Source organism: Schistocerca americana, chromosome 5, assembly GCF_021461395.2.
Source record: "Schistocerca americana isolate TAMUIC-IGC-003095 chromosome 5, iqSchAmer2.1, whole genome shotgun sequence".
Taxonomy (NCBI): Eukaryota; Metazoa; Arthropoda; class Insecta; order Orthoptera; family Acrididae; genus Schistocerca; species Schistocerca americana.
Genome location: NC_060123.1, coordinates 690,270,218 through 690,414,396, shown reverse-complemented (window position 1 = coordinate 690,414,396; position 144,179 = coordinate 690,270,218). Strand labels below are relative to the sequence as shown.

The 144,179-nt window shown below is 43.6% G+C and overlaps 1 protein-coding gene across 1 annotated transcript; it reads left to right on the top strand.

Moving 5' to 3' along the window:
* Positions 1-54,506: 54,506 nt before the first annotated feature.
* Positions 54,507-136,894, top strand: LOC124616639 (UDP-glycosyltransferase UGT5-like). Its single transcript, XM_047144966.1, has 6 exons — positions 54,507-54,752; positions 62,165-62,419; positions 78,648-78,968; positions 98,562-98,784; positions 112,320-112,539; positions 136,606-136,894. The coding sequence occupies exons 1-6, from the start codon at positions 54,507-54,509 to the stop codon at positions 136,892-136,894; spliced, it is 1,554 nt and encodes a 517-aa protein (XP_047000922.1).
* Positions 136,895-144,179: the final 7,285 nt, after the last annotated feature.

Here is a 144,179-nt window from a genome sequence, read left to right as displayed (position 1 = left end):
GTTTTGGTTAGTTTTACAAGGCCAGATCAGTCAATCGTCCAGACTGTTGCCCCTGCAACTACTGAAAAGGCTGCTGCCCCTCTTCAGGAACCACACGTTCGTCTCGCCTCTCAACAGTTGTGGTTGCACCTACGGCACGGTCATCTGTGCCGCTGAGGCACGCAAGCCTCCCCACCAACGGCAAGGTCCATGGTTCAGGGGGGGTAAAAATTGTTACAAATCAATATAAACGTTATTACACCCAGTCAGAAGCCTCTGTTGCCAGCCGCTTGGGGTGTTGTGCTGGTTATGGGTAACAAAGACGAGACGAAGTGTTACGACTGATGGTAGATTGCAGACTGCAGAGACGTCTGTCGGTTCGTGATTAACGAACAAGCTGTCATGTCGTCACGGACTTGAGCAAATCAGCAGCACGTGGACACACACACACACAGCGAGTGTCTCGCCGCGCAGTCGCCGCCTCGCTGCAGCGGCCGCTCCTGAATTAATAGCGACGGCTTGCGTCGGGGACTTCCCGTGCAGGAAGCCGCTGCCACGACCCGCCATGAATAAATCCGTCCGCCAGGGACTCTGCCGCACGGGGCCGAAGACGCGACGGCAGAGCAGCGGGCCAGTGCTGCCACCCCACACCCTGCACTGCGCCACCGTACGGTGCATCCAGACGGTGGCTATCGCTATAACAAGAGCAGCGCTCATACCGATCAGTGCAGTAAGTTAGTCTCGGTAGTGACGTCATTTTCGGTTCTTTATCGAAATATCCTATTCAGTAAGCTTCTGAGACTTGTTACCGAACGGTGTTCCCACCGATTTTACGACAATTGTACCGAGAGGTTTTGGATTTTGGTCTGGTCCTGTCGATCAGTGAACTGTGGTTTATGTACACCTATAATTTGTTATTTTAAACATATTTAGCGGTTTTAGCTTTGTATTTAGTGATTGTGTTACTAAAGAATCACTAGAGGACGCATCTGGTTGGAAAGTGAGTTCGTAATAGACTATTTTCCTTTGTTAGAAATATGGTTAGGTTAGGTTGTTACTGTGAACGATAACATCCAAAAAAAAACTTTTTAAGTCAATATTCTCTCAAAATACGCATTATTTTTATGCAAATAAGACTTTAAACATCATTACAAGATATCGGTTCTGCTTACGTATATTACATGAGTGTGAACTGACGTTACTAGTGCCTTTCTGCACGTTTTCCCACAAATGGGTTAGTTAGTAATTATCGAAACGTGTTTACAACTTTCAAGTAACAATGGAAAGCAATTATGTGAAGCATGATATTGGAAACCTTCCAAACTATCACGCATTTATGACTTATGCAGCACAGTTTGGCAACAAAGTCAGCCTACGTTCCTCTAAGCAATACTACAAGAAATGAGCACTTCGTGTCTGTTGTGTGGGGTGGCAAAGTGGTTAGCGAGCGGGAATGCAATTCGAAAGACATGGGTTCGCGCGTAGATGGATGCAAAAACTTTTTTTTCCTCTTCATATATGCAACACGTTCTGAGACATTGTTATTCGTGTGAGTTAAGTTTTTTCTGCAATATTCGTTATTACTTACATGTAAGAGCGCACTTTCTCAGTAATGATTTCGTGATTTCTGTGTGTTTAAAATACGAAATATGAAATTGTTGGAGATGAAATTGCTGTGAGTGAAACAACCGACAGTGGCCTTTATATTTTTTCTTGTCACAAATAATTCACCATTTTCTCCGAATATGTAGCGATTTCCCAGTATGCGGTTAGACAGGAATCTAAGAGCACAACTTAAATGACTGGGAAGGTAACTAGCAGCAGTCATCTTCATACTCTTGCTTGTCACAACTGTTTATCTGCGATCGAATCCTCAACCACAGGAGACAGAGATGAAAGATCTCCGCCGTAATATTTTTAGACTGTAGCACCATATAAGAAACATTTTCATTCATGAGATGCACGTTATTAACTTCGGCGAACTGCAGGAGCTCTCGAAAATGCGTTTTTTTTTAGTTTTGTTTTTAAGACCCAAATTGTTGATGTATCATATAGGGAAGTGGACTACTTAATCATTTGGATCTCTAGGAGCGAGTTATAACCACATTTTGTTTATCTTCTTAGTCTTTGAAACTCTCAGAACCAATTTTTCGGGTGTTTTTATAGATGTATTAGTACAATGTGGTACTACACTCTATTCCTAACTCATTTTCCGAAACGTAAAATCCAAAACACTATGTCAGTGTGAATGAGAATAAGATGACATAATGCGGCATTTACGACAGTCTGCAGAATACAGTCAAATACGCTATCGTTATTATGCATGCATGGAAACATGCGGTCAGAGAAACTGTAAAAATTTTTATGCATTTCAGCTGAGAATCATGGAAATGGATATACTGCGCCTGATACAGTTAAGGAGGAGGCAAGGCCGATGAAGGCGGGCACGTCAGCTCGATGGAACGCGGTGTTACGAGTTATGGCAACGTTAACGCAATTTTTGGTACTTGGAAGAATAGCGCGCCTGTGTCGTCTGCTAGCTGCTTTGTGTTCGTGGCGCTGTGCGCGCTGCAGTGCGCATGCGCGGATCTGTGGCCGCTTGCTTTTGATTGGCTTGCGCGACAATAAGCGACAACAGCGCTTCGGTTCTCTACACCCGAACGGTATCGCTACTGAAATGCATACTGAATAACGCAGGGACTCTAATTCGAGTACTAGACCGTTCGGTGCTCTGGAGTACCGAAACGATCGGCACAATGGCGGAAAGATACACAATAGGCACCAAGGCCTTCTATCATTCCTTGTGCGGAACAAGGCCTTGCCATCACCAGCACGGAGGTGAGAACGGAGATATTCATGTGTAATTTATACGCAAAACTTGCAGTCTTTTTCCACTTTGAAGAATTTATTATGCGTCTGGATGTGCTGTTGAACTTGTAACACAGCTCAGTAAAAAGTTAGCGATTGCTGGACAACCTCTCTTGAAAGTTCTTGGAGTAAACCGTTTGGTTTTGCAGTGTTCAAGCCCATAGCTGAAAACACCGTGACTGCTTTATAACATTCTCTTGCAAAAGTTGTTAAATCTATGGAGTCTCTAACCTATTTGCCAATTGTTCACAAAATTCGTCGCATACTAGTTTCACAAAGATCACGTCAGCGAAAAAAGTCAGACTGGTGACCGATCACTTCATGTTCTTCGAGTCACATCATTTGATCTAGTTTTCTATAACAATGGTAATTCGTGATCACGCTTGCCCGTACAGGAAATCGATCTGAAAAAATGCAACTTGTAACATTTCTGGCTCTTGCAGCTGTTGTTACTTTATTATTACTCAAAGCATTCTACGTGCTGGCGTCACTGGAAAGTACTGATGAGTATATGCAAATGTGGAATCCAACACCTGTCGTTCTACAAGTGCCATCACAGTTTGGTGGGCTCTATTATTTAGCTGACGTTGTGCCTGCGGAGCGATCCAGCGCTCACATTGTAAGTAGACTGTATACGTTTTTTTATTGGTAACGCAACATAGCGCTCTGTATGAAAATCACTGGCTGTGCTGTGTGCAGTCTGTGGCTGGTTTGCATTGTTGTTGGCTATTGTAGTGTTGGGCAGCTGGATGTTAACAGCGCGTAGCGTTGCGCAGTTGGAGGTGAGCCGCCAGCAGTGGTGGCTGTGGGGAGAGAAATGGCGGAGTTTTGAAATTTGTAAAAATGGATGTCATGAACTGCTGTATATATTATGACTTTTGATGACTATTAAGGTAAATACATTGTTTGTTCTCTATTAAAATCTTTCATTTGCTAACTATGCCTACTAGTAGTTAGTGGCTTCCGTAGTTTGAATCTGTTATTTAGCTGGCAGTAGTGGCGCTCGCTGTATTGCTGTAGCTTGAGCAACGAAGATTTTTGTGAGGTAAGTGATTTGTGAAATGTTAATGTTAGTCAGGGCCATTCTTTTGTAGGGATTTTTGAAAGTCAGATTGCGTTGCGCTAAAAATATTGTGTGTCACTTTAGTGAATGTTTGAGTACGTTCAGTTTTGCTCAGCTGTTTGAAAAGCAAATAATGTAAGAGGTTTATCAGCACAGTAATTCTAAAAAAATGTTCTAAGGGGACGTTTCACATGTCGACCCTTAGCCGAGGATACCTCACTGGAATCTTCTGATTTTTTCTTGTAGTTTGTGTAATTAGTGTAGATTTTGTTTATTGCTAGTGCATAATTGTAGAGAGAATCTCCTTTGTAGTTGCAGTCTTTCATTGTTGTACAGTAAAACAGTTGTGGCATGCATGTAAATTTGCATCAAGTATTTCACATCTGCGCTTGCAATTAACTAGATATTATTTTCAGTGCTATGTTAATGTGTTCTCTTATTTTTGCTCTTCAAATTGTGTTTTTCTGTGTTGTCGTGTGAAATATTGTGACAATAATGACGTGTGAAAAACGTAATACTAGGCTCCAAAGTAAACTGAGAAATAACAGTGGAGACGAAAGCAGTGTGTTAACGCCACTATGTAATGAATTAACAAATATTCAAAGTAGTAATTTGGTAACTGTGCATAGGGAAATGGAGCGGGCGTCGAAAAAATGGTGTAGGCAGTGAAACAATTAGTGAACAGGGAAGCATTATCGATCGATCGGTCGGCAACAGCTCGCCTCAGGATTCCGAAATGACAGGACACAATCTTGCAAAAACTGTAGATTCAAGTTTTGCGTCCTCACCGTTTTCTCAAATAAATCAAGACACATTTTCTGCTTTTCAAAATGCGAATATTGCCGGTTCAAATGCACTGCCGAATAGCACTGAGGAACATGTTTGAGACAACAGTGCACTGTTATTACAGTTAATGCAACAAATGGGACAAAGGCTACAAAAGTTAGACACAACGCTTGAACAAAATCAGAAACAAATGGGACAAAATCTTCAAAAGTTAGACACAATGGAACAACACCAGAGACAAACACAGCAACAGTTAGACGCAATGGAACAAAATCTTCACACCACACTTGAACAAACACGTGAAGATTTAACTACTGAGTTACATAACATTGAATCGAAATGTCAAAAAGTCTGTAATGACGTAAAGACACAAATTTGTGAGCATTTCCAACCTATTTTTTGGCGGCATGAAAATGCATTACAGAATCACGAAGCAGCCATAAAAGAACTGCAAACTATTGTTCATGAAAATCATGAGACCTTGCAAGCTAAAACTGACTCAGTTGCATCTACCGATTCGGTTACGCAACTTGCAAAAACTCAAGAAAACCTAAAGGACACAGTAGATACTCTGAAAATTGGTTCAGAAAGACACATGGAGGAAATTAGTTCATTATCAGAGCAAGTAGTTGAACTTTAGGATCAGGTAGATGATGATCTGAATGACACAAGACCTGTAGCCTTTACTGAAACTGAAGAGTATGCACAAATTAGAAAATTCAAACAAAATCAAAATCAAATCAATACACTATACAAAAGAGAAATCCGGGAAGTACAAGATCAGTTGGCACAAGTAATACAAGAACTACATATTTCAGAGGACACTCGCGCTCCAGTACGGGAAGAGGGACATAGAAATACGGAACAACCACAAAATGATAGCACAGGACACTTCGGAAATTATGAAAGAAATTGGCAAGGCGCATAGGATTTTGAGATGGAACCGCCGAAACGAAGTAACAATGAGCGATGTGCGACTCGCCGACACGATGATTTCGACTATAAGCTGTTCATTACTACACGTAAATTCAAAACATTTAAGAATTCTGGCAACGACATTCATCCAGAAGCGTGGCTTCATCAATTCTCTCATTGTTTTCCTCCCAACTGGTCATTAGAACACAGATTAGAATTTATGTGTGGCTACTTAGAGAATGAACCAGCTGTAAGAAGGTGATCGGTCATTCACGATTGCCACAGTGAAGGAGAATTTTACCATGCCTTTCTCTCAGCATATTGGTCTCAAGCCACACAAGACCTAGTAAAACATGGCATCATAATGATGAAACATTTCGAACAATCTGAATTTTCCAGTCCTGTGAAATATTTTGATGACATGTTGCACAAGAATCAGTACCTGTCAAACCCATACAGCCCCTCAGAACTCATCCGCATTTGCTTAATCAAATTGCCTGAACATTTACGACATATTATTTTGGCAGGGCGTTGCAAAGACGACATTGAAGCTTTTCAGGGACTCTTACAAGAATTAGAAATTGACACAGACAGTCGCGGCATGCGAAAACAGGAAAACAATCACTACAGGTCACATCCGTCACAATTCCGTAACGACAGAAACGATAACTGGTCACGACAAGCCTATTCTTACAACGTAAATCGTGACCAAAACAGACACCACCCGTATGACAACCACTGGCAGAGTAATAGTTACAGTGAAAGATCGCATTTCCGTAGTAATGAATATGACAGAGACAATCATAGAAACAGACAATTTGCGAACCATAACAATTATTATCAAGGGAGACAGAATAACTTCAGACGCAACGGTCCACCACGCAGTTACGATTCTGGGAGAAATTCTCCACCACAGGACCGACAAACAAGAAACTATGTAAACTACCGACAAAACGAATTCCATCAGAACTGGCGAGCTTCAAACAGGGCAGGACCCTCTCGGCAGGGTGAATTTGTAGAAGTTAGGTCTCCGAATCCTAATAACGACGCGCGCCAACAAAGAAACAATAGGCAATGACTCACACCGCAGGCAGCCACGTGCGCCGGCTGGCTCATGAAAAAATAACATTGACGCTAACCTTGAGAAAAATTCCAGTATTCTTTACCGACGTATACCGCATGATAATTGCATTCAAGTTCAAACTCTGAGAACTATGAAGAGTAAAGGATTGCACCACATTTCACTTGAAAAACCGTTTATTGAGAGATAATCTGTTTTTTTATTTAGTCTTTGCTATAAAATTTTTCACTTCACGTTACTAGTACTCTTTGTCACACTTACAAACTGTTAATATGCGACTATGTTTTAATGCTAACTAACTATCCAGTCAAGAACATAGGTAACTTAGAAAAGTAATTGCGAATGCATTGTTATAGTGAACAGACGACACAGTGGTTAGTTTATGTGACAGCTACACGATTTTATCACGACACTACTAATGAGTGACAATTTACAATGTTGCTTTTGCGGTGTTTCTGTTTTATATCTGCACAGTTTTTCTGAAGTATTTTGGAAAGTAAGACATGTTTTAGTAGTAACTTTTGTGGTATAGCTACAAGGAGACAGCCTTTTCCGTAGAACAACAATACGTTGCAGCACAGTACTTTCTTCATCACGGCAATAAGCGTAATAACGAAGATATCTATACGCAAAGCATTTCACTTTTGTTTATCATGAGGTAAGTACATTGACTTCTGTAGAACTTAGCTTTCGGAGGACGATAACTACGAGACTTCCACAGAGATTATCTTACAACATGACGCACAGTTTAGCGCTACAGTACACGTATTTGAGTGATTAATTTTGTACTTAAAATATTTATTTTTAAAGATATTTGAAGTACAATGATACAAAGGTTTTCCGTGATACATTTCATTCCATTGCGGTAATCTGTAACACCTGAGGGTATAATTACGTTAATCCTCAGGGGGGTAAACGCTTACTTTGTGTACCATGTGTTTGGCAAGCACAAGGAGCCCTAACTAATATGGTATTTGCTTATACAACTTTACATATCGGTACCATATTTCTCTAACACAGAAGTAGACAGCTATCTGATTATTTAACAGAGAAACAAAACTTTTTTACTACATCAGTGACGGATGTTTTCACACTTATGAAATTGTATTTTGTCTGTACTGTGTGAACCCTTCATATTTTTCAGAACCATTGTGATACTATGAGAGCTTTGAATGATGTGTTTGGTAAGGGAGCATGATTTTTAAAGTACGTTTGAGGTAGATGAAATTTTTGACATGAGCAGAGAATTTTTTTTAGGTTTTGGAGTTATTGGAGGAAGCTAGGACGATTTTGAGATTTGACTGAGGTGTTATGGTATTGTTATTACGACGACGATATGTATCATGCTGTTAAGGTATGTTTATGATCAATAAGCTGATGCTAAATGAGGAATTTGATTATGCTACGTGTTTGTTATGATGAAACATTGAACAAGTGTCGACGAATATGTAAACGTGTAATAAAGTAAGGAATAATGAGGAGTGGTTAGGGACTCTGATTTGTGAAAAAGGATGTTGGAAACCGAGAATTGTACTTGAAGAGTTATGAAATGTGTGTATATGCGTGAATGTACCACTATGCCCACTAAAATTTTTTGGGCGCTGTTATATTTACAGGATTTTGTTTCTAAACATTTGTAACGCAAATTCTCGACCAGTGAAATTTTTTATATGAGACTGTCAGTGTACTGCAAACTGGTGTCGTAAATATTTCGGTAAGAAAGCCAAGTGACCTTGACGTAATGCGTCTTGAGCGGCCAGCTGTGTCAGACGCCTGGAGAAAAAGCCATTAGTGTGTGCCTTTTCAGAGGGAAAGGTAAAAAAAAATAAAAATAAAAATAAAAAGATGCCATTATCCTCGCTATCGGCATTTCTTTGTAGAAAGCATCGCAAATACGACACACTCAAACCTGAAAACATATGATTACACTGTGGAGCTCTTAATTTATGATATTTACCGAAATACCTTATGAAATGATGAGAAACATTTTACATTCATTCTCTTTGTAGTTGAGAGATTCTTTTGCCTTTGGAGACGCCATTTGCCTAGTGAATGACGTTTCATTCCTTGCTCTATATAGGCTATATATATTTGCTCATTTCGTTTAATATCTAGTTTGTAGCTGCACTGCAGCATTGGTTATTATAAAATTTAATAGATATACTAATATCACTATTTTCTGTCTACAGACCCAGGAAAGAATACATTTATGATGTACTTTCTTATAAAAGAGAGCACAAATAGACATTTCCTTTCACAGGAACTGCATAAATAATTTTTTAAACAATTTGGTAACTTGTCTGCTACAGTAACTTATCGTGATACATCACCCTAGTGTTATGATGTGACATAGGTATTAGACATGGCCATCTTTAGTGTAATATTTTTTTTGCTTGATCTTTGTCATGTTTAGATATAAGTTTTTACATTTGCTGCTGCTGTGCGCCAGGCATAGTGCTACTAAATTTCACTTTGTATTACTCTGTTAAGCTAGTTTTACTACTGATTTATTTCTCTTGTTGCTGCACATTGGCTCATATTAGTTGTAATGTTGCGTTGCTTGGTAATTTAGATTTATTGCAGCTTGCTTTGACAATTTACATTTTTTTCATTGCTGTTTGTATTAATTGTTTTGTGCTGCTGCATTGCCTCGACCCTTAGTTTAGCATCTGAGCTCAGTAGATTTAAGTTAGCTTAAGATGGTGTAGGCTATATAAGAAACTAACTATGATGGATTGGAAGAAATGCATTGAGAAGCTATAAGAAAATGGTTTGGCCAAAAAAAGTAGTGTACAGTGGAGAAAAGCTATTTTTGAAAAAGGATGTGAACAGAATACAGAAAGCATGCTTGGATAGGATTTTTTTTTGGCTGGAGCAAATGTCGAAATAAGAGGAACGATCTATGGAATGAAGTTTTGGGTTGGACTGCAGTACCAAATGTTACACTGAAAACAAACCATGTCCTTTCCTTTTGTGTTATCCCACTATGTGTTTGTGTACCCTTGTGTATTTGTTTTCTTCCTGTCTCTGTGTAGTTTCATAGAATTTTTTCTTCTTCTGATACTAAGCTACATTCACGATGATGAGGAATACTGTTATCCTCAAATATAATTGGCATTAATAATATGTTACGTACCTTGTAAATATGCTTAGACATTATTTATTCTGTTTTGTTTGTATGCTTAGACATTATTTATTCTGTTTTGTTTTAATGCTCATCGTGTGTTAAGTTGCTGTTTCAAAAGTTATTCTGATCTTTTATGTATGTACTCATGTTATAATTCCCGTAACACTGATGTATATGTTATTTCGATTCTTTTGTAAAGCTTGTACTACAAATGTTATCTGTATTGTTATGTTCTTTAATGATGTATTTTGTACCTTTGTAATTGTATTCTTGTGTTATAAAATTGTAATTGACACCAGTTCATCATATTATTAACTTGTAAGTTCCATTCCACTTGTAAGTTCCATTTCACTGCACACGTTTCTGTTGGTCATAGTATATGGACAATATGTGAGAAGTAGGGACTGTTAGTGTTTGCACGTGTGTTAATAATTCAGCAAGTGGGTCTGCATCTTTGATGACCCACCAGTACCATTATTTCTACAAGGTCTGCAGTGGGTCTGCACCTCTGGTGGCCCACCCATACCGTAATCTCTACCAGGACTACAGTGGGTCTGCTCTGTGATGACCTACCAATATTCTTCAAAACGTCGAATGACTGTGCTGTGGGTTTGCTCTGTTGTGGCCCATTACCTGTCAGCATGTCAAGAGTCAGCGCTGTCTTTCCGTTGGAAGGACAACACTACTTCTTCAAGACTGCATGGAAATCCACTACTTCCATGTGCATTGTCTTTTACTGCTCAGACTTTGAGAAAAGAAACGGCAGTTTTACTGTGATGAATGATCAGAACTGTCTTTATGGACTGTGAGAAAATTTTAGCTTTTGACCAACATTGTATTAATAAGTGTGTGCATTTGATTTCTTTGTTATTGTAATTATGAAAATTTTTTTCAAATCTGTATTGGCCACTGCCCAAAACAATTTGTAAAATTTTTTGGGGGAGCATTGGGGCTATGTAAGTAGACTGTATAGGTTTTTTTTATTGGTAACGCCACATAGCGCTCTGTATGAAAATCACTGGCTGTGCTGTGTGCAGTCTGTGGCTGGTTTGCATTGTTGTTGGCTATTGTAGTGTTGGGCAGCTGGATGTTAACAGCGCGTAGTGTTGCGCAGTTGGAGGTGAGCCGCCAGCAGTGGTGGATGTGGGGAGAGAAATGGAGGAGTTTTGAAATTTGTAAAAATGGATGTCATGAACTGCTGTATATATTATGACTTTTGATGACTATTAAGGTAAATACATTGTTTGTTCTCTATTAAAATCTTTCATTTGCTAACTATGCCTATCAGTAGTTAGTGCCTTCAGTAGTTTGAATCTTTTATTTAGCTGACAGTAGTGGCGCTCGCTGTATTGCTGTAGCTTGAGTAACGAAGATTTTTGTGAGGTAAGTGATTTGTGAAATGTTAATGTTAGTCAGGGCCATTCTTTTGTAGGGATTTTTGAAAGTCAGATTGCGTTGCGCTAAAAATATTGTGTGTCACTTTAGTGAATGTTTGAGTACGTTCAGATTTGCTCAGCTGTTTGAAAAGCAAATAATGTAAGAGGTTTATCAGCACAGTAATTCTAAAAAATGTTCTAAGGGGACGTTTCAACATTGGCTGCTGGGATGGTGTATGTGAGACAAAACTTGATAGCTTAATTCTTTATTATTTGCTAAACCTCGAATAGAAATCTTTGTAAATATAAAAGGTCTCCCATAACGCAGCCATTAGGACGAACTATTCAAAATAATCTGATAATAACTTCAAAACACAAGAAAATTTATGAAGGACCCAAACCACTTCGTGTTGCTGGAAACGGTGTCCTACTGGACAGTAGAATTCAAGTTTTGCCGGCAGTCAGTAAAATTAAATTGAGTGTTGGGGGGCGCGGAGTTGGTTTGTTTGTGTATGTGTGTGTGTGTGTGGAGGGGGGGGGGCAATGGAAGAGGGTGGAGGGGGTTTACTAGAGACAGCCACTGTAACGTATCAATACCAACGCACAGTACTCTGTTTACTTGGCGGTCTCTTCCCGTAATTCGTCCTGAATGCACGTTGCACTGGTATGTCAGATAAACATCTCGCATATTCGAACACACAAAAACTCTTTCCTTACTCTAACGCCAGTTTGTCAAGACACTCAACTCGTGACGCCAACTCGGCGAGTTCACGGTTCTATTCACGCATCAGTCACATTTGCACACGAAATACTTCGAAAAATATACAATTTTGAAAAGTGACGAGTCATTTACAATAGCCCTGTATTTTGACAGTGCAACGGCCAGGGCCGGTTTATGGCGCAACCGACAAGAGCGGCAGCTTGTCGCGCCAAGCTCAGAAGTCGCAAATATCATTACCTCGTATTAGAAAAAGTAATTTTATCGTCGTATTTCCTAATACCTTTGTAAGCTTCCGGGTCCGCTTGACTTCACTTATGCCTGTAGGTAGTGATGAAAGGAGTGTTTCAAAATTTAATACGGAAATACCTACGGTCAACATGCTCTTAAGGACGATTGAGTAAACACTCAGCATTAGCCATTCAAATCGATATCTTGAAGTCATTAGACTCAGATTCAATTCTGAAAGATTGTGCAATTAAATACTAAAAGAATGTCAGCATAATGTTTTCTATGCAAAGGCGAAAATTCTAGCTATATCTACTGAAGAACTGTAGGAATTATACGGGACTTCGTAAATAGAATATTTCTATTGGGCATGGCAAATTTGTGTTTTTCTCTCCAGGTGCTTACATAAAAATTTAGTCCGCGTTTGTCAATTTACACCTACTTTCATGCAAAATGTTCTAAAATTCAGCTTCTTACGAATGATTTTCTTCACATGTCACACACAACTTGCGTTGCTCAACCCTGTCTTGCGTTTAATATGTCGTTATGAAATTAGATGATATTTGTAGATTGCTGTCCCACTCTTCCCTATGGAAAGTAAAATGATTCTTAAATTACAGAAATTAAAACTGTTGTTTTTAAACTAAAATAACATAAATTTTACGTTTTAATTCTTTCCACTCAGTTTAATAGACAGCACATTTTTATTGAAGTTACAACAATAGAATAGCTCTAGTTCGTTCTGTTTTCTCTAAAAATCTTTTTTAAGATCTCAGGAATTACCTTAAACAGAATTGAACTATGTGTTTAGCATTAGAACAAGATTCACAAACTTATTTGTTTCTGTTACAGATAAATCTGTGTATCATCATCATCAGTTATCTGCTATATTAGCAGGTCCTTTGCCTCTCCATTTTCTGCGATCCATTGCTTCCTTCTTAAGGCTGCTGTATGTTGTACCGTCCATCATGTCATCCAGTATCTGGAATCTCTTCCTTCCTCGATTCTTTTCCCTTCTACATAACCTTCTAAAACTGTTTTTATCAGTCCGTCATCTGTGTATAGTAGCCTACTACTTTTAGAAGTGAAAACTAGCCATTTCCACGATCTCTAGACTTATTTTTAAAGGTCTTACAAACAAACAAAGGACAGGCAACAAATATCTTGGGTAGGGGGGAGGGTGCGCCAAACGATATGTCACTTGTTCGGAAAAATGTTATAGAACTTGTCCATAATATGATGTAAGTAACTTAAATATCTGGTGCAGCCGGCCGCTGTGGCCGAGCGGTTCTAGGCGCTTTAGTCTGGAACCGCGCGACTGCTACGGTCGCAGGTTCGAATCCTGCCTCGGGCATGGATGTGTGTGATGTCCTTAGGTTAGTTATGTTTAAGTAGTTCTAAGTTCTAGGGGACTGATGACCTCAGATGTTAAGTCCCATAGTGCTCAGAGCCATTTGAACCATATCTGGTGCAAAACAGTTTCACGTGAGTATTTTGTACTGGAATGCCAACAACATCATCTAAGCATCGCATGTAATTACAAGAGACTCTTAGTTTTAAATTCAAGTCTTATTGACTACTATTTATATCATGTTGTTAGTTACAGTCTTAAAGCTACAGATAATCATTACAGGTAATGAAAGTCGCAAAACCATAGGATTAAATTAATGAAAAAAAAAATATGAAAAGTTGTGGTCGTGATTTCGTAATCTGGATGATTGCTTCTTGAACACGTGGCACGTTATGCACATAGAATGACTAAGGTGTGTCTGTGTGTGTGATGTACTTGAGATAAGAGGCTTCCACGTGCCGGACGGCTGTAGCAAAAATCGCGTATCTGTGAGATCGGCGTTACGCAATAAGATCAGTCGAAGAATTGCAGCTGTCACCGGAGCAGGAGGACCGCACGTCTAGGTGGAAACAGTTCCTCGTTTCCTGTCAACAAATCACAAATCGTTCAGAAAGTGAGTACATTTCAAGAAAGTACTGTCTGATTTACATGGCAAATCCACCGGCAACAATGATAGCACCACTTCACTCTACAAAACGGCCGAACTCATACCGGTCACTAAAAAAGAAAGTTATACCGTGAGCGCACTGCAAACAAATAGGATTCACCTGAATGTAGACCTGTGTCCGTCCCCTAAGCTGAGTCGCCAGTGCGTCTGACTGCCACGCAGGGGGCCCGCGTTCGTTTTCTGGTCCGATCGGATATTTTCTCCGCTCGGGGACTGGTGTTGTGTTGTCCTTATCACCATTTCGTCATCAGCGACATTAAAATCGCCCAGTGTGGTGCGATCTAAAAAGTCTTGCAACTAGGCACCCGAACTTCTCCAGGTGTGGACTACCGGCTATCAAACGCCATACCATCATTTTTTCCATTGTAGCCGGTCTGCTGAATGGCGGACGGTTATTATATGATCAGTTACGTGTCTGGTTAACAAAAGTAATGGCGCATTTGTACGAAAGAAGGCTGTTATTACGTTGATGTCATCTTTGGCAGTACAGTGGGAATGTAATTGAAAATGAGAAAGTTAAAGAGTAAATATTTACAAAGGAAACAAACCAGAAAAACATTAACATAAGAACATTGAAAAATAGTCTGCGTGGCAGGTTTGATGTTAATGTTTCTGTGGTTTGTTCTCAATTATTTATTGTTAACTCTAAAATTTTCAATTACGTTAGCAATGTTTTTCACCTCATTCTCGACGTGTAACATCACTTTCTGTGTTGTTGATCAGCATTGAACCTTCTTTGACGAGGATAGTCAGTTAACGTTTGATGGTGACCTCGTACGCTAAAAAGAGTTAACGAAATAAATTAATACTGTAGAACGTTCACTGTTTCGTACTTTCCATTTACAGTTATGAAATTGTTTTAACAAAGAGCGACTGTTCAAGGTGGTGGAGGCTCTGTAATAGTGTGGGGCGTGTGCAGCTGGAGTGAAATGGGTCCCCTGATATGTCGAGATACTGCTCAGACAGGTGACACGTACGTAAGCATCATGTCTGATCACCTGCATCCATTCATGTCCATTATGCATTTCGACGGACTTAGGCAATGCCAGCAGGATAATGCGACACCCCATACGACCAGAATTGCTACAGAGTGGCTCCAGGAACACTTTTCTGAGTTTAAACACTTCCCCTGGCCACTAATATGACTATTATTGAGAATATATGGGATGCCTTGCAAGGTGCTCTTCAGGAGAGATCTCCACCCCCTCGTACTCTTACGGGTTTATGGACAGCCCTGCAGGATTCATGGTGTCAGTTCCCTCCAGCACCACTTCAGACATTAGTCGAGTACATGCCACGTCGTGTTGCTTCACTTCTGCGAGCTGACAGAGACCTTACACGAAATTAGGCTATTGTACCAGTTACTTTTGCTCTTCAGTGTACCTTTGCGAGGTATTTAACATCGAATTCTTCTAGAATCTTCATATGGAAATGATGCTCTGAGCCCCTCGCCCCCCCCCCCCCCCCCCCCCCACACACACTTTTCTAACTCCGACTTTTGCTGTTGCACATGGAGTAAGAAGAAACGGGAACTGACTGTAATCGACCCTGAAAGTGGAGTAGAGAAGAATTTGGCACCTGCAATGATTTAATTTGATAGAAATTAATTTGATAAGGGAAAGATCCATTAACGTAGTGAGAAATGAAAGGATTGCTCTACCGATCTACAGAATGAAAGTTCTGTCCAAAAGAACAATTTGATTTATTATGACTAAACTCAAAATAATAAACAAAACACATGAAACATTTACAATACGTCAAATTGGATACTCAAATGAATACTGTGAAGGTGAAGTTGTCCGTATACTAGATTGTGACATTTATGACGAAGTGGTATGTGGAGCCAATTCCTTGCAACTCAAATCTTAAGAGAAACACCCAGCTAACGCAACATTAATTGCAGCTACAGTAGTGAGAGCTCAGACAGTGAACACCCAAGACAAAACCACATTAGAAAAGACGGGAACAGGCGCGCTCTGCTGAGCTCTGATTATCACATAACAAAATTCCCTAATCTGCCGGTGCTGCGGACATAATTACCAAGCTGTCTTCTTAACTGCAAGGACACGATCTGGCGTACCGGAGGCGACGGCTGGTTGCTTCGACGTCCGTCGTGGTGATGATAATGTCGCGAGTATACCCCAAAACAAATTATCCTGGTCTGGTTGTTCCAGACTAATGACTTCCTGTGAGACCTGAGTTTCTTCTGGCGTATACAACTTTCAAATATCTTCCGGGAATTCAGCCAGGTAACACCTTCAGCGACCGCCGATATTTTGGCGGGAGAACACCCCGCCATTTTCAAGGCAAACTGAATTCCCGGAAGTTATTTTAAAGACTTCCTAGCAACACAAATGGACCTCTGAAGGAGACGAAGAAGGCTCGCTACACAATCACTGACGGTATAGTGATTGATTTTAACAAGCGAAGTCACACAGTAACTCCGATATAGTCAGCTTTAGCCAAAACTGCTGAAGACGGACAACATATGCCGCTTGTACGCAGAACGCTCAACTGCCAACTGTACTCGGAAAGTTACGTTGAAGTCAGAACTTCAGCAACTTCGTCAAACAGTTACAATTAAATGAAAGTATATTAGACAACGAACGGGAGGTACGCTGTCCAGAGCAGCGAGAGCTCAGTCTTGTAACCTACTCCGACCGAAATGCGAGAGCGTCTCTCCCAAGAGCACCCGTACAAGCCGAACACAGAACATTACCGCCTCCGCGACAGTGGTCGTGGTTAAACGTGCCAATCAGCAACTCGAAAACCGGTAGAAAATTCCACTCTATTGCCGAAGGACTACTATTCCACCAATGGAGATACTTGGCGCCAATTTCTGCCCCGATTTTGCTACGTTACGGAGCTATCCCTGATCAAACCAATCACAGTTAGGATTCTGCAGAAAACGCGGGAATTTGCCCGCCAAGACTGCCTGGAAACACAAGTCATTCCCACGCCTCGCTCGTAGCCCATCAAAAAGCGTTTTCACTAAGATTCTACGAAGTAACGGAATCTATAACTCCAGCCGCTCCTTCAGGCACCTGTGGGCGTGTCGCCCCCGCTCCTATGACAATGTCGGCGTCTGGACAGCATCCACTCTGCTCCCTCACACCCGTCGGCATAACCCTTTCAAGAACAGCAGAAGCCGCCTGCCACTGGACCAGCAGGGTGACGAGAGACTCTGCGTGGGAAGTCAGCGTATAAAGGAATAGCAACTTTTCACCGCAAGCAATTAGAGAGGAAAATATTGATATCTTCTGAGTTCTCAATACTAGCCTTGTAATGACCATACCCGGCTATACTTCCCCAAATCGAATTACCCAGACTAAGGTATAAATATGAGAGGGAGCAAGTCACTGTGTGCATCGTAAAGACATGCCACCTTTCACCTTTTAGGGTTCCGTACATATGTTAACCCGCAATCCTTATGGGATTAGTTTGTTGTTCATCTGTCCTTCTCTCTGTCTGTTTGTCCGATTATTAACGACCCTTTTCTTAGGAACGAGTAGGCGTATCAACCGAACCGTATGTCACTTATTAAGGTCTACGTGTCATGGGCGGTGTAAAAAAATTGAAGCTTTTAAGTGAATTCGATTCAAAGATACGGACATTTATGTGACACGTTCTGATAATCACAAACTCACTCATCAAAATCTATAGGGTAATCTGGCAATAAGAAAGGTTACACATACATCTACAGGAAAAAAACCTCAAAACTGTTAATTTGTAATTGTATTGCTCAAAAAAACTTTCGTTGTCATTTGTTATCTGATTGTCTATCAGTCTGTTAAGACCGCTTCTTTCCCACGCACAGGTAGATGTATCAAATTGAAATTTGTGACACGTGCTAAGGTCCAAGTGTCCATAGTTTTGTAAAAACGTTTAGCTTCTTAGTCAACGAAAAAAAAGAAATGGTCAATTACGTCACATATTTTGACACTCGCAAACTCACTCGTTAAAGTCTATTGGGCACTTTCCGGTGGTATAGAATCATGAAATTTGGCAAGAAGCGAGGTTTCACAGTACAAGTAAAGATGAAAATCAGAAAGTCCTTAATTTGCCATTTATTATTCGACTTCAAATTAAAAGTCAAACATTATCGAAAGTCTTGGAAATCCCGGAACCGATATCTTGGCAGTATCAATTATGATAACAGGCAAAAATCCTCGAGACTCCCGGTTCCTGGGATGGACGAACTGACCGTACACACAGTAAGTTTGTTCGGAACCCTCATGGCGCGAGTCCTACTCGCACCTGGCCAGTTCTTTTTACTTTTTAAGAAATTAATTTTCACTGGTTGGGTGTCCGTATAGACCTTAAACAACTAGAAACAAAAATTTTGAAAAACACAGCCCTCAGTCGCGAACACAATTAATTTATAACCTAGGCTTCGCTGTCACAAGGGACACCTTCCACGGACAAAATTAATACTAAATGTTACAGCGTAAAGTACCAAAAAATCGAAAGCTGCGGTATCTGTGAATCTGCAAGAAGTAGTTGGTACATCAAAGTGTTAGATCTCGTCAAGCAGCGGCTTTATACCAATGAAATAACTTCTTCCGCGCAACTGCACCTGCTCATTGAGAGAAGTCCGTCATTCGAAAGTAAATGCTTGAAAATTTCCAGCTCCTCCAAAATATCAAGTTTGCGCCCTTTTTTTTCAGTATGCAAAATTTCCAACTTCTCAACCCCTTTAGAAGAGTGCTCTGTGATTAACAGGTGAACTCGATATATTGGAGGAGCTGGAAATTTTCAAGCATTACTTTTGACAGACTTTTTCTCAACGAGCAGGTGCAGTTGCGCGGAAGACGTTATTTCAATGGTATAAAGCCGCTGCTTGGCGAGATCTAACACTTTGATGTAGCAACTACTTCTTGCAGATTCAGAGATACCTTTTCTTTCTACTTTTTACGGCTCATCTACATAAATTTAAAAAACTTTTTTGGTTTTTATAACGTATCTATTATAGCAAGCAGTAATGTCATTTAATGGATTATTTCGTATATGTCTTCTTTATGCATTTATTCTGGAATTTTTGTACTACAGCCAGTCATTCATTAGTTGTATTTTATATCATGCAGTATCCCGCTATTGTAATTACTTCATGTACACCGTTCAGGTGTTTGTTTATTTCCCTCTCACCAGTTACGAGAAAGGTTTACAAAATAGCTTGTTTTACCATTTAGCCACCAGATGGCGCTATTGTGTGGTGTCACCGCCAGACACCACACTTGCTAGGTGGTAGCCTTTAAATCGGCCGCAGTCCCGTAGTATACGTCGGACCCTCGTGTCGCCACTGTCAGTGATTGCAGACCGAGCGCCACCATACGGTAGGTCTAGAGAGACGTCCTAGCACTCGCCCCAGTTGTGCAGCCGTTGTTGCTAGGAATGGTTCACTGACAAAACACGCTCTCATTTGCCGAGACGATAGTTAGCATAGCCTTCAGCTACGTCATTTGCTACGACCTAGCAAGGCGCCATTACCAGTTTATATTGAGATTGTAATTCATTTATCAACAAGAGCGATGTTCTCCAATTATGGATTAAAGTTAAGTATTCCAAGAGCTCCGTACTTTATTTACTAGACTCAAATCCTTTAACTGTTCCAGACCTCACGCCAGTTTGCGTGAGCTTAAACGCGTGCATTTCGGCCTCCTCTAGCAACACGGTGTTGGCTCTTCTGCCAACACATCAATTGTATTAAAGTTCCGTGGCACACAAGTCACATGATGTTTCAGTTTTGTGTTGACTGTAGCAGAGGACACATGGCAGCGCCTAGTGGCTTGCACCTCTGTTGCATTTTATTTTAATTCTATCTGACGCTGTCAGGTATGACCGAATCTTTCGTATTTTTTTGGTGCGTTATGCTGTAACATTTAGTTTTAATTTTGTCCGAAGAAGGTGTCCCTTGTGACACCGAAACCTAGGTTACAAATTAATTGTTTTCTCGAATGAGGGCTGTGTTTTTCAAAATTTTGTATTCTACAACAGTCGCTGATTGACAGCCATGTTAAAAAACCTTAAACAACCAGGTTCATTCCTAATGTGTATGAAGCTACCCATTCTGTGAATCCCCGGCTTATTCGAACCCATCGAGTAGGAAGCTTCCCAAGTTGTCTGAAAACAGTATAGGAGAGACGTAATTAGGGGAACTAACAGCGCAAAGCTGCATTTAGTGGCGAGAGCAGACCCTGGTGTGTTGTCGGTGAGGAATCTTTGCGGCAGCCGTCGCCAGGAGCGAGCCAACTGCCGAGCTGTGTCTTTCAGCGTAACACACGGGAGCAGCTCCAGGGACCTCCTTATGGCGATGCACACGAAGGCAGACATAAAGTGTTAACTATCTCCTCGAAAAAAATAAAATTACTTAATCGAGATTTTGGGTGTGTGCAGACACATGTTTGCACTGCTGGTACACACTGACAGCCCACGTCACAGAACCCAAGCGCCGTCAGAGGATGCAAAATCCCGTGTGTGTGAGAACGTGAAATCTAACTGAATCTGAAATTAATTAAGAGTCAGGCATACCCTTGAGATGCAGTGCTGAATTTAATGTACATTACAGAATTACTAACTTGTAATTTATTGGCCCTACTAGTGAATCTGAAGTTCGAGAATTGGCATAATATTTATTACTTAAAGGAAATGTTTGTGATAATGAACTCAAGATTTAAGTAACACAATGGTTTATTACAAAAGATACATATAGAATAAAGCAACAAAATACAATTATGTTGACGATAACAAAGGCGTACCTTATTATTAGAAATGCAAACTAAACACTGAGTTGGCAGAGTTACTGAAGGAGATGGATTAGCATAAAACCTCGGATTTAATTCTGTGAACTAGGTACAGAAACCTACGGGCCGGCTGGGGTGGTCGAGTGTTTCTAGGCTCTACAGTCTGGAACCGCGCGACCACTACGGTTGCAGGTTCGAATCCTGCCTCGGGCATGGATGTGTGTGATGTGCTTAGGTTAGTTAGGTTTAAGTGGTTCTAAGTTCTAGGGGACTGATGACCTCAGAACTTTGGTCCCATAGTGCACAGAGCCATATGAACCATTTTTTGAACCTAAGACGATCACAGTGTCTAGAACCAATCATAATAGCTTACATAATTAAAGACAGCGCTAAAATTGTTCAGTGTTTCTACTTAGATGGACTTGCCAGAAGCAATCCTGAAGATATATAATTTCGAAATCGATTATGTGAATCAAATACCACCAATAAAACCGCTGTATTGGTTATCCAGTAACACTAGGTATTTTAATGAAATACAACTGAACACCGTTAACGTTCCATTGGTGAAGATGAATCACACTAGATATGCAGTTGGTTAAATATTACGCGCTGATTGCTAAAAAAGATGTTGGGCGATCAGCTGTTTATTTATCGCATTAGGATTTCATACACTAAAAACCATAACAGAAAGTCACATTCACTAAAAACATTTTCTCATCGTTGTGCTGAGGCACGCATCATAGAGGGCAGATGTAGTAGTTGGTTTGTATTACAATATTCGCAACAATAATTTATTCATATTCCTATAATGCTAGATACATTGCTTTTAAAACTCCATACCATTTTTCAGTAGTGACTGGCCTAACTGAATATGAACAAAATGTGTTTTGAAAGCTTCATTTTTTGAGTTGATTAGTTAAAGTGTAGTGCAGGGTCAAACACGTTAGATGAATTCCCGAAATCATCCTCGAATTGGCCGGTAGAATCAAAATTTAGCACCATAGAACCGCAGCAAGGTAATACTCACATGCCCATTTTGTCACATTACTGTGCTGCCTGCCAATGCAGAATTCATAGCTCTGCGACTGCATGTGGCGTTGTGTTGAACGCGTAGATAGTTCCTAATCCTGGAGTGCATTTTTTTTTCGACCTTGAAACCTCACACTTTTTCTCTTCCTTCCAGCAAAGAAAATGGTATTTTTGTCTTGCGAATGATGTGTTTGGGATTCTGTACAGGTGTACCAGCAGAGAGTAATTATATGGGTTGTCTGTTTGCTTCCGACTGCACTGCAACAGCTCTGTCATGTCAAGCTGGAAAGAGAATCAAAAAGCCGTCATCTGTTTCCTTTTTCCGCAGATAAACAGTAAACTACTTTTATGATTCCGTTGTGCATCAAGGATAGGGGGGTGTCGTTATGGGATTTGGGAACGGGTGACTGGCACGTAAACTGTAGCCGTGCTTATGTCTTGGGAGTCAGTGACGTCATCCGTGCCGCAAGGTGTTAAAGCGGATCTTTTCTGCAGCTCGGTAGCTGCTCAACGAGGGAGCGACAGAAAAATACTGAAGGCGTTATTTAGCAACGGTTCTGTAAAGTTTCATATCCGTCTTGGGCGCAGATCAGCACCTTAACCGCAGCCACACCAAGGAGTGAGCTTAATTTCCCGTGAACGCGGTAACAACTAAGAAACTTAAGGTAACTTACGCTGAGGTGATAGAAGTCATCGGATGGAGGTATGAGTATACAGGGTGAGTCACTGAGTGTTGGCACCAAGAATAACTCCGGAAGTATAATAGTATCCGAAAAGTCTGTGGGACAAATACTGCATGGGAGAGCGGGGGCCGTAATATGACGTTGGGTTTTTGTTGCTAGGTGGGGTCGCGTCAGAGATATGAAGGTCAACTTTTTTCTTTTTTCTTTTTAATGGGTTGCTATAGTTTGGTACTTATTTTCTGATAGCGGCTATCGAGACGAATCCAGTGTGTGACAGTAAGTTCTTTGAAGGTCAACGATGGTCACAAAGGTGGCATGAACGTCCATTTACAGAATGTGTTCGAAGTGATGACCATTGGTATAAATGCAGTGCTGCAACCTTCTTATAATGGATTGAGTGCTATTCCTTATCACTTCGGCACTTATCGAAGCACATGCTCCGACCATTCTCTCCCGCATATCTTTAGATGTAGTTGGAACGTCTTTATAAACAATGTCTTTTACGAATCCCAACAAGAAAAAATCCAGAGGCGCCAAGTCTGGCGAACGAGCCGGCCACGACACATCTCTCCTCGGCGCCCAAACCAACGATTTGGGAATTGGCGCTGCAACTCAACAGCGAAAAATGCGCCGGACACCCACCGTGTTGATACCACATTCTGTTCCTTGTTCCTAAGGTATTTCTTCCTGTAACAGACCTAATGTTTCTTGCAGGGGTGTGGTGTACTTCCTACCGTTAATATTTCCTTCAATGAAATAGGGCCCTATAATTCTGTCCTCCAGGATCCCATACTATACATTCAGCAACATGGATTTTCAGTTTCCCAATAATGCATGTTATGCACTTCCATGGTTCGTGAATGTAGCCTCATCAGTAAATAAAATGAAATTAATAAATGTGTCATCCGTCTGAATCTGAAGCTGAAGCCATTGGCAGAATTCAGCGCGACGCATACGATCCGTGCCAGTTAATTCTTGGTGGAGACTGATATGGTAAGGATGATACTTACGCTGATGCAGAACACGAACAACACAATTCTGGATCATGCCACATTCCCTTGCGATTTGACGCGAACTAACACAAGGATCTCGAACCACAGTCACAAGAGGATCAATTTGCGTTTCCTCGTTAGTAACTTTCCTTTGCCGGATACGTTTCCGATGCGTTAAAGATCCACTTGTTCTCAATTTATCATACACACATTTAAATGTACGACTTGTAGGGTGAGTACGATGAGGATATCTTACAGCGTATAAGTCTCTAGCTCTCACTAAATTTCGTTGGCATTCTCCGTAAAAGAGAAGCATATCGACCTGTTCTTCGAATGAATACATCATTCACATTCGCTTGATTCGACGATACTAGTCTTACCGTTTCTATTAGTGTTGTAAGCGAGTATTTCCTACTTGCACGTTATACGAGGGAGATTTGTCAGAGCATGGGCTTCGATGAGTGCCGATGTGATAAGGAATACCACTCAGTCCATGATAAGGAGATTGCAGCACTGCATTGAAACCAATGGTCATCACTTCGAACACCTGTAAATGAAGATAAGTACAAAGCTATAGCATCCCTTTTTTTTTAAAAAAAAAAAAAAAGTACCTTAATATCTCTGACACGACCCCACCTAGCACCTAGCAACAAAAAACCAACGTCATGCAACATTTGTCCCACAGACTTTTCAGCAACTATCATACTTTCGGAGCTATTCTTGGTAGTAGTAGTAGTTAGTAACTCACCTTGTATACATATGGCGTAGTATCGCGTACACAAGGTATAAAAGCTAACTTCACTTGAGGAGTTCTCATTTGTACTCCAATGATTACATGAAAAGCCTGCCAACATTATTATGGCCCCACGGCTCAAATCAGCAGGCTTTGAACCCGGTATGGTACGTGGAGCTGAGCGCACGGCATATTACATTTCAGATATCGTTAGGGAATCCAATATTCACAGATCCACAGAGTCAAGAGTGTGTCGAAAATGTCAAATTTCAGGCAATATCTGTCGCCACGGTCAATACAGTGGACGACGGCCTTCACCCTACTACCGAGAGCAGCGCCGTTGCGTTGCTAACAGTCAAGCAAGACTGCGTGAAATAAGTCAGTGTGGCAGAAGTCAATGTGGGACGCATGACGAACGCATCAGCTAGGACAGTGCTGCGAAAGTTGGCGCTAATGGGCTATGGCTGCTGACGAACGACGCGAGTGCCTTTACTAACAGCGCGACATTGCCTGCAGCGCCTCTCCTCGGCTCTTGACCATATCGGTTGGACCCTAGATGACTAGGAAACCATCACCTGGTCAGATGAATCCAGATTTCAGTTGTTAAGAGCTGATAGTAGGGTTAGAATGTGGCGTAGTTCCCACGCAAGACATGCACCCAAGTTGTCAACTAGGTGCTGTGCAAGCTGATGGTGGCTCCTCAATGGTGAGGGCTGTGTTTACATCGAATGGACCGACCCTCTGGTCCAACTGACACAACACTGACTGGAAATGATTACGATCGGCTACTTGGAGATTATTTGTAGCCATTTATGGACTTCACGTTCCCAAACAACGATGACATGTCAATGGAGTTGTTCGCAGTTAGTTTGAAGAACGTTCTGGACAGTACGAACGAATGGTTTGGCCACCTAGATCGCCTGACATGAATCCCATCGAACTTTTTCGGGAGGTAATTGAGAGATCAGTTCGTCCACAACATCCTGCAGTGTCAACCCTTTCGCAGTTATGGAAGTGTATAGAGGCAACGTGGCTCATTATTTCTACAGCGGACTCCAACGACTTTTTGGGTCCATGCCACGTTCAGTTGCTGCACTGTGCCGGGGAGGAAGAGGTCCGATACTAAACTAGGATGTATCCCATGACGTTTGTTACCTCAGTGTATGTAGGGATTCTTAAAGCTGCAGTATTTCTCGTCACTGGCGGCAATGTTAAACGTGCAGTTGTTTGGGTAAGCTGCAGATAGCAAAACTATAAATCTGAGAGAATTATCTTGCACCCCCCCCCCCCCTCTCCCCCTCTTTTCACCTTGCGGGGTCGCCTTTGCGCGCAGACAGCACCTGGCGCAGATTGTGTCTGCGTGCAGCAGGTAAAGCCGTCGGCACACGGACCGTGCTGTCGAACGTTAACGTTGAGCGTGCCAAGTTCAACGTGCTGCTGAACGTTCAGGAACGATGCGACTTGTGCATACGGTACGGTTCCCCAACGTGGTACAGGCGATCGCAACGCACTCCAGCGGCAGTTGACGGATGTTTCTAGTTCGTAAATCGAGCTGTTTACTCAACGGGGGCGCGTAAAATTCCTACGTTAGCTCTATTAAAGCGCACATTTCCTCCATCGTCCACGAAAAGGAAAGTACCATGTCCAATCAATAAGGACACAGGGTAATAAAAGTTCCATTACAAACAGTGCGATACAAATTTGGAATACTTCTCCGCGTAAGAATAATAAATAATGTTTATTATTTCATCATTTCCACATTTTAGTAAAACCCCAAGGTCAGTCTTACTTGATCACTGTTCCTACCCAGTAGCAGAATCTTTGCAACATGTGAATTACGAAGTGTAAAAGAAAATGGAGCAAAATATCTTTATACAAGTAGCGCAAGCTGTCTAGTAGATTACGACAATCGAACGAAGTCACCCCTCAAAAAAAGAGGTGACCTTATATTTACATAACATCAAATATTATAGTATATACTTATATTAAACTAATAATAAAGTATCAGAAACTAATAAAAACGCGAATGTTAGCAAAAATTAAATTGAAAGTGTCAAGACGCGAACCATCGGCCTGATAAGCAACTTGCTACAAGACGGCGATTCTACTCATTACGCTAAGCCAATGACACAGTTTTGGCTTCTAATGATAGTATGTTACTCCTTGCTGGAAATCTTAATCGTAGATATGTTACTGGCTGAAATATAATTATAACAATTTTTACCGAGAACAGTGCGTTTTGGGTGGATCTTCAGCGTGCCGCTGCCTTCAAATAGCCTCCTCTCATAATACACAAGTTACAATAATTATTTTGCCACGAATGTGATGTTTCTCATTATTTTATTGGAGCAAATCTCAAGTTAACAACGCGTTTTCCAGTGATTCTCAATTTACTGGTGCTCAGAAACGGCATATATACATATAGGCTTCAGATGAATGCCTATATGGCGCCTCACAACTTTGTGCTGAAGAGACAGCGTGCGAGTGACGTAGGTGGCGTTGTGCCATCTCATTGGTCAACGCTCAGACGCACGCTCAGAACATCTGACATGCCAGATATTGCTCTGCACGTTCGGAAAGGCTCCCGAACGTGCTATTCCACGCTATGACGTCAGAAACTCGGCACGCTCAACGCTCGGATGCACGATCCGTGTGCCCTCGGCTTAAGGAACCGCCGCGGCTCCCTCCACGTTCCGCCTTTCCCAACGCCCAGAGCCCCGAACTTTGTTGTTCTATGGTGCATCTGGTGTTTGGTTTTCCCTACAATCCCTTCTTCGCCTCTCCTTCTGGCATATGGACTACATGGCGCTCCATTTGGATCCGTTTGCACTTCAACTTCTGTAGGACTGTTGGTTGTTGCATCGAGAACTAGATTTCGTCGTTCTTCCTTCTCCTACTTTTTCCTATATCTTCCTCATTACTCTTCTTTCGAATATTAATAATTTTTCCTTTCCTCGATTAGTCTTGCTCCAGGTTTCTAAGGTGTACATGACAGCTGGGCATGTCACTGTGTTAAAGATTCTCATCTTCGTGTTCGCTGATACTAATTTTGAGCTGAGAGTCTCCCTGAGGGAATAGACTAAATGAATTTCTTTCCCACTACTATTCTTTCCTTTATGTCAGTTCCTAAGCTGTTGTGTTTGATAAACCAAGATCCCAAGTATCTGAACTGGAGAACTCTCTTGAAGCTCACGTCATCTGACTCGAGAAATTCTTCCTGTTCTTGTCTTCTTCCTAATTGCATGAACTCTGTTTTGGTTTGATTCGAGTTTAGCCCAACATTCTGGTACATTTCTTTCAACTAATAGTTTGATTCTCTTAGTAGCACTATATCAACTGCATTGCTAGACAGTCGAAATTATCATCAGTCTGTAGTCCAGCACACTCCTGTTGCCTACATTTCCTTATTACTTACACTGAACAGAAGCCATGAAAGAGCATCACTTTGTCTGACTCCTGGCTCACTCCCGATCGCTTCTGACATGTCCCCTCTGGAAGGCACTGGTGCTCTTCATCTATCTATTTATAAGTTTCCACCATTCCCACTAGCTTCTCAGGGATTCTGATGTCACGCAGTAGGCTATTCCTGTGGATGCTATCGTATGCACATTCAAAATCGACGAGAAACCATACATGCATATTAATCATATTCTCAGTGTTCTTCAAACAATTGTCTTATGGCGCAAATGTTGTGCATTCTCGATTGATCTGGTCGAAAACCAGCACCATATCCCTATATGTTGTTCTCTACGAATGTCTGTAGTTTTATGGGGATAATCACAGACAGCACGCTGTAAGTTACATTCACCAAGTTGATGCCTCTGTAGTTACCACATTCGTATTTGATTCCCTTTTTGTATATCGGGCATATTACGGCCAATTTGCATTGTCCTTGCCACGTCTTATTCTTCCACATCACCTAGATCGGGTTACAGGTCTCTAAGTGCAAGGTCTCACCTCCTGCTTTCGTAAATTCTCCTATTATTCCGTCTTCCTCTGGCGTTTTGTTGTTTCTGCGTCTATTAACTGGAATCATGACCTGTTCTTCAGTCACCTCCTATTATTCTTTTGTCTTACACTTGTGATCAGATTCTGTTTTGTTTGTAATTAAATTCACGGAGTGACGTAGGGGTGCGTTTAATAAATAAAATATTTATTCCACAACTACGTGAACTTTTCAGACACACCTGATGCCACAGCTACCCGACCCGTCATTATTTCAAGATATTTGTTGAATGTTGCTACAATTAGAACGCTGCTGTGATCTGTTGCGGAAAGACGAGTTTCCCTTCTTATTTAAGTTAAATGGAAACTTGTTGTTGTGATCTTCAGTCCAGAGACTGGTTTGATGCAGCTCTCCGTGCTACTCTGTCTTGTGCAAGCTTCTTCATCTCCAAGTAACTACTGCAACCTACATCCTTAAGAATCTGCTTAGTGTATTCATCTCTTGGTCTCCCTCTACGATTATTACCATCCCCGATTCCCTCCAATACTAAATTGATCATCCCTTGATGCCTCAGAACGTGTCCTACCAACCGATCCCTTGTTCTTGTCAAGTTGTGCCACAAACTTCTCTTCTCCCCAATTCTGTTCAATGCCTCCTCATTAATTACATGATCTACTCATCTAATCTTCAGCATTCTTCTGTAGCATCACATTCCGAAAGCTTCTATTCTCTCCTTGTCTAAACTATTTATCGTCCATGTTTCACTTCCATACTTGGCTACACTCCAGAAAAATACTTTCAGAAAAGATTTCCTGGCGATAAATCTATAGTCGACGGTAACAAATTTCACTTCTTCAGAAACGCATTCTTACGCCATTGCCAGTCTACGTTTTATATCCTCTCCAGTCGACCATCATCAGTTATTTTGCTCCTCAGCCGGCCGGGGTGGCCGAGCGGTTCTAGGCGCTTCAGTCTCGAACCTCGCTACCGCTACGGTCGCAGGTTCGAATCTTGCCTCGGGCGTGGATGTGTGTGATGTCCTTAGGGTAGTTAGGTTTAAGTAGTTCTAAGTTCTAGGGGACTGATGACCTCAGATGTTAAGTCCCATAGTGCTCAGACCCATTTGAACCATTTTTTTTATTATGCTCCCCAAATAGCTAATTTCATCTACTACTTTAAGTGTCTCATTTCCTAATCAAATTCCCTCAGCAACATCTAATTTAATTCGGCTACATTCCATTATCCTCGTTTTGCTTTTGTTGATGTTCATCTTATATCATCCTTTCAAGAGACTGTCCTTTCCGTGCAGTTTCTCTTCTAAGTCCTTTGCTGTCTTTGACAGAATTACAATGTCATCGGCAAACTTCAAAGTTTTTATTTCTTCTCCGTGGATTTTAATTCCTATTCCAAAATTTTCTTTTGTTTCCTTTACTTCTTTCTCAATATTCAGATGGATTAACATCGGAGGTAGACTACAAGTCTGTTTCACTCCCCTTCTCACCCACTGCTTCCCTTTCGTGCCCCTCGACTCTTATAACAGCCATCTGGTTCTGTACAAATTGTAAATAGCCTTTCGCTCCCTGTATTTGATCCCTGCCACCTTCAGAATTTGAAAGAGAGTATTCCAGTCAACATTATCAAAAGCTTTCTCTAAGTCTACAAATGCTAGAAACGTAGGTTTGCCTTTCCTTAACCTTTCTTCTAAGATAAGTCGTAGGGTCAGTATTGCCTTGCGTGTTCCAACATTTCTACGGAATCCAAACTGATCTTCCCCGAGGTCGGCTTCTACCAGTTTTTCCATTCGTCTGTAAAGAATTCTTGTAAGTATTTTGCAGCCATGACTTATTAAACCGATAGTTCGGTAATTTTACATCTGTCAACAGCTGCTTTCTTTGGGATTGGAATTTTTATATTCTTCTTGAAGTCTGATGGCACTTCGCCTGTCCTATACACCTTGCTCACCAGATTGTAGAATTTTATCACGGCTGGCTCCCCCAAGGCTTGTTTCGACTTAGGTCTTTCAGTACTCTTTGAAAGTATTCACGCAGTATCATATCTAGCATTTCATATTCATCTACGTCCTCTCTCATCTCCATAATATTTCCCTCATGTGCATCGCCCTTATATAGGCTCTCTATATACTCTTTCCGCCTTTCTGCCTTCCTATCTTTGCTTAGAACTGGTTTTCCATCTGAGCTCTTGCTATTCATACAAGTAGTTCTCTTTTCTCCAAGGGTCTCTTTAATTTTCCTGTAGACAGTATCTATCTTACCCCTCGTGATATATGCCTCTACATCCTTACAATTGTCCTCCAGCCATCCCTACTTAGACATTTTGCACTTCCTGTCTATCTTATTTTTCAGACGTTTGTATTCCTTTTTGCCTACTTCATTTGTTGCGTTTTTATATTTTCTCCTTTCATCAATTAACTGCAATATCTCTTCTCTTAATCACGGATTTCTGCTAGCCCCGTCTTTTTACCTGCTTGATTCTCTGCTACCTTCACTATTACATCTCCGAAAGCTACGCATCTTCTACTGTATTTTTTCCCCCGTTCTTGACAGTCGTTCCCTAGTGCTCTCTCTGAAACTCTGTAGAGCCTCTGGTTCTTTCATTTTATCCAGGTCTCATCTCCTTAAATTCACACCTTTTTGCAGCTTCTTCAATTTTAATCTACAGTTCAAAATCAATAAATTGTATTCATTGTCCTCATCTGCCCCTGGAAACGCCTGGCAGTTTAAAATCTGGTTTCTAAATCTCTGTCTTACCACTATATAATGTATCTGGAACCTTCCAGTATCTCCAAGATTCTTAAACCAAGCGCTACCTATGATTAAGTTATGCTCTGTGGAAAATTCAACCAGGGGGCTTCCTCTTTTATTCCTTACTCCCATTCCATATTCACCTACTACTTTTCCTTTTCTTCAATCGAATTCCAGTCCCCCATGACTTAATTTTTCGTGTCCCTTCACTATCTGAATAATTTCTTTTATCTCATCTTACATTTCTTCAATCTCTTCATCGTCTGCGGACTCTGTCTTGGTTACAATAATTCGTTCACTATTCTGTTTGTAGTAGCTTACTCGCGCTCCTATTTTTTATTCATTATTAAACCTACTCCTGCATTAGCCCTATTTGATTTTGTATTTATAACCCTGTATTCATCTGACCAGAAGTCTTGTTGCTCCTGCCACCGAACTTCACTAATTCCCACTATTTATAGCTTTTACCTATCCATTTCCCTTTTTAAATTTTCTTACCTACCTGCCATATTAAGGGATCTGTGATTCCACGCCAGTTTTCTTTCTCCTGATAACGAAGACCTCCTGAGTAGTCCCCGCCCGGGGATCCGAATGGGAGACTATTTTACCACCGAAATATTTTACCCAAGAGGACACCATCATCATTTAACCATACAGTAAAGCTGCATGCCCTCGGTAAAAATTACGGCTGTAGTTTCCCCTTGCTTTCAGCCATTCGCAGTACCAGCACAGCAAAGCCGGTTTGGTTAATGTTACAAGGTCAGATCAATCATCCAGACTGTTGCCCCTGCAACTACTGAAAAGGCTGCTACCCCTCTTCAGGAACCACACGTTTGTCTGGCCCCTCAACAGATACCCCTCCGTTGTGGTTGCACCTACGGTACAGCTATCTGTACCACTGAGGCACGCAAGCCTCTCCACCAACGGCAAGGTCCATGGAAATTTACAGAACTAAATATCCCAAATGAAGCGCTGCACGTGGTTTAAAAATGCAGCTATGCTGAGGGCAGTCTTCTTTAGATTATAGCCTACTTTCCGCCATTTAAAAAGAAGAGGAGGAGCGGGAGGGGGAAGAAGAAGAAGAAAAGATGTAAGCCGTGCCATGAAACTCAGCGCTCTGCTTTGAGCATCTGCCGTTTTCTCAGACGCTCTGTTACTTCTGTAGCACCACTGAGCAAAGCCTTCAAACCACAAACACCACTTTTGTACTTCTAATTGTACATGTCAAAATATTTCCAACCTCTAATGCGTGAATAACTTCCATATATTGATGTAAACTATAAGTGGGGAGTGCAACAAGCCCCCGTTTCTCCCATTCCCTGCGGCTAAGCCTTTGACCACACAATATGAAGGAAGTGATACATTATTAGCCATCTCCACACTTCTCATGACTAGAACTACAAAGTACGATTGATACAGACCCTTCATCTACTTGCCAAACAATCCTTTTAGCTCGTAAAAGACGCAAGGAGCTAATAAGCTTGACTAGACGAAATATTAGTCACCCTACACGCTGTCCGTTTACTATCTTCTAAAATGGCACACTGGGCTACATTTAACATAATCAGAACATTATTTTTCAGTTCCACTCATGCAACTATACTTGAAAAGTAGGTTTTTTACTGGCTACCAGGTTTTAAATAAAATTCAGCTGTCAAATAGAATGACTGTTCAAAATGAACTATTTTAAATTAGATTTAAGAATCGCTTTGAGTAATTTGATGTGAAAATACAGTTAAAATGCATAACTCCTTGGAGAGGAACCCATAAGGCGACTACGAGTAAACTACTACATATTATTATTACACCTTGGCTCTGTGAAATAAATTTCTTTCCAAGTGATGAGTTACCCCAAAAAATTATTCCACAACCCATTATTGAGTGGCAATATGCAAAATTTTCTAGCTGGTTTATTTGTTTGTTTACAATACTAGCAGTTATACAAAGAATAGCTTAAAGTAGTTGTTTGAGCAACTAAGTAATAGGCATGTTCCAGTTAAAATATCACGAATGTGTCCATCGAAACACTTGCGACATTCAGCGTTCTGCACTGGCTCCTTGTCGCATGCTACGTCAATTCTTGTCATAGCTGTTTGATCTACATAACTGAATATAGTGTGTTTTCTCAAAACTGAAGGAGTGTCAATTTTCAGAGAATCAATTAGTAATTCTTTGAAAAAGAGCATTAAGAATATCTTTTGATATTTTCTCTGTCTTTCGTTATTAGTATCGTCTGCAAAAGGTACCAATTCTGTTTCATGAATGAGACGTGGTAGATTACTCACATATCCCATGGAAACTACGTTACTTGTAGTGCTTTCCCGAGACAAAGAGCGCAAACACACATTTGCATTGACAAACATTCTGGCACGTTGGTTTCACCATTTACTGCATAAAAATTCATTTTTGTATACACGTCTTTCGCAGTTTGTGTTTGATCCACGGTTCTCCATTTACTTGTTCGTTTTAGTACGCCACATGTTCTTTGTTTTCAGTCGGCTACAAGTCAGTAGTTCGGAGCACACTTCGCCGTTATCTCCTTAAGTCGCGTCGTGCCGTGTGTGACGGGCAACCTACCGTGGGCGCCCGTATTTCTTAGTTAAATTTCATGCCTTATCTCACTCCACACCTTCCAGTGGCCACCGGATCGACAGAACACGTTCTCGGCATCTGAACGAACGAGCATTTGTGGTGTCGCACCTGAAGTTTAACGTTCGCAGTTGTGTCTGTTAAACAAGTACAGTTTGTTTCGGACAGTGCCAGAAGTCAACGTGATTCTACGCAGGTATCAGTAGTGCAGTTCTGTAAGTTAGAAATCGTCCTCCTTGTTTAATGCATTCACCCTGTGTCCCTGCACGTCACCAGGTACTAAAAAGCAAACAGCTAATCTAAAGTGAAGTGCTGCGTTCCTTACCTAGAGGTAGTCATTTTATGTTGTTTTTTGAGATTCCGTTAATTTTATTCTGTCTCGCCATTTAATCTACGTCTGTCACAAATGTACGAAATGGAGAAAATTCTGATAAGGCTGCACGAACTTATACTTATCAATATTGAATAACACGCATTGCATCCGATGCCCTCTGTTTGATGACACTCCAGTTGATGATTGTTGCAACACTGTTAGAAAGTATTTCTGTTGTCTTTATATTCAGTAACCTTCAAACAACGCATATGTGTGTATGCAGAGTTTTACAGGCAATCATCCTTGATTGATGGTACGGCAGGAAACATCTATGTATTTTGCAATGTTTAATCGGTTTTAGGGGCTGTAGCCGTGATATTTCCCTCGTTAGTTGAACAAAGGTCGGGAAAAGAATCAGCTGGGGGCTTTAGTGATCACTGCTAACTGCGGAATTCCTCGAGTCTAACGACAAGACATAGAGATAAAGCTTAGTACTTGTGCGAGACTATTGTGTTTGCTACTGTGCAACGTCCATTGCTGGTAACGAAATATATCCACGCAATAGTCAGCGGTCATGCAGAAAGCAATCCGGACAGTTTATATATCATTAAATCACACACAACGCTGTCGCGGTCTTTTAGCTTTACGGAAGGCAGGCGTGCATAAGATTCGCTGCCAGTGTGGTTTGTGGTACACTGGACGTTCTTGATCTACCGTTCAAGACCGCTGCGTGTAACATTGACACTACAGCCACCTTCCTCAGCGTGACAGATGTGCCGTGGGCGAGCACTGTAGTCCGGCTGGCTAACGATGTGGAGTACGAGAATGACGAGATTTTAATATTTGTGCCACCCTACTGGGATTATGTTTTCGTGGAATCCACTGAAATGTGTTATGTTTGACGACTGAATTAATTAACGGTTTCGACTTTGACAAAAGTTGAATCCGGCACTGGTAATAATTAGCTCTCAAAGACGGCATCACTGTTCCCTTGAACGCCAGAATTTGAGATGAAATTTCCTTCTTAGACAGTCACCGTAGCATACACAGGGTGGTTCAAAATGGTCTTTACAACTTTGAGCTCGTATATTTCAGAAATTTGGTTGGTAGAAAGATGTGGTTTGTGATATAATGTTTATGTGCACCTGAAGGTTTTTTTTATTTTTTAAATTTTTTTCCAGTTGATTATCGACGAAAACGGCATTCTCCAGTAGATGGCACAGTTTGCGGAATGGATGATGAATACCAAGTCTGACACCGTGATACAGCGGAGCTCCAAAGAGTTTTTTTTATGAAGGATTTTGTCTATCAGACCCAGAACTGCCTTCTGGCATTGGAGCAGCAACTGCATATGTTAATCAGGATACGCTGCGGCGGACATGGGAGGAACTGGAATAACGCTTAGACATCCTGATTGCTACACGTGGTGCACAGAATAAGCTGTTGAACGGCTACTAAAAACTTGTGTGTGTGTGAATACTACAACTCAGAGTGCAACTTTCTACCCATTCCCATTTGAGAAACATACGTGATGAAATTTGTAAAGCATTTTGGAACATCCTGAAATCTGCCGCCCATGTAGTGTTTCTTCCACTATGATTTTCTGTGCGGGTATGCGAAAAGACGCACGCCACCGGTACACATGGTGATTTTGCCAAGTAGGTACAAACTACACGGAACCAGCTTGGAGAGGATGAGAGCAAAAGGAAGGTCATATGTACGCACGGCCGGAAATGCGTTCCGAGCGAGGTACACTCTCTTGGAGATAGTGCAGGCTCAAGTCATTGAAAGTACATGTGACAACACACCATGTAAGTGGGAATCGTCTCTGCGTGGTACTGTTTCAGACGCACACACGCAAGAACAGAGCTGGCGTACCACTACATAGCAGACGCATACGTCCAAAGGCACGTCTCGCAACATTAGATTCAAGAGTGCCCCGCACAAAGTGTCGGGAGTTGCGGAAGGATGTCTGGTCCCGTAAGGCAATCGCCAATTAGGTTTGGCACCTCTACCTTCTAATAAAATATTGTACGTTATTTCGGGCAATTGCTCGCTGTACTTCATGAGAATAATGAACCACGTAGGCCCCCTGATGAGCAATGCCTCAGAATTTTTTATGTGAAAACTCTTAAAACATTTTAAATGAAACTAAACTTATTTACACTTCACAACTTTTTTCTTCCTGTCTACATATTTGCAGCCCTCTGCCACGAGAGGATTCCAAACGGTAGCGGTGCTTGGCGGTGTGTAACGCAGCTATGTCGGTGCACGGAAATCAACGTGCTGTTACCTAGTTTCGAATTCGAAGAGTCCGTTCGCACATGGAGCAGCGTCTCCTTCAGCACGATAACGCCAGACCACACACGAGCGCTGTGTCACCTGCAACAGTCCGACGCCTTGGCTTCACTGTCAACGATCATCCGACTTGGACCCACCCGATTCTCATTTTTTTCCAAAACTTAAAGGACATCTTCGAGGTCTCCACTCGAATAGCGGGGCAAGCGGACGTGAGGCTCTGGCTCCGTCAACAGAGTCAAACATTCTACAGGGGTGGTATCAACAAACTGGTCTCTCGTTGGGAGGAATGTGTTCGTCGCCACGGCTACAATGCCGAGAATGAAATATGATGAAAAATGAAGATGTAGAACGTTAAGATCGTTGGTCTTATTTGAAAAAGTTTCGAGCGTTTTCACATAAAGTATTCGGAGACATTACTTTTCAGCGCGTCCTCATACTTTATTTCACCTACTACGGCTTTTTATGTGATTCATTTGACGTAAATCATTAAAAGACTATAGAAATTGACACTAATTTAGCGTTTAACGGATCGGCTGAGTAACTGGACCACGAACTGAGCACTCAAATGTCAGTATTTACGATGTCAAAGTTTCTTGTAAGATCTTCAACTGAGAAAGAGTTACAACCCACTAATTTAATATTCTTTGCGAGTAGTTCCACCTATGAGGCTGCTACACCTTGTGAAGTACGTAAACAACTATCTGTGGATTATTATTTAATGAAAAGCTACCCGACAGCGTCCAATGTACTGTTCATCACATTTCGACACTAGTCGCAACATTTCGAGTCTTCACGAGACGATCTCCACCAACCTGAGCGGCGCACTGAATCCAATAAAGTTCGATTATTCGGGTTTATAGCGTTATGTAATAGCGAATCACAGATAAAGGCAACTTTAGTAGACTGGATACTCCCTGCACGCAGACAAAACACAAGCTTAGACTTGGAACGAATGAAGTAGATAGTTCATATGTTGTTGTTGTTGTGGTCTTCAGTCCTGAGACTGGTTTGATGCAGCTCTCCATGCTACTCTATCCTGTGCAAGCTTTTTCATCTCCCAGTACCTACTGCAACCTACATCCTTCTGAATCTGCTTAGTGTATTCATCTCTTGGTCTCCCTCTACGATTTTTACCCTCCACGCTGCCCTCCAATACTAAATTGGTGATCCCTTGATGCCTCAGAACATGTCCTACCAACCGATCCCTTCTTCTGGTCAAGTTGTGCCACAAACTTCTCTTCTCCCCAATCCTATTCAATACTTCCTCATTGGTTATGTGATCTACCCATCTAAACTTCAGCATTCTTCTGTAGCACCACATTTCGAAAGCTTCTATTCTCTTCTTGTCCAAACTATTTATCGTCCATGTTTCACTTCCATACATGGCTACACTCCATACGAATACTTTCAGAAATGACTTCCTGACACTTAAATCAATATTGGATGTTAACAAATTTCTCTTCTTCAGAAACGCTTTCCTTGCCATTGCCAGCCTACATTTTATATCCTCTCTACTTCGACCATCATCAGTTATTTTGCTCCCCAAATAGCAAAACTCCTTTACTACTTTAAGTGCCTCATTTCCTAATCTAATTCCCTCAGCATCACCCGACTTAATTGGGCTACATTCCATTATCCTTGTTTTGCTTTTGTTGATGTTCATCTTATATCCTCCTTTCAAGACACTGTCCATTCCATTCAACTGCTCTTCCAAGTCCTTTGCTGTCTCGGACAGAATTACAATGTCATCGGCGAACCTCAAAGTTTTTATTTCTTCTCCATGAATTTTAATACCTACTCCGAATTTTTCTTTTGTTTCCTTTACTGCTTGCTCAATATACAGATTGAACAACATCGGGGAGAGGCTACAACCCTGTCTTACTCCCTTCCCAACCACTGCTTCCCTTTCATGTCCCTCGACTCTTATAACTGCCATCTGGTTTCTGTACAAACTGTAAATAGCCTTTCGCTCCCTGTATTTTACCCCTGCCACCTTTAGAATTTGAAAGAGAGTATTCCAGTCAACATTGTCAAAAGCTTTCTCTAAGTCTACAAATGCTAGAAACGTAGGTTTGCCTTTCCTTAATCTTTCTTCTAAGATAAGTCGTAAGGTCAGTATTGCCTCACGTGTTCCAGTGTTTCTACGGAATCCAAACTGATCTTCCCCGAGGTTGGCTTCTACTAGTTTTTCCATTCGTCTGTAAAGAATTCGTGTTAGTATTTTGCAGCTGTGACTTATTAAGCTGATAGTTCGGTAATTTTCACATCTGTCAACACCTGCTTTCTTTGGGATTGGAATTATTATATTCTTCTTGAAGTCTGAGGGTATTTCGCCTGTCTCATACATCTTCCTCACCAGATGGTAGAGTTTTGTCAGGACTGGCTCTCCCAAGGCCGCCAGTAGTTCCAATGGAATGTTGTCTACTCCGGGGGCTTTGTTTCGACTCAGGTCTTTCAGTGCTCTGTCAAACTCTTCACGCAGTATCTTATCTCCCATTTCATCTTCATCTACATCCTCTTCCATTTCCATAATATTGTCCTCAAGTACATCGCCCTTGTATAGACCCTCTATATACTCCTTCCACCTTTCTGCTTTCCCTTCTTTGCTTAGAACTGGGTTTCCATCTGAGCTCTTGATATTCATACAAGTCGTTCTCTTATCTCCAAAGGTCTCTTTAATTTTCCTGTAGGCGGTATCTATCTTACCCCTAGTGAGATAGGCCTCTACATCCTTACATTTGTCCTCTAGCCATCCCTGCTTAGCCATTTTGCACTTCCTGTCGATCTCATTTTTGAGACGTTTGTATTCCTTTTTGCCTGTTTCACTTACTGCATTTTTATATTTTCTCCTTTCATCAATTAAATTCAATATTTCTTCTGTTACCCAAGGATTTCTACTAGCCCTCGTCTTTTTACCTACTTGATCCTCTGCTGCCTTCACTAGTTCATATACTACACACAAAAAATGCACCAAGAAGGTAGATAAGAAGGTACAGAACATACGATTGCAGACGTATAGAAAACAACGAGAAATCGAACAGCGTGATTAGTTAATTAATGATCCACAGAAGTAATATAATGGAAAATGCAAAGTATGCGAAATTACAATTGCTTGTACTGGAATAAGACAGGTCAGTGGGAAAATCTTTTGTGCTTCCATGCGTTATGTGCACTGCATGTGGTGTGCACGTTTTGTTTTGATTATGATCGTCGGCTGGACTGTTGGTTTATGATGGGTCATGTGAAGAGATCATTCTTATTATTTTGGGGCTAGGCAACACTGGGAAAGAAAATAGCATAAATATAAATCAGAAATGAAAAAGCACCTTGCATCCTTGTGAAATATCTGTTCCATGCTTCTGTTGCCCCGTCTAACAGTTCATATCGAAGTGACCAAGGAAATGTTACTGCAGCTGAATTAACTTTCACATATCGAAGTGTTGAACGTTATTTGTCCTATAACAATATGGACTGATGGACTGTACTGTAAGACTGAATAAAATTATACATCTTTATTCAAGAACAGCTTCAAGTATTCATCTGGCTAGATCAAACTGGAAACTCTGTTTTACGGGGTTCTAGAGCAATATGCTATTCGGACTGTAAAAAATTATCCAAACACAGACAATTTACTTTATCACTTATAGACTGGTTCTTCTAACAAGAAAAACACATACCGTTTCCTTTAATGATACAATGTTCAACAGACAAAAATGAAATTCCAAAGAAGTTAATATTTTTATGAAATAGTTATGAGACTGGAGATGGCATCTTACAAGCAATTCAAAAAGTAAATGGAAAATACAAGTTATCTTTTCGTATTGCATCTGGGCTACGTGCTGGCAACACGGGTGGTAATTTCGGTGTTAACTATTCTTATTTTCAAATGTGGGATATTTGGTACCAGATTTGATTAAAGAAAATTGCACAACTGCGTGGGACATGCCACACATTGTTTTTTGTTATATGACACAGACTCCATAATTTTAATAATTTCTGCTCATTTTTCCCATTCTGCTGTAAAAAGACAAAAACTGAATAACTTTACAAAACCAGTGGATAGAAACTTTCGTGAAATGGAACGTCATATGGGAAAAAGATGGCCCTCCCATATTTTAAATTTGATTAATACAATTGAAAAATGTCTGGAAACAACTGCATAACAAATCTGGATTTTTGCAACACTATTTATAATTTCAAAAATGGATTAAAGAAGAAAACAAAAGAACTCTTCTTTGGATATGAAAGAGACAAGATCATTAAAATGTTGTATCCACCTGAAATGACTAGTAAAATTCACAGCAGCTTGTTATTATTTGTTGACAGTGCTTTAGAGTACCTAAATAAATGGTTTGATTTTAGTGACACATGTTGATTATTTACACTAAATAATTTAAATTCAGACAGCAATGTTAAATTCGACCTTTTTGTTAACAATTCTTGGAAATTTAAAGCTGCAAAATCTCAAATTGAATGTGGATGAACTTTATGCGAACTGCATTATTAAACAAATTATGTGATCAAATATATATTTCTTAAGGTTTTTCAGAATCATCCACTGCGCAAAAATAGCAACAAATATTAAGTAAGACCGATGATGATTTCAGAAACTTGTACAATTAATTTCATTTCTATAGCCTATTCCCGCGACTTAAGCATTCAAAGAGAGCTTTTGTATGATGAATATTAGGTGGCAGAACGAAAGAATTCATCTCTCAGTTTAATCAAAATATCCACGGGTGTACTGCCGGTCTACAGTGTCCAACGGGCACAATATTTCGGCGATCATACATGTCGCCATCATCAGGTGAGCTCCTGTGAACGTGCCGGTACGGAGATCCGTAAGCTATGGCTGCTCAGGGGGAACTGGCTTCGGTCGCGGCGGCGGACGATTTAAATACCCTCCGCCCGCGGCGCACTCCCTCCGCCGTCCGCGCCCCGCGCCACGGTCGTGAGTACCACGACGGACAGAGCCATCACACCGACGTAATCTCAGACGCCGTCGCAATCTTTTCCATCGCGCGACCGTGGCGCGGGGCGCGGACGGCGGAGGGAGTGCGCCGCGGGCGGAGGGTATTTAAATCGGCCGCCGCCGCGACCGAACCCAGTTCCCTCTGAGCAGCCATAGCGTACGGATCTCCGTACCGGCACGTTCACAGGAGCTCAGTCCGTCAGTTCACCTGATGATGGCGACATGTATGATCGCCGAAATATTGTGCCCGTTGGACACTGTAGACCGGCAGTACACCCGTGGATATTTTGATTATCAAATACGCCGGGAGAAACTAAAGAATCATCTCTGAATTTAATAAAAAGTGAGCTATTTATGTATCCTAACGTAAACAAAGCCTGCAAAGATGCCGTGAAGCTGTCTAGCAGTGACAATTATTTCTTAAATATTGTCAAAAGCCATTATAAACATATTTTAAACAAAGTAATATTGCAAAATAAATAACATTTTATTTTCGTACAATGTACTTTTTTCTTACATTTATCAACCAGTTCACCTGAGAGCAACCCTATCGCCAATAGTTCACCCCAACACACTGAGGCTGAATCAGTGTTGATAATTCGCTGTCACCATAATTTGGGGATTCCCAATGACCATGAGGCTGGTGTTGTGGAGGTTGATGATCTTACCCCTCGTTAAGGTAACCTCGTCTGTTAATAGGATGGCTGACATAATTCCCAGCACCATGGTTGCCTGTGCACAAATCAGGACAAAATAGTCACTGCAGAGGCAAGTCCATAGATAATACGGCATGCAAGAGATATTAGTGATACGGTTAGAGGCAGCTGTCTTGGAGAATGTCCTACACTGTCGTTTGGCTTACCTCACGCTGGAGGGCAACCTTCCTGCTGCTGATGTATTTATTTATTTATTCGTCAGAGGATCATCTCGCAGTGATGAAGGATTTGCGAAGGTAATGCACTGCAAATTAGGTCAAAATATACAACATACGACACACATAACATGATTTATGACTATAGGATAATTAGTGTATGAGGATAAGATAGATGGTTGACCATGACGTTGATTAAGCGACCGTCCCGGCATTTGTATTAGCGATGTAGGAAAACCAGGGAAAACCCAAATCGTTAAGGCCACACGGAGCAACTCGATTATTCTCAATATGAGTTCTGCGTTTTAACAACTGGACTGCCTCATTCATAAATCCATAATATTGTATAATGTTCCTTGACTGATACAGAATTTTTTCAGGTAGCTTGTAATACAAAACATAGTTTTGTTCTTCATTGCTGCACACACTAAGGACACCCGTTTCAGACTCCAGGACTGTTTTAGGTAACTTGTAATACAGAACACAGTTCCTCTCTTCATTGCCACAACACTAAGGACACCCACTAATGGCTCCTAGGCTGTGAATGCGCTGCTATGCCTTTTGCATGACTCCAGATTCCAATCCCGCCACGTTCTACTATGCTCCTCAGTCCACCTGAAAAAATGAGTCAGTAGACATTGCTATCACGCAGTTTACATCATGACACACGATACCCTTGTGAAAGCAGTAAACTATGGTCATATATTGAAATACGACACGGTACTGTAGTTATCCACTTTCATTACTATCCACTACCCTAAATCCTCAAAGTAATCTATAACAGTGTGCTATAAATTATTCATTAAAAACGTTTTAATTGCCTTTCGAAACAAATGTGTGTCTTTAATACTTTTTATTTCTTTTGCCACTTTATTATTATGCAGTTTTATCCTTGAGAAAAATGTTTTGAATTTTTGTTTGTTTTTTCCTGGGTAAGTGTAACTTCCAACTGGCTCCTGTTCTATGATTATGTGCAGAACAATTAGTAAAGTATTTAGTAATACTTAATATTTAATAATTTAGTAATACATTGCTGTGCACCACATATTGGTGGATGTACTCACTTGGTGCCGTAAGGATGCCCAATTTTTTAAATAGCTCATTACAGTGAGCCTGGCTGCTACTTCTAGTTATTATTCTTATGGCCCTTTTCTGTAGTTTAACAACGGTGTTCATCTTTTGTGCCTTTCTCCCAGAAAAGAATCCCATAACAAACTGAGTGTGCATCGGAACAGTATGTCACCAAAAGACATTGGCTGTTACAGATTGAAAGCTAATACCTAAGAACTCAAGCCAATCATTTTGCCAGTATCTTTGCCCGTTTATTCCATGTTAACTACAAATCTATGCTCATCCCTAAAAAAATTGTATTTGTTACACGATCTACAGATTTTTCATGTATGCTGAAAGTGACAGAATTTTTCTTCTCTTTATGGTGAAGTATATACAGTTTGTTTTCTTTATGTTCGACGTTAATTTATTATATACTGCCTAATTTTAAACATCCTTGACCGGTTGCTTTCTCCAATAGATATTCTGATGTTTTGTTAGTTATTATGATGTTGGTGTCACCAGCAAAGGGAACTGTTTCGCTATTTCTTACTCAGGAAAGTCACTGATATTGTTACATGGTAGCAAATGGTTAAAATTTTCATATTCACTGAGCGAAGCTATCCTGCTTACATTAAGATAGTGCCGACACAAGGCAGTGTGAAGAATAAACACTTGAGCACCGAAAGTGGGTCAGGGGAAAACACGACATTGGCGCTTTTGGCATGACAGACGCAGGAATTCAGCAGAGATGTAGCGGGACAAAGCAGCTAGGCAGGATCACGTCACCTTTGTTACTCGCTGTGCCACGAGCTTGGAACAGCCACGTCTGACGCCATACGTGGTAAGCAGGATGAGTCGTGTTCGAAAGAGAGAGACTAATCAGGACCCATAATCTTGCTGTAGGAGAATAAAAACTGTGTTTGAATTGAGTGATTTTTATCACTTCAGAAAAACCATGGAGTATAGTCTGCTGTAAGTACACGATGCAGTGCAGAGGATGGCTTAGGCACATGATTCAGTTCAATAGTCACCTGTGTATCTGACGTAATGAATCCCTTTCACTCGTTCATTTGCCCCTCATTGAGAGAGTATTATTATTCCAAAATTTTCTGCCCCAGGGACGGGTGTTGCAACCTCTACTCAGCAACCTCTACTTATGACAGAACTATTCCACACTGCATGGAGAACGTCCTTTGTGAGAGGAAGAAAACCCGCTTTGATTACATCTCCTAGCCAATGAGGTTTCTGTCTAGCATCTGTAGACCACTCGGTTGAATCTATGGTGCAGGCCATATCACGAGAAGTGTAATGATAACCATGTCACAAAAATATAATTTAGCAGCAATTTTCGAATTGAAAGCCTATACTGGAATAACTGACATTTATCGTGTAACGAGACTTTTCCCCAGGGCTTCACTCATGTATGTGTTCAACTTACACATTGCACACATCTCCTCCCCTCTCTGTGTCCACCTCTTCATCCCCCTGTCTGTCCCCCACATTCTCCCACGTCTATCTGCCCATCTCCTCCCACCTCTCTTTCTGTATTCTCTCTTCTCTCTGTCCATCTTTTCCTCCTCCCTCGCCCTCTTTCACCTCGTCCTCCCTCCATCTGTCCATCTCCCTCTTTCTCTGCCTTCCCCTCACCCCTTTTGCAGTACATCTCCTCTGCCCCATCTATCTGTTCATCTCATTCTCCTCCACACTCTCGATGTCCATTTCATTAACCACTCTCTCTCCATCCATCCCTCCACTACCTCTCTTTGCCTATCATTTCCTCAACTTTTTCTGTCCTCCACATCCTCTCCCCTTCCTCCTACCCATCTCTTCCCCCCTTCTTACCACTCAGCTGTACCTACTGGGAAATGCAGCCCCTGCATATTGTGGTGATACTACCTGCATGACATACCTGTTGTGCAGTGCAGCCTACATGTTGCAGTGAAGAAAACAAATTTTTGGCTGTATCTCTGCTACTATGGGAGTTACGATGTTCTAACCCCTATTATGCCAATTCTTATATGGAAAGTAGTATGTGTGGGTTAGCAGTTGCTGGACACACACATACACTATTTTATAGACATAATTCTGCTACAATTTATGGTTTAATATACTGATGAGATTAAAAAATTAAGATTTATTGAAATCATAGTGGTACACATTTTTTTAAAAAAAGGTTAAAAGTTGAGATTTGTGTATGAGCAAAAACTCATTATTTCTGTTTTGAAAATAACATGTTGCAATTATAAGCTTGTATCTTTGTTAGGCCAATGCAAGTTAATGGAAGGAATGTAACAATTAATCAAATTTTAGGGAGGAAATGAACACACTTTGTACATGGAGTGCTAATAAGGCAGCACATCTCCTATTAAGTTAGCTGTCTCGCCATTGGATGGTGTGAGGAGCACACGCTAAATAATCACATGCTGATATTACATGTAATGAATAGTGGTGCACCAGAATAAAGGTGGACTTTTCAAAATGCCCTATATAACAATGCAGAATGTCAACTGACTGTACATTTAAAATTAGGATGGGCTTATTGTCTAGTGAGGAAGTTACTGTAATTATAAACGAATATTCAAACAATATTTAAAAATCCATACAATTAACCTGTATCTTTAATCAATCAAGCAACATGACGCAAAGAAAACTGCAGTGGCGTGAGAGCCTGCAGCACAGTGCTGTGCAGCGAACTTAGGGGAGTCATGTTCGACATCAATACGCATGGATGTTATGAGGATGTTATCAACTGTATGCATTTTATCCGCTGTATGTTTTTTAATCAAGATACGTATATGTGTATGTGGAGTAGCACTTCTATACAAGTTCCGTAAGGTACGTAAAATTTTGTATTTTATATAATAGGTGAAAGTAATTGTAGTCTCTTCCTCCCCTCTAATTATCTTCACGTTCTCCGCTTCCTTCAGATGATGGTAGCATAATATTGCTGAAATCAGTCATCTTGGAACAATAAAAGTTTCTATGCCACAGTTGCATCATATGAAGTGTGTTCTTCATTTCCAGCCATGTGTATCACCCTACAATACAACATGTGTACTTTACGAAATTACATTTTACTTATAGTTAGTTTAAATACAACACTTTCCCAAACAAATCAGCCTTAAAATGAAAGTTTCAAATAATTTTTTGACCAATTGGCCTGTGCTTGTATACACTTTACATTGCTGAATTCATAACTTAGTTGTCTTAAAATACCTGTTTCAATAATTATAGCTCAATTCTTTTATCTTGGCGGGTCACGCATGCCCGCCTAGACGCGGGACATTGCTGCGTTGCCAGTTGCACACGACGCACACGCCAAGAGAAGCAGCGCCATAGTATAGCATAGTTCGCAAGCTTACGTTTAGGGGGGAGCGCGCAGTTCATGAAGTAAAGCCACCATGGCCGCATTAACCCTTTCGCTGCTACAAAGACGTGCTCCCTGCATTCCGCGCTGTGGGCGATTTTGTCACTGCACTGCTCGCCTGTGCAGACACACATTGTGTTCCGACTGGTTTGACACTCTTTATCATTCGATTCCACAAAAACTATTTGCCTCAAAAATTAGATTTTTACCTATCTTCTTGACTGATACCTTCCCCCCATAAATGACTTAATTTTGTTTCGATGTTCAACGCAGTTATTATGCAGCATTAAATATAGTAAACCATTGCACGAAATTTTGAAGAGTTTGCAGAGGTAAAGTCCATAGAGTATACTTTCCAGATGGTCGATTTTAGTTGCCACAATGTTGAGAATGAAATGTGGACAAGATACCTATATATTTCATTTAATTTAAGTACCACATAAGTGTTGTATGTAATATTGAGAAATATTCCACCTTTAGCGACTGTAACAGAAGTTTTACTTACACTGGGCACGTTTGGCTTTATTTTAAAGCGCACTTCAATCAATCAAAAGGAAGTAGACAAAATACATTAAACAAAACTGTGGGCTTACAAAAACATTAGGACTTGAATATACCGTCTGTCAGTGAAGTGCTCAGAGCTATGTCAAATATCATTTTGTGTGTGGCACACACAAACAGCATTTATTTGCTAAAACACTGATGAGCCAACACAAACGTTGAATATTATGCTACCGCAGCACAAAACTACGAAAGGTGACTTGGCAATGGAGGACACAAATACAGTCCTCTTATGATGCTTCAAAAGAGAGACACGCGTCTGGTCTAAATAAGTCGCTTATTACAGTTGCAGAAGAGGGATATATATCAATACCATTGGTAAAACTGCGACTGTGGAACAAAAACAAGAAATAGAACATGAATACCATTGTGTATGTGCCATACCTTTCACCGATGGGAGTGCTTTAAAATAAATCCAAACGCGCCGTGTGTAAACAAAACTTTTATTACAGTCGCGAAAGACGGAATATTTCTCAATATTACATACGACACCTATGTGGTACTTAAATTAAATGAGATATTGTTATACAGTAAATATTATATGAAATTTAGGTATCTTGTCCACATTTCATTCTCAACATTGTGGCAACTAAAATCGACCATACGGAAAGTATACGCTATGGGCTTTTACCTCTGCAAACTCTTCAAAATTTCGTGCAATGGTTTACTACATTTAATACTGCACATCAAAACAAAATTAAGTCATTTATCGGGGGAAGGTATCAGTCAAGAAGAGGTGTAAAAATCAAATTTTTGGCCAAATAGTTTTTGTGAAATCGAATTATAAGTGTGTCAAAGCAGTGGGAACACCATGTGTCTGCACAGGCGAGAAGTGCAGTGATGACAAAATCGCGCACAGCGCGGAATGCGAGGAGCACGTGTCTGCAGCAGCGAAAAAGTTAATGAAGAGGCAAAGCACTAGAAATTTCATTCAAACGAATAAAATTCGTGAAGTAAGGCACTCCAATATTGTTTTTAAATAAAGAAAATTTTACACACCGCACAAGATTGGAGCTCATAACCTTTCACTTGGTAGCCCAACACCTTAACCGTTCCGCTGCCTTAGCTCATAGAATAGTTTAACTCCATAAGGAGTCTAACACCTCACGCAACTACACTCCTGGAAATGGAAAAAAGAACACATTGACACCGGTGTGTCAGACCCACCATACTTGCTCCGGACACTGCGAGAGGGCTGTACAAGCAATGATCACACGCAAGGCACAGCGGACACACCAGGAACCGCGGTGTTGGCCGTCGAATGGCGCTAGCTGCGCAGCATTTGTGCACCGCCGCCGTCAGTGTCAGCCAGTTTGCCGTGGCATACGGAGCTCCATCGCAGTCTTTAACACTGGTAGCATGCCGCGACAGCGTGGACGTGAACCATACGTGCAGTTGACGGACTTTGAGCGCGGGCGTATAGTGGGCATGCGGGAGGCCGGGTGGACGTACCGCCGAATTGCTCAACACGTGGGGCGTGAGGTCTCCACAGTACATCGATGTTGTCGCCAGTGGTCGGCGGAAGGTGCACGTGCCCGTCGACCTGGGACCGGACCGCAGCGACGCACGGATGCACGCCAAGACCGTAGGATCCTACGCAGTGCCGTAGGGGACCGCACCGCCACTTCCCAGCAAATTAGGGACACTGTTGCTCCTGGGGTATCGGCGAGGACCATTCGCAACCGTCTCCATGAAGCTGGGCTACGGTCCCGCACACCGTTAGGCCGTCTTCCGCTCACGCCCCAACATCGTGCAGCCCGCCTCCAGTGATGTCGCGACAGGCGTGAATGGAGGGACGAATGGAGACGTGTCGTCTTCAGCGATGAGAGTCGCTTCTGCCTTGGTGCCAATGATGGTCGTATGCGTGTTTGGCGCCGTGCAGGTGAGCGCCACAATCAGGACTGCATACGACCGAGGCACACAGGGCCAACACCCGGCATCATGGTGTGGGGAGCGATCTCCTACACTGGCCGTACACCACTGGTGATCGTCGAGGGGACACTGAATAGTGCACGGTACATCCAAACCGTCATCGAACCCATCGTTCTACCATTCCTAGACCGGCAAGGGAACTTGCTGTTCCAACAGGACAATGCACGTCCGCATGTATCCCGTGCCACCCAACGTGCTCTAGAAGGTGTAAGTCAACTACCCTGGCCAGCAAGATCTCCGGATCTGTCCCCCATTGAGCATGTTTGGGACTGGATGAAGCGTCGTCTCACGCGATCTGCACGTCCAGCACGAACGCTGGTCCAACTGAGGCGCCAGGTGGAAATGGCATGACAAGCCGTTCCACAGGACTACATCCAGCATCTCTACGATCGTCTCCATGGGAGAATAGCAGCCTGCATTGCTGCGAAAGGTGGATATACACTGTACTAGTGCCGACATTGTGCATGCTCTGTTGCCTGTGTCTATGTGCCTGTGGTTCTGTCAGTGTGATCATGTGATGTATCTGACCCCAGGAATGTGTCAATAAAGTTTCCCCTTCCTGGGACAATGAATTCACGGTGTTCTTATTTCAATTTCCAGGAGTGTTTTTATAAACACTGTTGGTATGACTATGAATTACTCACGCTTCGTCGAAGTACAATAGGAAATAAACAATTACCGCTGTTCTTTATTGCGAAAAAGCAGTTTGTGAGATTGAAACAAACACCTTTCCTTGCTATCGCCTGAATTAGGAGTCTTATTGCTTGTTTGGTTTAATTAATAGAATATGAAGCAATTGGTATAAAGAATGCTTTTTCCAAACTTCCTATAAAAGAAAGTCTGCTATCAAGACATTGCTTTTGTTCTATTACTTTATTTATGACGGAACGTTTCTAAAACTGAAGACACTCGTCCGTGCTCTGCACTGCAGTCGAGCTCTGGCAACGTCGTTTTCTGTTCATTGGCTGACTGTGTTTTGTGACGTCAGATGCGCAGAACGAACCTAAACTCGGCCATGACGCGCACTTTAGTAGAACCAGAGCCCCTCACTAAAACATTCACTGTGGTCGCTTGAAGTTTACTGTCGCGTTTCAACTTACTAAGATGTAAGGAGTCTGTATGCCAAGCCTCAGACGCTGTGCGTCTTAAGGTATCTGGTAAATTTCATGCAACATTCCCTTAACGAATACAGTTATCCAAAAACGGTTTTTGCAGCTCTACGACTGGCTCCAGGAAATGAAGCATATTTTACTTGTCCTGGTTTGTATGAAATGTAATATGCATGAAACAGGATTTCCACGAAATGTGATCTCACTTCAAACTAGCAGAATTTTGTTTGCTGTGATTATAAAAGTCTTAACAGACTTGTCAACTGTTATCCATGCGTTTTACTGGGACACAGTGGGATTTTGGCGAGAGGTTGCACGGCCTTTGAGACATAAATGGGACTTACCTCGTATCAGCTGCTCACTGAAAAATTCAGCTGAATATTCCCACAAAAAAAAATTACATGTACTACTTTACGATTATGCGAAGGCCCCCACCACAGCATTAAAAGAAAAATACGTTTCTTGTTTCAAGTTTTTGTGATCCCGCCTCCTACGCTGCAGCCTACACAGCCTGCAACGTAAATGCGTCGCTGCAACCTATGATGCAATACGAATATTTTCTTATTTAACCAAACCACAGCACCTGCAAAGAAACTGAGCATTCAGAAGGGGAGGAGGAAACGAAATAAAACATCACGGGTTGAGCAGATATTTGATATTACTGCACAGAATAAAAAAAAATACAGTTAAATTTAAAACCAAATTGGCAGTATGAGCCCACTTTCCAGCATGACGTTGCACCTCCTGCAGCCTGCGTACACGCACTGGTTCAGTCACACAGGGAGTCATGTAGCTGCAGTATCCTCTCCTGAACCAATCTAGCCAACAACTGTCCTAACTGGTCCTCGATACCCTGGGTAATTGCACTGGAATAGAGTTGATGACCAAGCTGCTAGCACACAAGTTCTGTTACGAACATGTATGGGCATCTTGCTGGCCGTAGGAGTATCTCAGTACCATGCAGGCAGTTCAGAACCAATTGACGTCTGTGGATGAGAATTGGCCTGTTGAAAAATGACACCGTATTACTCTCGCATGAGAGGTAACGTATGGTGATGCCTGTGATGTAACATTGTGCCATTGGAATTGTCTGTCAGGCGCAGCCATAACCTGAGGTCATATTCGATGCCTTCCCACACCTATATGCTAGGAGCAACGCCGTTGCTGCTCTCCCAAACATTGAAAGAATAAGACCTCTCTCCACGTTGCCACCATACTGGCTGAAAGTGGTCATCTTGGGTGCTGCAGAACCGCGATTCATGGCTAGCACGAGACTACGCCATTCATTAGTAGTCCATGTTTGCCAGTCAACGCACCACTCCAAAAGCAAATGTTTATGTTGTGCTGATAAGAGCAGCCTATGCATGCAACGGAAATTCCCTAGTACAGGTGGTGCTAGCCTCAGACCAGTGGTCCAGGGTGACACAGAATGTTGCTATGAGTCCATTACTTGATCTCGGATGGCAGGAGCAGATGTCAAGGGCTGAGGATGCGTTTGATGCACCATACAGCGACACACCCTTGTGGTTGTCAGACGCAGTCGACTGGAACCTCAGCGACCAGTAATGCATGCATTCACGTTCACATGCAGTGCAACGTCAATCAGCTGTCACATCGAATGCTAGAAAAATCAGAATATTGCACGATTCGACCGACCAGCCCAACAGACAGCCACAAAGAGGCCCCTTTGAACCTCTGTCAGCGCTGATAATGCTGTCTCGGACGAGTATGCAGCCTCTTCATGTCCTTCGCTGTGCTGATCGACATCACGCCATTTGTGCAGGGTTGGACAAATAAAAGTGGCCCAGAGAACAAGGTTCCAGAGAACAAAGAAACACACAGAGGAGGAAAGAAAATGCACTATTCACCTGTCTATAGCAGATGCTGAAAGTGACCGCTATCCATCTCTTGGCACTATGGAGCCCTGACTGCTCAGCAAGTTGCTGAAGGCGGGTTGAAGATTGTCCGCTGGAATTTCTGCAGTCTAGTCCGAAATGTTTTGCTGCAACTCTTGTTGCGATACACGTTAGACTTGAAGGTTCCCCACACAGAGTAATCGCACACTGATAGATCAGGTGACCTGGCTGGCCAGCTAGGGCCGCGACCAGACTCACGTCTGCCAACAACTCTCCCACGCGTGAAGATTGTGCAAATGTACTCCAAGGTTCGGCCGACCGTATGGGCATTTGCTCCATGCTGTTGCATGTAGCTGTAGGTATTTTTCTCCTCCGTTAATGCTGCCACAAATGGTTTCAAAATGTAGGAAATGTAAGACACAGTAGCCAGCGTACGATGAAAGATGATGACACGAGTAAGGCGGCGTCCAATCACTGCACACCAAACCTCAAACCTTTTGACCATGTATGGTGCTTTGTGGGAAGTTATGAGGATTCTCCGCTGCCAAGAACCTGTGATTTTGTGAGTTTACATGACCACACAGGTGAAACCAAGCTTCATCAGACATAAAGAACAGATCCATGCCCAAGCCATTCACTGTTATCTCAGTGAACAGTCTCTCACAAAACTTGAGGCGCTGAGCAGCATATGCAGGTTTTAATGTATGAACAACAGACACATGACAGGGGTGCATGTGCAGCTCCACGTGACGTGATATCTCGGTCTCTTGATTGGTAGGACTCTGAAGCACATTCTGTTCAACTGAAGCCACACTTTCTGGTGTACTGGGTACGTTTTTGAATGTTTTTTTTTTTTTTACTTGTTCTAAACAGATCCTGTCTGACACCATTTTCGGACTAAGTGTTGCAAGGCACTCTTTGCTGGAACTTTGACACCGTTGAACTTCTCAGCAAACAATTGACTACACCGGTTCCACGACTTTTTTCTCACATAACTTTCCCCAACTAACACTTGCTGCTCCACTGTGAGTACCATCACCTGCTTTGCACTGCTCCACTCACTGTGGCGCAGTCCGCGCTATGAGCTGAACATGGACCACGTGATGGGCATACACGTGATGGGCATACACGTGGTGTGCACGTCATGGGAAGTGGTAAATCTAAATGTCGTGTGACTAGGGCCTCTCATCGGGTAGACCGTTGGCAAGGTGCAAGTCTTTCGATTTGACGCCACTTCGGCGACTTGCGCGTCGATGGGGATGAAATGATGATGATTAGGACAACACAACACCCAGTCCCTGAGGGGAGAAATTCTCCGACCCAGCCAGGAATCGAAGCCGGGCCCTTAGGATTGACATTTTGTCGCACTGACCACTCAGCTACCGGGGGCAAACATCCAATCACCTTTACTTGTCTGGGCCACTTTTATTTTCCCCACCCTGTATATCCTACCAGATGTGCTAATAACACTAAACAATAATGCACTCTGGCAGCCCTCCTACATGCTACGATCGGAAATCGGTAGCTAAGGTAGAATATTCAAAATTTCTAGATGTATGCATTGATGAGGGGTTGAACTGGAAAAAACACACTGAGGATCTCCTGAAACGTTTGAGTTCAGCTACTTATGCTATTAGGGTCATTGCAAATTTTGGCTATATACATCTCAGTAAATTAGCTCACCACGCCTATTTTCATTCTGTGCTTTCCTGTGGCATCATATTCTGGGGTAACTCATTATTGAGTAAAAGAGTGTTCATTGTACAAAAGCGTGTAATCAGAATAATTGCTGGAGCTCATCCAAGATCATCCTGCAGACACTTATTTAAAGAGCTAGAAATCTTCACTGTAGCCTCATATATATATATATATATATATATATATATATATATATATATATATATTCATTTATGAACCTTGTTATTAACAATCCGAACGAATTCAAAAATATTAGCAATGTACATGGCTACAACACTAGGAGAAAGGATGATCTTCACTACTCAAGGTTAAATCTAACTTTGGCTCAGACGGGGGTAAATTATGCTGCCTCAAAAGCCTTTGGTCACTTACCTAATAGCATCAAAAGTCTGACATATAGCCATATAGTATTTAAAAGGAAATTAAAAAGAATTTCTTAATGGCAACTCCTTCTATTCATTAGATGAATTTTTGGATATAGTAAGTGGGTAATTTCCCAAAGTCCACAAAAAAAAAAAAATAGTGTCATGTAATATTTTGTCTAATGTAATATCTTGTATAGACACCTTTTATTAACCTGACACGTTCCACATCATTACGAAGTGTGGTATTCATAATCTATGGAAGAAGTACTAATCTAATCTAGAGAGACTAATGGTTCACACACCCACTGATGGAGAGTACAAGAATGGTGTTAGACTGACAACTGGCCACGCGTTCTGCGTCCTTCGCTGTTTCTGTTAGGCAGTTCCTATTGTCTTCCCGCACGCTCTGAGCGCTGCCTGTTCGTCCACTGTGCTGACTCTCCGCTGCGCTGGTGCTTGGCAGCAGGAGGCCGCCATGCTCGCCGCGTCCCTCGCAGCGGCGCTGCTGGTGCTGGCGGCGGCCCCCGCGCAGCCCGCCAACATCCTGGCGCCCATCTGGTTCCAGGCGAGGAGCCACTTCGCGGCGTACGAGCCGCTGTTCAGGGCGCTGGCGGCGCGCGGCCACAACGTCACCGTGCTCAGCCACTACCCCCAGCGGGCTCCGCTCGCCAACTACCACGACATCAGCCTCGCCGGCAGTGCGCCCCTTTTCACCAACAACGTAAGTGTATTCGTGTCTCTCTATGTTTCCCCAGCGGATATATTCAATATACACCGGTGAGCCGAAACGTTATGACCACCTGTTTAATAGATTGTTGGTTTAGTGCGTTGACAACTGTTCCCGGAACCGAGATCCCATGCTACTGGGTTGACGCCTACGCTAGTAAAATTACCCGTGCTGTGGTCCACAGCAACTCGGCGACAAAAGATTTCTGTGAATTGCGGCGACGTCTTTTGCAAGGGACCGCTAAACTGTAGTAGCATTTCAGAGTTCGCTGCCGAAGCAGCAGATGGTATTTTGCAGCGCTGTGCGTGAAAATCTTCTAGTACGACAAAAAAATTATAGGCGGACGTGGACGACGGCAAGTTGATTGCTCCTTTGGCGTTACAAGGTGTTGCTGAAGCCTCCTTATGCAGTGAAGGCTTGAGATTTTGGCAGGAGAGATTCTCTTGTATATTAATAGCACCTCCTAGCAGAAAATAGTCTCGTTCCACCAACATCACTGGCGGTAATTCCCGAAGAAAACCATACTACTAGCAGAAAACGTGTTCCATCATACATTACAAACTTCACACGGAAGAAAGTTTATACCATGTGGAGAGATAATTATGTTCAATTAACAGGACGAGAAAAATATTTTTAGTGGTATTTAGTAAGAAGTAGGAAGACGTGGATTTTTCATACAAACGATACTCATGTGTTAACTGGCATATATTTAATGTTCCATACTTAAATGACGTAGGTATTCGAATTGGATGAAAAAAGGGAGATAAATGACCAAAGTGACACTAACCGTCGTTGTTATCGCCGTCAACAAACTGTCCTACCTTTAATGAATTAAAGTTGCTTAGAGAACTTCAAAGTCGGTTTCTCGAGAATTTTTAGACTTGCATCTAACAGCTTTGGTAAATTGATACTTGATCTCTGAAGTTCCTGCAGCATGAATATAAAAAAAAATTACAAAAATTAGATTTACATAATTCTAATGTTTTATTTCCAATAGGGCCAGTAAATAAAATTTGTTATTATTTACTCAGTTTCTGTCACAGTTGCGTAGAATTTCTTCGTAGTGATTAGTTTTGAACGTTTGCGTTCATTCTCATTGCCTTCGGGAGTTGCAATATCATTAAAGACAAAGAATGGCAGTTATTGCAACAATTATCAATATATCGTGTGCATTTTATTAGTTTTGTAACTGTTTGATCTTTTAAAAGCAAACTGGTCGTCTGACGCCCGTAGTATAATGACGCTATAACTTGAAAAGCAGCAACTGGTTGCGAATGCGCTTGCTGCTGTCATACAAGTATTTTAAAGGCAACATCCCAGTTTTCATATTAACCGAATACGCATTACACCAGTTTTCATGATGTTTTGTGCGAAAAGATGGTTGAATAAATAAGTCTGGTAAAGATGTTAAGGCGATAGCTCCTTGGGCTGGTGCTAACGTAATATGACTCCATTCGTACTGTTTGTTCATGTTATTATTCGCTTCATATCATAGCGTAACATTAGAACTACAATTGTGTAAGGCAAGATTTTGTAACGGAGATGTGTAAGAAGAAAATTAAAATGTAGATAATTCTTTATTGAGGAATGTAAGTAGCAACTGTGTCGGACTATTTATTTTAAGCAGAGTCAGCATGTAAGACCAAATATTAACTTTGAAAGTGTGAAATACTATTGGCTACAAACGTAGGTGGCCACAACTAGTGACGTCTGTCGAGCCTCTGTAAGCACGCCTGTAGTAACGGCCTTCGGTATAAGCTAGTTGGTTAGATGTGACACTACTGTATTATGGTTATTCCACATCTGTTGTGCAAATCTGTTTCATGTAGATGTCTTGGGAGTGTGTCGGTGGGATCAGGCTCTAAGAGCCATTTGAAATGCAGGTTTTTCTTGTTCTGTAATTGCACTACAACGAGCTGTGCACACTATATTGACAATTACTGTTGTAATAATTTGAATTCTCTGTATTTATTAATGTTGCAGCTTTCGTAGGCAGGGGTTGGAGAATGAACGTTAAAGGTCGAAGCTAATCACCACCAAGAAATTCTGCGCAACTGTGACTGAAACTTGAATAAATAATAATTTAAAAAGGCGATTGCCTCGTGACGCCCTTGTGAGACCAATCAGCACAAAGTATTCTAGAAGTAAGTTGTACCAGTGGCTTCATTGCCTCATTATTTCTTTGCTGAAAAACATGTTAATTTCATTTGTATGAACGCTTTCTAAATATTTCTTATCTTTCGACATTTTAAAAACAAGGCTTTTACTACTCCGAAGATTGGTTAGGTGTTAAACTTAGTTGGGGGTGGCCTGCAACGCGTTTTTTTCCTGTGCTGATCTCTTCAATCTCAGAGTAGTTTTTGCTCCAACGTCATCAATTGTTTGTTGTACTTATTACAATATCTGTCGTCCTCTACAATTTTTGCCCCTATGACTCCTTGTAACAGCATTCCCCGATGCCTTAACACATGTCATATTATCCTGTCCCTCCTCTTATCAGTGTTTTCCGCAAGTTTCTTTCCTTCGGCCATTCTCTGGAGAACCTCCCCAATTCTTATCTTATCAGTCCAGTCTATGGCAGGAAATTTTAAACGATTCGATTCTCTTCTTTGTCGGTTTTCTCACAGTCCGTCATTCACTTTCATACAAGATTGTACTGCAAACGCGTATTCTCAGATACCAGTCTCTGAAGTTGTCCAATGTTTAGTATTACTATCCTTCCTCTGTCGGGGGATGTTCTCTTTGCTTGTAGTAGTCTGCGTCTTATGGCCTCTTTATTTCTTTCGTCAAGCGTTATTTTGCTGTCACAGTGCCAGAATTCCTTCACATCATCTACCACGTGGTCCCCAATTTCGGCATCAAGTTTCTTGCTAATTTCATTTCTGCTATCCCTTAATACTATCGTCTTTATTTTATTTACTTTCAAATTGGTTCAAAATGGCTCTGAGCACTATGGGACTCAACTGCTGTGGTCATAAGTCCCCTAGAACTTAGAACTACTTAAACCTAACTAACCTAAGGACATCACACACATCCATGCCCGAGGCAGGATTCGAACCTGCGACCGTAGCGGTCGTGCGGTTCCAGACTGTAGCGCCTTTAACCGCTCGGCCACTCCGGCTGGCCTTACTTTCAAATTGATCCTGCAGACATTCCACTGAAGTCTGGTAATTCTTTCTGACTTTCACAGAGGAATTCAGTATCGTACCACGTCACTCGCGTGATAAACAATTTAAACTTCATTTATTCATTCATTAGTTGGCGTACCAACTTTGACGAAGTTTTGAGTGGTCGTAGCACCAGGTGTTAATGGTGCCTCTCGCAGCTCTTATTCAGCCGACAGCCAACACTGCAAACTGATTAGGTAGCTTCAGTAAGGGCAGAAGCTGAACTAACGAATTAACGACCGCGCCTCGTATCCCCCTCTCCTGCTTACTAGGCAGATGCGCTCAGTGCTACACCATCGTACCACTGTGCCTATCACGGCTTCACCAAGTACCACAGTCCACTGCCCTCCGTAACACAAACTTCATTTCAGCCCATTGCCTCTTTCTTTAATCGTGAGTACTGCCGAGGCTCTCCGGGATCAAGTCCCGACTGTGGCGCAAATTTTAATTCATTACTTCAGCTTCTATCCTTATTGAAGATAAAGCTGCGACTCATATGTCTCCAGGCAAATGGAATTTCATCAAATCAATGATTATTCAGCCTCTGTAGCAGTCCCACTAATGCAAAATTTATGTATCCTTCTACAGCCCACCTAATCGTATCGTATATCTCTGCTGAGTAATATTACCGTTTCTTCAGTCCAGTGCCTTTGGCAGTAAGTATTGTTGATGAACTTATGAGAAACATTCAGTTTGCTTAAAACTGACACTGAAAACTAAACATTTATTTAATTGATCACCTAAAATGCTTACTTCCTCAGTTTCCAGAATAATATTCTTAAATTAATCACAAAGTGTACCTCTCTCCGATTTTTAAAGAACCATCATGAATCTTTTATTTTATTTTGTACGTATCCCCTTTGAAAAATTCACTTCCACTGTGCGTTATTTCAAAGGTTCCGCTGTTATTTGTTCCGCCGGATTCTTTTCGAAAGACGTGTGGTTCATATTTGGTTGTCGCTGGCTATTGCGCTACCCTCTCTTAATTAATCTAACAATTTTGTTTCGAAACCTGGCTGAAAAGGCAGAGAGATTCTGGTCGTGTGTGAAGTATCGTAACGGTAAAACACAACCAATGCCTTCTCTGCGCTCTAGGAATGGAAATACTATCGATGACAGTGCTGCCAAAGCCGAGTTACTAAACACAGCCTTCCGAAATTCCTTCACCAAAGAAGACTAATTAAATAACTTAATAAAAGCAAGTCCTACGGTCCAGATTGTATACCAATCAGGTTCCTTTTAGAGTATGCTGATACATCAGCTCCACACTCAACAACCACATACAGCTGTTCGCTAGACGAAAGATCCGTACCCAAAGACTGGAAAGTTGTACAGGTCACATCAATATTCAAGAAACGTAGTAGAAGTAATCCACTTAATTAAAGGCCCATATCGTTAACGTCAATATGCAGCAGGATTTTGGAAGATATATTGTGTTTGAACACTATGAATAATTTCAAAAAGAACAGTGTATTATACACGTTAACACGGATTTACAAAACATCACTCTTGTGAAACGAAACTGGCTCTTTACTCACACGAAGTGTTGAGTCGAATCCATAGGGGATCTGAAATTAATTCCATATTTTTAGAACTCCAGAAGGCTTTTGACACCGTATTTCACAAGCTATTTGTAATAAATCTGCGTGCTTATGGATTATCGTCTGAATTATGCGACAGCAATTGTGATCGAGTGAAGCAGAAGTGATTTCTGGCGTTCCTCAACTTAGCGTTATAGGCCCTCGGCTGTTCTTACCTAGATAAACGATTTAGGAGACAATCTGAGCAGCCGTCCTACGTTGATTGCAAATGGTGCTGTAGTTTATCGTCTACTAAAGTCACCAAAAGATCAAAATAGACTGCAGATCGATGTAGAAAAATATGTGTATGGTGAGAAAATTGTCAGTTGACCCAAAAAATGAAAAGTACAAGGCGCACAATAAATCAGTCGAATCTAAAGGCCGTAGCGAGCAACTTAAATTGGAAAGCACACACGGAAAATGTTGTGGGGAAGGCGAACGAAAGACTGCGATTTACTGGGAGAACATTTAGAAGATGCAACAGATCTACTAAGGAGACTGCCTACACTACGCTTGTCCATCCTCTTTAGGAGTACTCCTGCGCAGTGTGGGATCCTTACCAGATAGGTTTAACGGAGTACATACAGGAAGTTCAAAGAAGGACAGCACATTTAGTATTATCGAGAAATAGGGGAGAGAGTGTCACGGACATGATAAAGGATTTGGAGTGGAATAATTGAAACAAAGGTGTTTTTCGTTGCGGCGTACCTTCTCGCGAAATTTCGGTCACCAACTTTCTCCTTCGAATGTGAAAATATTTTGTTGACGCCGAACTACATAGGGAGAAACGATCATCATAATTAAATAAGGGAAATCAGAGCTCGCACGGACAAATACAGTGTTCGTTTTTTCCGTGCGGTGTTCAGGAGAGGAATAATAGGGAATTACTGTAAGGTGGTTCGATGAATGCTCTGTCATACACCTATCCATGTATCCATGTAATGCAGATTTAGATGTTTGCTATACTCTGCTCTGCTGCGGCACTCACAGATCGCTCCTGCTTCACGTGCCAGCAATATCTTACACTGTAGTCTCCGTGACAGAAAAAGAAAAGAAAGGAAAGAAGTTCAGAATCTAAGTTGAGCTCCGGCTTACATTCGTCACTGACGTCTCTGATTTTAAAAAAAATCAAAAAGACGAAAAGTTTCACATAATATTTAGGTACGCCTAGGCAGAGTATGAGCTGAATATCATTTGTACGCTACTGGCCATTAAAACTGCTACACCACGAAGATGACGTGTTACAGATGCGAAATTTAACCGACAGGAAGAACATGCTGTGATATGCAAATGATAACGTTTTAAGAGCATTCACACAAGGCTGGCGCCGGTGGCGACACCTACAACGTGCTGAGATGAGGAAAGTTTCCAACCGATTTCTCATACACAAACAGCAGTTGACCGGCGTTGCCTGGTGAAACTATGTTGTGATGCCTCGTGTAAGGAGGAGAAATGCGTACCATCACGTTTCCGACTTTGATAAAGGTCGGATTGTAGCCTATCGCGATTGCGGTTTATCGTATCGCGACGTTGCTGCTCGCGTTGGTCGAGATCCAATGACTGTTAGGAGAATATGGAATCGGTGGGTTCAGGAGGGTAATACGGAACGCCGTGCTTGATCCCAACGGCCTCGTATCACTAGCAGTCGAGATGACAGGCATCTTATCCTCGTGGCTGTAACGGATCGTGCAGCCACGTCTCGATCCCTGAGTCAACAGATGGGGAAGTTTGGAAGACAACAGCCATCTGCCGAACAGTTCGACGACGTTTGCTGCAGCATGGACTATCAGCTCGGAGACCATGGCTGCGGTTACACTTGACGCTGCATCACAGACAGGAGCGGCTGCAATGGTGTACTCAACGACGAACCTGGGTGCACGAATGGGAAAACGTCATTTTTTCGGATGAATCCAGGTTCTGTTTGCAGAATCATGATGATCGCATCCGTGTTTGGCGACCTCGCGGTGGACGCACATTGGAAGCGTGTATTCGTCATCGCCATACTGGCGTATCACCCGGCGTGATGATATGGGGTGCCATTGGTTACACGTCTCGGTCACCTCTTGTTCGTACTGACGGCACTTTGAACAGTGGACGTTACATTTCAGATGTGTTACGACCCGTAGCTCTACCCTTCATTCGATCACTGCGAAACCCTACATTTCAGCAGGATAATGCACGACCGCATGTTGCAGGGCCTTTCTGGATACAGAAAATGTTAGACTGCTGCCCTGGCCGGCACATTATTCAGATCTCTCACCAATTGAAAACGTCTGGTCAATGTTGGCCGAGCAACTGGCTCGTCACAATATGCCAGTCACTACTCTTGATGAACTGTGGTATCGTGTTGAAGCTGCATGGGAAGCTGTACGTGTACACGCCATCCAAGCTCTGTTTGACTGAATGCCCAGGCGTATAAAGGCCGTTATTACGGCCAGAGGTGGTTGTTCTGGGTTCTGATTTCTCAGGATCTATGCACCCAAATTGCGTGAAAATGTAATCACATGTCAGTTCTGGTATAATATATTTGCCCAATGAATACCCGTTTATCATCTGCATTTCTTCTTGGTGTAGCAATTTCAGTGGCCAGTAGTGTACTGATATGGTGCCCTGCTTACTGCGGTGAGGCTGGGAGAGCTGACACTGTGACTGCGGTCAGGTTCCAGTAGAGCTGGTGCTGGCGCTGAGCAGCCCGGCGGCCCTGAGCGTCTGGATGTGGAGGAACGGCACGCAGCTCTGCCGCGACCTATACGCCTTGCCGCAGGTGCAGCAGCTGCTGCGCTCCGACGACCACTACGACCTCGTCATCGCCGAGGTGTTCTTCGGCGACTGCGTGCTGGCGCTCGCGCACAAGTTCCGAGCGCCGCTGGTGGGCGTCATCTCCTCCGTGGCTCTGCCGTGGGCGCACGACAGGGTGAGTTACCTTTCATCTTTCTTTTTTCCTAATGACTCTCGAAGTACGTGCACTAACAAGGGAACCTCCCCATCGCACCCCCCTCAGATTTAGTTATAAGTTGGCACAGTGGATAAGCCTTGAAAAACTGAACACAGATCAATCGAGAAAACAGGAAGAAGTTGTGTGGAACTATGAAAAAAATAAGCAAAAGATACAAACTGAGTAGTCCATGTTCAAGATAGGTAACATCAAGGACCATGTACCCTCAGGAACTCCGTGGTCCCGTGGTTACCGTAAGCAGCTGCGGAGCAACAGGTCCTTGGTTCAAAGTGAAAAGTTTAATTTCTTTATTTTCGCAAAGTTATGATCTGTCCGTTCGTTCATTGACATCTCTGTTCACTGTAATACATTTAGTGTCTGTGTTTTGCGACCGCACCGCAAAACCGTGTTATTAGTTGACGAAAGGACGTGCCTCTCCAATGGGAACCGAAAATATTTGATCGCAAGGTCATAGGTCAACCGATACCTCCACAGGAAAACGCGTCTGATATACTCTATACGACACTGGTGACGGCATGTGCGTCACATGACAGGATTATGTTGTCTACCCACCTAACTTGTACACTTGGCGAATGGGTAAAAAGATTCTTCTACCTTCCCCGATTTAGGTTTTCTTGTGGATGTGATAATCACTCCCAAAAGAGTGATGAAAACATTAGGGCTTGTCACATAAACTGCAACAAATGAATGCAACAGTTACACCGTCGCTGAGTTTTCCCTGTGCTCTGTCAAAACATATGTTTTTAACGTTTTCAAATTTTTTCGTGTGTAGACCGTCAAATCCTGCACATGTCCAAGCAAATCTGAACATGTCCTGGTATTTTGGAGAGCGAAGTTGATTATGTGTGAGTGCCTGAACTTTCATAATTGTCTTAGAATAAAAAATTTAGCTTTTCACTCGAGGGAAGACTTAAACCGAAGACGTCTCGTTCCGCAGCTGCTCACGCTAACCACGGGTCCACGGCGCTCCTGAGCTCACGTTGTTCTTGATGTTGCCTATCATGCACATGGACTACTCAGTTTGTATATTTTGATTTTTTCATAGTTCCACACAACTTCTTGTTTTCTCGATTGATCTGTGTTCAGTTTTTCAAGTCCTATCCACTGTGTCAACTTATAACTAAATCTGAGCGGGGTGCGGTGGGGAGGTTCCCTTGTAAGTAACGTGCTCGGTTACCGAACATCATCAGCCACTGGAGAACCATTGCCGAACACAACAACCACCACTGCGTGAAATCGAGCTTTAATCTTTTCCACATGACACGTAGGTTCTTTGCAGTGTCCAAAAAGTCACTCGTCTTTCTTCTCAGTCAAAACACTGCACAGACACTGTGCCTAACGTCAGTAGCACTGTGACTATTTATGTGAACGAGAGATGAACTTTCCCGTTATCCGACTCCATTTTCCTAGGAGCTCCAATTGTAGAATTTAGTGTCCTCTGTGTCTTTATTTTGGAGTAGCCTTTTTTTTTTTTCGAAAACAATTTTAAATGTCTGAGCTCTTCGTTCAAGTTCTGTGGCTCACTGATTCTTTCAGCCCTGGCCATCAATTCCTTAAGTGCCCCAAATTTTCAGCTTTAGGCACTGATCGGTATTTTTGAGTAGGTAACAGTTAGTGAGTGTCGGTTGTGTATGGGCTTTGTGCTCTCAAGCTCCGTGAACACTTACACAGAGTGTAACTAAATCCCATTTACAGACTTTTTAGTCTCGTAGTGGAGACCAAGTTGGTTAAGCTCAGCATAGGAACACAAATGCAGAATCTTACCGTTTTCATGCTACACGCAAAATACCACGACGGACGTCTCTCTCTCTTGACTCCTGCTGCTTGCCGTCTGGGTCCACTCACAAGTACGGCTCGATCGGATCACCACCGACGGCAACACAGATGCGGTACATCCATACCACGCTCCGGGAAACACGCTCGCCTCATCTGCAATTACGTCATACTCCCCAAGCCACTGCCGGCCAAAGTGGCCGAAAGGTTCTAGGCGCTGTAGTCTGGAAATCCGCGACTGCTACGGTCGCAGGTTCGAATCCTGCCTCGGGCATTGATGTGTTTGATGTCCCTAGGTTAGTTAGGTTTAAGTAGTTGTAAGTTCTAGGGGACTTATGACCTCAGAAGTTAAGTCCCATAGTGCTCAGAGCCATTTGAACCATTTTTGAGCCCCAAGCCACCTAATGGTGTGTGGTAGAACGCACTTTTTGTACCACTAACTGAGCCGTCCAGCCCTGATCGACTCGCTTATAGCGTGTGTCCTGCTGCGTTCGCCACAGCCATAACCAGTGCCATTGGCTCTTCCTCGGAAGCAACAGTGGTCTCGTAAATCAAGGACTTTATGTGACCCTCCCATGTCCCATTGAACCGGGCTTCGCCGTACGATAACATTACGTCTAGCTATACCGAAAATGTGTCGTTCACTAGCAGTACACTAAAAATGAAATGTACGTAAAACTTGTATTATGTACAGTAATAAATTATAACTACTATGTAATAAATTGTACAGTATGGACAAAGCCTCAGTTTTTCAAGGCCTATCCACTGTGTCCCCCCCCCCCCCCATAAACCATGGACCTTGCCGTTGGTGGGGAGGCTTGCGTGCCTCAGCGATACAGATAGCCGTACCGTAGGTGCAACCACAACGGAGGAGTATCTGTTGAGAGGCCAGACAAACGTGAGGTTCCTGAAGAGGGGCAGCAGCCTTTTCAGTAGTTGCAGGGGCAAAAGTCTGGATGATTGACTGATCTGGCCTTGTAACACTAACCAAAACGGTCTTGCTGTGCTGGTACTGCGAACGGCTGAAAGCAAGGGGAAACAACAGCCGCAATTTTTCCTGACGGCATGCAGCTTTACTGTATGGTTAAATGATGATGGCGTCCTCTTGGGTAAAATATTCCGGAGGTAAAATAGTCCGCCATTCAGATCTCCGGCCGGGGACTACTCAAGAGGACGTCATTATCAGGAGAAAGAAAACTGGCGTTCTACGGATCGGAGCGTGGAATGTCAGATCACTTAATCGGGCAGGTAGGCTAGAAAATCTAAAAAGGGAAATGGATAGGTTAAAGTTAGATATAGTGGGAATTAGTGAAGTTCGGTGGCAGGAGGAACAAGACTTCTGGTCAAGTGACTACAGGGTTATAAACACAAAATCAAATAGGGGTAATGCAGGAGTAGGTTTAATAATGAATAGGAAAATAGGAATGCGAGTAAGCTGCTACAAACAGCATAGTGAACGCATTGTTGTGGCAAAGATAGATACGAAGCCCACGCCTACTACATTAGTACACGTTTATATGCCAACTAGCTCTGCAGGTGACGTAGAAATTGAAGAAATGTATGATGAAATAAAAGAAATTATTCAGATAGTGAAGGGTGACGAAAATTTAATAGTCGTGGGTGACTGGAATTCGAGAGTAGGAAAAGGGAGAGAGGGAAACATAGTGGGTGAATATGGATTGGGGGAGAGAAATGAAAGAGGAAGCAGTCTCGTAGAATTTTGCACAGAGCATAACTTAATCATAGCTAACACTTGGTTAAAGAATCGTAAAAGAAGGTTGTATACATGGAAGAATCATGGAGATAATAGAAGGTATCAGATAGATTATATAATGGTAAGGCAGAGATTTAGGAACCAGGTTTTAAGTTGTAAGACATTTCCAGGGGCAGATGTGGACTCTGAACACACACTATTGGTTATGAACTGTAGATTAAAACTGAAGAAACTGCTAAAAGGTGTGAATTTAAGGAGATGGGACCTGGATAAACTGACTAAACCAGAGGTTGTACAGAGTTACAGGGAGAGCATAAGGGAACAATTGACAGAAATTGGGGAAAGAAATACAGTAGAAGAAGAATGGGTAGCTCTGAGGGATGAAGTAGTGAAGGCAGCAGAGGTAAAAAGACGAGGGCTAGTAGAAAGCCTTGGGTAACAGAATAAATATTGAATTTAATTGATGAAAGGAGAAAATATAAAAACGCAGTAAATGAAGCAGGCAAAAAGGAATACAAACGTCTCAAAAATGAGATAGACAGGAAGTGCAAAATGGCTAAGCAGGGATGGCTAGAGGACAAATGTAAGGATGTAGAGGCTTATCTCACTAGGGGCAAGATAGATACTGCCTACAGGAAAATTAAAGAGACCTTTGGAGAAAAGAGAACGACTTGAGCTCAGATGGAAACCCAGTTCTAAGCAAAGAAGGGAAAGCAATAAGGTGGAAGGAGTATATAGAGGGTCTATACAAGGGCGATGTACTTGAGGACAATATTATAGAAATGGAAGAGGATGTAGATGAAGATGAAATGGGACATACGATATTGCGTGAAGAGTTTGACAGAGCACTGAAAGACCTGAGTCGAAACAAGGCCCCGGGAGTAGACAACATTCCATTGGAACTATTGACGGCCTTGGGAGAGCCAGTTTTGACAAAACTCTACCATCTGGTGAGCAAGATGTATGAGACAGGCGAAATACCCTCAGACTTCGAGAAGAATCTAATAATTCCAGGCCCAAAGAAAGCAGGTGTTGACAGATATGAAAATTACCGAACTATCAGTTTAATAAGTCACAGCGGCAAAATACTAACGCGAATTCTTTACAGACGAATGGAAAAACTGGTAGAAGCCGACCTCGGGGAAGATCAGTTTGGATTCCGTAGAAATGTTGGAACACGTGAGGCAATACTGACCCTACGACTTATCTTAGAAAATAGATTAAGGAAAGGCAAACCTACGTTGTAGCATTTGTAGACTTAGAGAAAGCTTTTGACAATGTTGACTGGAATACTCTGTTTCAAATTCTGAAGGTGGCAGGGGTAAAATACAGGGAACAAAAGGCTATTTATAATTTGTACAGAAAGCAGATGGCAGTCATAAGAGTCGAGGGGCATGAAAGGGAAGCAGCGGTTGGGAAGGGAGTGAGACAGGGTTGTAGCCTATCCCCGATGTTGTTCAATCTGTATATTGAGGAAGCAGTAAAGGAAACAAAAGAAAAATTCGGAGTAGGAATTAAAATCCATGGAGAAGAAATAAAAACTTTGAGGTTCGCCGATGACATTGTAATTCTGTCAGAGACAGCACAGGACTTGGAAGAGCAGTTGAACGGAATGGACAGTGTCTTGAAAGGAGGATATAAGATGAACATCACCAAAAGCAAAACGAGGATAATGGAATGTAGTCGAATTAAGTTGGGTGATGCTGAGGGAATTAGATTAGGAATTGAGACACTTAAAGTAGTAAAGGAGTTTTGCTATTTGGGGAGCAAAATAACTGATGATGGTCGAAGTAGAGAGGATATAAAATGTAGACTAGCAATGGCAAGGAAAGCGTTTCTGAAGAAGAGAAATTTGTTAACATCGAGTATAGATTTAAGTGTCAGGAAGTCGTTTCTGAAAGTATCTGTATGGAGTTTAGCCATGTATGTAAGTGAAACATGGACGATAAATAGTTTGGACAAGAAGAGAATAGAAGCTTTCGAAATGTGGTGATACAGAAGAATGCTGAAGATTAGATGGGTAGATCACGTAACTAATGAGGAGGTGTTGAATAGGATTGGGGAGGAGTTTGTGGCACAACTTGACAAGAAGACGGACATGTTCTGAGGCATCAAGGGATCACAAATTTAGTATTGGAGGGCAGCGTGGAGGGTAAAAATCGTAGAGGGCGACCAAGAGATGAATACACTAAGCAGATTCAGAAGGATGTAGGTTGCAGTAAGGACTGGGAGATGAAGAGGCTTGCACGGGATAGAGTAGCATGGAGAGCTGCATCAAACCAGTCTCAGGACTGAAGACCACAACAACAACAACATGGACAAAGACCACATGCACAACAACAGGTAGAACACTCTCTGGGCAGTTGACAAACTCAACTAAATGGCATGTAAACAAACCTGCATTGTAGTGGATATGGGACAACTGTCGATTGGTGAATACGTAATACCGCAGTCAGTGGCGCCGAAAATGAGGAAGATGTGGTAGCTGGGGTCATAGTTGCAGTGCGGCTGTATTTATCGTACGAGAGCGAAACTTGGTAGATATGCTAATGTGTTACTATGAAACCGGTTTCGCTACTAAATAAATAAATGAAAACATAATTAAAATTATGGCCAGGATGTACAGATCTGCCGCAATGCAAGAAAGACGTATAGAATTCTTTCCATGCCTAATAGATTGCGGAAAGGTCAAATAAGTGAGAAAGGCATAATCTTGATTTTATTATTTACCCTGTTTCATGAAAACAGTGCTTCCCAAACTGTTGCTCTCTTCAAAAGCAGAAATCACAAGTTGTAGAAGTAGGTCTCTATAACGTGCTGACGACACGATACACCTGACAGACTCTGAGCGAATTCTGTTAAAAGAAGAACGGACCGAGGATAAAGGTCCTTCTGAGTCCACACCTCACAGTTACATACCGCAAACGCAATCGCTTTTACATCTACATCTACATCCTTACTCTTCAAGCCACCTGACGGTGTGTGGCGGAGGGTACTTTGAGTACCTCTATCGGGTCTCCCTTCTATTCCAGTCTCGTATTGTTCGTGGAAAAATAAATTGCCGGTATGCCTCTGTGTGGGCTCTCTGATTTTATCCTCATGGGCTCTTCGCAAGATCTACGTAGGAGGGAGCAATATACTGCTTGACTCCTCGGTGAAGTTATGTTCTCGAAACTTCAACAAAAGGCCGTACCGAGCTACTGAGCGTCTCTCCTGCAGAGTCTTCCACTGGAGTTTATCTGTCATCTCCGTAACGCTTTCGCGATTACTAAATGATCCTGTAACGAAGAGCGCTGCTATCTACTGGATCTTCTCTATCTCTTCTATCAACCCTATTTGGTACGGATCCCACACCTGTGAGCAGTATTCAAGCAGTGTGCAACACGCGATCTAACAGTACTCCAAATTCGACAGTTCTGTGTATTTACTGCACCTTGTAGTGTAAAATGTGCCTCGTCAGCCGCGCGGGATAACCGAGCTGTCTTAGGCGCTGCAGTCATGGACTGTGCGGCTGGTCGCAGCGGAGGCTCGAATCTTCCCTCGGGCATGGGTGTGTGTTTGTCCTTAGGATAATTTAGGTTAAGTAGTGCGCAAGCTTAGGGACTGATGACCTCAGCAGTTAAGTCCCATAAGATTTCACACACATTTGAACTTTTTTTTTGTGTGTGTCTCGTCACGCCATAGAATAATGCCTGCCCACATGTCATCAACTTCGATCTGTGGCAGAAATCGAAGAGAAAATTCAGAACCTTACTGCGGATCACGGGGTTCAGTTGCTGCACCGTCTGGATCTTGTATGGATAATATACAGGGTGAAAAGTATTTAAACCGACAAACTCTGGGAGGTTGTAGGGGACATCTAAACAAATATTTTTCCCTGATGTCATTTTTTCCTATGAGAATTATTTAAACCGGTGGAGGCCGTATTACGCTCTTCAGTTGTTAGAGGGCGTATTATGCTCTTCCGTTGTAGGCAACTTCTGTCCACCAGTGTAGTAGTGCATTGTCTCTGTTTACTAATGGAGCGATACACCTGGAGTGAGTACATTGATATGGTTGGTGCGTACTACGTAGCTGCAGAGCGGGTTTATCAACTACCCGCTCCCTACAAGACAACGCATGTGGTTCCTAGATGATGGGGCGCCGGTATTTCTCAGTCGTCGTGTGCGTCGATTCCTGGACCGACGGTTCCCAGAAACGTGGATTGGCAGAGGTGGTTCTGTACCATGGCCTGCTCGATCCCAAGATACGTCCCCTGTGGACTTTTTTTGTGTGGGGAGAGATGCGCAACCTTGTTTACGCAACTCCTGTTGCATCAGAAGAGGATCTGGTTGTCCGGATAGTAGCAGCAGCAGGAACAATTCAGGATACTCCTGGGGTTTTTGCCCGTGTCAAAACATGATCCGTCGGTGTAACCTTTGTTTACGTGTCAATGGAGGCATATTTGAAAATCTACTGTAATTGAAATTGGGTTGTGTTAATGTGTTGTCTCTTGATCATAATGAAATGGAAAAGTGTTTGTTGGTTTAATTAATTTGCCGCCAGAGAAATCTTCCTCTACCGGTTTAACTACTCCTCATACGAAAAAATGACATTAGGGAAAAAATATTTGTTTTGATGTCCCCTACAACCTCCCAGAGTTTGTCGGTTTAAATACTTTTCACCCTGTATATTATCCATACAAGATCCAGACGGTGCAGCAACTGAACCCCGTGATCCGCAGCAAGGTTCTGAATTTTCTCTTCGATTTCTGCCACAGATGCCGGTACGTCGCAAAACTTTCGGCATTGTTGACCATCGTATGGTGACAATGGCCAAGCACTAGCGCTACACGGGCGCGTGCTGCTTGGCCAGTACAGCAACAGCAACAGCAACAGCAACAGCAGCCTCGTCAACGACTTCCACCGGGACACGACGTCTTCCTCTTCCAGGTGCCACACCAAGCTCTCCCGTGTTTTCAACTTTCATTATCATTTTCTTTAAACCATTAAATGACATGGGGCCTGTCCTCAGACCTTTTAATCGGCGATGTTCTCTCAATGCAGCGTTGTAATTGCTACTGCTCACATAAAAATATTTTCATTAACAGTGCACGGTGTCTCTTCTCGACAACCATACTGTTCACTCACGTTATGTCTAGTCAAATGAGAACCTGGAAGTCGTACCGCGATACTAACGGTGTACAGCGCCAGATTTGCGCCTGGTGCAGAAAATTAGAACTAATTATATACAAACTTAAATCGGTTCCGCATTAACTCACTAGCATATCCGCCAAGCTTCGCTACCCTACGATAATTACAGACCACAGTGGACATCCGTGAGTAGCTGCACTTCAATTATAAACACTCGGTATTTTGCGTGAAACAAGAAAACAGCTAAACTGAACTGCCTTGATCCCCACTACAAGTTCTTAACGTCTGTAAGGGGAATTTAGTTACACACTGTACATCCAAACTGACATTGGACGTCTTCTCCGTTTTTCCGTTGCGAAGTGTAACTTACAATTAATGTCGTGCAGAAAATATATAAATCCTGAGAATTCATTTTCGTCGTGAGGCCATATAACTAAGTTACATCAGATTCAATAAGTAAGGAAGTAAGTGTCTCGACTACACGTGGCGCGCACTGAAACATGGCAGTGTGCAGCGAGCGTGAATAAAGTAGAACTCAAATCGTTACCGGGAGTGGAGCGGTGCGCCGTAAAGAGTCCCACCTGCCTTTCACAGCACAGACAGGCTACATTTGCGAAACCAGAGCTGACGATGGGTCGTGCCCACCGCGAGTCCTTTCTGGTGTCGTGGGAGTCCAACTCGAATTCCGGAACCGGCGGATGTAACGCTGTGAGAGCAGGTCGAGTGTTGTGCACGGATAGCCCAGCCTCCCGCCAATGGTAAAGGTCCTACGTTCGAGTTCTGGTATGGTACACAGTTTTGATTTGCCAGGGAGTTTCGCCTAGAATCGACTTCAAACTCTAGCAGTCCTTGCTGTGCGAAACTACAGTTTTGGTGTGCTACAATCCTTTGTGTGTAGCTTCGAGATTATCTCAAAGGAAAGACATTCTACACAGTACACTAGGAGAACACCCATTAGAGAACCAAAGCTAAGAAGCAGAACTTTACCCAAGCTAACAAATGTAGGAACACGCGAGCCAGTCCTGGCGCTATGACTTATCTTAGAAGATATGTTAAGGAAAGGTAGCCTACGTTTACAGCATTTGTAGACTTAGAGAGAGCTGTTCACAGTGTTGCCTGGAATATTCTCATTGAAAGTCTGAAGGTAGCAGAGGGAATAACAGGGACCGAAAGGCTATTTACAATTTATACAGAAACCAGATGGCACTTATAAGAGTCGAGGGGCATGAAAGGGAAGCAGCGGTTGGGAAGGAAGTGAGACAGGGCTGTAGCCTATCCCCGATGTTATTCAACCTCTATATTGAACAAGCAGTAAAGGAAACGAAAATAAAATTTGGAATAGGAAATTTATTTATTTAATCGTATGGCTAGGGCCCCCGTCGGGCAGGCCGTTCGCCGGGTGCCGTTCTTTCAATTTGACGTGCAGTCGATGAGGATGATAGGACGATGATGAGGAGGACAGCACAACACCCAGTCCCTGGACGGAGAAAATTCCCCGACCCAGCCAGGAATCGAACAACCCGGGCCCAGACGATTGACAATCCGTCACGCTAACCATTTTTTTTTTTTTACAAAGTCTCGTTCGTTGTGTCTGCTAGGGGCGGACGTCGCAAGACACCCGTTTCAGTTCGACGTTGATCCATTAACTAAGTTTTTTATTATAGAGGGCAGCTAACCCTCTGACCGAACACGCTGGTTACCGTGCCGGTGACCATTCGGCTACTGGGGGCGGACGAAATAGGAAGTCAAGTACAGGGATAAAAAATGAAAACTGAGGTTTGTCGATGACACTGCAATTCTGTCAGAGACAGGAAGGACTTGGATGAGCCGTTGAACGGAATGGACCGTGTCTTGAGAAGAAGATAAGAGATGAACGTCAACAAAAGAAAACAAGGATTATCGAATTTAGTCAGATGAAATCAGCCTATGGTAAGGGATTTAGATTGGAAAATGCGACACTTAAAGCAGTAGATGAGTTTTGCTATTTGGGCAGCAAACTAACTGATGATGATCGAAGTAGAGAGGATGTACAACGTAGACTGGCGCTGGCAAGAACAGCTCTTCTGAAGAAGAGAAAGTTGTTTACCAACGAATATAGACTCAAGTGTAAGGAAGTTTTTTCTGAAACTGCTTGGAGTCTGGCCATATACCGGCCGCGGTAGCCGATCGGTTTTAGGCGCTTCAGTCCGGAACCACGGGACTGCTAAGGTCGCAGGTTCGAATCCTGTCTCGAGCATGGATGTGTGTGATGTCCTTAGGTTAGGTTTAAGTTGTTCTAAGTTCTAGGGGACTGATGACCTCAGATGTTGAGTCCCGCAGTGCTCAGAGCCATTTGATTTTTGTAGCCATGTATGGAAGTGAAATATGGAGGTTAAACAGTTTAGACAAAAAGAGAATGGAAGCTTTGGAAATGTAGTCGTACAGAAGAATGCTGAAGATTAATTGGGTTGATCACGTAACTAATGACGAGGTACTGAAAAGAACTGAGGAGACAAGAAATTTGTGAGGTACAACTTGACCAAAAGAAGGAATCGTTTCATAGGACACATTCTGACATCAAGGGATCACCAGTTTAGTACTGGAGGAAAGTGTAGGGGCTGAAAATAGTAGAGGGAGACCAAGTGAGGAATACGGTAAGCATATTAAGAGGGATTTAGGTTGCAGTAGTTATTCGCATATGAAGAGGTCCGCCCAGGATAGAGTAGCAAGCGGAGCTGCATCAAACCAGTCTTCGGACTGATGACCATGTTGTTGTTGTTGTTGTTGTTGTGGTCTTCAGTCCTGAGACTGGTTTGGTGCAGCTCTCCATGCTACTCTATCCTGTGCAAGTTTCATCATCTCCCAGTACCTACTGCAACCAACATCCTTCTGAATCTGCTTAGTGTATTCATCTCTTGGTCTCCCTCTACGATTTTTATCCCCCACGCTGCCCTCCAATACTAAATTGGTGATCCCTTGATGCCTCAGAACATGTCCTACCAACCGAGCACGTCTTCTAGTCAGGTTGTGCCACAAACTTCTCCCGAATCCTATTCAATACTTCCTCATTAGTTATGTGATCTACCCATCTAATCTTCAGCATTCTTCTGTAGCACCACATTTCGTAAGCTTCTATTCTCTTCGTGTCCAAACTATTTATCGTTCATGTTTCACTCCATACAAATACTTTCAGAAACGACTTCCTGGCACTTAAATCTATACTCAATGTTAACAAATTTCTCTTCTTCAGAAACGCTTTCCTTGCCATTGCTAGTCTACATTTTATATCCTCTCTACTTCGACCATCATCAGTTATTTTGCTCCCCAAATAGCAAAACTCCTTTACTACTTTAAGTGTCTCATTTCCTAATCTAATTCCCTCAGCATCACCCGACTTAATTCGACTACATTCCATTATGCTCGTTTCGCTTTTGTTGATGTTCATCTTAGATCCTCCTTTTCTAACATTCTGTGTGGTGTCTGTTTGTTCTATGTCGTGTCTCCCTACCACTTTCGCTCAACTACGCTCTGAGCGTGTTTTTTAGGGAATTGACTAGTTTGAACCTGGGACCTGTTGCTGGTAAGGAGACGTCAGACCACACATGACATGTAGAATTCAGAAGAGTTCAGTGAGACTAGCGATGATATAACCAAATACTTAATGATTTCAGCGTCAGCTCCACTGCACTCCCTGTAAAAGAATCTTAGTACTAACTAAATTTAGTGGAAGGGGTTCAAGGCTTTCCTATTTTTAGTTAGCTGGTAAAATAACGTCGAAAAAGCAGTTAAGTTTACCATTGGAAATTTAATTCTACTCACAAAACATTGTTTATAAATTGCACTATTGATAAAAGGAAATGTTTTAATACAGGATGGTAAAAACCAACTGCGTTCAACAAAAATGTGAACCAATATTCCCTGAATGGGTTTCCAAGTTCTACAATGGATCGAAGGATGACCTATGCCATATCACATCTATAATCTAGATTTAAATTAAGTTTCACAAAAGAGAAAACTATCAAAATGGTCTACAATGACCCTCAATTATCTTTAATTACTTATCTAACTTGACGTAAATTACAGTGGCTGATGTGGCTTCTCAATAACTATATAACGGAAAAATCATCGCTTTTCAGATTTTTACTTGAAGTGGCAAATGTGAACACCATGAGCTTTAATTGACGATCGACACTAGTATTACGCAAAAAGGGGGTGTAACAGACGAGACTTCTGCAGTTCTGAGTGAAGCTTTATGCGCTGTTATGCGGTATCGCGTGCGTTCATTACCTTGTCGGTGTTGGTCAGGGGCGGCGGGCAGCACAGCTCCGCTCACCTCGCCATCTCGGAAGCAACACTCTCCTAACGTCTCCTTGCTACAATTTACCGAAGTTGGTTTAAAAAAAACTATCTGGCTGTGTTTTCATCTGACCAATCAGGGTCTCAATGTTAACCTTAAGCTCCGCCTACAAAAATTCTGTCTATCCAATGAGAAACGTAATACTTTTCGTGGTGGGGCAATATTTTTAAAGTTTGCAACGTAACAGAGACGCAAAAAAGTCTCACGCTAAAACTTGCGGCTGGGGTGGTCCTAGCGGTTAGCTGGAGACGTGGGTGTCCGTCCCTTATCATAGGGCCTTCAGCTTAACACGGTTCAGCTCTCAGCTTCTGTTCTCGTTTCTCCCCCCGGAACTGCGTCTGTCTCACGGTGGGAAGGTATGACATGCATTTAGGCATTCTTGTGTTAGTCTGTGATAACTCATTTGCTCACTCGTTACTCGTATTACTTTGGTTAATTTAATGTCACGATTTATTTGGAGTTATGTGACATACTACTGGATTTGCTTCTCAAGTCAGGGTTTTCATGGAAGGTGTTGGATTTGCCTGACACCTTACACTTTCAAGACACTATCCATTCCGTTCAACTGCTCTTCCAAGTCCTTTGCTGTCTCTGACAGAATTGCAATGTCATCGGCGAACCTCAAAGTTTTTATTTCTTCTCCATGGATTTTAATACCTACTCCGAATTTTTCTTTTGTTTCCTTCACTGCTTGCTCAATATAGAGATTGAATAACATCGGGGATGGGCTACAACCCTGTCTCACTCCCTTCCCAACCACTGCTTCCCTTTCATGTCCCTCGACTCTTTTAACTGCCATCTGGTTTCTGTACAAATTGTAAATACCTTTTCGCTCCCTGTATTTTACCCCTGCCACCTTCAGAATTTGAAAGAGAGTATTCCAGTCAACATTGTCAAAAGCTTTCTCTAAGTCTACAAATGCTAGAAACGTAGGTTTGCCTTTCCTTAATCTAGCTTCTAAGATAAGTCGTAGGGTCAGTATTGCCTCACGTGTTCCGATTAACAACAACGATGTCACTGAAACTTCCTGGCAGATTAAAACTGTGCGCCGGACCGAGACTCGAACTCGGGACCTTTGCCTTTCGCGGGCAAGTGCTCTACCATCTGAGCTACCCAAGCACGACTCACGCACCGTGCTCACAGCTTTACTTGTGCCAGTATCTCGTCTCCTACCTTCCAAACATCTTCTGGAAACAATGTCACTTTAACCCATTGGCGGGGTCAGGGATTTTCTCTGCCTCGTGATGACTGGGTGTTGTGTGATGTCCTTGGGTTAGATAGGTTTAAGTAGTTCTAAGTTCTAGGGGACTGATGACCATAGACGTCAAGTCCCATAGTGCTCAGAGCCATTTGAACCATAACCCATTAGCGCTGTGCGTTGCCATATGGCAACGTTTGTAAAACTTTTTTTAAATCGTTGATTCCACGACATCAACGAAGCTACAGTGTTGGCAGCACTGGATTCCGCTCCGCTAGACTGTAAAGATCACTACAATGCAACAGTTTTAACAATACATTTAAATTCTGCGTCGTAAGCTGTGTCGGAAGTCTTCGTTTGCTGAATGACGAATAAAAATGGAGTATAAGTTCGATTAAGTACGTTTTACACAGTAACTTACGATATATAATTTGGTTTTTTAGTATGGTTCTGCTTTAAATAGTCAAATATATATTCTTTGGAGGTTACCGCTTGCTGTGAAATAAAGTACGTTCATTTAGGCCGTTTGAACGTCGGTGTTGCCATACGGCTACGTTAGGTGCTTGTACTCTGTAAAAGGATCATTTTTTTCTTTTTTGTTTTAGAAGAGGTTTCTCGCTTGCTGAAGCGCTGGAGGTTCTTTATAGTGACGATATTGAAGGTGATGTGTTTGATGACCGCCAAAATTATTTTCTAAGAAAGATCGGGGATATTTTGAGACAGCAATAGAGAAGAATGATGGATTATTGTATGTGCGGTGGCTAGACAACTCAGTTCTCACAATGACCTCTTTTTCGTGTGGTGCACAGGAAGTTTTCCAAGTCAAGAGATTATCGCAACTAAAAAAAGGAAATATAATGATTCCCAGACCAAAACTGGTAGCCACATATAATACATACGCGGGAGGTACTGATCAGATGGATCAGAATCTAGCATGCTATCACATTGCAATAAGAAGTAAGAAATGGTACTGGTGTCTCTTTACACGGATGTTAGATGTTGCCATGCAAAACAGTTGGATTTTGTATAATAAAGCGTGAAACTAAACTATTTCTCAGCTTGATTTGAAGAGAGAAGTAGCAACAGTGTACTTGCAAAGACACCAAGCTCTACCAAAAGGAGTCGAGAGACCATCTGCATCAAGGAATGTTCCGACAACCGCATATCAGATTCAATTAGATTTAATAAGACTGACCACCTCGTCCAGCACACAGAAGGAAAGAAGAAGAAAAGGTGTGCACACAATGACTGTAAATCTGTTGTGAGAACAATGTGTTCAAAGTGTAATGTGGGATTGTGTATTGACTGTTTTATTCCATTTCATGTAAAATAATGCTGAGTTCAAGATTTGATTTTTGATTATTAATTGTACTGTGTTATAAAGTATCAATTTATGATGAAAACTGAATAATAAATTTGCACAAAACTTGTATGTGTAATAACAAATTTGAATAACCTACTTATTTTAATTGAAGTTGTAATCTGTATAAATTTAGGTAGTGAAAGCGCCTAGCGTTGCCATATGGCAACGTCAAATATCTTGCTAATGGCGGTAATGGCTTCCGTCGAAACAACTCTGTCGTGTAGTTTATGCGTTTAACAGACATAATAACGCAATTAAAAAAAAAAAAAAAAACACGAAAAAATTAATTCCGGTGCTAATGGTCATTGGAAGAGTAAATAGACTATTATAGGTTTAGTTTCGCGTCTTCACTGAGTGGTAGTATTGGTGAAGAAGCTGTGGTACGACAAACGTACCTTTTTTTTTTTTTTTTTTTTTTTTTTTTTTTTTTTTTTTTTTTTTTTTAAGCCGGCCGGAGTGGCCGAGCGGTTCTAGGCGCTACAGTCTGGAACCGCGCGACTCCTACGGTCGCAGGTTCGAATCCTGCATCCTGCCTCGGGCATGGATGTGTGTGACGTCCTTAGGTTAGTTAGGTTTACGTAGTTCTAAGTTCTACGGGACTGATGACCTCGGCAGTTGAGTCCCATAGTGCTCAGAGCATTTGAACCATTTTTTTCTTTCTTTTTTTAAGGTGGGGAACCCGGAGCACCCTGCCTACAGCCAGACGTACTTCTCCTCCGGCACGCCGCCCTTCAGCTTCTGGCAGCGGCTGGTGCACAGCGTGGGGCACGTGGCGGCCAGGCTGGGCTACTGGCTGTGCTCGGACCTCGTGGTGGACGCGGTGGTGCGCGAGGCGCTGGGGGAGGGCGTGCCGCCGACGGCGCAGCTGTCTCGCCGCACCAGCCTGCTGCTGGCCAACAGCCACTGGAGCCTGGGCCAGCCGCTGCCCGCAGTGCCTGGCCTGGTGCACGTGGCCGGCATGCACATCCAGCCGCCGCAGCCGCTGCCGCAGGTGCGAGTCCCGTCCCACACTAGGACAAACGGCACATTGCGACATCACTGTCACGTACCTCTAACAGGGGAACCTCCCCATCGCACCCCCCTCAGATTTAGTTATAAGTTGGCACAGTGGATAGGCCTTGAAAAACTGAACACAGATCAATCGAGAAAACAGGAAGAAGTTGTGGAACTATGAAAAAAAAAGCAAAATATACAAACTGAGTAGACCATGTGCAAGACAGGCAATATCAAGGAGAGTGGGAGCTCAGGAGCGCCGTGGTCCCGTGGTTAGCGTGAGTAGCTGCGAAGCGAGAGCTGCTCGGTTCAAGACTTCCCTCGAGTGAGAAGTTTACTTTCTTTATTTTCGCAAAGTTATGATCTGTCCGTTCGTTCATTGACATCTCTGTTCACTGTAATACATTTAGTGTCTGTGTTTTGCGACCGCACCGCAAAACCGTGCGATTAGTAAACGAAAGGACGTGCCTCTCCAATGGGAACCGAAAACATTTGATCGCAAGATCATAGGTCAACCGATTCCTCCACAGGAAAACACGTCTGATATATTCTATACGACACTGGTGACGGCATGTGCGTCACATGACAGGAATATGTTGTCGACCCACCTAATTTGTACACTTGTCGAATGGGTAAAAAAATTCTTCTATCTTGCCCGATTTAGGTTTTCTTGTGGATGTGATAATCACTCCCAAAAAAATTAAATTTTTCGCTCGAGGAAAGACTTGAACCAAGGACCTCTCGTTCCGCAGCTGCTCACGCTAACTACGGGACCACGACGCTCCTGAGATCATATTATCCTTGATGTTGCCTATCTTGTGCATGGACTACTGAGTTTGCATATTTTGCTTATTTTTTTCATAGTTGCACACGACTTCTTCCTGTTTTCTCGATTGATCTGTGTTCAGTTTTTCAAGGCCTATCCACTGTGCCAACTTATAACTAAATCTGAGCGGGGTCCAATGGGGAGGTTCCCTTGTAAGCGGTATCGATTCCGTCTTTGCCCACTATTTTGCAGTCACATTTCTGGGCACTGGAAATGTGTACTCGCTGTTGCGTCTGACTCCTTGGGAACTGAGGTAGATAGTAATAATTCAGTTAATTAGAACATTCTGAATAAGTAACTGAGCCATGTATCGAGCTGCATCTCGTGTTTAGATTGCATTGGTTTTCCTTTTCTTACCATGACATGTTTGTTTGATATGTTCTCTGTCATTAAGTGGGTGCTTGGTTGTCTTTTCCCTCTGCTATCGATATCTGCGTTTTGCTTCCGGGAAACTGTTATGGAGAAAGTGAGATCTCTGGCCGGTGGTAACCTCGGGTGGTGGCGCGGAAGTAGGGGGAGTGCGGCACAGAGAGTGTGGTGGACATGGGAGGGCAGTGTGGCTCTCCAGCGCGAAGCAGGCGTGGTCGGTTGTACGGAGTCGCCACGTGATGTATGTCGATTGTGTGTAACGAGCGGGTGGAGTTGGCGGAAGAGCTCCCCGCGTGTTGGTTGTATACAGAATCGCCCCACGAGTAGTTGCTGTTCATTTCGCCTTGGTGGGACGTTAAAAAGCTTCTTTAAATCCTCCGTTTCAACACTGGAGTTTAAAAGGAGACACCTAACATGAAGGAGCCGTCACTACCCGTCAACGTTGCAGAGAAGACGTGAACTCCGGTGACAGAGCGTGTTGTCGCGTGACCGTGGCGTGTTGGGTACGCTGGTGACGCGTGCGCGGTCGGATGTGTGGATCCTTGCCATCGGAGGTCGTGTACTGCCTGTTGGAGCATAATTGCAAGCTAAGTTAGTGGAAGGTTTTATCACTGAGTAATAAGTTTGCGTAACCAGTGTCTCTTCTGCCTTGTGGCCTCCGGCGACCGGGTTTCCTGTGCCCGGCACCGGTGTAATTGAAGACAGTGATCTTTCCTCCTCCTCTCGTTACTGTCCGATGGTAGGTGTAGTTCTGGGCAGTTTAGTTGTTTCACTATTCTTTCGTGGGTTATGAATAAATTCATGCTTCTTGTTGGTTGATCATGTGGTCGCTCATTCAGGACTGTGTGGTGTAACCTTTCCTTGCACTAGGTTAGCTCTAATTCTGTCAGCAGTTAAGGCTTCTTATAACAAGTTTTCGCTGCCTAAAAGTCGGTGCAGTGACCAGCCTGAGAGTGGCAATTGTGTTTACGGGCGTATTTAAATTGGTCGCATTCTGTCTAGCCTGAGCAATTGTGTTTACGGGCGTATTTAAATTGGTCAGTATTCTGTCTAGCCTGAGCATCCCTGAGTGGGTGATTTGTGGCCGCCTTACACGGGTCCGTCACATCTGTTATGTTCTAAGGATATTCCAGGACACTTTTGTTTAAATTTTTTTTAAATTCCTCCTAGTTTGTAAATTCCTTTTATTGCCATTAAACTCGTGTTTGCTGAGACCTGTTTAATTTTTTTTAGTGGCGGTGTTGGTAGCTTCACTACCTCACCATACCTTATTAACAAAGTTCTGTATTTACTTTAGTAGCCTGTTTACTAATGTTCTTTAAATTTTTTAAAATTGTTGTATTGCTATAAATTATTTATTGCCGTTAGCGGCGTGTTTAAAAGGCTCTTTATTGCCGTACTGCTAGTTTCTGTAAGATACGAATAAAACATTTGTGAAAATCTCAACTTGACAGTAAACTACTAGAAATTTGGCCCCGTTTCCCAACTTGTGGTGTGGCTTGTAGTAACTGTAGCCACTTTATTAGTTACAGCAAAACATATCTCTGCTCGCTAGTCTCAGCTGTAGCTATGCAAATGCACACGTAGATTTGTAGTTCAGAACACACTAAATGAGTCCAGTATTTTCAGCGAAGCTCTTTGCCCTGTACTAGGCCACGCAGTTCGTCCGGCGACACAGGCTTTTCAATTACGAGGTGCGACAATAAAGTAATAATTCTTTGCAAGATGTGGCAACCCTGCAGGCTTGCGTAGGCACAATATCTTTGACCTTGGTCTATAAGCTGCTTTTAGTCCACGTGGCACATCGACGCAACTGCTCAGTCGTGAGTTGTGCTGTAATAAGATAACACGTGTTTGTGTCTATCGTCACGGAAATGGAACCGCATAATATTGCGCAACGGTATGCCATTTCTTTTTCCGTTAAATTGGGTGAAAACGCGACGACAACTTACGGTAAGCTTCATAAGGCTTTTGGAGAAGAGGTTATGTCAAGAGCTCAAGTTTTTCGTTGGCATAAAATGTTTAGTGTAGGCAGAACGAATGTTGAAGATGAAGACGACAGTGGACGACCATCAGCCTCACGGACGGATATCAACTTGGCCACGGTGCGTGAACTCGCACGATCTGATGGAACATTATCCGTGAAAATGATTGCAGAAGATCTGAACATATATCGAGAAACGGTTCGTCTAACAATAACTGAAAATCTTGGTATGAGAAAGATTTGTGCAAAAATGGTCCCCAAAAATGTCACACCACAACAGTGAGAAACACGCAAAAATGTGGCAGCCGATCTGTTAGAGCAAATGGAGATCAATCCAGAATTGTTGAACCGTGTTATCAGTGGTGATGAAAGTTGCTTTCTTCAGTACGACCCAGAGACAAAACGACAAAGTTCGCAATGGTGCTCAAAGGGATACCCCAGACCAAAAAAAGCTCGCTTGTCAAAGTTAAAAGTGAAATGCATGCTTGTGTGCTCCTTTGATTTCAAGTGAATTGTTCATAAAGAGTGGGTGCCTCCAGGACAAAGAGTTAACCAATATTATTACAAATAAATTTTAGAAACACTTCGTAAAAGAGTTCTTCGTGTACGTGCCAACATTGCTGATACACTACTGGTCATTAAAATTGCTACACCACGAAGATGACGTGCTACAGAGGCGAAATTTAACCGACAGGAAGAAGATGCTGTGATATGCAAATGATTAGCTTTTCAGAGCATTCACACAAGGTTGGCGCCGGTGGCGACACCTACAATGTGCTGACACGAGGAAAGTTTCCAGCCCATTTCTCATACACAAACAGCAGTTGACCGACGTTGCCTGGTGAAACATTGTTGTGATGCCTCGTGTAAGGAGGACAAATGCGTACCATCACGTTTCCGACTTTGATAAAGGACGCATTGTAGCCTATCGCCATTGCGGTTTATCGTATCGCGACATTGCTGCTCGCGTAGGTCGCGATCCAATGACTATTAGTAGAATATGGAATCGGTGGGTTTAGGAGGGTAATACGGAACGCCGTGCTGGATCCCAACGGCGTCGTATCACCAGCAGTCGAGATGACAGGCATCTTATCCGCATGGCTGTAACGGATCATGCAGCCACGCCTCTATCCCTGAGTCACCAGATGGGGACGTATGCAAGACAACCACCTGCACGAACAGTTCGACTACGTTTGCAGCAGCATGGAGTATCAGCTCGGAGGCCATGGCTGCGGTTACCCTTGACGCTGAATCACAGACAGGAGTGCCTGCGATGGTGTACTCAATGACGAACCTGGGTGCACGAATGGCAAAACGTCATTTTTTCGGATAAATCCAGGTTTTGTTTACAGCATCATGATGGTCGCATCCGTGTTTGGCGACATCGCGGTGAACACACGTTGGAAGCGCGTATTCGTCATCGCCATACTGGCGTATCACACGGCGTGATGGTATGGGGTACCAATGGTTACACGTCTCGGTCACCTCTTGTTCGCATTGACGGCACTTTGAACAGTGGACGTTACATTTCAGATGTGTTACGACCCGTGGCTCTACCCTTCATTCGATCCTTGCGAAACCCTACATTTCAGCAGGATAATGCACGACCGCATGTTGCAGGTCCTCTATGGGCCTTTCTGCATACAGAAAATGTTCGACTGCTGGCCTGGCCAGCACATTCTCCAGATCTCCCACCAACTGAAAACGTCTGGTCAATGATGGTCGGGCAACTGGCTCGTCACAAGACGCCAGTCACTAATCTTGATGAACTGTGGTATAGTCTTGAAGGTACATGGCCAGCTGTACCTGTACACGCTATACAAGCTGTTTGACTCAATGGCCAGGCGTATAAAGGCCGTTATTACCGCCAGAGTTGGTTGTTCTGGGTACTGATGTGTCAGGATCTATGCACCCAAATTGCGTGAAAATGTACTCACATGTCAGTTCTAGTATAATATATTTGTCCAATGAATACCCGTTTATCATCTGCATTTCTTCTTGGTGTAGCAATCTTAATGGCCAGTAGTGTAACTGGATTCTGCATCACTATAATGCGCCATCCCATACTGCTCTTTCAGTACAGCAATTTTTAACCTCGAAACTAACTTCAGTACTACCACAGTGACCTTATGCACCAGATATCGCTCCGTGCGACTTTTTTCTATTTCAAAGAGCTAAAACGGTGGTCAAGGGACGCCATTTTCAAATAACAGAAGACGTCCAAAAAGCTGCGATGAGGGTCTTGGTGGATATTACAGAAGATGAGTTCCAGAAATGTTACCATCAATGGCAGACGGGCTGGAAAAAATGTGTGTAATCAGAAGGGAACTGCGTTGAAGGAGACAACACTAAACTTGACTAAAACGGTAAGCAACATTTTTTTTCACATCAGTCTCACTACTTTATTGTCGCACCTCGTATGTCGTCTGCTCCGACTCTCTCAGTGCCACTCAGTCTCTGTGTGTCGTACACCGTCCATCCCTTAGTGCAAAGGATTTAGGAAAGCTGTCACTTGCTCACTCTTGATGGAGCCACCGTGAGGTGTATGTGGGTCCCTGGCCACGTCGGTCTGACGGCAAATTTGGCCGCTGACGCTGCTGCCGAGGCTGCAGTCCGCGTACCTCAGCCCGCTAGTTCTTTCATTCCGGCCTTTGATCTCTGTGTTGCCGCCTCTCAGCAGGTGGTGTCACTTTGGCATCACCACTGGCCATCCTTTCCTTCATGAGAACGAGCTCCGGGGAACGAAGCCTCTCCCAGCGGCTTGGACGACCTCCTCTCGGCCCTCTTGCCGCGAGGAGATCATAGCTAGGCTGTGTCTTTCTGGCACTGTCTTTCTGGCCATAGCCATTTGTAGAGTGGAGATCCCCCAGCACTTTATACTTCTTGTCCTCGACCTTCGACCGTTCTTCATGTCCTGACGAAATACTCATTCTTTAATCACTTACGCCGGCCGGTGTGGCCGAGCGGTTCTAGGCGCTACAGTCTGGAACCGCGCGACCGCTACGGGCGCAGGTTCGAATCCTGCCTCGGGCATGGATGTGTGTGATGTCCTTAGGTTAGTTAGGTTTAAGTAGTTGTAAGTTCTAGGGGACTGATGACCTCAGATGTTAAGTCCCATAGTGCTCAGAGCCATTTGAACCATTTAACCGCCTTCAATATTTTTCTGTAGCTCCCTCGTTGAGTCCCGTATACTTAGAGCCATTTTTTTTCGTGTGACGGTTCTGACATGGACGCTTACGACCTTAGTTGTTTTCGCGCCGTAAAAGAAAACAAGACAAAGATAACGATTACTGACTGGTGAGCTGATACAAGTTCAGAATGGCCGTACTGTTGCTTTGCTACAGTCACTAGAAAAAAAGACAGGCTAGTAGACACGTGTTGACACAGTTCTGATAGCGTTGGCGCGTAGACACAGTTTAAAGGAGATCGAAGTCTCTTCATTCCCCGACGGTTGACACGCGCTGTGTCCTGGCGAGTAGGCAGCACAACGATGTTACTGCGACAGGAACTTCCTGGAAGTGGGCAGCGTGCGACCTCGGCCAGAACTGCCCTCCTGGCTTCTGGCGACGCCACTACAGGGCAGAGACGCGACAGTGGCGGTGGCGCCTCGGAACTGCGGCAGATGCGCGCCTGCTTCTTAAGCATCTCACTGGCGCCTCGATACCGCTTTGATGTGCAGTACCTCTGCGATTGTCGACACTTCTTGCGCCGGTCTTGACACTCGACGACACCGCACTTGGAGACGAATGTTCGTCCCCTCCTAACAGTTCAGTACGGTTACGGGTCTCGTCTGTTCGCAGAAGGCAGTCTGTGAATCTCTTCAGTCAAGCACGCCTCCCTCGGCTACCGAGCAAGTTTCGCGGAAACCGGGCAGTGGCCCACTCTGGCGTCGGTCCGCGAGCTGCTCAGTGGAGGCCGTACCCGCCTTGCCACTCCCTGCAGATAGTGTGAGCACAGCACTTTCGCTTCTCTGAAATGACTTAAATGACCCAGACACGGTGGTCCCACTCGGCTGGTGTGGGAACGCCGCCGGCCGGAGTGGCCGTGCGGTTCTAGGCGCTACAGTCCGGAGCCGAGCGACCACTACGGTCGCAGGTTCGAATCCTGCCTCGGGCATGGATGTGTGTGACGTCCTTAGGTTAGTTAGGTTTAAGTATTTCTAAGTTCTAGGCGACTGATGACCTCAGAAGTTAAGTGGCATAGTGCTCAGAGCCATTTGGGAACGCCAGTATCGTTTCACCGAATAAATAAATAAATAGAATTCGTGTATTACATGAGACTGCATACTGCCACCAAGTGCATGGTACACTGCTCCACTCGAGTTCCCACCTTGTGATAGTGAAATGGGTGTCTTCTTCACAGAGTGAGAAATTTGCTGCCCGTCCCAGACTTTTCGCAAATTTCTAGTCATTTCTTGTCTGTCACACTGCCAACTGGAGTCATCCCCTGCGTTCTGAAGTTTTAAAAGATTAGAAGATGGTGGGGAGGAAGGAACTTTTTGGACATTCAATGACGAGTGGCTGAGTCAGAAGAGATTTGGGGGTGGAGCGTCAGAGAAGACAGAAGCTGGCCGCCATCTGGAACCGCTGAGCACACTTTTCGGATCTTGTGAGTTTTCGCTGAGCAGCTCTGTTCTCTTATGTTTCCGGAAGGTAACTTTGTTTTTCATTTAATTAGAATTTGTATTTTGTTTCTATAATCTCGTTCACGCAGGCTGAACGTATAAGAATACATTGACGCTTCATTCTCCATGCACTCTTTCCTTCAGCTGGTCACATTTTCTCAACGTAATTTGTAATTCAGTTAATCTTGTTTTCTCGATAAGTTTTCACTAACTCTTGTGGAACTTAAGAGTAAGCCGGCCGAAGTGGCCGTGCGGTTCTAGGCGCTACAGTCTGGAACCGAGCGACCGCTACGGTCGCAGGTTCGAATCCTGCCTCGGGCATGGATGTGTGTGATGTCCTTAGGTTAGTTAGCTTTAAGTAGTTCTAAGTTCTAGGCGACTGATGACCTCAGACGTTAAGTCGTATAGTGCTCAGAGCCATTTTTGAACTTAAGAGTAAATAAAATTCTCATAAAGGCGGAGCTGAAAACCGGTACATCGTTGCTGTATAAGCTACAGAGCTACAAGCCTTTTCCCGACAATGCCGAAAATTGCGCGTAAATTGAGCCATTAGTTTTTGAGATCATTCGTTCCGAAGAGACAAACATTCGTTTTTGTATAGATAAGATTAGATCAATATTTTACTGCCACGTGTTTCGTGGCATATATCCGAACATTTTTTTCTTAATATCAGTTAGGCTAGCAGATACAGGATCTACGACTGGAGGCTTGCCTGGTATAGCGTAATAGATCACACACGTACACAAAAACTTTCCTCAGGAGTTAGTGAAGTGTTAGCGAAAACTGTATCGAAATGCCTACTGCAGTACCGGAGATTAGCCACAGCAGAATGCGGCAGCGGGCATTAACTTTTACTGTATTATAGATAAAACATAGAACATGAACATGTTTCAAAATTACTGAAGCGTACTATGGCGATAAATTAAGGTAAAATACAGTGACGGATATGGAAAGTGTGACACCATCTACATCAGTAATCCGCAATCTACCTTACGGCGCGTGGCGGATTGTGCGCTGTACCACTATCTGTCATTTCCTTTCCTGTTTCACTCACAAATAGAACAAGGGAGAAACGACTGTCTATACGCCTCCGTATGAGTGCTAATTTATCTTATATTTGTAGTGCTTACGCGCACTGTATCTTGAACGGAACAGAATCGGTGTGCAGTCAGTTTCAAACGCCTTTCTCTAAATTTTCTCAGTAGTGTTCCTGGAAAAGAACGTCACTTTTCCTCCAGGGATTCCCATTTGAGTTCCCCAAGTATCTTCGTAATACTTGGGTGTTGTTTGGACCTAGCAGTAACAAATCTAGCAGCGCACCTCTGAATTGCTTCGATGTCTTCCTTTAATCCGACGTATGGATCCCAAACAATCGAGCAGCACTCAAGAACAGGTCGCACTAGAGTCCCATATGCGGTGTTATTTACAGATGGATCCCACTTTCCTAGAATTCTCCCAATAAACCGAAGTCGATCATTCTAGTTTCGTACTACAATTCTCACATCTTCGATCCATTTCATATCGATTTGCAACGTTACGCCCAGATATATGTGACTGTGTCAATCATGACACTACTAATGCTGTCCCCCAGCTTTACGGGTTTGTTTTTGATACTTATCCGCATTAACTTACATTTTTCTACATTTAGAGCTAGCTGCCATTCGTCACACCAACTAGAAATTTTATCTAACTCATCTCGTATCTTCCTACAATCACTCAACTTCGACACTTTACCGTACACCACAGCATCATCGTCAAACAACCCCAGATCGCTGCCCACCGCATCCGCCAAACCATTTATGTATATAGAGAATAGCAGCGGTCCTATCTCACTTCCCTGGGGTACTCCTGACGATACCCTTATCTCTAATGAACATTCGCCGCGAAGGACAACACACTGGGTTCCATAACTTAAGAAGTCTTCGAGCCACTGACATATCTGTGAACCTATTCCATATGGAATAAGCTGGTTGATATGGGACACCATGTCAAACGCTTTCCAGAAATCTAGAAATAGAAATTTGTCTTCAGTAATTAAAACTTCCGGGCTAAGAGGCCGTGGTCCAATAGCAGCCTCTTAGCGAGGAAGTTTTAATTACTGAGGACGCCGGCCGTGAAAGCCTCCACGCTGTGAGAAATTTGCCTGTTGTCCTATGAACCAGCAGTACGACGTTCATCGAACTGTACGCAGGTGTTCATCACATAACGGGCATCAAATAAATAAACATTTATTCCATTCTGTGGTGCGAAAGCCACCCACTAAACCTCCTCTGCACTTCCACAGTCTTCTTACCCAGTAGCTCCCCACACAATGATCCCAGCAGCTGGAGATGTCTAGGTCTCGAGAGTCTCTCCTTCCTCTGACCTTCCACCAGACCTTCTGCGGTGATTTTGCCGGCACAAACAGATGCAACGTTGGGAATGGCGCTGGACGTCCCAGATGACTCCGGCTCTGCACAATGTGAGTCTCTGTTCTCTGTGGCGTGTCGTCAACGATAAACGATGTGCGTCAACTCGATCGTGGCGACACACTGCCTGTAGCCTCTGCCGTGACTTCAGCTGTTGCCATCCGTCTATACTTCAGAGCTAGTCATCACCTGTTCTGTTTCCACGTCGTCACCACTCGCTCTGTCATTGGCAACTCTGTGCGGTCACCCGCTATGACTGCTCCGACGTCCCTCGTGCGTATGATTCGGCCTTTCTAAGAGTCAGAATGACGATAAGCTGCACATGCAAGTCCTTTGGCCACACAGAGTTGCAATCTCTTCCTGAAAAAATCCAGTAACGTAGGACACACGAAATTGGCATAGTCTGCTCACATCATTCTTGATGTGTGAGAATTGTGTTTTCTTCGTACTAAAAATACTTAAAACACACTAATCGGCCACATACCTAGTAGCTGGTATGTGCGGTTTTGGAACACACAACAACGGCGACGCGCCGTAGTATGGAAGCAATGAGGCCCTAGTAGATCGCTGGAGGGTGTTAGCACCACTATTAACTATGACGCCACGTTCAATCACATCCCAGACGTGGTCGATAGGGTTCACATCTGGTGCGTTGGGGGACCAGCACATCAATTGGAATTTGCCACTGTGTTCCTCGAACCAGTCCATCACACTCATGGCTTTGTGACATGGCGCATTATCGTCTTGAAAAATCCCTCTGCAGACGGGAAACATGATCTTCGTGCAGGGGTGTCTGCAGCTAGTGTACTACTCTGCCGCCATGGTGCCTTGGAAGAGCTCCACTCGACCCATGGCTACCGACGTGAATGTTCCCCAGAGCATAATGGAGCCGCCGCCAGCTTGTCTCCGTAACGCAGTACAAGAGCTGTTACCCTGGAAAACGACAGGTATCGGGATTCATCAGACCATGCAAAGCTCTGTCAACGTCCACTGCCGATGGTCACGTGCCCATTCAGTCGTAGTTAGCGACGTCGTGGTGTCAACACTGGCACCCGCATGTGTAGTCGGGTGTGGAGGACCTCCTTAGGGGTGTTCAGTGCACTCCGTGTTCAGACAAATTTGTACTCTACCCGCCACTCAAGTCTGATGCTAGTCCCGACACATTTCGCCGCCTGTCATTTTTTACCTGTCTGTACAGCCTACGACGTCCGACATGTGTAATGAGTGGTGGCTACCCAACCCCACGATGCCTGGAGGTGTTTCCACCCTGGTACCGGCACATGTTGAAGATACCACAGCACTCCTCGAACTCCCGACAAGTCATGCAGTTTCCGAAATGCTTGTACTGAGCCTCCGAGCCATCACAATCTGCCCTCGCTTAAACTCAGATAGATCGCGCGCCTTCCCCATTCAACGCACATGGACAGCACGCTCACTCATGTTGCATGCACCGTACGCGTGTCTGACTGGCAGTCATTGCACGCCAGGTGACGTTGCTATCGCCTGGACGAGTTTATATCGACCATAGGTCGGTGGTCTTAATGTCCTGGCTGAGCAGTGTAGATCAAATGGTGTTCAAACGTGTGTCAGTTCCTAAGGGACCAAACTGCTAAGGTCATCGGTCCCTAGACTCACACACTACTTAAACTAACTTATTCTAAGAACAACACACACACACACACACACACACACACACACACACACACACACACACACACACACACATGCCCGGGGCAGGACTCGAACTTCCGGCGGGAGGGGCCGCGCAATCCGTGACATGGCGCCTCAAACCACACGGCAGTGTAGATCAAAACGATTGTTGCAGCAAGTGTTGTATCCACGGACCCAACCAACCAGCCAACTCACGCACGCTCGCCCTGACCGTGACATCGCTGGCCACAGTTCCTGTCGCGGCCGTCGGCGTCTCAGGGCGTTACCGCCGACGTAAGAGGCCGCGCCATGGCTGAGCTCGGGTCCGCAGCGCCCTCTGCCTTTTGCATATAAGGAGGAGCGCTGGCCCCGAGACGGACAGTCTATTGTCCAGTGTCTATTGCTAGCCTTTCGTGGAGTTTATAGCGGAGCCATTGCAGTGTGATATTTGCTATTGTATTCGACTAGGCTCAGTACACGGATTACTCCTGGATATTACTTGGACTTGTATTGCTGGTGCACGTTTCGTCAGAAATAAAGATAAGTTATCTCCTCATTCTAGCTGGCTCAGTTCCTGTCATTAATTATTTTTTGGCCAACAGACATAGCTACATCCTGGTCACTACCCACGCTTTATACAATTTGTGGTGGCTGCCCCAAAAGTACCACCGAGGACCTTGGGTTTGGGAGCCGTCACAAAATCAAGAGTTTTTTGACAAAGTGTTTGATGTAAAAGGAAAGACAGAGAACCATGGACCAAGCTCTGTTGTCGGGAGGGGAGGGAAGTACAGTTCGAAAGCTTAAGCCTTTGCACAAGTGTAAACCAGAAATTCGACAAATATAGACTACCGGAAAAGAAATAGACGTATGAACAAAAGATCGAGCAAAGGAAAACAAAATCGACCACGCGCTGCGAGAAGTTAAGTTAGGTTTAAGTAGTTCTAGGGGACTGATGACCTCAGATGTTAAGTCCCATTGTGCTCAGTGCCATTTGAATCTGTTCGGCACAATAACGCGGAAAATAAGTCTCCTTCTTAAATATCCTTCCTAATAAGCGAAGATTCACTAAGTACTTGCAGCTATTCCTCACCTCTTTCTTTATTCTCTTCATTGAGCGACTGGAATAGCTAGCAGTTCCTGCAACTCTTTCCAGCACAGGTTAGAATGAGTTTCTTGCTTCCTCATTTGCCTCTTCCGACAAAAATTTGAGGGCGCTGTGCATAATCACACGTGCCTTATTACCAAGAACTTGGACTTCGCATATGGTGCGTGAAGATGGCAGTACTGTGCTTTGTAGTCAAGAGGTAGCAGCGGAACGCTCCAAGTGTAGAGCCTGGCAGGTGGCAGTAGGGACGGGAAAATTTTTAAAAATATCGATACATACTGTATCGATTTTTTGGCGCTCTATTCCGTGTGCTCAGACCTCCGTTAACAGTTTGCACTGGGGCAGTGTGTCAAGCGCTTTCATAAAAAAAACCTAGGAATGCTGAATCAACCTGTCATCCATGGTTTGCAGGATATCCTCTTTGAAAAGGGGGAGCCAAGTTTCGTATAAATGAATCTTTTTAAATTCATGCTGGTTTGTGGTCAAAAGCTTTTCTGTCTCAAGAAAATACATTCGAACTTATAGTATGCTCAAGAATTCTGCGGCAAACCGATGTTAAGGAAATTGGTCTGTAAGTTCGGGGATTTGTTCTGCACACGATGTCATAGTAGAGAGTGCGTGGCATGTTATATCAAGGATACAGAACTGACCTGCGTACTCGATGTCATGAATGTGACTCAACATTTTGCTTGTTGGAGCAAGTCTTAGTTAACTGATCAATCGATTTTGCGTGTTGGAACAAGGCACAACTTCCTGAAAAAAGCCTAAACTTGCTTCGTCAATAATGTATGAGGAATTTGTTGCAGTTTTGCAGTAATAGGGTGGTGAAGGGGCATTTTGGTACAATTCTGCTGCAATATGGGCAATGTGTTACAATTTTACTTTAATGTGGACGGCAATTTATTACAGTACCGCTCTAACAGGGATATATTTGTCACTATTTTGTTGTAACATGATGGGCAATTTGTTACAGTTTTGTTGTAAAATGGCTGGCAACGTCTTACAGTTTTGCTGTAGTATGGAGGGCAGTTGTTACACTTTTCCAGTTTTGCTTTTATACAGGGAATTTGTTGCATCTTTTTTCTAAACATGAAACTATGTTCTCATATTTTCACTGTAAAATGGAGGGGAATTTGTTACAGTTTTGCTGCAACATGAGGTAGTTTGTTACAATTTTGGTGTAAAGTGTAAGATAATCTGTTGTAATTTTGTTGTGGCAAAGTTAACTTTTTTAATATTTCTCTCTAACACAGACAGCAATTTGTTATAATTAACTTTTTTAATATTTTTCGCTAACACAGACAGCAATTTGTTATAATTTCACTGTAACATGGGCCAGTTTGTTAAGTTTTGATGTAACATAAAACACAGTGTGTTACAAGTTTGTTGTAACATGGGTAAATTTATTATAGTTTTGCTGTAACATTAAGGACAATTTCTTACATTTTCGCTCTAACATGGATCGTTTTGTTGCAATTTTATTGCAACGTAATGGGCAGTGTGTTTCAGTTTTGTTGTGACACAGCAATTTGCTACAGATTTACTGTCCCATACATCAGTACGTTACAATTTTTCTGTAAAATGGAAGGCAATTTGTTACAATTTTGCTGTAAGATGGGGCCGTTTTTTTAGAGTTTCGCTTCAACTAAGTGATGTATTCTGGGGTCACGTTTCATGTAGTCTCCTCTGAGTGGTAGCACAAGATGACAAACTTACTGTGCTGGAAGATAAGGACAGCATCCTCATGTAGCACCACTATAATCTTTACCTGACTTTGAAAGTTGGTAGTTGAAAGCAGAGCAACCCTCGTTTCTCACCTATACAAATGTGTATTACCTTTGTTCAGTGTGCTATTTCATCAAAGTGAGATGTAGTTTCCAGAGTGTGACAACATAACTTAGCATTAGCAACAGAAAATGACAGACTTTTGTACTGTGAGGCAAATTTAATACCCTAGTATGGGGTCACTATAATGTTAAGGTGACTTTGATATGAGGTTCACCCAAAATAAGATGACTATTTAACAAACTTAGATGTAAGTTAGGTCAGCAGCTGTGCTTCTGTATATTTTGTAATGTTATAGAATATATATCTTTTATTTGGATAAATGTAAGATATGGTCCAAGCTTGAAGAATACTCATTAACTAATCTATAATTTAACTGAGTAGTGCCAATAAGCAAGCTGTGTCTATTTCGTAAGTAATGAGACGATTTTGGTGTGAAAATACTTAATTTGTGGGTCCATTGTGCCCTGCAAACTGCAGAGATGCATAATGATGCATGGGTGTACTGACACCCAAACCTTTGCACACAGTATACCCACTAGCCAAGGTTGTTGTGACCCAGTACCGCTCCTCCATGTGTGCCTTTGCAGTCGTGTCTTCAGCCCTGACATCATTTTTATGGACGGTAATGTGCAACCATATGAAACAGCACAGGTGGAAGTGCTCTCGGGACAAGAAAATATTTTATGAATGGAACGGACTGCACCTTCCTCTGACTTAAATCTCATCGAGCTCATGTGTTATGAATTCGTAGAATGTAGTTCAGTACGTCCTCATGCACCAACCACCATTCAGCACTTGTCAGCTGGTGGTGGGATGGATTGTCCTACCAACAAAACTCCTTTACCACCCTCGTGACAAGCATGGGAGCACACTGCAGAGCATGCGTTGCTGTCTGTGATCACACACTGTGTTAAGAATGATGTCTCGCCTTTTCTGATGTCTACGCAACCATCATAAATCGCGATACCGTAATTGTAATTATTGTCTTTGAATAATAGCGTCATTTCTGTTAGTCTCATTGCCTATTTCTTTCAGTTACTTTCTGTATTATACTGTAGCAATTCATTACATGTATACTCCAAATTTCTTTGGGCTATATTTAATTCGAGGGCGAGTTGTCTCTTACACCATGTATGATACAGAGATCGACCTACAGATGTTCACTAGTCGTGCTTTACCTATAAGTTCATGGTGTATACCTTTTGCGCGCGCGCGCGCGCGCGCGCGTGCGTGCGTGCGTGCGTGCGTGTGTGTGTGTGTGTGTGTGTGTGTGTAATAACTTTGTGCCACTAAACATAAAAATTTGATTTTTGAGTTGCTGATATTTTTTGCAGACATTTTAGGTGTAGAATTAATATTGTGATCTTGACAAGTATCATAGAAAAAAATAGATGCATAATATATTTAATTTAGGGTACTTATATTGAACTAGACATTCACAAATGCTGCTTAACTTAAACAATGTTTGTGAGTGTGTGTATGTGTGTGTGTGTGTGTGTGTGTGTGTGTGCGCGCGCGCGCTTTACATATTTTAGATGTGGAGAGACTCAAAGGAACACCCTTTACTTAATTTTCTGGATAAATGCTTCAGAACATGAGACAAGACAGATCGTTCAGGTACGTTTGATCATTTTTAGTTTACACATCACCTATTTTGGCAATAATTTTTCAGAGACCACCCTCTTCAGTTATCTTGAGGGCTTGGCTTGGGCGCTACATTGTAATTGGCTGCCTCAGTCTAACAGCCTCTCAGATTCCACACTGTGACTGGCTGGTTCATTTTAATGGCTGCTGATCTAGAGCACTAGAAGAAGGGGGATGAGAGGGTACGGAGGGAAGGAGAGAGGAAGCACTATGACGTTATGCATATGGTTGACAGTCTTGCCTCAACATGTGAGCAAGCCACATCTTTAGGAACTATTTTTTTTTCTGGGATTGGAAAAATAACCGGTCTGGTCTACAATCAGCACTGCACTTCTACTCACATGTTTACAACTGGATTCTAGGCTTGTATTTTAATTCTACAAGATCTTACACGTTACTGAGTGCTGATCTCCGAAAAATTGTTTGTACCGTGAATTTACTTTCAAAATCTTTTTTAAAGAATTTACTTTATTTACTAGCGATTCATCAAGAACATTAACACATTTAATCACACTAGGTGAGCGTGGATGTAGTTGCCAGGGAGTAACTGATGAAAATGAAATTACCTTTAACAAATGGGAATTTTATTCGTAAAAGCCATTTCAAAGACAGATTTAAAATTTATAAGCAGAAAAGCACCCTCGAAATATCAAGTTACAATTTTATTTAGAGGCTGAAAGAACAGTATTGACAGTATGAGCCTTCGGGCTGAGAAGCTTGCCGCTCCCTTTCAACACGGCCGTAGTCACGACCGCTCACAACAACCTCTGAAAGACTACACTGGTGCAAATCTGAAACACACCAGATTACTTTAAAAATTTTAACAACTCCCACAAATACATTAACTAAGCACCCTGTAAGAGGGATGGAAATGGTACAAACACTCACACTAAGAAATGATTTGCCACCGAAAGTGCAATTTGTTTTTAAAAGGACTCTTACGGTGGAAGGGTGGCAACTTTATAAAAATGACTATTTAAATAAAACCCATGAAATTCAAACTTACATAAAATGTACAACATGCTCTACATTACACATATACCGGCTCGCAAGATGATAGGCAAGATAAAAACATATTTCAGCAATTCGGCCTTTACACCTTAATTCTACAAATTCGTTAACACCGAATCCGACAAACATGACAGCGACCGACAGACAGACAGACACTAACTTCCTAACAAATGCGGACGAAAGACAGGCGAGCAAGCTGGGGACGAGAGAGACTGACCAAGAAAGCAAGTAGAATTTAACAGGTAAATGAAACAACATATCAGCAATCACTAAACTTCTAATAAACGGCGATGTCTGGCGAAGACCTGGCGCAGCACCTCCAAATCGCTCTCCCGACCCGTCCGCTGCCAGCCGCTTCAACGGACGCAGGAAGGCGCGCCGATCTCCCGTCTCACGGCGTCGCAGCTCGCGCCGGCCAGACCGATGTCGTGGGTTGACTCCTGTTGCACTCTTGTCGGCCGCGAAGCCACTACCCCTCGCTATACGGCGCGGCCCACTGGCTGCCACGTGGCGACCTCGCATACGCCGACGCTCAAGCCGGACAAGGCATCTTGTGCCTCAGTGCGCGACCGACCAACCGATCGATGCAAACGGCCTTAAGGTTGATCCGAACGACAGACATGCTGGCACTCCAGACGGCAGACCGACATTGACTAAGCGATACACTCGGTCGGACCCACGCCTGCAGAGGAAACATGCCCTCAGGCTACCCGACATCCCTGCCCCGGGAAGACACCGACCTACAGATCAATCCAACCGCCAATGTCGACTGCCTGAACAGGCTCGATCAGACTGGCGGCCTAACACATACTAGCACTCCGGACGACAAACAGACAGTAACTGCCCCACACTGACCCGGCTAACCAAGTCACCAGACTCGCCCCTAGCTGACGACTGACCTCCTGCTAAGTTTTTTTTTTTCCTTTATTGAGTTTCGATTCCCCCTAAAGGGGGCGGGCTGGCAGCAGCTTATTACGCCGCTCTTCAGCCTACATAATTTGTTTTAAAAAGATGAAGATAATAAAAAAATAATAACAGTTGGCGATAAAATCAGTGACTTAAAGGTAAAATGGTAGAAAATTCTGGAGCTTAAAACATAAAACACAGGGTTGATGATGCTAATAAAATACACAGGGAGCAGAAAAATAATAGACAGACAATTAAAAAACACGGCGACAGTCTGGGTTCTGTTCGCAAGAGATATAAAATGCACACCCAGCGACAGCATGATGTCTGTTCCCAACACTGTGGAAAGACGCACAACACTGAACACTCACTGAAACACGGCTCGGCACAAATATGACATACCACACCCGAGAGCAGGTGGGGGGAAACTGGTCAGATGACGGGAAAAAAGGGGGGGGGGAAGGAGAGGAAAAGTGAAGGGGGAGGGGGGAAGGATCCAATGGAAGATGAGGATCCATAAGAGGGGTGGGGGGTGCTGAGCAGACGTGCCAGGGAGTGGGGAAGGCAGAGGAGGGGAGAACAAAAGGACTGGGGGGGGGGGGAGAAAGGAGATAGGGAGAGGGTAGGCGGGGAGAAAACACAGGATGGAAGGGGGGTCCTGCCAAGCTCATAGCGCCCCATAAATGCACATGAACAGGCAACCTTTCCCCTCTTCCACCAGGGGGAGACACCAAAGCTGCGATTGCCACAGCGGCGCCACCGCCAGAAACGGAGGGCGACTGCTTTACACCACGCGCTGCGGCGCGCTCTTCAAAACAGCAAATTTTATCACGGCTCATTGTTGTTAGAATACCCGCTGTGGAAATTAAAAATATCCTATTAATGAATAACTCTATGGAAAACTGACGTGGAGAGAGTACAGCTGTGTAAAGATACAGGTCAGTTCTTACAATAGGGAAGAAAGAACCACCAGTCACAATTAATAGTGTGACTTAATGAGTACAAGCAGTGGCACGACCGGTATGGAACCCACAAGTTCTTCATCAGAAGACTGATCATGTTGATAGTTTCATTTAAGTTACGCTGCACACCAAATGGCTACCTTTTTGTTGTGGAAGGAGTTCCATGGTATAATGGTGCCATACAGAAAAAAATTACGTAGAATTTCTGTTACAAGCAGGTTAAAAAAAGTCTGTTCTTACCACAGATAGTTGTTTTAGCTAATCATTGGATGTGATAAAGGTAGAATACTCATCTTTCTTTCATTGGTAACTAGGATGTGAAGATGTTCCTGGACGGCAGCCCACAAGGTGCCATCTTCTTCAGTCTGGGATCGATGATCCAGTGCGAGTCCTTCGCCAAGGAGAAGCTGCGTGCCCTGCTGGACGTGTTTTCTGAGCTGCCCCAGCGAGTCCTGTGGAAGGTGAACGCCGCCTCCCTGCCTCCGCTACCGCCCAACGTGATGGCCCGCTCATGGTTCCCGCAGAACGACGTGCTCAGTAAGTAACAAGCCGTGTGAGAAAACTTCTCTGTGTACAGCTATCAATGTTGCTTTTCCTCGAGCATAGTAACTGAAGCGGGAGCGCTGTTCTTCACTTTCGAGATAATTCCTAATGACCAGTTAGATACAGCGACAGTTTCTGCAAAACCTGCATATGCAGAATTCAGTGATGAGATCAGGTGACACAGTATGTGATCAAAAGTATCCGGACACATCCAAAAACATACCTTTTCATATTAATTGCATTGTGCTGCCACCTACTGCCAGGTACTCCTTATCAGCGACCTCAGTAGTCATTAGATATAGTGAGAGAGCAGAATGGGGCGCTCCGCGGAACTCAGGGAATTCCAACGTGGTCAGGTGATCGGATGTACGCGAGATGATTTCCACTCTCCTAAACATCCCTAGATCGCTGTTTCCGATATGATAGTGAAGCGGAAGCGTGAAGGGACACGTACAGTGCAAAAGTGTACAGGCCGACCTCGTCTGTTGACTGACAGAAGCCGCCGACAGTTGAAGAGGGTCGTAATGTGTAATAGGCAGACATCTATCCAGACCATCACACAGGAATTCCAGACTGCTTCAGGATCCACTGCAGGTACTACGATAGTTAGGCGCCAGGTGAGAAAACTTGGATTTCATGCTCGAGCGGGTGCTCATAAGCCACATATTACGCCGGTAAGTGCCAAACGACGCCTCGGTTGATGTAAGGAGTGTAAAAATTGGATGACTGAACAGTGGAAAAACGTTATGTGGAGTGACGAATCGCGGTACACAATGTGGCGATCCTATGGCACGGTGTGGGTGTGGCTAATGTCCAGTGAACGTCATCTGCCAGAAAGTCCAGTGCAAACAGTAAAATTCGGAGGCGTTGGTGTTATGGTGTGGTCGTGTTTTCCATGGAGGGGGCTTGCACCTCTTGATGTTTTGCGTATCACTATCACAGCACAGGCCTGCATTGATATTTTAAGCACGTTCTTGCTTGGCGCTGTTGAAGAGCAATTCGGGGATGGCGATTGAATCTTTCAACACGATCGAGCACCTGTTCATCATGCACAGCCTGTGGCTGTTACACGACAATAACATGCATGTAATGGACTGGCCTGCACAGAGTCCTGACCTGAATCCTATAGAACACTTCTGGGGTGTTTTGGAAGGCCGACTTCATGCCAGTCCTCACCGGCTGACATGGATACCTCTCCTCAATGCAGGACTCCCTCAAGAATCCGCTGCCATTCCTCAAGAAACTTTCCAGCACCTGATTGAACATATGCCTGTGAGAGTCGAAGCTGTCATCAGCGCTAAGAGTGGGCCAACACCGTATTGAATTCCAGCATCACCGATGGAGGGCGCCATGAACTTGTAAGTCATTTTCAGCCAGGTATCCAGATACTTTTGATCACATAGCGTACGTAGAAAATAAACGTGATTTACGTTAAGATTTAAAAGAAGTTCAGTATATGAATAGCTTTTGTTCAGTTAATTTATTGGAAAAATTTCATATCAATGTTGTAATCACAAGTTTTGTGCCATACTAAAATATAATCTGATACACAAAGAAGCCGGCCGCGGTGGCCAAGCGGTTCTAGGCGCTTCAGTCCGGAACCGCGCGACTGCTACGGTCGCAGGTTCGAATCCTGCCTCGGACATGGATGTGTGTGATGTCCTTAGGTTAGTTAGGTTTAAGTCGTTCTAAGTTCTAGGGGACTGATGACCTCAGATGTTAAGTCCCATAGTGCTTAGAGACATTTGAACCATTTTGATATTCAAAGAAGAACCAAAAGCGGTAAGCTGCTGCTACTGAGGCCCATATGTACATTACCCTAAGGGACGGCTAATACAGAGTGTTCAAAAGTAATAAAAAAGCCAAAGGCCAATAGTCCCGAAAGTTTTGCGAATAGCTCTAACAGAGCCCTAGTGATAACACTTTTCCATCATTCACTTTTCACTTTCGCGTATACACACCCGAATTGTATTCGTTCCAGAGCCTTTAATCAAGCAGTTATTATTATTTTATGTTTGAAATTGAGTTCAGAAATAAAAATTTTACTTCTGTGTAAAGCTGTAGACTTTGATGTGGGGGAGAATGATTCACTGGTGGAGGTGGTGGGTAGATACAGAAAATATAGGCGGCCAGTGTTGACGATTATATTGACTTCTAGGTTGGGGAGGAACCGCTCCAGTGTCCAGAGGAAGTGGATGGTGGGGGAGGTAGACAATCCAGACCGCGACGTCAGGTGAGGGGGAGGGGGGCAGCGTCAGCGCATCGTCAACGCTGCGCAGGGGTGAATTTCCCATCTGTGCATCGTTTGGCCTCGTGCAATGTCTGTAGGCACGGTCCTGCTCCCGTGACTGCGGTCGGAATAGGCCAGTACGAGGCCTCCGCGATGGACAACGGTGGCTCAGGGTCAGACCCGGACTGTCGATTCGGATGCACTAGCAACGCTGGCTGCCCCCGATGCCTACAGCTGAGAGGATGATGACTCGTCCCCAAATCCATCCAGGCTGTGGCTGGACTCCAGCCAGCAGGAGGTCCTGACGTTATGATGGACAGGCGTCGACAGTCTCATGGTGAAGACCGACACACACTGCAAGTACAAATGTTTCGACATTGCCAGCCTAGCTTGACAATCTGCTTTTATACACTACTGGCAATTAAAATTGCTACACCACGACGATGACGTGCTGTTGTTGTTGTTGTGGTCTTCAGTCCTGAGACTGGTTTGATGCAGCTCTCCATGCTACTCTATCCTGTGCAAGCTTCTTCATCTCCCAGTACTTACTGCAACCTACATCCTTCTGAATCTGCTTAGTGTATTCATCTCTTGGTCTCCCTCTACGATTTTTACCCTCCACGGTGCCCTCCAATACTAAATTGGTGATCCCTTGATGCCTCAAAACATGTCCTACCAACCGATCCCTTCTTCTAGTCAAGTTGTGCCACAAACTTCTCTTCTCCCCAATCCTACTCAATACCTCCTCATTAGTTACATGATCTACCCACCTTATCTTCAGCATTCTTCTGTAGCACCACATTTCTAAAGCTTCTATTCTCTTCTTGTCCAAACTAGTTATCGTCCATGTTTCACTTCCATACATGGGTACACTCCATACAAATATTTTCAGAAACGGCTTCCTGACACTTAAATCTATGCTCGATGTTAATGACGTGCTACAGACGCGAAATCTAACCGACAGGAAGAAGATGCTGTGATATGCAAATGATTAGCTTTTCAGAGCATTCACACAAGGTTGGCGCCGGTCGCCGACACCTACAACGTGTTGACATAAGGAAAGTTTCCAACCGATTTCTCATACACAAACAGCAGTTGACAGGCGTTGCCTGGTGAAACGTTGTTATGATGGCTCGTGTAAGGAGCAGAAATGCGCACCATCACGTTTCCGCTTTTGATAAAGGTCGGATTGTAGCCTATCGCGATTGCGGTTTATCGTATCGCAACATTGCTGCTCGCATTGGTCGAGATCCAATTACTGTTAGCAGATTACGGAATCGGTGGGTTCAGGAGGGTAATACGGAACGCCGTGCTGGATCCCAGCGGCCTCGTGTCACTAGCAGTCGAGATGACAGGCATCTTATCCGCATTGCTGTAACGGATTGTGCAGACACGTCTCGATCACTGAGTCAACAGATGGGTACATTTGCAAGACAACAACCATCTGCACGAACAGTTCGACGACGATTGCAGCAGCATGGACTATCAGCTCGGAGAGCATGGCTGCGGTTACCCTTGACGCTGTTTACAGCATCATGTTGTTCGCATCAGTGTTTGGCGACATCGCGGTGAACAGACATTGGATGCCTGTATTCGTCATCGCCATACTGGTGTATCACCCGGCGTGATGGTATGGGTGCCATTGGTTACACGTCTCGGTCACCTCTTGTTTGCACTGTCGGCACTTTGAACAGTGGACGTTACATTTCAGATGTGTTATGACCTGTGGCTCTACCCTTCATTCTATCCCTGCGAAACACTACATTTCAGCAGGATAATGCACGACCGCATGTTGCAGGTCCTGTACGGGCCTTTCTGGATACAGAAAATGTTCGACTGCTACCCTGGCCAGCACATTCTACAGATCTCTCACCAACTGAAAACGTCTCGTCAATGGTGGCCGAGCAACTGGCTCGTCACAATACGCCAGTCACTACTCTTGATGAACTGTGGTATCGTGGTGAAGCTGTACGTGCACACGCCATCCAAGCTCTGTTTGACTCAATGCCCAGGCGTATCAACGCCGTTATTACGATCAGAGGTGGTTGTTCTGGGTACTGATTTCTCAAGATCTATGCACCCAAACTGCGTGAAAATGTAATCACATGTCAGTTGTAGTATAATATATTTGTCCAATGAATACCCGTTTGTTATCTGCATTTCTTCTTGGTGTAGCAATTTTAATGGACATTAGTGTACTGGACAAGGCAAGTCTCCTTGAAGTCACACATGCGGCTCATCAAGCATAATCGAAATGTCTCAGAACATTCGATATTGCCCTGACGAATGGGTCGTGATTGCAGAGCTGCTGGAATGGCGTAAGTGCTGAGCTCGCCCATGCTGGCGAGTGTTCGCGTTTTGGCATCGCTTCCCAGCCTCTGCCGCCACCACTACACTCCTCTCTTCGTGGAGTAATTCGGTCCACCGGACTGAGTGGTTACAGTATGGTTACAACAAAGTGATCGTATTTTACAAAACATTAATTCGATGTATAAGTTGTAAGTTCGCCAGCAGATGTCTTTGTTTCGTCTTTTATATTAACACTGTTTCGACTGGTCCACCTTCTTGGGCTCGTATGCTGTGTCGTTGTTTCTTTTCTCTGCATTGTCTCACTTCAGTTCAACGACACTTCACTCATTTCCTTACTCATGTCGATGTTCCCAGTATGAATCCGCAGGTTAGAGGATGATAAAGGTGGCATTTGGTCCCCCCTAAACTTGAAGTAGCATTCAGCGATGGCTGTTTTCATTAACATGATGAATGTGGCTGTCGTGGTTGCTTCACCTGTGAGCAACCGGTGCTGACGCTTGGTCCCAGAAGATGGTCAGGTGATATGTGGATATTCTGGGCGGCATGCACCTCGTCCATCCAGTCTAGCAGGGACAGGTATTGGGTATTATTTAGATAAACATTGTTTTCTTTACGCAACATTTCAAACGTGGGGTGTGGTAGGAATGTAAGTGAGTAAGTTGTGTTCACGGCTGTGACTACAGAGATGGTGGTGGGTAGTCAGAAGGTAGGTCCAGTAATATCGCAACTCGTGCCATTGGTCTGCAACCCTTGACCTTGCAGTTCTAAGTGCTACGTGCTACCAAGTCGTCCTTGGTTGAAACAGGTACCGATGATGGCTCAGGGCTCTGATACTGAAAAAGAGCCAATGAGACCCAGTTTTTTGGATGAACTTGTTTTTCCTGCAATTATCTGTCTTGGACACGAATGCAGATTTCTCGGCCTGGAAAAGGTTGGGCTTACATGACCTCATTACGGTATGTAATAGTTTTGTGGGGGAGACGGTAATTCGCATGGTCCATTCTGTAGCAACTCTGAAAGTGTAAGCATGTGTGAGACTTCTTATGTTGTGCTGTCAGCAGAACCTCGTCTACTCTGTCATAGGAATTTCCTCAGGGTTTCTCCATTACCTTCAATAAATAAATCGCCCCAGCAACAACACACTTCAGAAAAGAATCTGTCTGAAGCTAAGTATTGAAGGCTAACACACACACGTACTCATTTGCATTCAATAACAAACTATTTCCTACAAGTCTGCACTGGATAGAGAACTACTTTTACACAAAATACACATTTCAAAAAATAATATAATGCACTACATTTCCGAAACAAACTAATTAATTGCGTAAAGTTTACGCTATACTCTTTCTCAGTAACTAATAAGAAAGAAAACGCAGATAAGATTCATATACATATTGCGTCTTAGAAACGAAGGTAAACCAACAGTTACTTTACAAGGTCATCCCGTGATCGTAGGGCATATGCATGCGTACCACTTCAGGAGTGCTCTTAATTGGACAAACAATTCCTACATGCACAACATGGTGTGCGTTGGTAAGTGAAGCTTTATATTGACTGGAGATGTCATTTCAATTACTTGACAAGGCTTCTGGAAGCATGTAAGAAATTTCTTGGTTTCTTTTCTCGATACATAGGAGTTAGTCAGCATAGCCCATTGTCCAGTGTGATACTTGGGTAACTTCGTTTTCCCTTTTTACGTACCCTCCCGCCGCTCCATGGCCTTCCTATTCATATTGTGAACCTGGAACCATATAGTCTTCAGTTTCTTAGCAAAATTCTGTACGGAAGATACGTCTTCTCCAGAGCATGCTTTACACAGTCCAAAAGTGTATGACAAGTTTCATTCAAAAACAACCTAATATTCTCGTTTACCTTTGACTTACAGTTCGCTAGCACACATAATAACTTAAAAACTTTAGTATCGTTCTGTGCGTCCTCCCTGTCTTCTTATTGGCTTGCACATGCAGTACACTGGACAACAGTTTCCTGATTCGCAGAAGTCAACATTATTGCATCAGGTCAGACATGAAACTAGTCCCATGATATGATGGTCACCAGCTTTTAGAATTTCAATAACCAGTGGTTACCTATCGCATAAGCTACTGTTCCTGCTTTCTGTTTCGGTGCCACAATCGTGGACAGAAATCGTGAAAACTGATAGATTATACTCAAAGCGTACCGATTCTATGCCATTGTCTGTGCAAACGTTACAAAAATGTTCATACTGATCATTTGGAGCGGCCACTGCCCACAGGGAACGTTTGCAATGGAATCTGCTGTAGAATCAGTGCAGCTCATTGCACGCACTGTATACAGTTTTTTTTATACAGGGTGTTCCATTTATCTTGACCACACGATATAACTGTTTGTCCAGATGCAAATTACAAAATGTTTCAAGAAAATGTTCTTTAGCCGTCAGGGGGACATCAGCATGATTGCCTTCCTTGTAGCTTTGTTTTTTATAAAGATATGAACAGCGGTATGACTTTTTTAAATGACACCCTGAATTTTTTATTCAGTAATTCATTCCCTCTCCTAAAGACCTCTTCACCATTCACTGAAACACAACGTTATTAATTACATAACACGCTGCAAGCGCTTAGTGCAGGTACTCGGGGTAATGAAACACATCCACGTGCTAACGTTGACAGAGGACAAATGTAAACATAAGTAGAATCCACACCCGTCATTCCGCCAACCAACGTCAGTTGTAGAGTTGCGTGAGTAGAATGTTCACCAACGAAGAGAAGGTAGAAATGGTACTAATCTATGGAGAATGTAAGTTAGCAGAACAGTAATTGCAATACTGCTTTTTTATATACGGGTACATTTAGTACTGCAGTTTAGTCCTTTTAGATACTGGTGTGTAGAGTAGGCATGCAGTAAAGGCTGTCCTTCCTACAAACTGCATCGACATAACGTTTCTTTTATTGTTGTTGTTGAAGGTAGGCGAAATGCTACTCGGGCAGCGGAACTGTGAGAGACCGATATCCTGACGAGAACCCACCTTCCCGACGGATGTTTTCTCGTCTTGTTGCGACGTTTCAGGAAACGAGGAGTTTCAATCTACGACAACGCAATCCTCGCAGCACTCTCACAGACGAAGCTGCCGAAGCTACTGTTCTCGCTTCCGTTGCTATGAATCCACATGCGAGCACACGACAGTTTGAACATGAGATTGGCATTCCTAAAACCAGTGCACTTCGTATTCTTACACGCCACCGGTTCCATCCTTACCACATACACCCGCATCAAGAATTGCATGTGAATGATTTCCAGAACCGTGTACAGTTCTGTCAGTGGGCACAGCAGCAAATCCTCACCAACCCGAACTTCTACAATTTTTTGTTTACCGATAAATGTTCCTTCTCAAGCAAAGGCAGGTAAATGGAAGGAACATGCATTATTGGTCCAGCGACAACCCATGATGGCTTAGACAGGTGGAACATCAGCGTCAATGGAGAGTTAACGTCTGGTGTGGTATGCTTAATACTACAATTATTGGGCCGTGTTTCGTCGATGGTAGTCTAAACGGCACAGCGTAAGCCAACTTCCCCAGGTGAATTCCTCCTCCTCTTTTGGATGAACTGCCGCTCAGAACCAGAATGCTTATGTGGAATCAACATGATGGATGTCCAGCACATAATGCCTTGCGTGCACGTCGTGTTCTGAATCGAAGGTATCCTGCCAGGTTGATTGGTCGAGGAGGAACAGTTACTTGGCCTGCTAAGTCTCCTGGTTTAAATCCTCTGGACTTTTTCTTTGGGGATGCATTAAAGACGTTGCCTATCGCGATAGTCCAACAATTCCAGAGGACGTGCAGGAACGTATCATGCTTGCTTGTAATTCTCCTCAGCAGGCAACACTGGAAGCACTAAATAATTCTTTCATTCAACGAGTGCACCAGTGTCTCGGTGTGCAGGGTCACCACTTGGAGCACCTACTCCTGGACAATGGTACAGGGGAGCCAGAGTCAATTTTGTGTTATGTTTTTACTTGGTTTCCATTTGTTTCCTGACAACTCCAGTAAGTGGACCAGTTTGTGATCCGGGGCTCAACGTCAATGTTGTGTTATGTAATTAATAACGTTGTGTTTGAGTGAATGGTACACTGTGATACATTTTTGAATAGGTCTTTAGGAGAGGAAATGAATTACCAAATAAAAAATTCATTATTTCTCATAATCCAGGAAGTGAGGGCAGGACCAGTGATCCAAATCCTTTAATCATACTAAGACTAATTCACACTTCAGAGTCCATTGAAACTTCAGCCTCTTCTTCAGAAAAATTTGGCAAGAACTTTTTATAATAATTAGCTATCCCCGGCCAAGATTGTAAATCTTCCACTGTTTTAGGTGTCTGACCTGGATTTCCTGTATGACTTATGCAGGCTGAGGGTTGGTTCACATTCCATCCTGACCGATGATATGGCCTAAATAACGAAGCTCTTTTAGCACAAAGTAACACTTTACTGAACTATACGCTAGTCATACCACTTGTTATCGACTAAGTACGTCACATAATCATGCTATGTGTTTCTGGATGTCCTCAGAGACGACTATAATATCCTTCAGGAACACCAAACATTGTTTTAGTTTCATACCATGTAGTATACTTGTCCAACAGGTACTTGAATGTCGCTGGCGCATTCTTTAACCAGAATGGCATTCGCTGGTGCTAAATGTGATCGGATGGAACCATAAACACAGTTTTGGGTCGATCGTTTGATCTTATCTCTATCGAATAGTACCTATTCAGCAAGTCTATGGTCTTAAAGTAACGACATTGTTCCAGGACACCTAGTGTCCTGTGATGTTAAGTGCTGGATGTCTTGGGTCGATACTCTAGGGCTATCTCTATAGTATGGTGCCCACCCCACAAAACTATGATCATAAAGTAACGGAATTTTCCTCAGTTATCTAGTGTTTCTTTGGCGTTATGTACTGGGTATGCCTTACGTGGCTCTTTTTTTGGTACAATTACTGTCGGTGCTGATCATTGACTGGCACTGTCTTCTATAATTCCACTATGGAGCTGTTGGCCAATAAATTCCTTTATCACTGGTTGTGGATGATGTAGAATTCGATATGGTTTTCTATACAGTGGTGGTTCATTCAAAGTCGAAATCATATCCTACATCATCAGTGCCAATGGACTGGGTAAACAACCTTGCATGTTCTTCTGATAACGTTTCCGTCTTCTCCCCATCATGTCCTTCCACAGGCGACACCTCTTCCTGCAGTGTAGATAAGTCAATAGACTAGCATCAACTATTCTTTCCTGAAGTCTCTATCCAATTCTCCCTCGTCCAAAACTTGCAGGTTACTTAGTAGTATATGTCATAATTCCACTCCTACTCAATCTAAATTACCCATGCTGGTGGGTACTACTCAATAACTGTCAGCTTTCATATCTAGGGTAAAACGTGGCCGATAAAACGCTGTGACTTTCCTAGTTCATTTGACATCAAGGATTCAACCACACATCCAGTATTGTCTCCTCCTATGTCCACTCACACTATCTTTCCTGCACATCTCTATATTATATCACACAAGAGACCTTGAATGCAATATAGCTATACTCCCCTGCACATAGGGTGTGTCTTGAATCTGTTGGGTCCTTTCAGTAGTAGAACTGAGAGAAAGCAACGGCTCCATTATGCCCTGTTGAAGATCGACTTAGGAGTGATGTTCAGTCAGAAAACCTAATCAGAGTATATCAAAGCTTAAGTCTACGCTAGGGCAACGTTCGCAAAGCCCTGAAAGCCCTCTCCATACTCAGAATCGCAAAACTGCTGAAGAAAGCACGTGAATAATATCCCCGTACACACTATTCAAATTGCACTGAGGAGTGTTCAAATTCCTTACATTAAGTATGTCCTAACTGGCTAAAAATACCTGTGACCCCATACCCAGCAAAAATTTGTACACTCCTCCTATAAAGCCAGTTAATCACAGTTTGCCACTTCTTTCACATGCAGATGCCTCGCGTTAAAATTTGCTGGGAATACCACTCAGTGGCTGCAACATTCCCTCTTTCACAAACACCATAAATCACGTTCACAGTGTACAACCTGTTTACATTTATAACATTGTGACTTTCTATAATAATACTGAATGTGGCCAAGTTGACCAAATTTTAACAGATGGTTCAAATGGCTCTGAGCACTATGGGACTCAACTTCTGAGGTCACCAGTCCCCTAGAACTTAGAATTAGTTAAACCTAACTAACCTAAGGACATCACACACACATCCATGCCCGAGGCAGGATTTGAACCTGCGACCGTAGCGGTCTCGCGGTTCCAGACTGCAGCGCCTAGAACCGTACGGCCACTTCGGCCGGCTTTTAACAGATGGTCTCAGTATTAGAATCCACTTTCCTCTCCCTTGGCTTCGTCACTGCATCAATCTCTGGTGATGCTGCTGAAGGCATTACAGCCTCGCGTACCAATATAACTCCATATGTCCTTTAGACGACATATCAGAAGGCGAACCTCTCAAAGACGCAACTGGTGCTATTAGTTGTGCCTTCTGTAAAACAGCCTTATTGTATATGCGACACTTCGATGTTACCTGAAGATGACCTAAGAAGCCAAAAGCTGGTTTTTGACCAAATAAATATAATGTTCCAGAACATTCCTTTTTCATACTGAAAGTATGTACATACTGAAAGTACACGGAAATAATGGGTGCTGGTAATGCTATTCTTTCCATATCATTTATCGTTCCTCTCAAGTAAGAAATGTTTGCTTGTGCTCCACCGGCTCTTCCGGCTATTCACAGCGTATAACATTCCCGTTCATCACCGTCATTTCAGCAGCTCCTGGCACTCTCTTTGTTCAACTGGAAGAATAAAATTATTGATTTTCTCAAATTATTTGATTCAGAAATATTTACTCTTGGTATAATTGTCCACACTGGTAATAAACAAATCAATACTTAAACATGTTTTCCATTTTACAATCATCAACGTATCTGAGACATGCTGCAGCTCGCGTTGGTGCTATTTGTGGGTTTCCGATCTCTGTTAGAGGCCAGACGATATAGTTTAGTTGGCATGGTTGCTGTTGTTTGTCGTCTTCTCGTGTTGACTGACACCACTCGGATTCGCAAGCGTTGTCTGTCCGCTAGTGGCAGCAGCGGCAATTGTCGATGTGTAGTAACGGTTGCCCTATCTTTGGGGCGCCGTCATTGTTTTTCCGGGTCGTGTGAGTGGGCCAGTTCGATTGGGAACTCAGGAGGAGCCAGGTCCGCGCAGTGCCAGAACGCGCCGAGACTGCTGGCGGCACGCATGGGTCTCACGGGAGGGTGTACGACCTCGTCGTAAACCGGATCAAACAAGCTTTAAGATGAGTGCATTTCAATCCGAGTAGAGAAACCTCCACCATTGTGATATCTTGCGATTTTCCAGTGACTTGGGTTCGTGTTGCTGCTCGTAGTGTCGCCGAGGCGAAGAGCAGCAAGTGGGGTGCTTGGGGAAGGCGGACCTGATTAGCTTTCCTCGACTTATAATTATTATTTACTGCGTTCAACTTGTTACAATTTGTTAAGTTCAACCAGCGGTAATTTTTCTTGCCTGGTGGCCGCTGACGCCCTAGTTCCCTGCCCTAGGGGGTTAGTGTATGTAACGGCAGTGTACGTTTCCTCGCCTTGCCGCTGCTGTCACTTAAGGCGTGTAGTTTTGACAGCTTTCTTGCTTGTAGATCGGTTGGAGATTCTTCTACTCTGGTGGTAGTGGTTCCTTTCTCGCTCTGGGCGCTCTAACGCAGTATTCTGGGGAAGTAATGCAGACCGCCGGTTCTGGCTTTGGCGTATTGTTCCATCGTTGCATTTGGTTTATTGGACGTCAGGTAGCTTCAGCAAGATTATCATTAGTCATTCGTTAGGCTGCCACTAGTCTGAGTTACCATCTTGTGAAGTGAATGCAACTCTTGGCTGCCTATCTCATCGCTCGCGAAGGTGTTTGTTGCCGGACCTGCTCAGAGGTCGATTCATGGAGCACCATCTGTGGCCCCTTGGTTCTTGTAAGACATGTGTGTTCTAGAAAGGAGGTCTGATGGCCAGTAGCTCAGTGTAACGCTCCTTCAGTCCACGCCTTCTTTGGGTGTAATCTGCCCCAGTACCCTTTAAGGAACTTATGTACTGGTCCTTGTGTTTTATTGTTGTATTATTTATTACAATATCTTGTAACGCCTACATTAAAGGTTATATATGTCTAGTTAATAGTTCTGGTCGCCTTCTGGAATACATCTAGCAGTGTAGTGTGCAGCGGATGTTAAGGGTTGTGTTACAAAGTTTACTATCACCTTATTTCACCCGTTTCGTGATCATTTGCTTTTTTTAAAAAGAAATTAACCTTGGCTATTGTATTTTCTGTGTTACAGGAGGTTTCTAAATTTTTTATATTACTACCATTACTGGCATGTAAGGCCTTCAGCCGTGATTGTGGTCGCTTGCAGTAAGCCTTAAAACTTTATTTACTGCCATACCTGGCGTCTGATGCCTTCTGCTGCGTTTGTGGCGACTTACCTTTAATATTTCAATACCTGTAAATTGTAAATTGCAGCGAGTTCTTAAACAATTCTTAATTTATTGTCATTCTTGGAGTGTAAGGCCCTCATCAGGGATTGTGGTCGCTTGCCTTAAAATTCTAATTTGGTTTTTTCTAAAATCTTTAAGAGTTTTCACATAAAGAAATTCGGAAGCGTTACTTTTCAGCACACCCTCGTCAATTTAAAAGTGTATAACTAATGATATGACTAATGTAAAAGACCAATATGTCAATTTTTATACATTTAAGCCACAGTCACATGTAAATCGGCAGCATGCAGCCATACAGAGAAACAAATAATGTATTTTTTGGTAGTCAAACGAAGCGCTCTACACTTTTCTGATAGAAAATATGCCAATTGTGCTACGTTAATATCGCCAGATCGATTAAGATATGGTTCGCTCCTCTTTGTCTGCCTTCTACATCTTCTTCACTGCAGATCATCCGAACGTGAGAGTGTTCATAACGCACGCCGGAATGCTGGGTCTGCTGGAAGCCGTCAACGCGGGCGTGCCCATGCTCGCCATCCCCTTCTTTGGTGACCAGCCGTCCAACGCAGCCACGGTGGTCGCAGCGGGCAACGCGCTGCAGCTGTCGTACGGAGACCTCGACTACCAAACGTTTCGAGACACACTCGGCGAGCTGCTAAACAACGACAGGTCAGCAAACTCCTGGACTCGGATGAATATTTAGAAGAAAGCTGAGTGTCGGGTGGCTATAATTAAAGGGCAGCTACTAACGGGACTCCAGTGTCGTCTGTCATCATCGTATGCCAAATAAACTCAGTTGGTACGCTAATGCGGAACCGAGTTACACTGGAAAACAAATTACACTACTCGCCATTAAAATTGCTACACCAAGAAGAAATGCAGATGGTAAACGGGTATTCATTGGACAAATATATAATACTAGAACTGACATGTCATTACATTTTCACGCAATTTGGGAGCATAGATCCTGAGAAATCAGTACCCGGAATAAACATCTCTGGCCGTAATAACGGCCTTGATACGCCTGGGTATTGAGTCAAACAGAGCTTGGATGGTGTGTACAGGTACAGCTGCCCATGCAGCTCCAACACGATAGCACAGTTCATCAATAGTAGTGACTGGCGTATTGTGACGAGCCAGTTGCTCGGGCACCATTGGCCAGACGTTTTCAATTGGTGAGGATCTGGAGAATGTGCTGGCCAGGGCAGCAGTCGAACATTTTCTGTATCCAGAAGGGCCCGTACAGAACCTGCAACATGCGGTCGTGCATTATCCTGCTGGAATGTAGGGTTTCGCAAGGATCGAATGAAGGGTAGAGCCACGGGTCGTAACACATCTGAAATGTAACGCCTACTGTTCAAAGTGCCGTCAATGCGAACAAGAGGTGACCGAGACGTGTGACCAATGGCACCCCATACCATCACGCCGGGTGGTATGCCAGTACGGCGATGACGAATACACGCTTCCAATATCTGTTCACCGCGATGTCGCCAAACACTGATGCGACCATCATGATGCTGTAAACAGAACCTGCATTCATCCGAAAAAATGACTGTTGCCATTCGTGCACCAAGGTTCGTCGTTGAGTACACCATCGCAGGTGCTCCTGTCTGTGATGCAGCGTCAAGGGTAACTGCAGCCATGGTCTCCGAGCTGATAGTCCAAGCTGCTGCAAACGTCGTCGACCTGTTCGTGCAGATGGTTGTTGTCTTGCAAACGTCGCCATCTGTTGACTCTGGGATCGAGACGTGGCTGCACGATCCTTTACAGCCATGCGGATAAGGTGCTTGTCATCTCGACTGCTAGTGATACGACGCCGTTGGGACCCAGCACCGCGTTCCGTATTACTCTCCTGAACCCACCGATTCCATATTCTGCTGACACTCATTGAATCTCGACCAATGCGAGCAGCAATGTCGGGATACGAGAAACCATAATCGCGATAGGCTGCAGTCCGACCTTTATCAAAGTCGGAAACGTGATGGTACGCATTTCTCCTCCTTACACGAGGCATCACAACAACGTTTCACCAGGCAACGCCGGTCAACTGCTGTTTGTGTATCAGAAGTCGGTTGGAAACTTTCCTCATGTCAGCACGTTGTAGGTGTCGCCACCGGCGCCAACCTTGTGTGAATGCGCTGCAAAGCTAATCGTTTGCATATCACAGCATCTTCTTCCTGTCGGTTAATTTTCGCATCTGTAGCACGTCATCTTCGTGGTGTAGCAGTTTCAACGTGCCAGTAGCGTAATTTCAATTTCGGTCACCACGTACGAATCTGGCTCTGTACGGTATGACATCTACGGTCTCATTTGACAAGACATGACGTGAGTAAACAGTGTCGCTATCGAGAACAGTGACCGTGCGCTGTTAATGTTGTTTTATACGAACGGCAGCAATTACGGTGCTGCATTGAAAAAGTATCGCTGACTCAAACCCCTGAGGAGAGGCCAATGTCATTAAATGGTTTAAAGAAGATGATAATGAAATTATAAAACACGTATGCGGCACCTGAAAGAGAAGTCGTCCTATCCCCGTGGAAGTTATTGAGCAGGTTGCTGCCGCTGTTACTGACCGTGCAGCATGTGCCCCGGCTAGTGATAGCGCTTATACACTGACACAAGAATTGTCCATCCCATGGTCAACAGTATGGAAAGTTTTCTGATCTGCTTACACTGATATCCGTACAAGATCCAGACTGTGCAGCAGCAGAAACCTAATGATCCCCAGCAACGTTCTGAATTTGCTCCTCGGTTTCTGGTATTACATGTGGCCGGGCAATATCCTACGGAGTGACGAGCACACTTTACACTACAGGGAGTAATGAGTACAAAGAGCCGCGCGGGATTAGCCGAGCGGTCTCAGGCGCTGCAGTCATGGACTATGCGGCTGGTCCCGGCGGAGGTTCGACTCCTCCCTCGGGCATGGGTGTGTGTGTTTGTCCTTAGGATAATTTAGGTTAAGTAGTGTGTAAGCTTAGGGACTAATGACCTTAGCAGTTAAGTCCCATAAGATTTCACACACATTTGAACATTTTTTGAGTACAAAGAAATGCCGAATTTGGGTAACGTTAACCCGCGTGTTGCGCACAAAGAGCCATTGCTCTCTCCAGATGCGACTGAGTGGTGTCGATTCACAAGCACCTTCATTCTCAGTCCGTTCTTCTTCGAACAGAATACACCCAGACGCCTTGTCATGTGTACAGTGAGGTCTGCACGTTATCGAGACCTCCTTGAATAGTCTCAGATTCCTGGTTTGGATGAGCGCAGCTGTGTGGAAACCTCCCTTCTGGTGCAAGAAGGGGCAACACCTCGTGTCGCTCGCCCAGTGAAAGATCTGCTTAATGCAACCTTTCACGAACGTATCGTCTCCGAAGATTTTCCAAATGCATGAGACTTTTCGCCCTGGGGATGGGGATAACTAAAAGAACTCGTTTACCAGGGACACGTTCAGTCTCTACCTAATGTGAAGGCCAGTGTACTGGAACACGTTGTTCAGATTCGACCGGAATTGCTGCGGTAACTCCTGATAGCATCGTTTTACGGATGCAGCATCTACGCCACCTATCCGATGTTCAAACTGTGTAAGCGGCGGTTAATAATAAAATGAACATTATGCCTTTCTCCCGTGTTTGACCTTTTCTGCCCATGTCTCATTTCGGATCAATTACATATGGAAACATTTCTATATTGCTCCCTTAAGTTTCGGGTGTGCAGCCGCAAGAATTCTCCTCCTCCTCCTCCTTCTTATTCTTCTTCTTCTTCTTCTTCTAATATTTCGGCTGTATAACGTTCACCCATCTACAGAGTGAGCCGCAAGACTGCCGCTCCAGTTTTTTTTTTTTTTTTTTTCATTTATTGAATTTCAATTCCCCCCGAAGGGGGCGGGCTGGCAGCAGCTTAGTATGCCGCTCTTCAGCCGACAGATTTTGTGACAAAGATCAAGAGAACAAATAATAAAAAACAGGCGATAAAATCGGAGACTTAGAGAGTAACAAGGCGAAAAGAAATCGTGAAACTTAAAACAACAACACAGGGATGATGACGCTAATAAAAATACATACGAAGCAGACTGGGAAAACAATAGACAATTAAAAAAACACGGCGACAGTCTGGATTCTGTTCGCAAAGGACATAAAATTCACACCTAGCGACAGCATGGTTTCTGTTCGCAACACGAGAAAGACAAACAACACTGAATAGTCACTGGAACACTGCACTAAAAAGTTGGCAAATGTGACACCACAGTCGAGAGCAGGTGGGGGAAAACTGGACAGAAGATGGGAAAACAAAAAAAGGGGGGAAAGGAGAGTAACAGCGAAGGGGGGAGCCGGGAAAGGATCTGAAGGAGGATGAGGACCCATAAGAGGGGTGGGGGGCAGACGCGACAGGGAGTGGGGTAGGCAGAGGAGGGGAATACAAAAGGACTGGGGGGGGAGAAGGGAGGTAGGGAGAGGTTTAGTGGGGAGAAAACAGGACGGAAGGGGGGGAGGAAGAGGGAGCCCAGGGAAAGGACAGAGGAAATGAGGGGGATTGAGGATCAGAGTTGATAGGAGGGATAAATGGAGGGAGAGAGGGCATCATCCGGGAGGGGGAGTTGACGGAAGCCACCTTGGGAAAGGAGATGGAGGGTGTAGAGATGGAGGGTAGGGGGGACACAACGGTGAAGACGTGGCAGGGGGCGGGGACGGGAGAGGAGAGGATCAACCAGGGGGTGAGGGGGTTCAAGACGGCGGGAGGTGTAGAGGATGCGGATATGTTCGAGGAATAGGAGCAGATGGGGGAAAGGAATGAGATCATAGAGGATCCGCGTGGGGGACGGGAGGCGGATACGGAAGGCGAGGCGGAGTGCATGACGCTCAAGGATCTGGAGGGACTGATAGAATTTGGGGGGGCAGATATCCAGGCAGGACTGGCATAACAGAGGATGGGACGGATGAAGGATTTGTAGGTGTGGAGGATGGTAGAGGGGTGCAACCCCCATGTCCGGCCAGAGAGGAGTTTGAGGAGTCGGAGGCGGTTGTGGGCTTTGGATTGGATGGAGCGGAGATGAGGTATCCAGGTGAGGTGACGGTCAATGGTGAGGCCAAGGTAGGTGAGGGTGGGGGTGAGGCGGACAGGACAGGCGCAGACAGTAAGGGAGAAATCCAGGAGCCGGAAGGAGCGAGTAGTACGACCTACGATGATTGCCTGGGTCTTGGAAGGATTGAGTTTCAGGAGCCATTGGTTACCCCATGCAGCAAAAAGGTCAAGGTGATTCTGGAGAAGGCGTTGGAACCGTTGGAGGGTAGGAGCGAGGGCGAGGAATGCGGTGTCATCAGCATATTGCAAGAGGTGTACTGGAGGGGGGGTTGGGGCATATCTGCCGTGTACAGGAGGTAGAGGAGAGGGGAGAGGACAGAGCCCTGGGGCACACCGGCAGAGGGGTAGAAGGTGTGGGAATTGGCATGATGGATGGTAACATAGGAGGGGCGGTGGGAGAGGAAGGAGGCCACCAGACGGATGTAGTTGATAGGAAGGGCGTAGGTTTGGAGTGCCGCTCCAGTGCTCGCTTCGTTCCTTTATACTCGCGTACCGCGCAACTGCGCATGCGACCACAGATGCAAATGCTCCAGAGACGTTGGTCGGCGGCAGAGACGTGCACAATGCGCGAGTTACATCTATGACTCCGCAGTCGATCTCTGTTGGCATGTCGATATATCATTGTGAGCTGCACTGTGACGACGTCTTTGTAAGTTTATTACAGCAAGTGCCGGATTCCATGATTTATCAAGTTTGAAGCCACTATCTGTATTAATTAAATTCGTCGTCAATCGAATTTCAGTTGCCTCCTTCACTATCGAGTCCCAAAAAGATGATGTAGTTGCCAAAATTTCGACGTTGTCATACAACATTCTGTGACCAGTGTCAATACAGTGCGCTTCCACTGCCGACTTGTTAGGTTGTAAAAGTCGTGTGTACCTCCGGTGTTCAGTACATCTTTCTTGGACAGTGCGAATTGTTTGTCCCATGTAAGAAAGGCCACATTCACGTGGAGTTTTGTAAACTTCAGATTTTCGGAGCAGCAAATCTTCTTTGACGGAGCCCACGAGTGCAGCTGTCTTGGGTGGAGGACGAAAAATCACTTTTACTTTGTGACTGCTGAGAATCCGTCCTATTTTTGATGAGAGGCTATCCACATATGGCAGGAAGGCCATCGATTTAAAGGTTTCGTCTTCTTCTGCTTTCTTTGTGGCCTCTTTCGGTTTCATTTTCAGTACCTTCTGCATTTGCTGTGGGGAGTACCCATTGTCTTCAAACACTCTTTGTAAATGGGAAAGTTCATCTTGCAGACTGCTTTCGTCAGAAATAATATGCGCTCTATGGGTCAAAGTTCGAAGAACACTCATCGTCTGGGCAGGATGGTGGCAGCTATTTGCACGTAAATACAGATCCGTGTGCGTCGGCTTCCGATGCGCTTCATGTCCCAAAGTGCCATCCTCTCTGCGCCGAACCCGAACATCCAAGAATGGAAAGCATCCCCTCCTTTTCAATTTCCATTGTGAACTTTATTTGATCGTGGAGGGAGTTCAGATGTCTTAAGAAGTCTTGCAAGTTATCTTCACCATGGGTCCAAACTACAAAGGTATGATCAACATACCTCCAGAATATATTTCTTGCATTAACAGCGCCAGATTTTCACCTGGTGGCCAAAACTGGAACTAATTTTTTCCCAGTGTAAATCGGTTCCACATGAATGCATTAGAATATCAACCAAGTTTCGCTGCCGTACGATAATTACAGCCCATACTGAACCTCTGTAAGTGGCTGCAATTTAGTTATAACAATCTGATATTTAATCACAACGAAGACTGTTTAAACAATGTTTCCGTTCTCTTAATCTGAACATTAACATTAGTTACAAGTTCTGCACAGGTTATGAGCACGGGTACAGCGAAAGCTTCTACCTGGCTGCAGTTACACAACACTGTGGAACATTGTAAGTTCTTGTGTAAGGCTCGTACTGGAATGACAAAACCAGCCAGAGACAAAGAAATTCGGAGTTTGCAGCGGAGGTCGTCAAGGTTGCTAAGTACTCGCTACCTCCTGCAAGTACCAGGTAGTTATGTTCAAACATTTGCTACTTGGGACAGTGTTAACTCTACAGTAGTAATGCTCAGAGTGTGCGCTGTTAGCACTGTTAAGCCGTCGGCACACGGACCGTGCCGTCGAAGTCAGCGTTGAGCGTGCTGAGTTGAACGTGCTGCTGAACGCTCAGGAACGATGCGACTTGTGCATACGGTACGTGGGCCCCAACGTGCTATGCGCTATCACGACGCACTCCAGCGGCAGTTGCAGGATGGTTCTAGCTCGTAAATCACACTGTTCACTTAAACGGGTGCGCGTAAAATCCCCACATTAACTATATAAAAACGCACATTTCCTCCATTGCCCGTAGGCTAGTGACATTGTTCTATATGTAATATACACAAATAAAGACTTAAATATCCATGTACATGTTTTAAGACGAAAAGGAAAGTACCATGTCTAATAAGTAAGAACACATGCTTATAAAAGTTTTATTACAAAGAGTGTGATACAAATTTGCAATAGTTCTCCACATTTTAGTAAAACCTTAAGGTCATTCTTACTCGATCACTGTTCCTACCCAGTAGCAGAATTTTTGCAACATGTGAATTACGAAACGTAAAACAAAAAGGAGCAAACTATCGTTATACAAGTAGCGCAAGCTGTCCTGTAGATAAAGCCAAAGAAGGTGAAATTATATTTACATAACATCAAATACTATACTATATACTTATATTAAACTAATAATAATGCGTCAGAACCTATTACGCGAATGTTAGGGGGGAAAAATTTTTTTTAACTGCACGAGGCGCGAATTGACGACATTTCATGCGGTTAAACAGAAGTCGGTAATGGTGCTCACCACGCTACACTGACTTCACAGCTCGCATATCCAATCCTAATACGAGTATATTACCTCTTGCTAAAAGCGCTATCATATCTATGTTACTAATTGAATTGTAATTATAACAAATTGTACCCAGGAAAAAGCGTTTTTGGTGGATCCTCAGTGTGTCGTTACCTTCAAATGGCATACTCTCATAACAGGCAAGTTACAATAATACTTTTGCCACGAATAAGACTTTTTTTTTTTTGCAGCGAATGACACAATTAGCAAGGTGTTTTAGAGTGATTCTCAATTTGCTGGTGCTCAGAAACGGCATATATAGGTATAGGCTTGAAATGAATATGGCGCATCACAACTCTGTGCTGAAGGGAGGTGGAGTGCATGTGACGTAGGTGGCATTGTCCCATCTCATTGGTCAACGCTCAGCCGCACGCTCAAAATATCTGACCTGCTAGATATTGCCCTGCACGTTCGGGAAAACTCCTGAACGTGCTATTCGACGCTATGACGTCAGAAACTCGGCACGCTCAACGTTCGGAAGCACGGTCCGTGTGCCGGCGGCTTTGGTGTCATGACTTCTCACGACGCGCCAGTACTGGTACGTCGTCGTAGGGCTGGAACGCAAGCATCAGTGTGCATTACAGTTGCAGACAGTCAGCGTGGTCTGGACAAGGTGAGCAGGGCTTAACTCGTAAAGCTGTTTCATCAAAACAGCAGTAACAGTGCTCCTGCGCTTTGCGAGTGTCGAGGTAGTAAAGGAGCACGGAGAGGCCCTCTTTCTGCACCGGGATGGAAGAACGCGATTCCGAAATTCGAATTAACTGGCGGTTTGGAAAGTGGTTTCCGAGAGGCCGATTGCCAACTGCGCCACAAACTGCTGAAGAAGTGACTGTTGCCGTGGATGAGAATGCTGGACGCAATGTGACATCTTCACGCTCTCCACGAGCTGTGTCTCGACAGCTGAACTTTCCAATGTCCACCGTTCAAAATGTGCTGCGAACAGTTGTGAAATCATGTCCTTACAAACTACCAGGCTCTCATGGGTGCAGGTGGTCGTCACACTGAGCAACGTTTGTAGCCTAGAACGTAAAGATGGTACGCAATTGGCAAATGTTACCCTCCCATGTGGAAATTAAAATGTGTTTGCTGAAATGGTTTATTTGCTATCTGTCTTCCACTTGCCCTTACAAATTTTTTCACAAAGTTTCATTGTCTAACGCTTACTCGTTCTTCATGGGGGCCCTCTCAAGTGGTGAAAGTTTAATTGCAGCCACCCTGTATGTGGCGCCGCCATTTGTGGGATTGCAGCAAAAGTATCAGCCACATCAGGCATATGAGACAAATAAGGAAAAATCTTATATGTAAACAAGACTTTCATTCCGAATTGCTTTCGATTTATTACTGTGCGGCACAGGCTGAAAAAGTCAAGTGACCAAGGTTAATTCAGAAACTACTGCACTGATACTATGTATTACGCCACTGGCACTCTTTTCATTTTTACATGGGCATTTGTCCATGCACTTGTTTCCTTGAGAACTGGGATTAACTCCCCACACCACGGGCTCTTGTAATGAACTATTTTTCCTTTTCTTCTGTATTACATACAATTACCATTTACTGAATATATGCATTGGTTTACAAGCTAACTAGCGACATGCCACCCCTCTCCCCCCTCTTCCCCCCCCCCCACCCCCCCACCCCCGGCTTCCAGCAGGTAGCACCAATTATCTACGACCCGACAGTTTATCTGGCCTAACAGCAATTTTGTTTACGGGACACCGCGTAGATTTATGATAAAAAATCAGAACACAAAATTAGGTACCTGAATATCATAACTTCCATATAAACGAAACGATTTAAGCAGCACACGTCGATTGCTGGCTTATTGCAGCACCTAATGCAAGCACTTTACAGCTTGAATTATACTGTTGAAAATGACACCTACTCGTATAGTTCAACATGGAATGCAAACCACGTTCTGCTGCTGACGAATCTCCTCATGACTGAAAGCTAAGAGATAGCTTAAAAGACAACAAAAAAGTTTTCTGGCTCGGATCCAACACCTAAGAACAGCCTTTCGGTTTTCATGCACACACTTCATCGGTAGACCACCAGGACCAACTTGGATTTTGCTCAAGCTTTGCTGCTGCTACAGGGCAGAGGCATACTTTTCCTAACGGCAGCGTAATTAATTCATCATATTTCAGCCAAGTTTCACGAAATATTGACAAAAATTGTATACACGACTTTTCTCGTGAATTAATCAACCTATTAATCAAAGCCAGATCAAAATTCCTACATTTGTTCCAGAGATCAGCCGCAACATACTTCAGTTTATACAGACAAACTGGTACACCTGCCACCGGGAGCAGTCGGAAGTGCCGCAACAAGACGTGACATGGATTCGACTAACGTCTGAGGTAGTGCTGGAAAGAATTGACACAAGGAATCCTACAGGGCTGTCCCTAAATCCGTAAGAGTACAAGGGAGTTGAGATCTCTTCTGAACAGCACGTTGTAAGGCATCCCAGAGATGGTCAATAATGTTCATGTGTGGGGCGTTTGGTAGCCAGCGAGAGCACTTACTCAGAAGTGTTCCTGCAGCCATTGTGTCGCAATTCTGGACATCTAGCGTGTCGCATTATAGTGCTAGTCTGTATTTAATAACCTACGCATTCTTAAATACGGTTAAACTCACAGTTCATTATATTCCTAGGTATAAAGTTCAAAAAATGGTTCAAATGGCTCTGAGCACTACGGGACTTAACATTTGAGGTCATCAGTCCCCAGACTTAGAATTACTTAAACCTAACTAACCGAAGGACAGCACACACATCCATGCCCGAGGCAGGATTCGAACCTGCGACCATACCAGCAGTGCGGTTCCGGTCTGAAACGCCTAGAACCTCTCGGCCACAACGGCTGGAGTATAAGGTTCACTTGGTATGTAACCTGGTACACGGCCACTTGCTCGCCGCACTGCTACTTCAATACGTGCGAATATCGAGAGTACAGTAAGTCGATGACATATGCTATGTCCACTTCTCTCGAGTTTGTTTTGTTCCTAGAGTAGTGTGGTTTTGTATAATGCATATTCTGGATTTATATTCAAATTGATAGCCAGAGATCCTCGCAGATTAATGGAGAAGCTGTCCTTTATTAATCATAGGACTACGGATGGTCAGCCGGCCGGAGTGGCCGAGCGGTTCTAGGCGCTACAGTCTGGAACCGCGCGACCGCTACGGTCGCAGGTTCGAATCCTGCCTCGGGCATGGATGTGTGTGATGTCCTTAGGTTAGTTAGGTTTAAGTAGTTCTAAGTTCTCGGGGACTGATGACCTCAAAAGATAAGTCCTATATGCTCAGAGCCAACCGCGGATGGTCAACAAGAAGCTTCTGTGCTGTGTTCCTTCTCTAGATTGTCGCACAGCTGACAAAATGTTGAATCGAAATAGATGACACACAGAGTACTCGAAGGAACTTGCGCCCCTCCCCCCCCCCCCCCCCCCCCGCCTTCTTGCAGCGGCGTACCGTAGGTCTCTAGAAGAGCGCAGCGTTCCAAATGATTGGAAAAGGGCACAGGTCATCCCCGGTTTCAAGAACGGACGTCGAACAAATGTGCAGAACTATAGACCTATATCTCTAACGTCGATCAGTTGTAGAATTTTGGAACACGTATTATGTTCGAGTATAATGACCTTTCTGGAGACTCGAAATTGTAGGAATCAGCATGGGTTTCGAAAAAGACGATCGTGTGAAACCCAGCTCGCGCTATTCGTCCAGGAGACTCAGAGGGCCATAGACACGGGTTCCCAGGTAGATGTGTTTCTTGACATCCGGAAGGCGTTTGATACAGTTGCACACAGTCGTTTAATGAACAAAGTAAGAGCATATGGACTATCAGACCAATATTGTGATTGATTGAAGAGTTCCTCGATAACAGAACGCAGCATGTCATTCTCAATGGAGAGAAGTCTTCCGAAGTAAGAGCGATTTCAAGTGTGACGCAGGGGAGTATCGTAGGACCATTGCTATTCACAATATATATAAATGACCTTGTGGATAACATTGGAAATTCACTAAGGCTTTTTGCAAATGATGCTATAGCATATTGTGAGGTTGTAACAATGGAAAATTGTACTGAAATGCAGAAGGATCTGTAACGAATTGACGCATGGTGCAGGGAATGGCAATTGAATCTCAATGTAGACAAGTGTAATGTGCTGCGAATACATAGAAAGAAAGATCCATTATCATTTAGCTACAATGTAGCTGGTCAGCTACTTGAAGCAGTTAATTCCATAAATTATCTGGGAGCAGCAATTAGGAGTGATTTAAAATGGAATGACCATTTAAAATTAATCGTCGGTAAAGAAGGTGCCAGACTGAGATTCATTGGAAGAATCCGAAAACAAAGGAAGTAGGTTACAGTACGCTTGTTCGCCCACTGCGTGAATACTGCTCAGCAGTGTGGGATCTGTACCAGATAGGGTTGATAGAAGAGACAGAGAAGATCCAACGGAGAGCAGAGCGCTTCGTTACAGGATCATTTGGTAATCGCGAAAGCGTTACGGAGATGATAGATAAATTCCAATGGAAGACTCTGTAGGAGAGACGCTCAGCAGCTCGGTACGGCCTTTTGTTGAAGTTTCGAGAACATACCTTCACCAAGATGTCAAGCAGTATATTGCTCTCTACTACGTATATCTCACGAAGAGACCATGAGGATAAAATCAGAGAGATTAGAGCCCGCACAGAGGCATAAAGACCATCTTTCTTTCCACGACCAATACGAACCTGGAATAGAAGGGAGAACAGATAGAGATACTCAAGGTACCCTCTGCCATACACCATCAGGTGGCTTGCGGAGTATGGATGTAGATGTAGATGTGTGATTATAAACCACTGATCGAATAACTGGCCGGAAAGAGACGTGATTACTACAATAAACAAATTCTGTTTCCAAAAAAATGGTTCAAATGGCTCTGAGCACTATGCGACTTAACTTCTGAGATCATCAGTCGCCTAGAACTTAGAACTAATTAAACCTAACTAACCTAAGGACATCACACACATCCATGCCCGAGGCAGGATTCGAACCTGCGACCGTAGCGGTCACGCGGTTCCAGACTGAAGCGCCTAGAACCGCACGGCCACACCGGCCGGCTTCTCTTTTCAAATGAGGACGATTGGTGCATGTGCTGATTACCATTTCATTTCGTGGAAAAATCCTCAAGCAATAGGGGCTTTTTGTAATGAAGTATTAGCAGTGATTAGCCCAAGTGATTTTGGTTGCTTGTTTTCGCCGCCTACCTTCTTATTTCTACCCTGCCAGGGTGCAGAGAATGGTGGAACCAAGGCCACAGGTAGGGTCTGTTGTCGTGCCACCCTTTGTCCAGCCAGCTTGCCGACCGGTTTCACGTGGGCGCCGGGGACTGTGATACATGCATCTTTTAAAATATAAATAAGGTTCATTTCCTACCCTGTACTACGGCAGGGATAGGCAGTGGTGCGCCGGGGAATATAGAGGGCACGACGTGGCACTGGGCAGAGGCGAGGTGGTCTCGGATGTTTCTGTGACTCGCTACTACCATGATGTTACACATTAGTAATCCATGGAGAACACAGTGAGCGCACATTTTGTGTATTGCTTATACTGTTTAGTGACTTTGTGCTTCTTATTTATTGGTGTATATTTTGTTAACACAATGCTCTTTTGTACTGGTTAGGTGTTTTTCTCAAAAGAGAGGAGGAGGTATTTGGAGATCTTACGGCAATCCCCGTATCTCTCCAGATGACAACACGCGATAATTCTTGCCTGTTGTCGCAATATTGTCATATGGGAGTGCCGTACAGACGGTCTGCAACCTCACACAACTGCAGTGGAGAATATCAATGCTGCTTCTGCTCTAGCATTGTGTTGTTAATCCTTTACCTCAGCACACATTTATAATTATTTTTGCATCTACCTATCCTACACATCACTGTGTAATGACGCTGTGGCTATTGATATAAACACATCACGTTAATTGGATCACGCCGCCGCGGTGGTCTCGCGGTTCTAGGCGCGCAGTCCGGAACCGCGCGACTGCTACGGTCGCAGGTTCGAATCCTGCCTCGGGCGTGGATGTGTGTGACGTCCTTAGGTTAGTTAGGTTTAAGTAGTTCTAAGTTCTAGGGGACTGATGACCACAGCTGTTAAGTCCCATAGTGCTCAGAGCCATCTGAACCATCCATCTTAATTGGATCACGACACATAGGCCTACATACGAAAGTATTAAGATTTACAACTACCTACTAAAAACGTCATTACATTGCCACTCAAGTCGAGCTAATTGGGTCAGAGCAGCTAGACTCACATACAGAAGTATTAATTAATTTCTTCAACTACCTGCCCACATCACTGCATGCTGGCGTGAAAGTTGACTTGTTGGCAGAGCCTCTAGTCTTCTCTGCAGCCGATGCAACTCGCTGTATCATTGTGCCGCTGGATGCAATACTGTGACTGGGCACTGAAAAGCAGTTATAAACAATTACAATGGCGACAATATTCATGTTTGGTTGCCTACAAACAGTTATAAACAATTTTAATAGGAATAATATCACAAGTATGTTTGACAAATACCTACCGCCTGCTTATCAATACCAATATCTGACAAATACTAATATTTGCAAATAACCCGCCAGGGTAGCTGAGAGCGCTAACGCGCAGCTTCCTGGACTCGGGTAGGCGCGCCGGCCCTGGATCGAATCAGCCCGGCGGATTAACGACGACGGCCAGTGTGCCGGCAAGCCTGGGTGTGGTTTTTAGGCGGTTTTCCACGTCCTACTAGGTAAATACCGGGCTGGTCCCCATGTCCCGCCTCAGTTACTCGACTAGCAGACATTTGACACAGATTCACACTATTTCACGATTTAGTCGGCTGGGGTACACTACTTCCGCCCAGGGGTGTATGGGGTGGCGGCAGGAAGGGCATCCGGACACCCCTTACAATTAACCATGCCAATTCCATACTTAACCCTGCCGACCCTGCGCACAATGCGGGATAAAGGCAGCAGCAAAAGAAGAAGAAGAAGAAGACTAATATTTGCAAATGCTTACTGGCTGCCTCCTACTAGTCAAAACGTCTGTTTTGCGACACTGCGGACTAATACCGTTACTGCTCCTGCTGATGCTACTGGACAAGTGGCGGTGGCATTGCTCACCCAGCTAATAGTTGGATCTGGAACTCCACGCGGAGGACGCCACAGAGCACTCTGCCCATTGGCTGAAATGTCCACAATACCATGCGGAAAGAATTTAACGATTTAGTTGGTGAGGAAAGAGCAAAAAATTACAACGATCGACTGATGGAATTTACTGTTTCAAACATCAAGATGTACTTTGTGCTAAATTTTCAGGCACAGAGCAAGTCATGAAGTTCGTGGCGAGTGGTGAAGTCGCTCGCATTATTCCACTGTTAGTTGCAACACTTTTCGATGAAACTGAACGAAGTGTATGAATACTTTGTACATTACTACACAGCACATTGGTAAAGTCAATGGTTTACCTCCAATGAATTTTCGATTTAAAACCCGCTGGTGTCGAAATTATGAACGAAAAAGGAGAGTAGGAACGAAGATCAGAACATCCGGAGACGTTTGCAAAAAAATGGTTCAAATGGCTCTGAGCACTATTGGACGTAACATCTGTGGTCATCACTCCCCTAGAACTTAGAACTACTTAAACCTAACCAACCTAAGTACACACACATCCATATCCGAGCCAGGATTCGAACCTGCGACCGTAGCGGTCACGCGGTTACAGACTGAAGCGCCTAGAACCGCACGGCCACAACGGCCGGCAGTGGTTTGCAGACCTCGCATTTTCAGTGGCCTTAGCTGCACACTGTCCGCAGTAAGACACTGTAAAGTGAGAATCGATTTATTTCTGGTCTGATAGAGATGCATTTAAAAGAAGTCACATTCTGAAAGGGACAAATTTTGACAAAAAAAACATCCATTTCCCTAAGCTAACTAGCATTAAAAAAATGCAAGGTTTGAGGAACTTATTGTGGGCTTGAAATGATTACAAGGATACTTTTATAAATATTTTGTGAACATTGCGTATCTTACACATGTGTGATGCACCTGTTTTCCAGACGTTAACAGTTACAGTTGAAAGTGCTTTCGTACATGTGCAAATTGAAGTGACTGACCTGCATCGCAATTCCTGTTTAAAAGACAATTTCTTTATAATCTCAAGAATTCTACATTGCTCCCCTTGGGAAGAATTTACACACCTCAATATTGACGTTGTAAATGTGATAAAATATGTCTATCAACATTTGTGTGTTAATGACTTTTTTCGATTATGAAACTGAATAAGTACGATTACTTGGCAACCGGAGTGCGAAAATGTGTGACATTGTCTCTGCCTGTTCAAATTCCGACATTTTGTGCCAGATAAAAATTACATCTTCAGTGGGCCAAAAATAGTTGAATGACACTGAAAATTTGTTTTGTTTATGGTCATTGTTGTTGAGGAATAGGTCATATGAAACTAAGTCGTAGGCAGTGCGAGTGCATTACCATTTAAATGTGGCACCTACGCAATTTTCCCTCATCCCCCTTGTCACACTGTGCTGCGCTGTGCCGCGCGACCTAGAGACCTATCCGCACGCCAAATTCTTGGCCACCCCTGGTGCACAGCTACTCCGTTACAATACGCTTCCCACAGAGGAAAGAGCTGCAGCTAATACAAGTGGTTCAAAATGGTTCAAATGGCTCTGAGCACTATGAGACTTAACTTCTGAAGTCATCAGTCCCCTAGGACTTAGAACTACTTAAACCTAACTAACCTAAGGACATCACACACATCCATGCCAGAGGCAGGATTCGAACCTGCGACCGAAGCGGTCGCGCGGTTCCAGACTGTAGCGCCTAGAACCGCTCGGCCACCCCGGCCGGCAACACAAGTGGTGTCTTACATAAATGCATTGATGGAACCTCATGGTACAACTAACGTGCAACCAATTTCTCATCCAAGACAATCGCTCTGAGATATTTTGCATGCTGGTAATTTTCCTTGTTTAATAGAAAATACAAAGTAATAATAATTTTGTTATTTAGTTATTAGTTATTTCGTAGTTGACAAGAAGTGATGGTAACCCAATAAATTTGATCGCTGATGGGTTTCCGCCATTGTTCTAGTGCCTAATGGTTCTGAGGCTAGATTGCAGCAATCAGCTACTACAGTAAACGAATAGCCCACCTTAGAGCGCTTCTGTTTCTCATTGCCCTAAAAAATCACAAAATAATCTCGTGCATAGTTGATTCTGTTAAGGCAGGTTGGACTGGAATACTCTTTTTGTGATTCTGAGGATAGTGGGGATAAAATAATGGTAGCGAAACAGAAAGCAGGCGCACTTATACGAGAAGGGGGTGAGACAGGGTTGTAGTCTACCCCGATAGTATTCAATATGTACACTGAACAAGCAGTAGAGAAAACCAAAGAAAAATTTGGAATAGGAGAACTTCTCACTTGAACGTTTCCAAGTATGTACTGAAGGGTTTTTGCAACATAGGGTCGACCATTGCCATGCTGCAGAACATCTTCATGTCTGCCACCGTATTGTGGCCTTTTGTCCTTCAGTGCTCGGCTCTTACTCATCACCCGCTTTCGATAACAATCTCCTGTGGTTGTTTTTCGTCGGTTTCAGTTTCTAAGGCCTTCCATCTTCCACCGCCGTACCGGCTTCGACGTCGGAATTGCCGTTCTTGATGCACTGAAACCACTCTCTGCACGTTCTTTCACTAGTAGGTGCCTCACGCTAGGCCTTACCCAGCATTTTATGAACCTCAGACGCAGATTTCTTCATGTTAAGCCAGAAGATTAAAATTTCCCGCAAATGACGAGAAATCGGTTCGTAAAGTGACATTTTCAATCGAGACCAGCTGTATGATGCAATCACAAATCGATTAATATTTTGATGACGTCATGTTTACACATGCCTAAGCTTATTGTAAGACACTTACGACCTACCACCTGCACACTTCTTGCGGCTATTGTAAAATAACGGAAGCAAAGTTGTAGACCTGATATATGACGAATTGTTCTAAATGTATTAAAAGTACTTCTATTGTTTCTCCTTCCTTAGTATTTTTTGTAATTTGTGAAATATGTCCTGTTCCCATAATTTATCTTTACCTCTGCTTTGTAAGTAATTATGTGATAAATATTGTTATTATTGCTGACAGTTGTGGATGAGTGGCTAGTATGCAACACCCAGATTCATTTGCGTAGGTGTTTATTTTTCACTAGTCAAAAATCCTCAGCACACTGTGTGGTATAACAATTTTTTTTTGAGTGGTTTTGAGAGGTTTGACGCGGGCCGCCATGAATTTCTCTCCTGTCCCAACCGCTTCATCTCAGAGTAGAACTTGCTACCTACGTCCTAAATTATTTGGTGGATATATTCCAACCTCTGTCTACAGTTTTTACCCTCCACAGCTCCCGCTAGTACCTGGTATCTTAACGGATATCCTATCACCCAGTCCCTCCTTCTTATCAGTGTTTTTCATATATTCCTTTCCACTCAGATTCTGCGTAGAACCTCCTCAATCCTTACCTTATCAGTCCACCTAATTTTCAACATTCGTCTGTAGCACCACATCGCAAATACTTCGATTCTCTTCTGTTCCGGTTTTGCCACAGACCATGTTTCAGTACCATCCAATGCTGTGCTCCAGATGTTTCTTCCTCACATTAAGGCCTATGTTTGACACTGACAGACTCCTCTTGGCCAGGAATGCCCTTTTTGCTTGCTTTAATATTCTCCTTGCTCCGTCCGTCATGAGTTATTTTGCTGCATAGATAGTAGAACTCTTTAACTTCATCTACTTCGTGACCATCAATCCAGATGTTAAGTTTCACGCTGTTCTCATGTCTGCTACTTGTCATTAATTTTGTCTTTCTTCGGTTTACTCTCAGTCCATATTCTGCACTCATAACACTGTTCATTCAATGAGCAGATCCTGTAATTCTTCTTCATTTTGACTGAGGATAACAATCACATCAACTAATCTTATCATTGATAGCCCTTCACCGTGAATTTCAATTCCTCTCATGAACCTTTCTCTTATTTCCATCGTTGCTTCTTCGACTTATAGATCGAACAGAAGGGGCGAAATATTACATTCCTGTCTTATATCCTTTTTAAACCGCGCACTCACTTTTTAAACCGAGCACTTCGTTCTTGGTCTTCCACTCTTATTACTCCCTATTGTCTCTTGTACATGTTGTATATTACTCGTCTCTCCCTGTAGCTTACCCCTATTTTTCTCAGAAATTCGGACATCTTGCACCATTTGACATTGTCTTATTGCAGGTTGACAAATCCTATGAAGTTCCTACATTTTTCTTTAGTCTTGCTTCCATTATCAATCGCAACGTCAGAACTGCCCCTCCGGTAACCGCAACTTTCCTAAAGCCAAACTGATCGACATGTAACACATCCTCATTTTTCTTTTCCATTCTTCTGTATGTTATTCTTTTCAGCAAGTTGGAAGCGTAGGCTGTTAAGCTGATTGTGCGATAATTCTTGCACTTGTCAGCTCCTGCAGTCTTCGGAAATGTGTGGATGACATTTTTCCGAAAGTCAGATAGTATATCACCAGAATCACATATTCTACATACCAACGTGAATAGTTGTTTTGATGCAACTTCCTCCAATGATTTTAGAAATTCTGATGAAATGTTATCCATCCCTTCTCCCTTATTTGGTTTTAACTCTTACAAAGCGCTTTTTAATTCTACTAATGGATCTCTTCCATATCGACTCCTGTTTCTTCTTCTATCACATCAGATAAGTGTTCCTCCTCATAGTGGCCTTCAGTGTACTCTTTCCACCTATCCGCTCTCTCCTCTGCATTTAACAGTGGAATTGCCCTTGCACTCTTAATTTTACGACCCTTGCTTTTAATTTCACCGAAGGTTGTTTTGACTTTTCTGTATGCTCAGTCAGCCCTTCAGACAATCATTTCTTTTTCATTTTCTTCACATTGTTCATGCAGTCATTTAGCCTTAACTTCCCTGCACTTCCTATTTACTTATTTTCTAAGCGACTTATATTACTGTATTCCTGAAATTCCATGAACACTTTTATATTTCCGTTTTTCATCGATCAACTGAAGTTTTTCTTTTGATACCTATGGTTTCCTCGCAGTTACTTTCCTTGTATCTATTTTTTTATTTCTGATTTCTGTGATTGTCCTTTTTGGAGATCTCCACTGCTCTTTACCTAAACAGCCTCCTGAGCTGCTCCTCATAGTAGTATCTACAGCCTTAGAGAACTTCAAGCAGATCTCTTCATTCCTTAGTACCCCCATATCCTACTTCTTTGTTATTGATTTTTCCTGACTAGTCTCTTAAATTCCAGTCTACTCTTCATCACTTCTAAATTGTGATCTGAGTCTACCTTGCCGCAGTGGTAGCACTGGTTCCCGTCAGATCACCGAAGTTAAGCGCTGTCTGGCTGGGCTAGCATTTGGATGGGTGACCATCCAGTCTGCTAAGCGCTGTTGGCAAGCGGGGTGCCCTCAGCCCTTGTGAGGGAAACTGAGGAGCTACTTGATTGAGAAATAGCGGCTCCGGTCTCGTAAACTGACATACGGCCGGGAGAGCGGTGTGCTGACCACATGCCCCTCAGCCGGTGATCTGAGGATGACACGGCGGCCGGTCGGTACCGTTGGGCTTTCATGGCCTGTTCAGGCAGAGGAGAGTGAGTCTATATCTTTTCCTGGATACGCCTTACAATCCAGTGCGTGATTTCGTAATCTCTGCCTGATCATCATGTAATTTAACTGAAATCAGCCACTATCTCCCGGTCTTTTCCAAATATACCTCTTTCTTTTGTAATTCTTGAACAGAATATTCGCCAATACTAGATTAAATTTATTGCAGAATTCGATTAGTCTTTCTCCCCTCTCAATCACAGTAAAACTACACTAAACTCCTACCGAACAGGCCTCGGAAGGTTCTACGGTGTCAACTGACTGCCGTGTCGTCCTCAGGCCATAGGCGTCTCTGGATGCGGACATGGAAGGGCACGTGGTTAGCATACCGCTCCCCCAGTCGTTGTCAGCTTTCGTGACCGGAGCAGCTACTTCTCAGTCAAGTAGCTCCTCAGGCGGCGCCACAGGGGTTGCGTGCACCTCACTTGTCTACAGCGCTCGGCAGACCTGGACGGTCACCTATCCAAGTGATAGCCAAGGCCAAGAACGTTTAACGTCGGTGCTCTGACGGGAACCGTTGTTACCACTGCCACAAGCCCGCTGACCTCTCGTTCCTGGCACCAAGCGCATATTCTCCCGCAACCCTTTCTTCTACTCCTTCCCCTACAACCACATTCCAGTCCCCCATGACTATTACATTTTCATCTCCCTCCACGTACTGAATTACCTGTTCAATATCCACATATACTTTCTCTGTCTCTTCATCTTCAGCTTACGTGGACGGCATGTATATGTGACTATCGTTGCTGGTGTTGTTTTGCTGTTGATTCTGATAAGAACAACCCTATCAATGAACTGTTCACAATAACACACTCTTTGCCCTACCTTCCTATTTATAGCGAATCCGACTCCCGTTATACCATATTCTGCTGCTGTTCATAGTACGCCATACTCATCCGACCAGAAATCCTTGTCTTCCTTCCACTTCACTTCCCTGGCCCTCACTAGATCTAGACTGGGCCTCTGCATTCCCCTTTTCAGATTTTCTAGCTTTCCTAGCACGTCCAAACTTCTGACAGTCCACGCTCCGATTCTTTCGTTGGTTATTCAGTGTTTTTCTCGTGGTCACCTTCACTTTGGCAGTCCTCTCCCGGAGATCCGAACTGGGGACTATTCCGGAATCTTTTATCAATTCAGAAATCATCGTGACACTTTTTCATTTACAGGCCACAAGTCCTGTGGATACACATTAAGTGCGTTTCCATTGCCTTCTTCATCCTTATGGCGTTGACCATTGCTGATTCTTCCGCCTTTAGAGGAACTTGACTACTCCAAGGAGAAGAGAGTGCCCTGAAACTCTGTACGCACCTCCACCCTCTTTGACAAAGTCGTTGGCAGAATGAGGCTGACCTCTTACGCCAAAGGTCTTCTCCCACCAACGGTGGTGATTTTTATTGAAAATTCAAACGGTGGCGGGGTTCGAACCTGGAACCGAGGAAGTTCTGATTACTAATCAAAGACGCAACCCCTAGCCTCTAAAAGAACATTCGAAAACTTTACTTCCTCTGGGCAGAAATCAAACCTGGGATTTTGCACTCAAATTCCTACTGATTGCACAAACCGGAATATAAAACTAAGTGGCAATCTGAATCCCGTTGTTATCACAGAAAGTGAACAGTTTTTAAGCTAAACACATATGAAAAGTTATAGAGAAGGGAAATTAAAACAAAACGGAATTTTGTGTACAGCGAAAAACTTTATATACGTGCACAATTTCTATAGCTGAATAACTGCCTGGCTTCACAACAGGGTCGTTCCCCGAAAAGTGAACGTTTTGTTACGTCTGCACTACTTTGCACGACTTCCTGATCCTTCCTTCTTCTTCCTTCCAAACCACTGTGCATTCATCATATTCAGGTCTTGTATTTTCATGCTATGAGTTCAGTGTCAGTTGTACAAAATGTTACGTGTGTAATCACGGTATGATGCAACAACTGTCTCTACTCCAGAGCAGGTGACACCCCTTATAGAATACGGTCAGCACGTAACTGTTCACCAACAGCAGTATAATTTCCTCAGGCAGTCACTATCATTGATGTTGCCTGCCTACCCATAATTATCTTCAGGAATTACCGATTACTCTTTTGTTCTCTTCTTTTATAATTAAATCTCTCACATTTTCACAGAAACAACTGGACCACAGGTCTGATATTGGCAATGGTGAGTATGTGAGATATTCGGGCCGGGAAGAAATTCACCGCTATCCCGTGTAGGCAAGTCTGGATAAGAGTGCGCTACAAGCTGGAGCCTAGAGGCGGTTTATGTTATCTGACGTTACAAGTAATTTAGGTGACTGAGAGTAGGCAAATCTAATGCAACAGAAAAATTGTCCTGTTGATATCAGAATACGGATGAGGGAGTATTTTGAAAGTTTCCTACAGTAAAATGTGGACGTTGATGTGTGAGACAGCAGCAGGGATGAACTGATATAAGTGTGGTTTAGGTACGGATTAGGTAAGGATGTGGAGGCAGCACGGAGTCGATGCACGAGTTCGAGAGTGGTCGTTGGGAGGAACGTCTTCTAGTGGAAAAGTACCATTCCAATGTTGCACACTACTCGTCATTGAAATTACTACACCACGAAGATGACGTGCTACAGACGCGAAATTTAACCGACAGGAAGAAGATGCTGTGATATGCAAATGATTAGCTTTTCAGAGCATTTACACAAGGTTGGCGCCGGTGGTAACACCTACAATGTTCTGACATGAGGAAAGTTTCCAACCAATTTCTCATACACAAACAGCAGTTGACCGGCGTTCCTCGTGAAACGTTGTTGTGATGCCTCGTGTAAGGAGGACAAATGTGTACCATCACATTTCCGACTTTGATAAAGGTCGGATTGTAGCCTATCGCGATTGCGGTTTAGCTTATCGCGACATTGCTGCTCGCGTTGGTCGAGATCCAATGCCTGTTAGCAGAATATGGAATCGGTGGGTTCAGGAGGGTAATACGGAACGCCGTGCAGGATCCCAACGGCCACGTATCACTAGCAGTCGAGGTGACAGGCATCTTATCCGCATGGCTGTAACGGATCGTGCAGCCACGTCTCGATCCCTGAGTCAACAGGTGGGGACGTTTGCAAGACAACAACCATCTGCACGAACAATTCGACGACGTTTGCAGCAGCATGGACTATCAGCTCGGAGACCATGGCTACGGTTTCCCTCGACGCTGCATCACAGACAGGAGCGCCTGCGATGGTGTACTCAACGACGAACCTGGGTGCACGAATGGTAAAGCGTCATTTTTTTTAGGATGAATCCAGGTTCTGTTTACAGCATCATGATGGTCGCATCCGTGTTTGGCGACATCGCGGTGAACGCACATTGGAAGCGTGTATTCGTCATCGCCATACTGGCGTATCACCCGGCGTGATGGTATGGGGTGCCATTGGTTACACGTCTCGGTCACCTCTTGTTCGCATTGACGGCACTTTAACAGTCGACGTTACATTTTAGAAGTGTTACGACCCGCGACTACCCTTCATTCGATCCCTGCGAAACCCTACATTTCAGCTGGATAATGCACGACCGCGTGTTGCAGGTCCTGTACGGGCCTTTCTGGACACAGAAAATGTTCGACTGCTGCCCTGGCCAGCACATTCTCCAGATCTCTCACCAATTGATGACGTCTCGTCAATGGTGGCCCAGCATCTGGCTCGTCACAATACGCCAGTCACTACTCTTGATGAACTGTGGTATCGTGTTGAAGCTGCATGGGCAGCTGTACCTGTACACGCCATCCAAGCTCTGTTTGACTCAATGCCCAGGCGTATCAAGGCCGTTATTACGGCCAGAGGTGGTTGTTCTGGGTACTGATTTCTCAGGATCTGTGCACCTAAATTGCGTTATTAATGTAATCACATGTCAGTTCTAGTATGTTATATTTGTGCAATGAATAACCGTTTATCATCTGCATTTCTTCTTGGTGTAGCAGTTTTAATGGCCAGTGGTGTATTAAGAGTAAGCAGAAAAACTGAGTGCAGTAATTTCAATCATTTAACAAGTAAGCATGTGTACGTTCTTGCGTTGTTTTGTATTCGTTGAAGGTACCGCGAGAGCGCCAAGCGGCAGTCCATCCTGTTCCGGGACCGCCCCCGGCCGCCGCTGGAGGAGGCTGTCTACTGGGTGGAGTACGTCATCAGGCACCGGGGGGCGCCGCACCTGAGGTCTGCGGCGCTGGAGCTGGCCTGGTACCAGTACCTGCTGCTAGACGTCGCTGCCTTCGTGGTGGCCGTCGCTGTCTCCCTGATGTTGGCCATCTACTGGCTGCTGCGAAGAGTAAAATACTGCATTACGCGAGAAAGTGTGGACGGGCAGAAACTTAAAATGAACTGAGACTTGTAGCAAGCGACTACCAGCACAATCTACATAATTACTGCACCACTTCTCTTTGAAGAGTATGCAGCCTACGACTCTGGACCACTGATATGTGAAAACAAGCATCACCCTGACCTTATATCTCTCTCTCAATATCCTCTCCGAATGCGACTCTCACACCACAACACTGCTAATTTACTCCAGCGTTTACGCTTTATATAGAGATAGGGCCCCTCCACGCCCGCACCAACGTGGTGACCAGACCAAAAGTTCTACAGTCACCTCCGTCAACTTGTTAGTTATCTAGTACGTGCATCACAGGATGCTGGGCTGTGATTTTATCCGTGCGTCTGGGTAAGACTACGCAGTAACACGGTCCATCAGGTGATAGATAGTGGACGAAACGCGAACGAGGGTAGCAATTTGAAGAGCAGAGGGAAAAAAGTGCCAAGGTTCGTGCCGTGGGAAAAAAAAAACCTCTGCGACAGTGGGATGGGTAGTAAGAGCAGTAGTGGCTTCCTTTCGACGTAACACACTCCTAACCCCCCCCCCCCCCTCTCCGCCCCAGAGGCTTCCTCCTAACTTAATTAGCATTTCTGTTCCTTTTTTCCTTATTTTATTCTTCATAACCATGGCCAGGCTACATCTTAGTTGTACCTACCCTTTCATGGTACCGATCCTTCCGGTTGAAATTCTTTCCCTATATGATCTATCTTGCTAGATTCGTACCCCGTTCTTTACCCACAATGGAAATGATCATACATCCTTCTTCCAATTTATGATTTCCTACTGCTGATCCTATCTGTTCACTGTAATCAAGTGCTTCATCTTATTATCAGTAATTTAATCAGCATTTTGTAAAAATACTATAAGTTTTTTGATATGAATGGTATTAAACTTTTTAGTAACTTAAAAATGTGTAAATCTCTCTTACAATTTAAAGTGACGTATGTTTACTCAAACTCTCTCAGCTGAAGAGCAGCAATTATGAGGAATAATCCGGGGTGGCAGAGCGGTTCTAGGCGCTTCAGTCTGGAACCGCGCAACCGCTACGGTCGCAGGTTCGAATCCTGCCTCGGGCATGGATGTGTGTGACGTCCTTTGGTTAGTTAGGTTTAAGTAGTTCTAATTTCTAGGGGACTGATGACCTCAGAAGTTAAGTCCCATAGTGCTCAGAGGCTTTTGAACCATTTATGAGGAACAGTACAATCACCATGGAGCGGCTTCATTCCAAAGCAATCAGCACACGCGTTAAGGCGTTTACCCCACTGGCGGACGACACGATCAGTTCCTGTTTCATAGAACGTCGTCGGGGCCGTAGTCGTGCCACAGAATGATTCCGTCCGACAGCATCTCTCGGCGTTTTGACTTTATGCTGCAAAGTGTCTTGTAGCGCTCTACAATGATTGCGGTTCCACGCTCGAAGAACTCGGCGAGCACAGGGTCCCTACAACTGAAAAAGATCATCCTGACCATACCGGAACGCATCCGAACAGCTTTGGATTTGTTTGGCGGGAGGATCAGTGGGATGTTACCACTGTTGGCTTCGTCATTTGCCGTCCAGCTGCCGTAGTGCTGTCTGACAGAATCATCTTGTTGCAAGGCAACACCAGCCCACAGACCGCCAGTCGGAAAGGCTACGCTTCATCGATTTGGTTGGGAAACACTGCAACATCCTCCGTACAGCCCGGATCTATTACCGTGTGGTTTTCACCTCTTTGGCGATGTGAAGAAAGACATGCAGTTGGGCGAGGAGATGTTAGGGTTGTGCATCAGTCATGATCGTCTCGTCTACCAGTGCGGTAAGTGTCTGAACAGGTGCGGTGATTACTTTTGAATGGAACCACTCCATGGTACTGTTGTGGCGGGTGTTCGCTTTTCTTTTCACTGCCCCTTATGTGTTGCGAGCGTTGATGGAGAGTGGTTACAATAATAAAACGAAAAACACTCCCACCGAGACTTACAATCACTAAACCTTGTATACTTGGGAAAAAAATGTATTTGTGTGTACAGCATTGATGTTGGAGACAAATCCAATCCTTTAGTATTATTTTTATAAGGCAAATATGGATATATTTTAATGTTCTGTGACTAACATTTGATAGTTCTTTCAAGTAATTCAATGCATTTAATTTCATTAACCTCCACTGCTCTAACTTCTTCTTTCCTCAGTTAGGCTTGACATGTAGCAAATTGTGGGCATATGAGGTCCGTTTAGCCAAACAGTGTGTGGACTGTCCAGCCATCGCAGCTGAGCACCAAGCTATTACTCGCAGAGACCATTATTGTTAGAATATTTTCCTATCATTGTAACTGCGTTCCTGGATGATGCATCATTCTCACTCCAGGGGTTGTGTTCAGGACATCTAAACACCACAGGAGGAGTAACGGAAAATTTATGCTCTTGCGAGCAATAGGTTCGGCTCTGGACTGAAGCTATGAACACCGTACTTAGAGTGTAATTGGACATTATACTTATGGGTGCGATGGTAGTTAAAGGGTTACAACTAGCCAGTTTGCTCATCTAACCACTGTCCCATATGAGTAAACAGGATGCGTCTTTACCTGCAATTACTAGTACTTCAGATCTTGGGCTATGCACAGTGCTGTTTAAAAAAGAATAGCTGGATGTAGTCATAGAGTCTAGCTGCACATGTCCTCTTTCAAGCCCTGCAGCCACTCGTTGCAACTAATAACCTGCTGTCAAACAGTCTATGCATTGGCAATTGCGAATTAATAAAATAAAGTTATAGGTTATGAATAATTTAATAACAAGGGTTCTATTCTAAAATCTGTAATTGACGTAGGTGACAGAGAATTATGTTGAACAACATTTATTCAAGAAAGAACATCTCAAATAAACGGTAAGTGGACCTACGACATTCATTTAAAATACAGACAGAAAATACCCTTAACAAATATAATAAAGTTACGTTGAGGACGTAACGAGAACGGTAGAAAAATCCGCAAACTAAACAGATACGCAAAAACTAATTCCATTTCGTAATCACAGTACATGAAATATTCACCAGCTCAAAACAGTTCACTGTTCAACATGATGATTTACAAGTTAGGACACTTGATACAAGGAATAGTAACTCATACTCTGTCTGAAACGCCTGGGCTAGCTGGACAAAGCGGATTACGTTTTGGAAAGGGGACAAAATGAGTTCCTGTCAGTTGCACTCAACATACAAACTTTATTTATCAACACGCAATATTACAAAACTTTAATCATCCTCGTTTGATTAACTTTAGATCGGCTGAAGGCCACATTCAAAATCCAAGAAACAACGTCCAAGCAAAATTGAAATACAAGATTCTTCTGGAGGTTTCACCCAAGAATATTTTATAATCTTCAATCTAATCGGCTGAAGGCCTTAACAATTTAATTTTAATGGAACTAGGCTGGAGGTCGCATATTAAGCAATAAGACGAGTTTCAATTAAAAGGCAGAAGACCTTATCTTAAAACATTTCATATAGATACAGAGCCGGCCGTTGTGGCAGAGCGGTTCTAGGCGCTACAGTCCGGAACCGCGCTGCTGCTACGGTCGCAGGTTCAAATCCTGCCTCGGGCATGGATGTGTGTGATGTTCTTAGGTTAGTTACGTTTAAGTAGTTCTAAGTCTAGGAGACTGATGACCTCAGATGTTAAGTCCCATAGTGCTCAGAGCCATTTGAACCATGAATAAAGAATAACAATCTCATGCCATAAGGGCAAGACAAGGACATTAATTTAAGAGATATTAATACTCGGCTTAAGGCCACACATCAACACAATAATTTCACGGCTTAAGGCCTTAAAAGATTTGATGTAAAATTCGGCTGAAAGCCCCATGTAAGGAATAACAAGCTTATGTCTAATGGGCAAGACAGGAACATTAATTCAGGATTTACCAAAACTCGGCTGAATGTCACATATCAACCAAATAACTAAAACTCAAACAGGGAAGTTACCATGTAACAGACGCGAAACGGCGCTCAGAAGTTTCCAAGGGTCGACCTGGAATTATAACACTGACGCCCGTTTAGGCGAGACAGGCAGCCAGACCAACAATCTCTAAATCAGAAGGCAACCCAACCGACAGACAGCCGACGAACCAACCAACTACCTGATTTCGGTCATCAGAGCAACGGCACTACAACCAAAATGCCAGCGAGGCGAAGAGACCAGTAGCACTCGTCTTCAAATATTGGTGTGTTAATAAGCCAAGGCACAATAACTATGACATACATCAACATCGCAACGACTGCGGAACCTCACGCCGTGGCGAAAAGCATCAACATGGTAAGAAAACACTCACTCGCCGCTCTGTCGCAACCGACCAACTGGCTGCTGCAGTACGCAGACAGCATTACAGCATTTAAAGCATTGCTCAGTCGAACTGACACAGGGTACACAGTGTTCCACAAAACTCTGCCACAAGAAACTCTAACACTCGTAAAACGAATCACTGATGAACAACTAGAGCAAATCGCAGGCGGACATACACACAAACCCGAAGGACGATCGGTGACGAAAGACACGTCGCCTGACCAGACGACCGACCAACAACCAATCAAGGTCGTTGGCACTCAAACCATGAGCGACCACTGTCCGTCGGGAACTGGGAGACACGGTGATCCGGCCACACTGGCTCGGACTCAATCATGCAGAGGTAACTCTTGCCCATTGGCCTCGACGTCTCCGCACCAGACGGAACCGAGCCACGTCCAGCAAGATGACTCAGTGACGAGGCCCAGAAACGGTCAAAAGACCAAACACACTTCGTCCAAAGAGGACCAACGGTCGATCCCGCTGCCATCTCCGTCCGTCGGAGAGTTCATCCTGTGTCGCGAGCGGTCGGCGAGTAGGCGTACTGGCTGTCGGCGCCTCCCTAGCGCTCCGTCCCCGACTGTTGCTACGTCCCGACTGGACTTCGGCCGCGTTCCAACTCCAACAGCTCCAGATCCGATCTCTCCCCATGACACACCACGACCGGGAAGTAATAGCCGTCCAGTAAAGATAGTACGGCAGGTCAAATATCGATGCGCGCTGCTGGTGCCACTCACGGGCAGGGAAGACATTAATTCAGTGACACCAGTAATTGAAATTTAAAATGACGAGGGGGCTGTACGGTAAAACAAGATGTTACATAATAGACGGCACGAACATGAGCCACGCACGGCTCGCTGTCTATCTTCAGTTCCGTAAAACAAGCGGAATATATTAGAATCCTACTCTGGAGCGCATTCAGACTTCTCGAAATATAAAGTCTCTTGAGAGATTAAGGTACGATACAGGCACTTCACTGCCAACAATCTATCACCCACTCCATTAAAAACCACCCGATAGCACAGACAGATCTGCATGATACGGGGTTAATGCGTTTCGTGATCAGAGTATTTGCTTTTCAGTTATTTGTAGTTGTTCCCCTTTTCGATCATATCACTGCACATTATCTAGTATCGGTTTTGGTAGGCGGTCAGAATTATTAATGGCACGGTTTAAATCAATTCAAATCTGGAATCCGTTGCAACTTTGAGGTCATTGAGACCGATAAAGCCCGCCATTGGAATTACTGAACAAAATCGTAGAAACTAATTTCCCACTTAGAAAAGTTCCACAGCTACTGTTTTATAGACAGGAAGATACGCTTTGTACTGAGGAGAGCGTGGGAGATCAGTCATTGATGGGTTCCTGCGGACCTTCAGCAGATCAGCATTGGCGGCTGCGCAGTTCCCTGAGGCGGTACGATGCGTCACCTTCGCGCCACTTTGGACAAGCGTCTGACGCGGCGACAACAAATCGCCGGCATCCCGAGAAAGGTTCACGGAAAACTCTCCAGCCTGTTCTCAATGCAGAGGCATAGCTCGACAATGCTTCCCACCACGGCGTTATACGGTACCAACCGCCGATCGACCCTCTACTCGAGTATGCCGCAGAGCCCGCCAAGAGGCTCCAAACCTTGCAAAACCAAGCGATAAGGGCAGCGTTGCACGTAGATTGCGATCAGCCTTCAGAGATCGTACACCGAATTGCTAGTGCTGCACATCTTCTTCATGAACATTTCCACGAGATTGTGAGACCTTTCTACAGATAAGCGCAGGTCTCGAAAAACCCGAAGATCCAGACTCTCCGGCAATAGCGAGTGTGTGGGTTTTATTCCGTCAAGTTGTGCAATGGATTGATCCAACAAGTACCCTTTGGCTCCTGTAAGAAACAATTTCCACCTCACACTTCTAGAGAAGTCAGACAGAAGCTCCTAATGTATCACCAAGAAATGCCTGAAAAACATTCAGCATAAAATATCTTCTGGAGTCGTCCCCTGAGGAAAAGACACAAAAATATTCTATATTCTTACATAAGTAGTGGGATGCTTGGGTATAGGAGTATTGCTAGTTCATGTTAGAAAAACATTAAACGAACGAAAAATATTATTAATTACAAAAAAATTCTGAGAAATCAAGCGACAGTTTTTCTTATAAAAAATTAATAAATTTCTGGGTTATTTTCAGAGCAGTACATTGCTTCTTATGGATAGGAATGCTATTATTTTACAAAGTATTGAACTGTTCTTTTCTCCCTTTTCTATAAGAATGTTATTTACTTAGCAGAATGGCTGAGAGTCCTGCCTACACAACTTGAATAACTTTTCTCGGTACGGTCAAGGCTGTCGCGTGAGAAACGTAGTGGAGTGTACTGTTAGGGATGACAGATGGGGCTCACATACACTGTAGCACACAATACCGTGAGCTGCGACGACTGCTGCATGCGTCACTCGCTGCTGACAAATAACACAACTATCTCTTTCTATCTGGATTGACCTTCGCCAATCAAACTCTCTCTACACCTTGATGAAGTCAAGGACTCCTATCCGCCCCAAGTCTAAATATTGGCGATGCCACTCAATACTCGCTCGCAGGCGTTTATCTACTTCTCTGACCGTATTCACACCGCACAATAAGTGTGGCGGCCAACACAGTGAACAACGCTTAATCGCGAGCGACTCAATATAGATTGTCATTCCAATTTGCTAATGACAGACGTGCTCTCCCAGTGAAGTACTGAGGACATATTTTGTTCCTCACTCTTTGAGTACACGTACGAGTGCGTTTGCTCTAGTTACGTGTTCCAGCTCCAAGAGCGACAACTGAATGGCCCCTTTTTCTGGAAAAGTTGTAAGGGTATATCATTCGCCGTCTTCCCTCACTCCTCTGGGCCTCTGGCTGTTTGCGTCAGAAATATTCCGCCAATCAGTGTTGCTCTTTTAAACGGAAGAATGACGTTTCGTTTGAGTCAACCAATGTGGAAAACTGTG

Bases quoted from the DNA above. Each gene is read 5' to 3' on its own strand.
- LOC124616639 (XM_047144966.1), top strand. From the start codon at position 54,507: ATGCTCGCCGCGTCCCTCGCAGCGGCGCTGCTGGTGCTGGCGGCGGCC. The intron at 62,420-78,647 runs GTGAGTTACCTT...TCTTTTTTTAAG, and splicing joins TGCCGTGGGCGCACGACAGG to GTGGGGAACCCGGAGCACCC. The intron at 112,540-136,605 runs GTCAGCAAACTC...TATTCGTTGAAG, and splicing joins GAGCTGCTAAACAACGACAG to GTACCGCGAGAGCGCCAAGC.